A 144,179-nucleotide genomic window follows, 5' to 3' on the forward strand; every position below is an offset into this window, starting at 1 on the left:
AAAAAGCATGTCTGATAATGCTAATTGATCATCGGTTTGTTACCAAACAAACCCCAGTAAGTAGTCCTGCAGAAAGTTGGCCAGTGGAGCGCCGTCAAACTACCAGGAATCTGTCCCGGCACCCGCCCGTGCAGCGTTTCACCACAACTAAAAGCATCAGCAATTCTTGTGTCATCCATTCAAGTCACATTGTGAGACAAGAGGCTGCTTTTCCGTTCTGTGGGTGTTCACCAGCTGGCTGAAGTTATGTGAAGGAACTGAAGCTCCTCTGATCGTCTCTCTCTTTTTGTCTTTACAGCGTAATGAAGCCGCTTTTCTATAAGGATTGAAACACGGAGCAAGAAGCTTGTATAATGTCTAATGTGAGAGCTCAATGTTTTTCCATGAACCTCTTCTCACATTGTCGTTGTTGACGCCTCCGTGGCCCACCATGGACACCATTAAGATTCTCCCACCATAAATCAGTGGCAGCTGGAATTCATCTGGACAAGTCGTCCGTCTGCGGGAAGGAAATGGTGCTCTTTTAGCTTGTTAACCGTCACATTATTGAGTGTCCCGTCCTTAAGCAGCTGTGCTGAGGGTGCCGAGTGCCGTTGTGCTAATTTCATGATTAAGATATATTTTTCAATCTAATACTTTCAATCAATTATAAATGTGAGATTTTTAGCACTCCAAAAATTTATTCTCAAAATTCTAAAAGAGTGACGAAGAGGAATTCACTGTCATTATTTTGAATGAATCCGTATGTTTTTTGATTGCATCTCTCTTCTGCAGCATTAAACATATCATTAATAGTAATTCACGGATATGAACAGCATCGCCCTCCATTAGGTACTGGACAGTGTAAAATAACTAACCTCCATAAATGGATACGCTGTTGCTTATTACATGCATTTGTGAGAGATAATGATGAGCAAGTGTTTTACTTCAGCTCATATATTTTTATTGAGCGTACTTAAATAAGGATGCTTGATTTCGAACTTGCAGCCGCATAAAGCCACAAAACTAACAGCATGATGCTCGGCTGACAAGAATCACCTCCAGGATGGAGATGAAAAGTCGACAGCTGGCTGACGCATCATCAGCAGAAACCTCTTATTTTCATCGAGTTGCGTTTACAGACGACCACCCACTCGATCCTGCTCTCTGTGCCCGGGTCCCGCTTTTTCGGATTTGCCTGCTGCTGCAACCTTCGACTGTGCAGAGAGGGGGAAAGTGTGGGAGGGATCTTAGTTTAGGTGGTTGGGTAGATTTGCAATTCATGTCCACACACACACACACACACACACACACACACATACACTTATGACATCCCACATCAAGAAAACAGGGACGTCATCCCTGCGACATCCAGTTATTAACTTCAAACAGTTTAATGGTTTGCATGTCTCTCTGGTCTGCCAACCAGTGACCCATTACAGAGAGGTTCTCTTTATTAGGAGAGACAAGGCGAACTAATTCAATTATATCTGCTGTATTACAGCTACTACTAACAATGCAATGGGACGATTATATCCAAGGAACAGGCAGCGTTGAGGCCTCTATGTTTCAGGATTGTAAAATAACTTTGACATCAGTTTACCCGGATCCACTTTTTAATTTGGCATTGTAAGGACAAGAAGCGACAACGTAAGATTTGTCTTAAATAATGGACAGGAAGCAGAGTGAGAGGAGTGTCCGCGGGGTGGCGTCTCTTCTTCTTCATGTTGTTTCGGCTCAACTGGATTCGTGAACTTCATCACAACCAACTGTAATCCCAATTTATGAAACGGAGAGCAGCCATCGACGGAAGCGGTTCGGCATCTCGGGATGCCTAATCAGTTCCGTCTTCACAAAGATTTAGGTTGCGACTTAAGCTGAAAAACAAGTCCACCTTAAATGCCTTCAGCGTATCTTTTGTGTCCACGTCTTCAAAAGGAGGCGTCCGCTTGTCTGTACCCTCTCGGCTGGCGCCTTTAAATGTGACGCAGAAGAAGAGAGTCTTTTCAAAGCTTCACGTAAACCTCACCTCAGTAACTCCCAGTCGACATGCTGGAGCACAACACATTAATGATCTCTAACCAGGACAAGCCGACACAATTAACCGAAGCCCCTATCAGGCCAGAGAGCGAAATGCTGTGTTCAATAAATTTTCACTTCCATACAATCGAGAAAGAGGGAGCATGGAGTTCAAACAAACCTCTGCGGTTACAATGCAGGGAGTACTATTGGATGACTTTGTTTTCTTGGCTCTGTAAACGTGGATTTAATGTCTAAATTCAAATAAAATTAAAGGTAATGTTTCTTTATTCCACCTGGATTAGTGTCTGCATGTTTAGAGGTCTACTGCAGTACTCTCTGGAGTAGATACTCAGTGAAACCACTTTCTAGTAGTATGATAATCAAACTAGGATTATTGTCAGAAGAGCAATCCTTACATTTCCTAAACTCTTAGATTTGGCAGCAGGAGTGGCATTTTTTCTCCAACCAGAGCAACACAGGCCGGGTTTCCTGCAGCGCTGGGATCCAGCGTTTTGGAGTCAGCTGTCGGCTGGCGCCGCTCAGATTTGGTCCGTCAGTGCTGTGCGACTGTGATGGAGAAGAGTCAGGCTCAGGGATGAGTGTGCAAGAAGTGTGCATAAATCAAACTCAAATCAACACAGGATCAAAGTCCTGTCAGCGTCAAAGATGGCGTCATGCCCTACAAAGTTTGAAAAACCTCTTTCAGCTCACGAAGAAACGCATCTTCCACCCAAAACCGGCACGGCTGCAGCACTGAGGGTTCAGTTTCTGTCAAGGGGCTTTCGTTTCTCTCTTCCGGTTATCGCTGCTCTCTCGCTCCTCCTGAAACAATGAACGAACTGAAATTAAGCTCAATGTCTGACCTATATTAGCCTGGTCTGAAGCAATTAATCTTCCAAAAAGCTTCTTAAGACAGGAAGCAACACACACACACACACACACACACACACACACGCACACACACACACGTAATCTAAATTGAAGCCAGAGTTATCCCAGCACCTTAAAACTAATCCATGCTCAGCACCAGCCTGATGTTCATCATCAGATTTTTTATGGGCTGCACACAATCACGGAAAGTGATATGATTTCACAAAGTCAGCCCAATTTATTTTCTTTTTCACATTATTTCCAGAGGGAGTTATTTTCTATGACACTAATTTGATAAGGTCTTATTTTTCTGCAAAACCTTCTTTGTTTCTTTGGGTCATTAACTTAATTTGATTAAAGATCCATTCAAGTTTTATTAAATGTTAAACATGAAGCGTGACCGGGAGGAAGACGCTATTTGATTTGTCCCTGTTGATGTTTCTTCCTGAACGTCTTATAAATACATAAATCTTTTTTTTTTAAGTGCAATTGTCAAAATAATTGTTTTTTAAATTCCCAATATATCCAAATGATGTCTCAAGAACACGGGAGATGTATATATTAAAAATGTGAAAAAATATTTAACAGTTTTCAGGTTATGTCCCATAAATAGGAAATTCTAAATGTTACTCTGTAAACCCAGACAATTCTAATGATTGGAGTGACTATAAGGAAAGACTCCACTTTTCCTTTCAGGATAGAGAAACCTGGTGTTAAACTTCCTTCTTCGTAAATGCACGATGCAGATCAGCAGCAGAATTTACGAAGGAATATCGACTCGTTTGTCTGGAAGTTTACGACAATCATTTATGGGAAGTTGTACAAGTTCAAGCTGACTCTGCTGTCATAATAATCTTGATAAAGATAACGTCTGTGTGCAACAGAAAGCGTTTGGGCATCAATTAATGCTGACTTTTACTGCCAGCTGGGATTTACGATGCTTGCTCGTGGGAAAGAGAGGTCAGAGGTCGGAACTTGTTGACTTCCAGTCCTGTCTCCCTTACACGTCTCCCACGGGATCGATGAGCCTTTGTGAGTAAGGTGGCACCGGGAACGGCTCCGGTGTTCCCATCCCATTTACGGGGAACAAATCCTCACCTTACCCCCCCCCGACTAACCCAAAGCCAAGCAAGACTGTGAGTCCGTCCCTTTATTCCCCAGAAATGTAGCGCTGATATTTGCACTTTGTCGGAAGAGAGTTCGACAAAAACGAACACAGCATGAACTTCAGATTTGTCGAAAGGCTTCATGACATTTTGACAGCCACAGATGGAAAATTCTCATTATGCAACTTCTGCACTCTGTTGTGCTGGAAAAAGTACGTTAATCCTGTCACAGTAGAATATGGACTAAAACAGTTAGACACAAGGCGTATTCCTTTCTTTTATTCGGGGAATTGGTGGAGGTGTTGAGGTTTACGTGACAAGGCTGTATTTCTCTGATGCACACAGAAGGGCCAAGGCTTCGACACCGATCATTATATGATTCTCCAAAAGCAGACGTGGAGCAAACAGAACGGCAGAATAGGCGTTGCGTTTCTGACTTGATGGAGATGATAGAGAGCTCCACGCTTGACTTAACCGACCAATCAGGAGCCCGGTGTCTGCAGGTTGAACGGTTAACCCGTTCCGTTGCAGATGATCTTTGTTGATATGGCTTAAGATCACCATTGTTTGCTGTTGCCACTTGAGGCTTTGTGAAAGGTAATCCAAAGGATGCAAAGACCTTCTGAAGTCTGACGCCCTTTGAGAGAGCGAGAGCTGAAGCCGAAAACAACTTTACGCACCCGACCCGCCGTTCATCCGTATAATTAGATGCATGAATTATTCTCCGTTTTGAATGAATAAATGAATGAAAGACACTTTCCAGCAGCCAAAGGTCGGTTCTGTCAGGATGGGAAATCTAGGAGAAGCATGTTTTTCAAGCGTTTATATTTCTTAGTTCGATCAATTAACACATCAGTTCAGGCCTTTAGACAAACATTTGTCATCTCTCACTGTTTCTCAGCCTGACGCCATCAATAAAGGAGCAAAATATTCACACTAATTCTGCTCGTCTCATTTACTGTAACTATTGTGTCACACGTTGCATAATAGAGGATGTGCCGATGTAGCAATTTTCCCACATTGTGTGTAAAATTAAATGCATTTAGTTACACAATAGAAATATTTAATTACAATTATTACTAAATATCTGAAATAAAATTGCATTATAGCGATAAGAGAATTATGTCATTCCCCAGACATCATAATGTCATTATGTGTTGAAGAAACGTCGAAGGAGAGCATTTTGTCTCTTGTCTCACGTTGTCACATTATGAGCTAATAGGATGGGCATCATTTCCTTCGCTGCTTTACTTTCGCAATATGTAAAGATGTGTTGTGGTACCTGGAAATGAGAAATATTAACACCAGCGACTTTAGAATATAGAATTAGAATATCAATTTGATATTCCTTCAACCGTCGCTGAGCCGGATCTTGATATCTTGGCTCATGCAGGACGCCAACCTCCCTCTGCTGTGGGCAGCTGGGCAATCATCAGAAACGCGGGTCTTAGTACATCAGCGCTGTTCTGGGTTTGTTCAGGACAATAAGCAAAGGGATCACAGAGCAGCTGGTTGGACTCTCCAGTCTGTAAAATCAGGCTTGCACCAGTTCGGTCGTTGCGTGTCAATATTTGCACTACGCCGCTGTTTAGGGAAACCTCTTAACTCCCTCTGAACCTGGAGCAGATACCTCGCTCCAATCTGGCTGTCTTCGTCTCCCTCTGCGTTAACGTTCAGGCGCCCGAACGCGGGCCATGACGGGGTTAACTCCTGCTGAACAACACTTAGAACGGCTGCTTACGACTGGGTTTCCTTTGTGTTTACAGGTTTATGTCATCTGCTGTAAAAAGGTTTTCTGGCCTCGCCGTTGCTTACATTACCCCGTCTCCATCGCATCAACACTCTTGAAAGCCCTAATTGGGAATTCTTACTCATGCATTCTCCGACTCGAGCTCGTGTGTACAAAGTAAGCATTCCTATTTTGAATCAAGTCACAAATTGAGTCCGATTAAGGGTCTTTTTGTATTTAAACCTCCTGGTCATTAAAAAACTTTGTCACTCTTTGCACCTCAATCCGTGTCAGTCACTGTGAGTGCAGAACAGACAATAACAAATCCAGCCGCTTGAGGTGTGGTCCGAACGCCATAAGTGGACCGGGCCATTAAGGAATTTGCAGCTGCAGTGTGGAAACGGCGGATCTGCTTTTTTTTTTTTTTTTCCAATAGATGACAAACTGAACGTGGCTTTTAGAAGAAGGGAGCATCCAATCAGAGGAAGCCAGCTATACAGAGGATTTTACTGCTGACAAATGAGCCTGCTAGAATGCCACAGTCTGAAAAGACAAATACACGGGCATCTGCTAGGGCAGATACAGAGCTGGAGCGCTGGAGCTTGTGAAGCTTTTAGCTCGCGTAAGCAACAACCCTCAACCGCCTTCTTTTCTGAACTTTGGCCAACGTGGTGTTTGCTAAAGGTGTAATTCTAGCTTTTCTTCTCGCAAGACTTCAGCAGCCAATGCGACTTCGAATCATCAGTCACCAGAGAAGGCTTTTGAGGCTGGGAAGGCAAACAAAGACACCCACTCCAAAACACCCACAGCTTTGGGCTGGTCTGGTCTCCAGTCCCACTCGCTCCGGGATCCACCGGGAAGACTGGGGGGACTGGCCGGGGTCAAGCGAGGTTGAAATAACACAGCTACTTCAGTGTGACCCGTAAACTAGGGCACCGCCACCATCCTTCATTTGATCTGCCAGCAGATATCACATCCATCGCTCAGGCGTGTTTAGTCCACTGACGGATGAGTGGTGGGGGATGGATGTAATTATTAACAGGCCAGCACGGGTTGCTTCTTATCGAGTGCGTCAGATTTATAAAATAACTTTTGGAGATTGATTAAACCTATTTTAATTGATTATAAAATCATTTTTGTGCCATCTTTTATTTTCAAATACCTCCATGAGCCAGTTCCCACAGGTTTCAAGCATTCTTGAAGCCCCATAAACTGGCCATTATCCGAGGAATCGCCGCTCCGTATTTCCCCGCAGCGATGCACCTCCACACTGCTCCCTAATTTGGAGGAGTTCTGCTCAGGCCTGAAACACCAGAGAGAGAGAGAGAGAGAGACAACAGGCTCTGCAGCTCGCTGTTGTTTAATTATAGGAGCAAAGCTGGCATCGGTAGGCTTGTCACTCCAGTGGAGCGTCCCTTGTTAGCCACCGGCGCTGGATTAACAGTTCTTTGTATCTGGATGGGCGCCACACAGCTTTTTTTTTATGCCTTTTAAGCATGTATGTGTGTGTATGCGTGTGAAACAGGAGAACGTAGTCAGACATCACTCGTAAGGAAAACACCATATTGAAGCACCAAATGTTACCACTGCGCCCAAATCCCTCTCATATTTATGCAACTAAATTTAACGTGCATAAAAATAGAGGTGAACAAACTCTGTCTTTCCACCATCCGACCAAGTCTCACTAAATTATTATGCAAGCTATATTCATATTATTTAGAATGCGCGGTTTTAACTTATGGCAGTGAATTTTTTTCAAATATGATTCATAGTCGATCGGACATGTTTTTTAAACTTCATTCTACAACTTCAGTGAAAAATAAATGACTTTTTAAGGTTCATATGTTTTTTGATTGGCAAGAGAAACCCAGTATGTGATTTATTGTTAGTGAGACATTATCCACGCATCGCTGAGATATAAACCAATGTTGGAACCACGCATATGTCAGGGCATGACCGTATCAGGAAACGTTCAGATGCAAAAAAGAAAAGAAAAACTACTCTTGTCTCGTGCCTTGTCATCTTTGTCCGATATGTCTTAAAGTCTCCTGGTGCGTTTTAGGCAGGAAGTGGAGCTGGGAGTTTCCTCGCCATGGCAGGGCTCTGCGGAGGATGGCGACATTTAACTGCAGGGGGTCACGGGTCAAAGGTGCTTCCAGGTTCCACATTTGCAACTTTGCCCAGATCCTGTCGGGGCTGCCGTCAAAGTGGGCAGCCAGCCACGCGCTAATGCGCATTAGCAAGACAAAGCGAGACGAGAGGGGAGGGTCTGCAAGGTGGGCTTTGATTTCTCTGAGATTTATGGGCGTGATGAAATCAGCTTTGAATAAACTGGAATTGCTCATTTTCTTTATCGTTGTGCTGCCTCTGAAGGCTCCGGGGGTTTGGTAAGGGAGGCAGACCCCCCCCCCCCCCCCCCCTCCCCCGGGATAAAAGGGCAGCCGTCCTGAAGAGAAGCCTCTTCTGAAGTTCTCACACATCCCATTCAGGGTTCCGTCAGCTGGCTGCAGCCCTTTGTGTCTGCCGCTTCACGTCCATTACTGCTCCGCCAGAGGAACTCCCCACCGTGGACGTATGGAAATGATCCTGATTTGTGCCTGAGAAAGCGCCCTGCTGCCAGCATATGGATATTATTGGGTGTTGTTCCTTTGTGACACTAAACAGACACAAACAGGAACATATTGAATTTCCTGGTCTTTATTAAGATGCAAGTATGAACGAATGCAGCCGATGAAGCTATACACTCATTAGATCATTCCTCTCTACCCCCCCCCCCCCACCTCCCAATCTGGCATGTGCTGCAGTAAATACTAAGTGCCCCCAAGTGACCCTGTCAGTGATAAATAAGCCTTAAGGTTAACCGCATTTGAAATGAAGCTGTGAGGCCATTACAGGCCTCCAGGAGTTTTCTTGACATCTCCAATATGTTATCTGCGCCGCTGTGGACGTCGACCCCAGCGGCGGGCCTCTTTTGGTGTCAGGACCCCCATGAAGTCAGGCGTTCTTTTGATACTTTAATCCTCTTGCCTGCATGTTCAAAGGTGATGATGAATTATTATATAACATGCACTGTTTCCAGAACAGGAAGCACGCATGTGCGTGTAAGTGGGATGACTTTCCGGCATTGCGTATTGCAGACATGCACGTGTGCATACAAGTGTGCCCACAGATGGTGCTGGCAAAGGTGTGAACCAATGGCAGTTACACTTTGGCTTCTGAGAGCTAAAAAAAAAAAAGGTTTGGTGCTAATCTTACAGGGCTGCTGCTCATTTTATCTGTAGAACATTTCTGGAGATTGAAAAATGCTCTGATCCATGTCATGTAGAAGTATCATGGAAACGACACTTTTAAAGCATCAGCAGTTCAATGAACCACATCAATCAGTTTGATTATCATTAAATAGACATGAACAAAACAAATTGGCTGTGATGCATATGCTGTATACACATATACAATATATTTCATTTCTTACTTTCTCAGGAGGTACAATTTTCACCTCTCTGAAAAAGTGAGATTATTCTGTTGTTTTGTGTTCCAGCATCCAGCGTCCAGCGTCCAGCGTCCAGCGTCCAGCGCTGACACCTACAGATACTGATTGTAAGACATGTTTAAACTGCTTCTGCTCAAATACAGAATCCTATTTCAATAATCCACTGCGGTGTCAACTTGTGAGAGGATTAGTGTCATCATGTTACCCCAGTATTGTATGACTGAAAAGCCAGATAGTCAGTAATTGTGTCTTCTAAAATATTTGAAACAGCAACTTATAGTATGTTAATTATTATTATTATTATTATTATTATTATTATTGGTTACACTAAATTGTCCATAGGTGTGAGTGTGTGTGTATGTGAATGATTGTCTGTCTTTGTTTGTGGTCCTGTGATGAACTGGCGGCTTGTCCAGGGTGTACCCCTCCTCTTGCCCATTGACTGCTGGGACAGGCTCCAGCATGACCTTTGACTCGGTAACGGAAAAAAGCGGTCAGGAAGATGAATTAATTAATTATTCTTATTATTTTGCTTCAGAAAAAAAAGCTTGAGAAGAGAGACAAGAAAAGTAGGTTGCAGTCGCCACCTAGTGGAATTATAATTAATAGAAGCTAGATAATATTTTATGTTTGCCATTTACTTTCATTTCACTGGTAAGCGACTTTATGAGGATGGGGGGGAGGATCAAAGGCTAAACGTATATTCTAGTCAGTGTGTGTGTGATAGGACTTCATTAATAAATGATATGCTTTTAGAAATATGGCTTGTAATTGTTAGTTAAAATGAAAGCACAATGTTTGCCTGCACCAGAATTAATGGTACTTACATATCTACGCATACTGCAATACAGTATATACTTCTAAAAATATGCTATTCTGCATGACTGCTTTTACTTTTAAGTATATTCCTCAACCAGTGAGGTGCGGTGAGGTTTGTGGCTGGTGAGGCACTGACTCTGTCAGAGTCAGATTTACAAAAGTTATGTTTCTCATATCTCATCTAAAATAAGATCATATAATAAAAGTCTCTACAAACATCACATTGGTGGCACACACAGAGACAGCGACTGGCACGCGTCAAAAGCACAGTGTTTGTCGGATTGCGCAATCTGAGTTATTTTGGTGCGTTGTTTACTTAACTACCACGTCTCCTGCAGGTAGATTTGTCACGGCTCCCCCTGGATGGTTAATATAAGCCACTGCTCTTGTATCTATCTATACTTATCACACAGATAAGATAAGAGATATAGACATGCACATAAACAGACTTTGTGACAGTAAATTGAACTAGTTTCAAGATGTTTATTTAAAAGAATACTGACAAGAATTCAAACTTGGGTTTGTACAAAGCACATTAATCACAGGACATGACACATGAGCAACACAAAGTATACAATTCAAGAATAGGAGATAATAAAAAAGCACCATTTTTCAAGACTAGATTACAAAAAGCAATTTATTATTATTTTTTTTGGCCTATCAAGTACAATGATGATTCTTTAAAACTTCACGAGTTTGCAGGCATTTCTTCAATTTATTAGTATTATTACATTTTAGGTTTTTTTTCTGAAGTTGATCTCATTTCCTTCAGGAAGAACACAGACAATGCTGGATAAGGCACCTCGTTCATTTGACACTGGAAAGAAATAAAAAAAAGAAGACATTTAAAAAAGCTTGATATTCTGGCGGTTGACACGACATCTCTTTGGCACAGCTGCATGATCTGTGAGAGACAAAAACTATCACGTGATTGAAATTGCATGACAATGTTAAGTTTGATGACACTATGTACAAAATGTATGTAAAAATGTTATAAATATGTCTAAAAACCACAGACACTATGTACATCTTTGTACTGAAAGCTAGGCAGGATTAATTGTCTTTGTGATTGCGCACGATGGATCTGTAGAAGTCGGGCTGAGAAGTGGAACAAAAGTCAACAGTCAACACATTTCTAAACACATTTTAACGTCACCACAGCAAACGTTTGTAGTGACGTGGAATTCACACAAAGCAAACAGGTGTGATTTTCTTTTTTTTCCCGGCATGTAATGGGACCGTAAATCCTGGAACAGAGCTAAAAAAAAAAAAAAAAAAAAAGATCACCAGCAGACATACATGTTTGTGTTTACAAATATTTAGTGACACGTGCACTTTTGTTGCACAGTTAGGATGTCAGTCTTATGGTCTGTGGGCAGTAGGCACAGTGCGATGATGCTCTCAGGGGTGTCAGAACTACACCTCCTGCTTTGCCCTCCTCCCTCTCTCATTCTCTCTTCCTCAGGATGATGTAAATGAGGCCGCTGATGAGACAGAGAGGGAACGCCACCCAGGCCAGGACGTAGGCATAGCCAAACTGCGCCGCTGGCTCATCTGGCTTCATCACGGTGTAGATGATCGCCCCGCACATCACGAACACGCCTGGGTAAAGAGGGGGGGGGGGACGAGGAGGTGAAGCGGATTTTCTCAATCTTGCAGCTCCGCCCTCGTTCCGCTCTGGGTGTGCCCTGTCGGCAATGTGACGAATTCATACTTACTCGCCAGGATCTGGAAGATGGCGGTGAAGAAGAAGCGTCCGCCTTTGACCAGTCGGAACAACTGATACAAGAAGGCGATGAGGGAGAAGAAGCAGAAGAGTATGGACAGGATCATCAGGGCTTGGACTGCCTGGATCCAGTCTGGAGGACACACAGAGTCACACCTGTTAACCCGAAAAGCACAACGCCTCACGCGATTCTCGGCGACGCCGACAAACCTTCATTGCTGGCGGGCTTGCAGCGATATTCTCCACTGATCGTCAGGCAGTTGTACCATAGATCTGTGGACCTGTCCCCACCTACAGTCCATGCCTGGTGAACACAAAGAAACATCGGCCTTAAGAACATCCGCCCAGCACCGTAACAGCCCACGCTGATGAAAACAAACGATCACAGTTGCAAAATTCCAACACATTTACATTTTAGAGACTTACACTCGCTGCTGTGGACACAATCAGGAGGACGAGGATGATGAGGTGCAAAATAAGCACTCCGAGCAGGACGAGCAGCATTCTTCAAGCCAATCTGGGTGATATAAGAGAAGTCCACATCAAGTTACAGCTCCACCAGTCCTCGTCTGTGTGCGTGCGTGTGTGCGCGCGCTCTGATGGACGCTAGAGGGCGCCACTCCCTCACTTCACGGCACCGACCGCAATGTTTACCTCAATGTGAAAGTATCCTCTCTCAAACGAAGCAAGAAAGAGAGAGAAAGAAGGAAGGAATTTTAATTTCTTCCCGATGAGACTAAAAATGGTCAGAGACGATTTTGCAGTCCTAAATTAGGAGATTAGCTATTGAGTTTGTGAGCCGCGTAAACGACCAAATGATCTAATCCCAGCAGATTAATAAGTAAATAAAGATAAACCGGAATTAAGCATTTGGCTGTGAATAGACCCGAGAGAAAGAGAGAGAGAGAGAGAGCGAGCGAGAGAGAGAGAGAGAAGGACAGGGACTGGTTCGAGACTAATGAATGCGCGCTGTCGGAAAATGAACTGCGTGGAAAGCATTCCAACGCCGTGCCGCCATGTGTGCGCCTCGGCCGTTTTATTCTCTGATGCGGGAATAAAAATGACGCCTAAGCGTAAAAGGGCGATGGGGGGGTAAAGCCGCAACGCGAACAAACGACCGAGTTCTAAAAGTAGATCCAAAAGTCGATTTAAAGTCCAAAGCTTGAAGTCCTGCTGTTTGAGTGGAAAATAGTTACATTATAAAAGCAGACAAAGGACTGACCGAAAGAAAAACGCTCCAACGCGTTAGTCCAACTTACAAAAGGACAAAGCGAGAGGTTTGAGTCCGTGAAAAGGGAGAGTTTAGAGGTGAAGACGAGTTTCCAGGTTCTGCTCCTCTGGATTCGTACTCCGCTGCGAGCCTACTATTCCAGATGTGGCTGCACACCCAAGTCAGGCTCTGTCTCTGCCTGGAGAACACCGCCCTGCAGGCCCCCTACGTCACCACAGGCCCGCTCCAACCCCCCCCCCCCCCCCCCCTTCTCTCTCTCTCTCTCTCTCTCTCTCTCTCCCTTTTCATGCCTATCATCTGGATTGCACTCAAACCCGCAGGATTGCAGGGAGTATCATCTGATGTTATTGTGCAGAAATCTCACAAATGCAGTGGCCGTCTCTGCAGACATGCTCTAAAACAGCCGTTGCTTCACACTTGCTTGTAAAACATTGACATGTTTTAATTCCCACGAGGTTGTGTTTGTGATCTGTGGCACAGTTTTGCACTATGTTTGCACAGAAAACACCCGAACTCCTCCCAATGACTCGAGCTCTGTCCGTCAGGAGGACGCTTTTTCTCTCGGCTGTAAACCTTTAACAGTGAATTTACATTTTACACGTCATAATTAATAAAACAATTAGCAACAGCTTCACCTGCAAATTGCTGCACAGCAGTTTCTCTCGAAATGTTATTATTAAAGCAGATTACTTCTGAGTTCATTGGTGTGTATATATTTTTTGGGGCAATAGAGTGGAAACCATGACAACCGTGTGGCCAAAGCTGCTCTTCGAGGGCAATGACCACATAACAGGAGGCTTCCTGATCGCTGCAGCTCCGGACACCCGGCTGGTTGTTAGGTCTCCATTTCCCTTTCATATTTTTGTTCCCACACTTTTCTGTCACACTCCCATGATGCTCTGTCATTTTTCAATGAAGTGCAAAAGACGCTCCTGTAAACGATGGCATTCTTTTAAAATGCTCTAATGGCAAATTTTGCATTGCAGTTTACAAAATGCATGACATTAGTAATGACATTAGTATAACAGAACACTGCTCACATTTTACCGTAGATTTACGTAAAGGTTTTATTTACACTGTTATTCCAGATGGCTGAAGTTGGCGGGACTTAAATGTGTACATCAAGCCACACATGTCCAGCAGTTTTCTATCCAGATAGTGGGGCGTGAGTGTGTGCGTGGGTGTGAGCTTGCATGTGAACAGACCCGGCCCCTGGAGGCCCAGCGGTATGCCCAGAATGTGTGTGTGTGTGTGTGTGTGTGCGTGCGCGAAGCAGTTCTCCAGTTTACTCCTACATCTGCAGACAGAAGGGAGAGTTTGTCCAGAGCCAATTGGGAGTTAACGCAAAGTTTCAGTCATGCTAAACCGATGGAACAGCCAAGCTATCCACACGCTCTCTCACACACACACACACACATGATTGAAGGATGAGTAACAAAGAATGCCTGCTTCATCATGCCGTGCCTCTGAATCCCTCATTATACTGCGGTCTCAGGCCATTTCCTTGCAACTGATAAAACTGTAAACCTAACCAGAGGGAAAGTGACAACAGCGGCCAAATGAGCATGCTCTGAAACACGACTGCGATCATCTGCTACAGTCAGAGATCTTTAACAGCCCTCCTCTCCTGACCCCTTCCTGGCTCGTCAGGTGGATTCCTGCGGTCCCTGTTTGTAAACACGCAATGGGAGGAAATGTCGGATTGGTGCCCAGGCTCACGTGGGAGGGCGAGGCAGCCCCCCCCCCCCCCCAGAGGAGGCAGAGAGTGGGCGAGAAAGAGGAAGAGAGAGCGAGAGCGCCTTGACGATCAGCCAAGCACTCATCTGGACACGCTTTCTGTTTATGGACGTGGAATTGATGGATGGCAGTGCCAAAGGGTGAGAAGTCAAATGTGGCGGAGCAGGAGCGGGTGGAACGGGAGAGGATTCCCACATGAACCGGCCTCTTTGATTCCTATAGACGGGGCCGGGGGGGTGAAGAGGTGGTGAGGCCTTTGGGCCTTCCAGCCATCCACGTCTCTGGTGGTTTCCTGCTGCTTTAGGCTTGTTGTAAGGACCAATTGATCCTGATTCTCTTTTGTCGCTTCATACGTTGGACCAGAGCACGGCGACGTAACGCTGGTGTGAATGACAGCGTGGGACAGGGAGCACCCAAGGCCCTGCTGCCCTCCCTCCAACATGCAAATGAAAAGGATCCCGGTCGCATTCTTCCCCCCCCCCCAGCTGTGGCGTTCATCCAAATGTCATTTTCTACACAAGCCTTGTGACTTTTTATGAGGGTGGACTGGTTTACAATCAGTAGTCCTCATTTGGGATGAGCTAATAAAGACATTATCGGTTTTTCTACTCATAAAAAAAATCAGTCAAGCTTGAGCAAAACCTCATATAATCACAAAACCTGCTCCACATAGTGACAAAATGTTCAAAATAGAGAGAGCGGTTTTATTACAGTGGGAATTAGCAGCACGTTTGAGCATTTCATGCTCAAAATCAATAAAAAAAAAAAAAAACATTAAAGCTGTACTGTCGTTGTTGTACTCCCACATTGCTCAGCACATGAAGCTCCACAGCCTTTACTACGTCATTACAACATTTATTAATTTATATGTAATACTTAATGATAAATTAAGGAGGTCTCACTGAACGCTTAACCCTAACAGAATCTACTTTATGAGGCTGAAAGTGCCGGAAACATTTCAAAAGGTTTCACCTCATATAAAAACACTCCTCTCCTTGTGAAAGTGAAAGCCTATAACAGGCAGGAGCAGGAAACCCCCCCCGGTAACCATAGTGACGACCATTGTGGCAGGGCTGCAGTTGAACGATAAAACTGGCACACCCTAATTCATTCAGTGGGACACAGGTGAGCAGTTTTTGGAATGTTGATTGTTTAGAATGTTAAAGGTAACTAGAGTGTTTTATTTATTTTTAACTAAATGAACATCACATACTGTATTTAGTAAGAGCGTTGGCTTAAACAGAACTAAAGTTAAACCCGAGATTCATTCATTCATTCTCTTAACTGCTTAATCTGTCGCGAGATCTACTCGAGCCTATCACAGCAGTCTATGGGCGAGAGGTGGGGTACACCCAGGACAAGCCGCCAGTTCATCAAAGGGCCACACACACACACACACACACACACACACACACACACAGACACACACTATGTGTGGACAATTTAGCAGAACCAGTTCACAGAAATGGCATGTTTTTGGCAGTGAGAGGAAACGGGGAGAACATGCAAACTCCTCACGGAAAGGCCCCAAGTTGGATTAGAACCTGTGACCTTCTTGCTGTGAGGCAACACCGCGCCACCGTGCTGCCCATTTAGGGACGTGACATCATAATCAATTTACAGTGTCACTGAAACACAAACATAATTTTTTCATTTTGTTTGATGTGGTTCTTAAATCATTATTGCTTGAGAGCATCTCCTGTCACAGGAAATGTCCACTGGAGCTGCAAGTCAAGGCGTGTCACTGTCCTCGCTTTCATGACACAATAAGTCAGCTACAGTTCAGCCCCAGCCCTGGAACACAGGCATGGGCTCCACCTGCAGGATTTGCAAGCTATTTCTTTTTTGCCTGCTCCACCTCGTGTGGCAAAATGCATGTGACTGCAGAGATGATTGATACAAATAGGGATTTGGTGGTTTTGCACGTAAACCCAGAGGATACCTAAAGGGAACAGCTGGACAGGAACATTTCACTTGTGGGAATATGAAGGAATGGCGGAACGCCTCAATGCTCCTATGGAAGTTGGCGGCGAAACAAGAGGAAACACTAAAGCGCTGAAGTCACTCTGCTCAAATGTCATTAGGAGAGGCTGACAACGCCTTTACGCACACACAAAACAAATCCTTAGGTCATCTCACCGGTCATCTGTGGCTCGTCGCAGCTGGGGCCCCACACCTCCAGCCGCCTGTGGTTTTGTTACTGCTTATATTGGTGGCATGCTTTGGTAAAAATGCATCACTCAGTTTCAGTTTGCATCAAATCCCAGACAAGGAGCAAAATCAACAATCTCTGCTTTGTGTGAAAGCGGCGTAACGTACGGATCTACTGAAAACATCAAGCAGGCTCATGTTAAAGCATCTGTGCCATACATGTCCCGTCTCCCCTCTCCCATTCGAAACTCATTTAAGCTCCGAAATGGACCGCGACCAAGCCGAATATCCCCATCGGTTGAGAAAGAAATCAGATAACGCAGGCCAAGATATTATATGGGGGCGGGGGGTGGGAGAACGGCTTGGTTTCTTTCCCTTTGGAAAAGGGCCTGTCCCACCCTATGAAGCAACAACAAAATAAATCAGAGACATACAGCTTGATGAACTCCAGATTGTGGCACCCTAGTGATCCGAAACATGTGCTAATCATTAGCCGCTGGCTTCCTGTCGGAGTCGACGTCATCGGCGCACGCATCCCAAAAGGCAAGGCCAACATTCTGACTGCTGCTTTGAATCAGAGTGATACTGGCCTCAGGGGGGTTTGGAATGAAGCAATAGTTAAGCTCTGAAGGAGTTTCACGTGAATCGCCTTCCTTGCATCCACGCAGATCTCACATCTCAGTTATCCGCAGATAAATATCTAAGTGGCGTCAGACTCGCTCTCTCCACTGCTAGTGTTTCGCTTGGGAGCTGTTGCCAACGTTAATTTGCACGAGGGCAGCTTTGCAGATGCAAAATAGGGACAGCTAAAGGCCACAGCTATTGGAACACAAAGTTGACTGCTATGCGAATTCGCACGATTTAATGCAATGCATCACACTCGCGGTCATATCATGCGCTTGACTTGTAATCTGCAGCTCGATCCCTCTCAACTCAGAGAGAAAATATTATTTTACCTCAGTCTTATCACGGCCTTCCTCGTTCCTGCTGATGCCGCTATCTTTCCCAAGCAGAGTAGCCCACATGAGCTCCTCTCACAGCTAACAGAGCAGCGCTCGCACACAGCCTGCCAATTCAGACTTCATGCAAAACGAAAATAAAAAAAACTGGCCAGGAGATATTTTCTTTCCCTACATGTTGCCAGGGTTTTGTAGATTTTGAAAATCAGGTCTACCTTGGAGAAAAAGGCAGTGATTCTAACTGGATATCAGAGCATTAAGGCCTTCGTGTGAACATTTGGAGCGAAGATGCACAGAGCTGCTTCTGCAGCAAACGGCCATGATAACGCCTCATTTATTCATTTAGGTAAGATGTATTTAATTTTGTGAGTGCAGCTTTGGCACTCTGAGGTCATCAGAAAGTTTTTTTTGTAACAATGTATGGCATTGACTAATATTTATGCAAACGTGAGTAGAATCCTCCTTATGCACGCTGCTGCAAAAGATCTATCTCTGCATAACTTACTGATATATGAGACCATAATGGAGAATGCATTCCATGATATTGATGGTGTTTTTGGTTTCCTGTCAGCATCTGAAGGTGATCAAACTTCAGTCTGCCGTAGAGGACAGCGGTGACAACTTGAGAATGAAGAAATAATGGACACTATAAGGGCAGCCGTGTGTGTGTGTGTTAGGGGGGGCATTGCAAAATTCATAGTTTAAAACATTCATATTTTAAAATGGACTTTAATGACTACTGAATATAGAAACACATAGTCATAAACAGCTGTAAATAACATACAGTAGCCAACATGAACAACTAAATAATGGCCTGATAATCATTGGCCGATATTATATTACTGAGTGCTAATGGTTAGGTTTTTTTTAAAGGTGTATTTTTTTACACTCCACGCAGCAATGTCTTTCAAGTTTTGTAAAAATCAGAACAGGTCCACAGGACAGCTCAGAGTTAACAGTAATCAAGCATTCAATGAAAGACAACTACAATTTCGATGAACCAACATTCAGGAAGTGGAGTCTCTCTTTTGGAGGGAAATACGAGGAGCAAAGCGAGGCGAGCATCAACAATCTGTTGCCTTTTTTATGGTGTTAATCTGTATATCTTATAACAATAACATGTCCTTCCATTTGTTATATTTATTCATTCAAGCAGATAAAGTAAATTCAACGTGGCCCATCATTTACAGTGTGACCTGTGCTGTGGGAGAAAGAGGGCGAGAGCGATAGAGTGCTGTCACGCGTGTGTGGGGCTAGCGTAGCGACCGCGCCAAGGCCCGACCGGAGGAAGCTGTGGCCATGCAGCCTGGCTCGGGGCTGAGAATGTGTGTTGAGTGCGCGTGCTTATTAGTCAGCATTGGTCTGGATGGCAGCCCAGAACCGCCACTCGCACAAGATCTGCACCGAACCCACTGACAGCTCCTGTCAAGTGAGCGAGGATATGAGGACGGACTGATGACTTCTGGCAGACGCATGGACGCACCAGCATGTGCTACAAATCCACAGATGCACAAATAGGCACACTTGAAAACAACCACAAATTAACATGTTTTTTTGTATGACTGCTCTAACAACTTCAAGACCCTCCTGAGGAGTGTCTGTGAAATGGGACTGGATCCCTTTTTCTCTGCTTTGCATTGTCACTTCAAAACAAGATGTCTCTGGGTTCCGCCCACACTCCAAAAACATGCAATATTTTGGCAACTATATGTGGCGTTGGGGATATGGGGCCAAACGATCCGACCTTTGCCGACAACGCCACTTCAGGACTTTCAACCCAAAGAGCTACTTTTTCATTCCTTTGGTCCCCAGCTCGTTTTAGCGGGTTCCCCACCCACAGGTCCGCTCACAGTGACGACCAGCACGGCATTTAATTCAAAATATTTATTTAACACTCTAAAAAACTTCCTTAAAAACACTCTACAAACAAAGCTAACAAAAGAAAAGGAGAGACAAGACAGTGACAATCCACGGCCGACCTGCCCTCGACGGGGAAAACACAAAGACAGGAACCAGGGAGGGGAAGCACCTATATACGCCCCCCCCAATCAGTGGCAAATGGAACACAGGTGCTCCCTCCCACACCTGCCTGCCTAATTACATCCCATCCGGTTACATATAAATTACCCTTGGGTTATTAACTTTCTGTGCATTTGGCATGTGAAAAACTGTCTGATTCAGGTGGTGCCTCTCCTGCAGCGACACAGCGGACAATGTAGCCCGCCCTATCCATTTACAAGGACCTTCCCATCGACCTCCTAATTTGGCTCAAGCGTGAGTTAATAAATATCGTCATGCTAAATGATAGAAAGGGATAAGTGCACACTTGCGAAAGAACTTTACGGCTGATTTTAATATTTAGCTGAGTCTGAGCCGCTCTCATAACCGGAGACTTAAATCCCTTGTTGCTCCCTTCTTGTAATTTATGTGATGTCATAATTCACTGAGGCCTATAAAGGTATATCTGCAATGTTTTTTCCAAGGAGTAAATCTGATCACAAAGCATACTATTGAATGAATGGAATAAACAGTGTATTCATTCCTGCAGGCATCGCCACAGAAACCACCTTGGAGGAAAATCTAAGGGAAAATGTGCCTGTACTGGAGGAGGTGTTTGATTGCGGGATGATATCTTCAAAATGTATAGCACAAACAAAACAGCGGTCACATCTTATCGTGAAAAATGTGCCTAAATGTCCCATAAAACACAGATCTTGCAGATGATTACTTTGACCTGACTGAAAGACAAACCGAAAAGCATCCACCCGTGCAAAGCAGCATTTTTCCACACACAGATGAAGGAGAGCAGGGTGGAAACAGTTTCATCCACTCCAGCAGGATCTAAGATCCCGCCCATTCACTCGAGATCCAGATGGATGAGAAATGTTGGGATGCATTGTTATGCTTTGTGCATTCCAGATGAGACCCTTAGCCCCACCCAGCCCATAAGAATGTTCCAAATCATGAGTTCCTTCACATTATGAAAATCACCGTCTAATGTCAAGACAACTGTTGGGCGTGGCAGAGTAACACATGAGAGAATAATCTCTTTGCATTTTCAACTTTTCACCGTTTAGGTTCCTCTGCCCGCAAAAAACGTTCAGAAAAGGCTTTGAATAACGTCCCAGCTGAGGCCGACGTTTCACAATGGGTAAGTGGAAAAAACCCATTAAATCCCGTCTTTTTCCATATGGTGAAGGCAAGACCCAGAGAAGAAAATATCAGATGGCAGCTTGGATTGAACTGTGGGGGATGGGATGGAAAGACTTAATTGAAAACAGGGGTTGCTATATTTTTTTCCATTATAAAGTTACCCTTTCAAAACAATTACCTGGGCTCTCATTACAGTGGGCTTACAGTTCAGTATAAGCCCTTCAAAAAAAAGTTTGGCTCCTGCAAAACCTAATGCCCATCTTTAGGGATTAATAACAGATGTGTACAGCATAAGCAACCACATGGACGAACACATGTTAAGTAGGCCTACGTATACGTACACACGACCCAGAGCAAGCTGGAGATGCATGCTCATGGAAAATAGTCGCACATTGAAGCCACAAGCAAAATCTTGCTGTCTCTTGCACACAGAATCTACGCATATACAATCGGAGTGCAGCTGACAACCTAAACTACCACTTTGGAGATGTGGAGGTTTTCCGTGGAGAATAGAACAATTCTCTGAGGTCATGGTTGGGCTTGTAGATCTCCGTTTTGTAAAATACACACGTGCGAGTGGGAGGAGGAAGGAGGGCGGAGGGAGGAAGGAGTGCTGGCTAGGTCCTAAAAATCTCCAGAGCAGCTGCAGACTGTGGTGTCAGAAAAAGTATTTCACTTGTCATCGTCATATCCAAATATCAGAGAGATGAATGGTAACAGCCTCGCGGTTTACTATTATCCCCTGCTAAGAAAGAAGAGGCGTGGCTTGTAGAAATGGTTGGGCCTATCCATCCGTCACATTACGTTTCCATAGCATAACTCAAAATATTATTTCATCTTAAGTATTTTTTGTGTCTTTCTGTGGTCACAAGTTAAGATAATTTAGTTCATTCTCTCATTGGGGTTTGTCTCTTTTTTCTTAGGCGGGCACAGCAAGAACCTCACGGGTGTGATGAACTGGCGATTCCCCAGGGTGGACGCTGCCTTCCGCCCAATGTCGGATGGGATGGGCTCCAGGCCCTCATGAGAAGAGGCTACAGAAAAACGAGTCAACTTTTTCTCAGATATGCAATTAACAGGGACTACGTACCTTAATAATACGATACTGTCTTTTTGCAATAAAATGCACCCATCACAGGGGCGAGGGGAGGGGGTGGGTCTGGATTATTGTTGCCACCGTAAATGTTCTGAAAATGATCATTGCCCAATTCTGAATGAAGCCACTGGTGACCATGCAGGAAATTCCTAATTCCATCAGCAGTTCTTTCCATTGAGTAGCCATTTCTCCGTCTCTGTGTGTGTGCGTGTGTGTGTGTGTATGTGTGTGTCTGCTTGAGCCGCTGTCTGGCTGGCTTGCTTCTCTCAGCAAGGAGAGAATCGGCAGACGACAGGCAGCCGGATCAACCAAAACACACACATAAAGAAACACACACTGCAGGCCACCCTGGTCACACCCAAGGCATCCCAGGCATGCAAGGCCAGGCACTCGCACAACGGTCTCTAAATATGCCTCTGGCTTTTTGGGTGACTCACTCTCTAGAACGTATGTGAAAGAGGGAGTCTGTTATGTTTTTTATTATAGAATTCAAAATGGCAGCGGCGTGTATTTGGAGTGTATGTTCTGGAATGCTTTGGGTGTATACCACATGCATCCAGTTAACAATACGATGAGGCGTGGATAGAGCTGCGACAGCGGGCCTATAGTGTCTCTCTGTTCTACCCTCCCATCCCAGGGGATCTACATCATAGGGACCTCACCCTTCCTCCACCTGAAACACTCCCCCACTTCAGCACTTCCTGGCTGGCCCAAAGCGGCAGCACAGCTGAAGCACGAGGCAGGAGAATAGTGGGGGGGGGGGGGGGGGGGGGTGGAGCGATTTGGATGATTACTAAACCATCCCTTCTCTGTTTGTTCCATCGCGCTCTGATTCACATTTTGTCCAACCTCACTCTTGCTCACCAGCACCCACGTAAGCACACTCACATTCCTGCACACACATACACAAACACACCCACACACACTCACACACACACACACACACACACACACCCACACACACACACACACACAAAGTGTGCTGTGTGAATGAGGCAGCGCTTGGCTTGAAATGAATCTGGTACAACTTACTATGGCTCTTTGAGCATTCTAGGGAGCTGTCAATCAACGAAGACAGATACAGACGGAGAGGGCGGGGAGGGCTTTTACCAGGCTTTGCCAAGAGGCAATTGACTGATACAGGCTGGAGATGGCCTGCATAGCTGCGCCACATCACATGCAGAGCATCACATTGTCTGTTTACTTTTAAAATAAACACAGCAGACAGATTCAAATTTCAAGCCCAAATCCACCGGGAATGAAAAAAAGATCTCATGACATTTATGCCAATGCTGAGGTTGTTTCAAGAGATTGTGCAGCACCGTTTTTCTGCACTGCTTTAAATCCAGCATGTGAGTCAACCTTTGCATTTATCGGAACGCGCCTGGAGAACGAAGGCGGCTTGCAGCAGGGATAAGCAAACGGAGAAGAAGAAGCAGAAAGCACGCTGGTGAATGGGAAAGACGGAAATGTGCCATGACTTTGCAGTCTCTTTGCACTGTGCACGATGAGCTTTCTTTTAGAACACATGAAAGTAAATGGCTGCTTAGGAAATAAAAAAAAGATTGTTTTATAAAAGTCCTGTTTACATCCAGCCAAATCCAATCACTGACTAATCAGAAGAAAATAAAACAAACACAAGCCAATAGTCATCCACACACCAAACATCTGTTCATGGCCTGCCGCCACTGATTGGCTGCTTGTCATCTCGGAGGAGGAGGAGGAGGAGGAGCCACAGCGCCTGGCCCATAGGATGATGAAGAGTGCCAGGATCGGCTGGACTTTTCCCCCTGTCCTCTCCAGCTCGGCCCTGAGGGAGCCAGAAGGAGGGGAGTAAAAAGGGGATGACGGAGTTGTTAAAATGGAGGACCAACACCCAGTACAGTTTTAAAGTCCTCTCTCCCCATGGAGCTCTGGGAGTCTTCGCCCTGGCGTTGTTTTCTATCGCCAGACACACCCTGATTTATGATGCTGCTGAGAATTGAGGAAAGTCTTTGAGCTGCTGCAGCGTTTCCGCTCACAAAGTCACAAGAACATAAGAACGTGATAGACTGTAGTGAGATGCTCTCTGTGAAATCGCTGAGGTTTTAGCCCACGTGAACAACGAACACTCAGTTTACAGCTAACTGAGGAATTCAAAAAGGTGTGAACAAAGCCCCTTAATCATTTTCCTCTACCATGTATGAGGTAAGAAGTGAATACGGAAAGTTTACATCCAGTTTAGAATGAAAATAATTTTCTGTTTCTCCAAATTGCATATCGTGGAATCCCGTGGCGCTTAATTGCAAGAGCAAAAACGTTAACTTTCAAAATGAACACCCGACTTTAATTTCAAACTCCTTTGAGGACATGGAAAGATTGCAACTTGGAAAAATACCAAGAAATGTACTTTCACCACGCAAGGATGCTAATTCTAACATTTATGTTCAGCGATTTTAGTGCTGACGAAAGAACGATCTGCCAGGAGAGAGATTTGCTGGACATTACCAGCAACCGTCCCTCCTTCAGCTCCCTCTGTCTCTGCAGTGACTGGAACTGGTAACTCTCCCTATGTGAGGAGAGAGGGAAGATTAAACTGAAGAAGGACTACAGGGTCAAAGTGTGAAGCCGGCCTTTGGGAAGGAACCGTTTGCGATCGCTCACTTCCTGGTCGACTTTAGAGTGGGCATGCAGCGTCTGCTTAACAAGGACAGCATTGTGCAGATAGACAGATTCTTTTTGGGTCGGTTCCGAGTCCTTGTTGGCAGAGACGTTGCCTCGCTGTGTGACCAACATGTGAAGGCTCCAGTTATCAGTCCTGGACGAGCACCAGCGAGCAGAAACCGAGCTGGGTTTTTTTTACGAGTACAAATCCATAAAGGCAAGATTTCTCGAGAGCATTTTATCAATCATCGCCTAAAAATGTGTGTTTGGCCTGAAGGTGTCGGTGTAAGGAGCGCGGCGTGTGTGCTCCCCCCGTCCCCCCTTCCTCCAGTGTCAGCCAGCCGTGGACAGGCCCTGTCCACGGGAAACCGCCCCTGGCAGAGGGGAGGACGGGGTAGCAAGCAGGCTTGCCCCCCCATCCCCCCACCCAGCCTCATTCTATGCGGTCATGGCTGAGTGCAGGCCAAGCCAGAACTCCTGGGAGAACACATGGCTGCAGGAACCGCTGTGCTCTTCAGCTGTGAGAGACGGGGCTCAGCACGCAGCCTGAGGGGGGGGGGGGTGAATTGTGGCTTCTGCAACCATGAAAAATAGTATCTCTCATTCAGGATGCCGAAAACGTGGGCTGTACACGTGGAGCATCTTGTTGGATTTCTTCTGTTTGGAAAAACACATAAAACCGGGCACAGAATAGTTTGAGTTGTTTGTGTGTGTTCAATGAAAGCAAGAGGAACAATAAAGCCGGGTTGAGTGTTTCAGCGCGTTAGCGTCCGTGGGCGCGCGAAACGGAAAAGCAGTTTAACGCCGGAGACACTGAACCACACACGAAAGAAGTTCTGACACAGACTCATGAAGGAAATGGTCGGTTCCACAGCAACGGAGGTGAAACCGGGGGGCGAAGGAGACGGGGGCTGCGTTTTCCTTGGAATAACATTTCCATGTGTGCCATGCCCACATTCTGACATACCTGCAACAAGCCCGTAGCAGGAAGACCGCACCGCCGTTTAGTAGAGGATGGGCCGATTCTTCCACAGGCATCTGAACCTATTTAAGGCAGGAGACACCGGAGAAGTCCTGCCCCCCCCCCCCCCACACACACACACACATACACACACAAACACGTGTGTGTGTGTGGTCTCCCGCCGCTCCAAGGCCCCACAGGTCAAGAAGTCAACTCTGGGTACTGGAATGTTTATGTTCGCCACTCCTGTTAACACCAATATCTGTAGTGCTTGTGCCTTGTACTCCGTGAGGAATACAAGGGGGGGTCCAAATCATGATCTGTGCGAGTTAAAATGTTGGCAGATGTTAAAAGGAGGAGAGATAAATTACTGGTGCAATAAGTGTGGCGGCCGAATCATCTCACAGACAGTCTTTAGTGAACTACTGACAAATACGTACCAGGATCAATGACAACATCTGAAAAGCGACGGGGACAAGCCAGAACCGCTCGATGACAAACTGGGGTGTTTTTTTTCTTCCTTGCATAAAGCTCAGCACAGATTCCATACGTTTCGTATGGGTGGCCCGTCTGACTGGTGCAGCCCGCCAGATGCTGAGCATACATTTGGTCAGATTCGGTTTCTCGGGGCATGGGAACGGATGTCTGGATGGCATCCAGTTTTTTTCATTTTCGCTTCCAGCCACAGACTCACAGTCGGGGGGGCTTTTCTCGAACCGTCACACTCTCCTTCCCAGTCCTGTGCTAGCGAATGCCGCCGAACACACAAACCACACCAAACCCCCCCATCAGTGCAGAACTACACAGCAGAACCGGCTGTTTATGACCCATGAAAAAAAAAAAGACTTGCAAGATACTGCTGCAAATATAAAGCTGCTTGGGGAGTGGTCGGGAGTATTTGGTGGGGGGGAGCTCACACATTTGTGTGTGTGTGTGAGAGAGAGAGGGGAGGGGAAAGGGAGCAGAGCCAGGCAATGGGCGGTATATCAACAATTTTGTCTTCTGTTCTTTCCCCATCCCCCACTTTTTCTTTTTTAACGACCCTCCTTCACCCCTCTCCACCAGCAGGTTGTTTAATACTTTCCAGATTTCAGCATTCTGACAGCCTCCTGGAAGAACTGCTAGTCTCCTGCTGGAATTTGGCGGAAAAGGTTGCAGGTCCAGGATGGGGCTCCCGACACAACAAACCTAAAGGCAATGAGCGCCTCCCATTGGTCGCTGGAGAAAGAAGCAAAGAAAATATGAATGTTCAAAGGGAATTGGGAACCAAAGGGAAATGGCATTTAACATCCTATGAAGCACACGAGAAACTACATCTAGACTATGTGAGATGGAGAAACAGCTGCAAGGCAGACTCCGGTTACAATGTATCTGCATGGTGAGGGGGGGGGGGGGGGGGGGGGGGGGAAGCCTCCAGAACAAATCTGTCTCCGGTTTCAAGTGGAAAAGTGCAGGACTTTGAATGCGGTTCACATCCTGCCTCTGGAACAAATCATTCAAATATTGCAAGTCTTTGTGATGAAGGTTTAATTGCACTTGCATTCCTGCAGATATTGAAGAAAAAAAAGAAGATAAATTTAATCAAGTTTTTGGATGTTGTGGCAAAGTTTTATTTACCTCCCCCAAACGAAAAATCAACCGAGACACACGCCTATCGCAAGAGATGTGCCTCACACGACCACTAGATGGCAGTATGCAATAAGCTTTAGAATGGTCGACAAGTCGCATAAAAATTCATCTGAAAGAAAAAAAATATTTCATAAACAAAAGCAAAATTGAAGGGAGAAGAGCAGAATAATGGAGTTTTGTTTTTGGTGTTTTATGGTCTGGAGGGAGGGGGGGCCCGAGGTCGAGGCCTTGAACTGTACAGGGCCAACGGCAGGGAGTGCAATGACCTAGCATTTGGAGAGATATTCATTTCATGAGGATCCTGGTCTTGCGTGACTCAGCCATCGTCCAATCAGCAGGGCCTGAGGAGTCACCTGTCATCACTTGTTTATATGAACACACAGCTGCCCCCACATCGATCAATCTTTCACCTTGGCGTACAAGTGTAATCTACTGAGGAGAACAGCTGCTCTGATGACATACACTCGAGTCATCCCATCATTCCCAGCCTCAGTGAATACTTCAGAGACGCGTCTTACGAGGAGTCTATTACTTCCTTCCTTCCTCTTCTGGGAGGCCCAAAGCATGGCGACAGGAAGCCGGGGAGGCCCTCAAGGAAATCCTTTGTTAACGTTGCTGATGAAGCAGCAAGAGCGAGCAGCAGCAGCAGCTCGGCCACATTAGCGCACAACGCACAAGACGATGGCACAAGACACGAGGATCTTCAGGATTTCTTTTATTGAAAAATATAGGTGATTTTGGATTACACAGAAAACGAAAACAAAGCTTTTATGCATAATATACAGAAACAAAGGCATTACAAACAAGTTTAAACAAAATTTGTTAACCCTCTAAATCACCCAAAATACATAGTGTGTGATTGGAAATATAAATATCCAGTTATTTGAATGGGCTTTTTTCTTCCTTTTCATTCCTCACCTTAGAACAACATTTACTTTTTTTTTCTAACCTGAAATGCTGTCAGAATCTAAATTCAACACCTATTAAATTCTCATTTATTTATTTTTTATTTCTGAACAGGTTCATCAATTAAATTGGCATAAAAAAAAAAGACCATTACGATTTGGCACATTTGTCAGTTTCAGTTAAGGCAGTGAAATCAATCAGCACAGCTGAGCCTGAATACTTGTGGCCGCAGCTTTGAATGATGCAAGAGAGGCAGTAGCGCTGCAATGACTGTGCAACTTGCATAAACATAGCAATCGTCTCTTAATGCTCTCGCGTCTTTGGGCTGGCTGTCTCGTTACCATTTCCTTTTATCGACCCTTGAAAAACAGACATAATATAAATACAGCAGACATAAAACCAACATACATTAAACACCAAATAACTTGTAGTGTCTGGTGGTGAACCAACTAAAGCCTTCCTCGTGAGTCGTAGTGGAATCTGCGTTATACATTAAGGCAGCCTCTGAGCTAACGGATGAAAGGATTTTAAACGCGGCTGCTCCGGTGTGAGAAAACAGGGGGGGGTTAGGGTTTGAATACATCTGTAAAATCACCAGATTTGCACCTTCAGGGTGACAACCCCCCCCCCCCGAAAACGACCACAGTGTAGAGCTCCTCGCCGGCACACCTCCCGTTTCCTGCAGTTAAAGCAGGCCAGCGTTGACTTTCACAGCCGTGCTTTTCACAAACATGCACCGAGCTGAAAGCCTGCGTGGCGTTCACAGCGGATTAAAAACAGAAGAGAATTTTGGTTCTGGGCTTTGCGGTCCGGCTTTCACAGCAGGAAATGGCAGCCTTTGAGCAGCGTCTCAGGGACCCCGAGAGTTACATAAAGCAAAGGAGCTGACAAATCCGCAGACTTTACTCTAGTAGTTACAGATGAAAGAGGCTCGGGCAAGGCTTCGCACTGCAGTCTCAAGCACAGGCCTTTGTATTTTATAATGATACGATACCTACTGTATTCTTGTGGCAAGCGGCCTCTTGATGTCTCAGAGTGGAGAAATGGCAAACGGGTTGAGAGGGCAAGCCAAATGAAAGGAGCATGTGTGAAAGGAACGAAGAATGCCTGAACTAAGCTGCGCTTGGACAGTGTTTTTCCGATGAGAAGTTTCTTTCCGACCAAACTCCCTGCTTACTTCGAGAATGTTCCATTTCTTTTTTTTTTTTTTTACAGAATGTGCTGAATCTTCCAGGTCAGCCTTTAAGAGTCCAAGAGAGACAGAACTATGAGACAAAGCAGAGGTCAAGATTGTCTGATAGAAGGCAGATTGGGCTTCAGTTCCTTTCCCAAAGAACCTGACAACAGTGATTCGTTTCCTTTTGAGCGCACGTTTACGCCATCAAAGGATTTACCACTTTCAAATTAACCCCTTTGGATCCGTGCCCTGATTTTTAATTTTAATTTTTTTTTTTTTAAAGGAGGTATTGGAATCTTATACGCGGATCTCGTCGTCTTCATCCTCCAAGAAAGAGGAGAAATTGCTCTCCTCCCCCGGTGGGGCACTGAAGGTGGCGCTGTCTGTATCTCCTGCATAGGTCTGGCTAACGGGTTTCTCATCCAGGGCAGCAGAACCGGAGCTGGACATGGAACAACTGTCTAGATGCTGCAAGTGTTTGGGCCTCGTCTCTGGAGTGTACTCTGGGATGTAGGGCCCCCCATTCTCAAGAGAGTCGCCGGGGTGCAGCGTGGGCAGCAGTTTCAGTTCTCCTCTTCCCTCCACCTGTTCCTCTGGATCCTTGTATTTTTCCCTGAGCATGCCATCCCCTTCCTCCCCATGGGTGCTGAGAGGTGGCGAGGCTCGCCCTTCGCTGCTCTTGCCCTCTTCGTAGCCGAGATCGTCATCTTCCTTTTCCATCACCCCCAGAATGTCGCCCAGCATAGAGGGTCCAAGGTCGACATGGAAAGACATCACAGACTCTGCGTGCTTCATGCCGCCGCCGTAGTGGTGGGAGCTCTCCGGAAGCTGGGTCAGCTGACCAAAGCTTTGTTCTTCCAGCTCCAGGAATTGAGATGCAACAGCTGCTCCTACTCCTCCTCTCCCATCCTCCTCATCCTCCTCCTCGTGCTGCTTTAAGGGACTGGATGACAAACTCTTTGACACCATGCTGTCCCTCTTGTCGCCATCATTGAGGAAGGGCAGCGACATGGCATTCTTCACATAGGTGGGCGACCCACCAGGAACCAGCGTGGGGTCGTCCCTCTGCTGGTCCACTCTGGTGACAGACTGGGACCGTTTGCTACTCCTGAAGGTACGAGACAGGAGACTGGGCCGAGGAGAGCTGGGGTACGACGCGGTCCCCGCAGGTTCGCCCGAGCGGGTGCTGAGGAAGGAGGTGTCTCCGAAGGCATCGCCGCTGCGGCCTACGTGCATGGTGTGGCGGAAATCACCGAGCGGGGCGCTGATCATCTCCCTGGTCAGGTCCATTCGTGAGCGCCGCTTGGTCTGGGAGCCAGACACTAGTTGTTTCAGGATTGGCATGATGTCGTAGAAGATGGATTGTTTTTGCACAGAAAAACAATCAAGGATGGAATCAGGGTTCCAGAAGCGTTTCCAATTCCTCAATATTATCCTTGTTCGAGGCCTTGGAACGAATAACGATGATTCTTAATTGGAGTCAGTCTGGGAACCTGAGAAAAACAAAAACAAAATAGGATGGTCAATGAATTTATCCCTCACTTAGAATAAAAAGGCTTTTTTGAATAAATGCATCTTTCCAAAAAGGTCAAGCACAATAAAAACAAGAATCAAAAACTAGACAGAAATCAAAGGGGAAACTCTAGCCATCTGTTGGCACAACTTCCTCATCGCACCGTGTGACGAGTATTTACCTTCAATGCCATCGCCACCCAAACCTGAAGGCAGTGACAATAGCGTTCCTCAGGTGAAAGCGAGAAAGAGGAAACACAGTCATGACTCACGAGCATCATGCATGCATTTCATTTTGCCCCCCAACCCTCCCCTCATCCGTCTCATGCAAAGAAAATAATGCCACTTAATTCACTGAGCCAGGAAACCCCACCGGGAGCATCTGGAATAGTTTGAATCTCATCAGCAGTTTAAAATGAACAGAAACACGAGTTTCCATCATGGTGGCTCCGGGGCTAACGTTTGTGTCTTACTTTCATACACATGAAGACCATTCAAAAGAAAGAATCAATAGGACTCTCCCTTTTCTGTTAGAACACTGTAACCCAATTCACACTGGCCTGCCTCCAATTTCATATCTCAATCGCCCAGATCCAGATCTTAATCCGGATGACCATAATGTCAGCACATCACGAGTTATCCCTGTAATCTTATTTTGATTGGGCCGTTTGTTTACTTCAGAATATTGGAGAAGAAACATTCAAAAAGGCGTTCTCTCTCTCTCTCTCTCTCTCTCTCTACCCCCCCCCCCAAAAAAAGAGTCCTTAGGATAATTTTATACATTCTTCCTTGGCCTGCGATCCACCTCTAGACAATTACATCAAAATCTGTTTAAACTCACCAAGATATATTCAGGACAAAAAAATATATAAAAAAAATAAAACAAAATGTGGGCAATCTCATAACCTTTAATTATTGTTGGAGGAGGTAATAAAAAACGGGAGCTCAAACCATCAATTACGCAACACCATAATGTTAAGTGGCCCTCCACCCACATCTGTGACGTGACCTCGGAAGGGCAATAAAACGACAACAAAAAAACAAACATGCGAAACGGATGATTTAAAATGCCATTATAATTGAGAGCAAACAGAAAACTGGAGGCAAACCTAAATTAGAGGAGGGCGGCTGAGGGCTGCCAGGGATACTCTGGTGGGCAGCATAAGTAAAACAGCACAACCAAACAGACCAACACCTAATATTTAAGTCATCAAAATAAAAAAAAAAGAAGGAAAATAGAGAGAATTGAGCACAATTCGATGCGTTTAACAACCTCGGTAGCACCGTTTTGGTAAACGCCCACCAAAAGAGAAACGAGATTCACTTTTCCTCAGCCACATAACTGTGGTTACATGGAGGCGGGCCTAAAGAAGAAGAAAGTGCTTACCTCGCACGTCTCTGACTTTACTGAAATTTCCTTTCTGTCTGCAGGAAAACAGGCGCGTCATTTAGCAGAGATTTAACCCCGACTGTGGATTTCTGACAGGACAGCTTCCAAAAACACATTTAAGTCAGCGTTTGGAGATTATTGGCCATTTCACTGACCTCATTCTTCCCTCTGCTCAGCCCCCCGCCCCATCGTCACTAGCTAAGCCTGTATTCTTCCTGTGAATGCCCTCACCTGGTTTGGTTTCCATAGAAACACCCCACTACGAGCGAGCGGCGGTGCTTCCTGTCTGCAACACATGCAGCCTCCTTCCGTGACGGCCTAGAACCTCGACAACGCACACTTTCAACATGATGCCAGCTGTGTTTGCACTCTGTCATAATGGTTAAATTCAATGTTATTTAAAAAGATAGAATTATAAAAATGTTCCAGGTCTATAGACCAGGAAATAGAACAGTCTGCATCGAAGAACTGCCTGCGAGACAGCAGGCCTGGAGACGATGTGAAAACCTCCCTCCAAAAAAGACACAAACAGCTTCTTACAGAAACATATTTATTATTGAAACCTCTGACTTATTTGGGGGAAATAATGAGGGGAAATAATTCACACCCCACATTAAGAAAAAAAAAGCCCTCCCTTTTTTCCTGACTGGAATATTCTGGGTGGCATAAACAGACGAGGGAAAAACAAAAGCACCGGATGAGACAAACGGAGACGGTGAAAGACTCGCACTCGTCCAACTCAAGCCCCAGGATCATGATCTTCATCAATTCAATCCGAATGAGACCCAAAATCTCATCATCATCATCATCAACTGCAGCAGAGCCTGTCAAACAGTTCAAGCATGCTTGGCGGCCGTGCTGTATTTATAGCTCTGTGTCCTTTTTGTGTGTGCGTGTACATGAGAGAAGAAGGGGGGGGGGGGGGAGTGGGAAAGGGTCTAAGAAGGCGGCCAAGCGTGGGAACGTCAGGGCCGCAGTGCGGGGATTGACTTTACAAACTCTCACAACAATCAGCTCTGGCATGTCGTCTGACTAGAGATGCTGAATGTGGAGAAGCAGACAGAACCACATCAGGATCATTTCATTCAGACAGGAAACGCTACAATCCTCTTAAAACGACGCCCACGGCTCAGCGGCCTAGCGGACCGCGAGCCTTTTGGATGGACGTGTCGCATTGATTAGTCTCAGCATGATCTTTCTCAACGGCTGAGGAACAGTAAGTCAGCAATTTTTCTCCTCAGGTAAATTAGATTCCAACCCCCCCCCCCCCCCCCAATTCACAGATGCATTCCAGTCACGGAACGACAGCTCCGTTTATAGATCTTGTAACTCAATTATCAAGAGAAAAAGCATCAGCCTGGGTCTAAAGAGGTTTTTAAATCCGCTCAAATGCCCTATTGGTTGTCGCCGCTGCTTTTCAGAAAAGAAAACACACACCGAGTTCTTCCGGGGGGGTGGGAAATGGTGTAGAAAGACCTTACAACAAGAGGGAGTGAACAAAGGAGCTAAGAATCAGTGTGTGTGGTGGCTCACTGACCTGGATGGACATGACCTGAGGTCAGAATGACACTTTGGGGGGGGGGGCACATTTGCATTCATTTCCCCAAATCAGGCACTAAAATCTCTTTCCACTGACACTCCAAATGAAATCCCTCCGACCACGCCGGTTTGTGAATGTCCCATTTGTGAGCGGAAACTCTCACTCATTCCCACGTTTAAGTGCGAGAGGTACACGATTGTCCCGTAACAGGCCAGCGCACACTCCCGGCACGCATGCTTGAGTAATTACGTAGACAAATGGTCTCTGGAATATTGCTATCTGCTGCACAACTTGGCAAGCAGGGTTGAATATCTCATTTAGGAAGGAGCGGCCCAAGGACAAGCAGGGGGGGGGGGGGGGAGATCTCATTATCTCTCACACACAGACAAACAACAGACTGCAAGCTGCAAATGCCCTTTGAGGAAAATACGGCAATGAGGAAACACCCTGCCTGAAAGAGGATGCACAAGTAACGCCCCCCTACTTGCATAAACCCAGATTGAGCATTGGTTTAAATTGTCCCATTTAGTCTCCACCATGCAATGAATCTAATACGCTGACGAAGCAACAATCAAAACCTCTGGTACAAAAACCAGAGCCCAGCCGGACTTTGGCATTGAAGATGACATCCTGGACACGGACCTACCGCCAAACCTGACTCAGCTTTCCTGTTGGGTCGTTTCCCCACCTTTAACAAAAGACACCGCCTCAGGGTAAGCTGATCGTCGTGACGACGCCACTAGTCAGGCATCCGTGTGCATCTCTTCACTACAAAAATGGCTAAAGTAGCCCAGCTGTTTAAAGATGGCGAGTGTGGGCTTGCCTCACGCTGGTTAAAATACAACCACAAGAGGGCAGTGAAGAGTCAAAGATTTTGATAACCCAAAAAATATGTTGACAATCTGAAGACTTTGTGATTATGTACCCACAAAGCAGTGTTGTGACTGATTTCCCCAGAACTTTTACGTTTAAAATGGGACAAAGTCATTTTTGTGACGTCTTGGGAGTGTTCCAGTGACTTGGATTGAATTCATTGAACTGAAAGCATCGATTGCACAATAAACGCGAGCCATTTATTGTGCAATCAATAAACGCAGCTTGCAAATGCTGGACAAAATGAATCAAATGAAAACGTACGAGGTAGCCAGCAGCTACGAGCCAGTCTAGCCACCAGGTTAATTACAAAATAAACCATGGCAGCCAATAATTGGAGTCCACTGGAGCAACATTTAAGCCAAATTAAAATTGTAGCCATCTTAGCAGAGTAGCTGAAGGCCTGCAAGCTCTGACCAACTTCACGTTTGGGCGACACAGCTTGCAAACCGCCAGACTTTGGTCCAAGTCATCGTCGCTTTCCTTTTTGTTTCCAAACCCAAAATGCTTCCAAGGATTGTACGCCGCTGGATTTATACTCGCCTCCAATCTCCTGAAATCGCTCCGCTCTAACCGGAAGAGAAAGACATCGACATCTGGCCAACTTGCAGTATCCGTGTTCAGTCCGCCTCAGAACGTGTTTTTACATTTAATTTTCATTTTGTGGAAACGAATTAGTTTCAGTCCCATAAACACAAATGAAATAATGGCATACAGAACCAGGTATTGTCAACATCCGAGTAACAAAAGCATCTCAACATAAAAACAAAGAATAATGGCCCCTCCCTGGGAGCAGGAAGGAGACGATAAAAGCCTGCCTGGATCTATTTCTCAAACACAAAGATGAAAAAAAACCTCATGGCAGCGCTCATACCTGGCAAGCTGATGTGAAGCAGCCTGTTACGCTAACACACCTCGCCCAGCAGGACATTCTGCCTTGTCAGGATCAAAGCACGACAGACTGTTCGAGCTTTCCTGCTAATAAAAGTGCCTGCAGGTCTTTAAATTGGCAGTCGCATCAGCGAGCGCTAAATCTGTAGCCACCCTTTAGACTAGCGGGGGGAATAGCTGAAGTAAGCAGCTCAGCGTGGAAGAACCAATTCAGTGGCATTTAAAAATAACTTTTGTGTATACTGAGAAACACTAGACAGACGGCCCAAGTCCATCTAGGGCGGTACGATGGAGCGGGACAGCAAACTTTATAAGAACCATCACGGTCATTAAAGCATCTGAAAAAGTCCCCATTAACTTCCTGTGCAGACCCAACAGGCGGGGGGGGGGGGGGGGGGTGATGATACCCTGCAGGAGCAGACCTGAGACGCGAGCTTGCAAAAACAGCCCCGGCAGCCGATGACAAGGCCTCACGGAGGAGAACGGCGCCCAGACGCGAGTTGGCTTCGGCACGGACCAGCTGCCCAGGAGGCGATGACTCCTCGCTCACACTTACAGCCTTTACGGACGGGACGCCCCGGCCTCCTCCTCAGCATCCTGCATGCCTTGATGCAAATCCACAGCATTTAATTCAGACGCAGAGAGGTGGACGACGATAAGCGCGTTAAACGAGAGAGTTTTATCGGCGCTCAGCGGTATCGTCTGTATGCTGGGGTAGGGCTGGAGCAATATGGATTTTCTTTTTTTTTTTTATTACTGCTGTGAAAAAGTAATGCATCACCAAGGGATGGCGGTTAACCGCTGCCGAGGGCGGCGGCGAGGAGAGGATAGAGACTGGCCTGCCTCCGGCAGTTAGAGTATCTCAGCATAATCAGAGAGATTGAACAGACAGGAGGCAGATATTTTGGCCTGTCAGTCCAAAAAGACGCCAGAAATGACGTCTGGAAGTTATTCAGGAAACTTTTTTTTTGCTTCTTCTTTTGTAAATAAGATGTTTAAAACCTCCCCTGCTTTTTCAACCTCATTCAGCTGGACCAGCAGGGTCAACGACCGGCTCCAGGCTATCAACAACTGCATCCGTCTGCTGCCTCGGAGGCGTCTGAGAACATTTAAAGTGCACGCACCCCCCCCCCCACACACGCACACACACACACACACACACCACCAATTAGCTAGCTGCTTCTAAAAAACACAGATGTAGCCACACATGATGAAGTGTTTCACTGAGAAACATGCGAGTAAAAGGCTGCATCCACCGGAAGGGCAGGGAGAAAATAAGGCCGTTGAGCCTCCCCATCGCTCCGGAAATCTAGCCAGCCTGCCCCTTCCTGACCGATCTGAATGTAAACACGGCTGTCCTCCGTCATGCTGCATCACAGATGGGTTAGCCAAGCAAACAGAGCTCATATCGCCATCAACACTCGTTTTAATAACCGACAGGCTAGAGTTGGGACTCAATGGCAACAACAGGCCTAAATTAACCATCCATCAGCCCCCCCCACTAGGGTGCCTCAGGTTCAGCGACATTAAACATCCGAGAAGTCGAACCCGACTGGACCTCCCGAATCGATGCCGATGACAGCTCTGGGTGTCCGGCGCCATCTCCCCGGATGACGCGCCATGACTTCAAAACTGCAGAAGATGAGCAAGGCTGCATTTTTTTTTCCAAGCTCTCAAGTGGGAACCTGCGATAGCATTTGGAAAAAAACGCAGGGAAATGATTGGATCCAAGAGCGTCTTGCTTTACAGACGCGAGGGTGCTGTAATTATAGAGCCAGAAACGCAACAAAAAGATTTACAATTTGGAAGGAAGCCGAAAGACGCAAAATAAGGCTTGTCCTTTTCAGAAAGTGCAGCAGATCATTTCCCTTTCATATGTCCAGTGGATTAGTGTGAACAGCCCAGAACCATCTTGGTACTTGTGCTGGTTTATAAGAAAACCCACTTGCAATTCTGCTGCTGCACTCAATCCAATATAAAAGAGAAATGAAGGCAGGATGGCAAATATAAAGAACGTCCCTCACCTGCTCGGCTAAAGTGCAGGATTAGACAGGATCGTTCTCCGAGGGAAAGAAAGTTTCTAGCAAGCAGAACAATTTGATACTCGTGCTAAAAACCCTGCCATGTCCACTATAACAGCACAAACGTTCACTATCACTCTCCGCAGAGGCATTCCAGGGGGAAAAAACAAACAAGCATAACAGTTTATACTGGCATTTCCTGGAATGTCAAAGGGGCTGAATGGGACACAAACACAATACCTCAAAAGAAGGCCACAAATGGCAAGCATGTTCAAACATGGACGCAGGACTTCATAGTTACTGGCCACAAATAACTACTGGAGTCGTACGGGCCACAGAAGCGGCTTTCAGATGCCGATCGTCTCCAAAATGCAAAGGAAGGCTCACAAAGTTGATACATTTTCACCCCCTAAACTAAATTCTGGAAACGTTGCGTTATCTCGAGCCGCGAGTAAGCAAAACATGCCCAATAACAGAGAGCTTGGCAACAGAATCCAACATCAGGGATGACTCTCACCCTTCGGGCACAAAACGGGTCTCCTGCAGCCAATTAGGTGGTCGCAATTTACGAGAGGAGTGGAAGGAGAACCTGATTCACCTCAGCGGGGGGAAAGTGAGCTTGTAATGACACATCGCTGTTGGGGTTGAGGCTTTCTGGTTCTCCACACTTAAATATTTCACAGCATTTTAGCCGGGCCAGCTGGCATTTCTCAAAACAACAACAGCAGCAACAAAAAAGCAGCGTATTTGGGATGAGAAGGGTCAAACAATTGCCTCTCATCAGCAAGGCGGTGATGAAGTCACGGCCGAAAGGTTCGAGAGTCTCATCACAATCAGTGCCGAGTCAACAGAAAGTTCCACAACACGTCAGTGCAGAGAGAACAATAACTTTGTACACATTCTTTCCAAATCCAAACATCATCAAACACATTTAACCTGATTTTTTTTTCTAAGCAGATTTGCTCCCATAAAACCAAAGAGATTTACTTTGATTAAAAGTGATTAGTACAACAAAAACTTAATTAGGAAATTAATTGTAGTTAATATTCTGGAGAAATGGACGCTGCTGCTGGAGGGCCTGCAGGTAAATCAGCTCGATTCTCGCGACAGCAATTACATTCGCAAATAACCCAAATAAAACATCCCTTCCTGGGGTCCCACTTCCGCGTCTCACTTTGTAGCGATTTAATCACGGCAACAATCAAACGCGGATTCTGGGTGGGTCGACGCAGGAGAAGAACAATGAGCAGCTGCCTTGCGCACGGTGCGCGCTCCTGATTCGCTGAATGGAGGCGCTTAGTTAAATACACATCCGAGCTCTACGAGCTAAAAAAAAAAGAGAAAACAAATAGTGCAAAGGTGGGTTTTCATGTGATGACGTTAAAAGTGCTAGTATAAAACGCACGCACTCGCGCGCACTTACCGCGCATCCCATTCATAAATCCTGCGCGTCTTCACTTCCAGGCCTCCTCAGCAGGTTGACGACGAGGAGGGCGCGTTCATCAAACGAGAACCAGACCGGAAACGCACGGAAGTCCCGGTAACTGCATTAAACTCAGACGCGTCTCTTTTTTTTTCCACCCCCCCACGTAAATACACTCGTGGCTCGATGTCTCACGGCATCCTCCCGGGCGGCGCGGCTGCTCTGACGCGTAATAACGGACTACATTGCCTCCTGCCTCGGTAGTGCGTTTGAACACGCCTTTATATGGCTGCTTAAAGACGCAGGCTGCCGGCATGGGGGGGCACCTCACCGGATCAGGCCCTTGTCCGCTCCTCTCACAGGAGCCCCCGTTCCTGTCCTGACCCCCAGTTTCTGTTCTCATGTCGTGTGAAGTTTCCCGAAGTTTCAATCACGCAAAAATAAAAATAGAAATAAAATAAAATAAAATAAAAGTACTTTACAGAATTTCATTTGCTCCAAGCGCATCTTCACATTCAGCATCTAAAGGCCTTATTAGTATTTATATTGCAAATAGCAGCTTCCGGCTATAGTGCTGTTTTTATTATACTCAATAACACCAAACACATCAGGAGGGGGGTAAATTCTGACCTTGCAGCGCTTGCATATGTTTGCGGAGACGCATTACACAGAGAATAAACTACACAGGCTGACAAAGATGATGTGAAACATTTTCCAAAGTCTAAAGGTGGAACAATTCAGGACAGCTATAGAATAAGGCTTTAGGGCCACTGAGGTGTGAGTATAAGAAGTGTGAAAATATCTCACCCGCCTCGCCAGCATGCAGGTTCGTTCCACTTATTCTGTCTGAAGGCTTGTGTTCTGTAACCTTTTGACCTTGTGTATTCCACATTGTAAAACCTTCCCTCCATCTCTGTTAGTTTCCATTAGCATCTATTGCCATGGAAATTAGTCGGAAGCTCACCCTGAGCTCCAGAGAAAGGAAATGAATGCCTGAAAGGGCGTCTGCCTCGATGCAATGACTGCTCAGGTTCGTCTCTGTTCTTGCTACAGAATAAGCTGCATGGAGTATCCATCACACACATCCAAAAGTGTGTGTGGGCCATTTCCCCACTACGTTCTGTCCTTCTGGGGACCAGGGGGCCTTTTGTGATGACGATCTGATTCTGTTCCAGATCATGCCATGTTCACCCCCCCCCAATGTTTTCTGGACGTGTGCGTTTCCTGAACTGCTCAGACATTCAGCACCCATGAAGATATTTAATGCAAAAACAGATAACACATATTCAAAGCCTGGTATGGTGAACTTATTTATCTAAATGGAGCCACTCAAGATTGAAGGAAATAAAGGTGAAAAAAAGATAATATTTGGATATTGTACAATAGCAAAACCCCAATTCCTCGTTTTCAGTCAAGTGTAATCCAAGTTGGCTCATTATTTCTTCGCTATTAGGGGCTGCTTCTGAAACATTAATTCTCTTCCTGTATTACCGGCAGAGGCCTGCACTGGCAGCTTTCACAGCACTATTCAGTTACATCAGCTCAGCACATCAGGGTGTGCACGATTCACCCCTCGCTCATTCAGACGTCTGAAGTTTCTGAATCTTCCAAAGAGTCCATTCTCATGTTCTGGCATTTTGGACGTTGGGGAAGATCTTAAGCCATCTGTCGTTTCCCAATCTGGTTTCACCATCTGCTGCTCAGTGATGCTCCAAAGATCAGATGTTGCGGTATCGCCCAGATTTGCACATCTGCATGGTCTTTGCAATTACTGCAACATCATGCGTTGGAGCGAGTACGATCAAACTACTGCTGGTGCGGAAAGATCCCCCCCCCAAAAAAAAACGTTATTTCACAGCTGAGGGTGCACAATAATGTCTGGCTTCACAGTCACACCCGCGTTTCCCCTCCTCTGTCATCCGTTCTGATGTTGCCCTAATTTTAGAGTCGCCAGTCGAGATGCATTATCCGTGTTGCAAACGCACTCTGATGCACTCCCGTGAGCACAGGCAGAATTGGGATGCATTCTGTGTTTAGTCGGTCCCATGAGGAAACGCCGAGCTGAAATCTAAAAATATGTCATTTATTGACGTGAGCCTCCGTCTGCGTGAACAGAATTGAACTGTGTGGCTCCTGTGAAGGATTACAACCAGTTTGAGGTAGTAAATACATTTAAAACTTTTAAAAACAAATGATTTTTAAAACGCAAGACACAAGTTGTGCTTTGAAGTAGACGTGAGAGTTGGCGTTATTGATTCCACCTCAGTTTTGTTTTTACTTTAGCGATCAACACATCCACTTGCACAAGTTCAGCATGACCGATGGCATTTTGGTATTTTAGAACGTCAAATTGGGGCAATTAAAGCAGCTTCTCCATCTTGGCCCTCCGGATATGACTTTCTCGCTTGCCTCGCTTCGGATCGATGTTTTCCAGTCTGAAATAAGGAGATTATCTTGGCACACTGCACCCTATCCTCTCTCGGCTTTTCGGCATGCTTGCACCGGATCAAGTTTTCTTCACTTTCTACCCTGCTGGCGCTTGTGCATCCCCAACTACGCCTCTGTTTGTGGCTGAGAGAATCCAGCCATTTCTACCGTGGGATCAAGTGTCACCTGGAATTCCTTTGTCTGAGGCATAAACTACAGATCCAAAGGTTCCTTCGCTTACGTTATTGGCTCATTTCTGATTGCAATTCTATTTGAGTTCTGAATGAACAGGCAATCACAATTAAAAAGCGACTACAAAATAGAATAATTTATTTAAAGAGCTACCTTGAACAGGTCCATAATGTTTGCTCAGTGATGTATACAGTGGTGTTCACGTTGGAAATTTGAAACATGATATTCTGGACTCTGCTGGGTTTTTGTTTTACACGACAAGTCCGCCCTCAGCACAGCAATGTCCAATTCAGGAGCTCCAGCATATCCAAAAGTCTTGTAGAAAACAAACCATCATGATATAATGTATTCAAATGTACAGTGAGCTTTAAAACACATTTAGCATATCAACACCATGTTCCACTGTAACACGAGGATCACAGGCAGGCTCAGTTCATGTACAGGAGGTACCGCCGTCCGTCGTGTCGTTGACGGCTGAAGGTCGGCACAGTTGTGACAAATAGCCCGACACTTTTGTCCACAAACCAAATTTGCGACCTCGTCGAGTCATTTCAGAAATATTCTCGAAAACGCATTCTTGTTCTCCGTTTGGCAGCTCCTTATAGCACAATGACGTGACGAGGTTATTATGGGATATTAGTATTCATATCAAGAAGAGTTGTGCTTTTGCTCGTCAGTCATATTCAGTGAACATAAAAGCAGCCCGACGTGCGTTTAGAAAGTTGTCGTAGCACACAATTAACCCCCCCCCCCCCCCCAGAAGACTATGAATGTGCCACAATGCTTTAATGTGATCCGTAACACGAGCAACGCTCTGAAAATGTTTCGCTTGAAGCTGATTGATATAAATATCTGGTAAACAATATGAGGCGAGTACATATAGCAAACACGTAATGCAGTTCCGTCAGTGATTAGGCAAAGCGAGCCCTGGGGCCTCTTTAGAGAAAGAAGAGTCCAGTCCTCTGATCAGGTTAGTCCTTCTTCCAAACGTCACATTATTCAAAGCCCCCCCGACACTCAAAGTGGTCCGTTCTCTGTCTGCGTCAAAGGTTGTTTTTCCATAAAGCTCTCGTATGAAATAATAATACAGTGTTTTTGAAACAAGCTTTTCTTTTTTTTTTCCACACAACCTCTCTCGTGCCGTCAAATACATCGACGTGTGAATACGCTCAAATGATTGTCTCTTCATAAAGTACACACCACATAGATTTAACCAGCCATAATGCTCAACACACGCACTCCTACAAACACACTCTTCACAGAGGAGGAAACACTAATCAAGATGACCGCAATGCTTAATATCGGGCGAGAGTCTGTCTGAGAGACAGAACAAATAAATGATGCCAGCAACAACCATAATCAAAGACTCGTCCTCAGTGGTCCTGTTGTTATTGGACGAGAGCTGTGTGTCAAACGAAAGAGGAGAAGCCAGCAGTAGGGGTCTGGGCGGCACATCCCATGCTGCTGGGGGGCCGGTATAGGGTGCTCTGCTGGCTGGGGGGTTCAGATGACAGCAAGGATGGGGTTGGAGTCCGGCTTCCCTTAGACCTAAACAGGGTGGCCTGGCCCTGGCCCTGGCCCTGGACCTGGGGCTGTGGGGATGGGGCGCCCTGGGGAACGAGAGGGGGCAGAGGGGGCACGGGTGGAGGCTGCTGCCGGGACTCCTGCTCCGCCAGAGGTTCGGGCTGGGAGTAGCCGTAGGCCGGCGGGCGAGAGACGCCCTTCTGCTGCCGCCGCCAGGAGTTGTAGTACGTAGGATCGCTGATGTAGTGATTGACGAAGGAGTGGGTCTTCTGCCGGTTCTGATCCACCTCGTACTCGCTGTCGCTGCCCTGTAAGCCAATCAGGAAGCAGAGTTTTAAAAAGAGGAGGAGGCACATACAGGCTCTCTGGAGCACGGATATTACGAGTGTCCACAAGTGAGTCCTAAAAATGAGCACGGATAATATTCACAGGATTTGTTTTTGCTTTTGCTACGACATGAAGCATCCTGTTAAAGTGAAATTTGTCGAACGCTTTGCGTGGGTGAATCCTGTCACCTTTCCAGCATGCCGTGCGAAAGTGCGGGACACAAACAGCAGCAGAACAAACGAGTCGCGTAGAAAACACTCCACATTTGTGCGTGCCTGATAAGTGCCTGCACATCGGCTGCTCTTTTGAGCTGCAACAACTTAGCAGACGTTGAAAGACAATTCATTCGCACAAGTGGCAGGTAAACAGCGGAGGAGGCCAGACAGGGGAAACAAATAACGCCGGCTTGGGTCTCCTACAATTATGGCGCATGTTCAAACTGGGTTGAACAAGCGTTGTGGTTGCGCAGGTATAGCAGAATAAATTGGCCAGGGAGAATTGCTGAGATTGTGGGAAGACAGATGCTCCACAAACGGCTTCTCTGCTTGCTGCAAATCGTGCCTCATCACTTCTGACCTCTCGATCTTGATCTAATTTTTTTACTTGTCCTCCCTATTTCACTCCAAAAACACTGAGCAGTTCCGATCATCACTGAGATGCAGCAGCACTGATTAATGCAATGTTTCCTGTTTTAGGGGAAAGGAATCAGTCGTAAAGACTTTTCAAGACATGAGAATCAGCCCCACGCTTCCTTCCCACGGGAGAACCAAACATCCAGAGATGTCATGTCTGGCCAATCCCAACAGTTAGTTTGGAAATCGAGATTCATAATGGGACATCTATCTATTTTTGCTATCAACTCAAGCAATGATTGTGACAAATAAAATAAGGATCTAGAAGTTTCAAAACAGATTTTTCTTTCACTTTGGAGGACTTTTGAGCTCATTGCTTGTTTCATGCTTGGGCTACAAGTACCTGAGAGTCAGATATCTCAGAGGGTTTCTCAGTGAGGCTGCTGCTCTCTGCTGGGATCAGGTCATTGTACTTTGTGCTGACATCTTCGTCAGAGTAGTGAAGACTTCCAGGACTCGGTCTTGGTGGAGACCTGGAGAGACGAGAACGGATGAAGTGTGAGAGACAATGCAAATAGTTAAAGAAAAAAAGGATTCATGTTATTGCAATCACTTTTCCATTTTGGGGAAATGAAGCAGATTTATTTTAATTTTTTTTATAACTTCTTTGAGAAAACATTTGCGCTAAGACCGACATGATTTGCATCATTATGGATCCAGTGCACACGGACGAAGATGGCGCTGCAATAGCAACGCCATGGCGAGCAGCTTCTGATATAGTTCCTCTTTTTAGGGGGGACTACACTTTAACACTGCAATGCTTATGCAATTAAGAGCACTTAATTTGTTCCCTGTCTTCATACCTTAATGGAGAATGATAAATATCCCCTTTCAACACTGCCCATCTGGGGCGCATGCAGGATTAATGATGAGCCATTAAACATGATGCAATGACCTGGCATAATTTCATATTCAGAATGTATTGCAATAGCCTTTTTAATAAAATAGCAACTACTCAATTCTGTCACCCCAACTTTGCGAGAGAAGCGGAAAACAAAATCCAGCACAAAAACATATTAGCATTTCCATGAAATGGCTATTTGAGGTGATTATAGCTGAATGACAGAGACTAAGCATAAAGCTAAGCATATAGCCTTAAGCTCAGTTCTTTTATGAGTGCAGGTCAAGTGAGAAGACCCTTTGCTTCTTTTTGGTTCCAGTCATCAAAACCATAAAGTGAAGCGGACAGAAGCATCTGTGCAGACATTTACTTTTCTCTCCGCAGTAATGACTGTTCAAGGTCTGCCGAGACTGAATCGGATGGCCAGGCGGCCAAAAATGGGCCGCTAGCTTTCACATCAATGGGCTCATAACATACCGCGGGCTAAGGGAGCATTAACAGAAGCGTTTTGCTCGGTCATGAATGCAAAAATGTTTAAACGATCTGGAAATGGTGTAAATAGAAAAGAAGAGGAAAGACACTGTGACGTCAATGATAAGGCATGACTTTGACATGCCCTCAAATTAAAACATCACAGAGAGACATATGGGAGCGCGAAATCACGAGGAATACCACAACCAGGGATCTGAAAACATGATGGCCATGAAAGGGGTGACATGGCAAAGGGAAGTGAGTGGGGGTACAGCGTAAGGAACACCCCCCCCCCCAAAACAATCAACTTGGAATTAAATCAAAGTGGCGGCAGAGGAGTGTGAGGGAGGGACGGTGGACTCCGCTACAAATCCAAAAATGCTGGTGAGCTTTGAATTATTTAGGAGCGCTGTATATTTCTCCTTGCCTTATCTTAACTCATCCCTCTTTCCCTCGCCCTTTCAAATATCCCACGGGGAGCCCTCCCACTCTTCCTCTTTAGACCACAGATCATTAGCAAACAGTGTGTAAGCAGATTGGAGCACTTCCAAAAAAATAAAAGGAGCAACTCGAGGCCCTTTGATCCCCCTTGATGGCCTCAATGGTCAAGGAGAAAACAAAGACTCATCGGCCCTTAACACACCCCTTCTAGCACATCCCATCATAATATGCATGAACCGCAACAAAAAAGTGCATATTTTTTGTTGTGGTTGTCGATGTAGATTCTGAACTTCCAAACTTTCCATGGCTCCTGGGCTGCAGACTTTTACCCCCACATCAACGCAAGCACATTCCCTTTACTCCTCATACTGCTTGAGTTTGAGAATTTCTTCTTATCTAATGCTTACCTAAACATTTCCAAAGAGCTAAGTCCATTTGATGGATAGAAGGACATGTCCTCATAGCAATGCTGTTTGTGCTTTAACGGTCGAGATAGCATCCCGGAGCACTGAACTCAAAAGAAACTCTGGGCCAGAGACCAAAAGCAAACGACCAGCGTTGACCCACAAGCAGCCTTTGTTTAAAGTGTGATGGGCAGACAAAGAGCGCACACAGATGAGGGTGAATGCTGATGAGCTGGTGTTGTGCTGGTCCTTTTTTCACAAGTTTGTTGCTCTGCACATACACAGAATATCAACAAGGGGAACGGGAGACGAGTGCCATCAGCAGCTGAGCTACGCGAGGCTCGATTTGGCTCAACTGAGACTATTGTGAGGAAAGGGGAACGCACACAGCACCACATTATTAAATCTGTCGGTAGCGCGCAACACGCCGCATGGCAAGAGGAAACTCGGACAACTTTGCATACAGGATATGAACGCAACAAGAAGCTGAACGCTGAACGCTGAACGACCGGGTGTCGACATGTGACCTGCGGCCCGCTAGCAATGATCGACCAACCGTGTGTAGATGCCGTTCTTGCGGCAAAAGGAGTTCTTCACCGAGAGGCGCCTGTTGTTGAGCTCCAGGGCCGTAAAGCGGCCCTCGTCGAGGCGCACCATGTCCCCGTGGTTCAGAGGCAGAGCGGTGCAGTTGCCGTGGTTTCCTGGAGAGAGAGCATGAGGACAACACTGCGTGGGTTTAGGGATGAAATAAGCGACTCATCGCCCTCAATCAAACACATATTCAATTTGAGTCAACCTTGAGCATAATGCTACAAATTTGCAATACATTCAGGCCACATGGAAATTCTAAGAATAAAATGCAGCTTTCTGATTGGATCAGGAGATCATCATCTGTTGTCAGTCCGACTCAGTGTCCACAAGCAGGACAGATCGGCTTCAGGGGGTTGAGAAAAGTTTGGGAGGAGTCAAGAGGGGCTTAGAAGCCTGCTTTGCGTCCCCCAACAAACACAGTCCCGTTTAAGGTCGTCTCACCAAGGCCCCCCCGCTTACTGACCATGGTTACCCTGACATCACGCTAAAGCTACAAAGCCTTGATCTGTGCCTGAACCACTCTACTCCTCTACTGACCATTCCACGCTGCTGGGGGAGCAGGCGAAGCTTTAAAAAAAAAAATAGCCCTCAATGCCCCCCGCCGAGATTACGTGCCAACCATAATGATGTATTAACAGTAAGTGTACCAACATTGATCAACTGCCGCTACCTCACTGTGAGGATAGAGAATTTCTGGGAGCAGCAATGTCACCTGGGATAATTCACAGTGATGGAAATTGGCTCCTTGCTGCAGTGCTGTATTTATATAATTACTCTCAGTCTGACTAATGAACTGAGCATTAAACCACTGCCAAGCCATTTATCCCAGTATTGATTCCCTCTGCAGTTAGATGCGAACAATAATGTTCATTCACTCGCCTGTTTCTGCTCTTTCACCGGTAACCTTTACTCGAATATCCCCCCCGTCAGGCAAACAAGATTGAGGAAAAACGAGGCAATTTGTCTGATACTACGAGCAATTGTTGAAAATTACCTTTGGATGCGCAAGCATTAAAAAGCAATCGCTGTCCGGGAGATGGCAAATCCGCTCCGGATGGAGACGCTTAAGGCATCAGCAGTGAGTTTCGGGAGACACGTCATGCTTCCTACCTGAATCTGCCTTTTTGGTGTATTTTTTGCTCTGGCCTCGGATGATGAGGATGAAAACAAGCAGGAGAATGAAGATGAGGCCCACCAGAGCAATTACGACCAAGAACCACCATTCTTCATAAAATGGCGACACTTTCTGGGCTGAAAACGAGACATAGTTGAGTCATTACAAGTAATAAAAGCAGTAATAATAAAACAAGCATTGTTTAGTTTAACATACCTGATATAGAGGGGGAGGGGGCGCTGGGCGACCCGTAGCCATAGTCGTTGACCGCAATGACTCGAAAGTCATAGGTGACCCCTTCTCGGAGCATGTCCAGGTTAAGAGTGTAGGACGTCACTTCTTTAGGGATGTCTTTGATGAGGATATCCCACAAACCTTCATCTACACAGGAAGCGTGAAAAGCCGAGTGAAATTCCTGCCAATCAAAGCCGAAGGAAATGCGAGTGCCGCACAAAGAAGCCAAAAGCGCCTGCTCACCAGAGGGCCTGGCCTCGATGACGTAGCGTGTGATGGGTGCACGGCCCTGATCGCCGCTGGTCCAATGCAGCGTGAGGGCAGCGCCGTAGCGAGAAATAAAGGGTTCTCCAGGGGGCCCCGGGGATCCTTCGGTAGACACAAATGACGGATAGAAAAATTCCACCCTATGAGTAAAGAGTATTATTGATGACATCACAATAAAGTAGCGACACATCAAAAGTCCCACCTTCTCCAGGTCCGGTGGTGATGTTTGCCTCCACCTCGGGCCCGTAAGTGAGAGTCTTGGCCCGGACGCGAAAGTTATAAGTGACGCCATCGGCCAGGTCTTTGATCTTCAACCACAGGGGGGCGCTGCCCTTCACATCCACTGTCACTATCTTACTGACACCTGGAGTGCGAGGAGAGGAGTCTGTACGGAAAACACTAAGACTCTAGATGCTGCTTTCCACAAGCGACAAATAGGCAAAGCTTTGTGCACACACAATTACATGGGCAACATTCAATTTAAAGTTAGAAGACGAACCCACAGACTCTTACAGACACGCGTATCTCCAGACGGCCGATAGGAAGAGACACTGGGACCTTTTTATTATGGCAGACAAACTAATATTCACTGTCTTCTCTGCCCTGCTCGCTTTTGCGCCGGCCTGGGTCTATTAGCGGATAGCCTAGGGACCACCGCAGCCCCGGCTCGCCATCCCACCTCTGCTCCCAATTACTGGACAATCTAGTCGAGGCAACCACGCTTTAGTCAGCTATTACCCATGTTTCTCTCAGTGACGGATGGAGTTGTGAAGTCTCACCAGGGCATTCCCACACATATGTTTATCAGTCGTGCCGTTTACATTAACTTCAGGAAACTACACACATCTGCGACAGATTAGTGCAAGAACCTTAAGCGGCGCGAGCAAATACAAAAAAAAGAATATGGCGGCAAAGAGTTTGTAAATCACTGTCTGAGGAATGTTTAAACATGGCAGGGCCATCAGGCTTCAGGCAGAGTTTGCTTCTCACCATCTACTGGAGTGCAGGGCTCGTAAACCAGGCGGTAGCCCTCGATGATGCCATTGGCTCGCTTGGGCTCCCCCCAGGACACATTGACCGAAGTCGTGGTCAACTCGCTGAAGTGGATGAAGCTGGGAGCGCTTGGAGCTTTCAGTGAGGAAAGCAAGGCAAGAGGCAGTGACAGATGGATCTCAACATCAAAAGCAGCAGTCTGGACAAGGCTACATGCATATTCATGACGACATTTGTAGATTCTCCCTCATAATTTATTTATGGCGCTTACACAGCAGGCAATTTGAATCTCAGCAAAATGTGTTTAATTTATTCGCGACACCCCTCTCCAAGAAACATTAGGCCGTCCCGTAGAAGCTGTAATAACAGATTAGAACAATTTCAACATGCAAAGATAGTTCTGGAGCAACTTTCTCCCATTTGCTCCAAAATTCTACAATCCAACATGAAAAAAAAAGAAAATAAAAATCCAAATATATTTGAATAAATTGGCAACAAAAAGCTGAATTGGATCGGTACAAACAGAAGCAATTCCAAAAACAGATCTCGCAGTCGACAGCAGGGAATGGGATATATTTATAAAAGAAAAAAAAGAAAAAGTTATACTAGATGGCATGAAATGGAACTGGGATGAAAAACTGAAAACAATTTTAAAAAAAAGACAAGAGTTTCATTGTTCGGTATCAGCAGGAACAATAAAATGTTTTGTGCACGTAAAAATAGGTCTCGTCACAAAAAAAAAAAGCTCCAAGTTGATATAAAACGATTCTGTGACCTTGAAAAAGGAGCTGTGAGAATTATGCCTGCTGAAACCAGGCCAGATCCGGCGGAGGCTCAGGATTTCACTGCACATTCTACATAAAAATTCACAAACGCTTATGTTGGCTCGCTTCCAAACACCCTGTGGCGCAGAGAGTCAACATTCCTGGCTGTGTTTTTAAGTTCTCAGCACTTTGTAACCCTCGTCAATGTCACAGTCTTCAAGGGAGCAGAAAATACAAGAGGCAGTAATACTGTAAACCCATTCTTGTGCTGAAACCACAGAGGGGGGGGCAGCTAGCTGGCAAACACATACGTTTTTGTGCATCTGCATGTGTCGCCCGCACTCACTCAGAGCTGCTGTCATTGGGTTCCCAGTTCCCACCCTCATGTCACATCCGGGTAGAGGAGCCAGGAAGACAATGTCTTCTGCAGCATGAAGATGAACGCGTGTAAATTGTTGAATTTCCCGGTGACTCTTCTGAAGCTGCTTGAACTTCAGCTCTTGGGCAGTTTTGTGCGACACACTGACTTGAGATGAACAACAGTTTGTGTCATGATTTCAGAAGGGGGCTTGCCTTGAGATATACACGACACTGGAATTTTAGAATCCCAAAGTGTAATTGTGGAGAGGGAGAACACCAAGAGGAATAACTCACATGTGAACCCTCAGATTGTGAAATGCTACGCCGTGTTGTTGACGGGGAGGCATTGCTGCAACTTGTCCCTGTTGGGACGGTGTTGAATGTCCTTGCTTTCCCCCCCCCCCCCACCACATTTGAATAACAGGAGAGCTGACCTGCTTGCTGAGTGCGCCCTCTAGTGGGAAGGGAGCGGGGCCCGTCCCCTGCAGCATTGAAGGCTGCCACGCTGATCATGTAGGTGGTGTAGCCCGTTAGGTTCTTCAGCTTCACCCCGAGCTCCGGCAGGAACAGCGTACGCAGGCGCTCCGTCTCGTTCTGGAGCTGAAACTCCCAGAAATAGATCTATAAAAAGAATTAAACAAGTCAGTGTGCAGAATGAACGCTTTTCATCGACAATATGAATATACGGAACGCGTGACGCAAGTTTGACTGATTTGCAGCAATGCGGGGAAAAGCTTTTCGTTCTACCTTGTAGCCTTGTATGTCCCCATTCTGAGCATCCAGAGGAGGAGGAGCCCATGTGATATCCAGCTGAGTGGCAGTCGAGGATTGGATGACCACACTTTGGGGAGGGGATGTCGGGACTAGGATGGGAGCGGAGTGTGAATTGCGATGCTTTTAATATGCTTCATATGACCTCAGTGTGAGGAGAGAGGAAACGCACCAGCCTCTCCGACAAACACTTCCTGTGGCGCACTGCTGGGACCCTCCCCCACAGCGTTGTAGACGCTCAGCCGAATCTCGTAGCGTTTGTGTTTACTCAGATCTGCGAGGAGAGAATGACCCGCCGCATCGTTACAACAGAACAGTCGGGATGAAAGAGCAAAAAAAAAGAAGTTACTCCGGGGAGACAGCACCGTCAAAGCGCTGCCCGCGGTAAAGACGACAGCACAAATCAAACAAAAACTATGAAGGGTGGAATTCAGTTCGGAGGGGGGGGGGGGGGCGATGTTGAGGTGGGGTTGCTTTGGGGACACAGGGAAGATTTGTCATGCAGTAAAGAGAAAGCAAACACACTGAAATAATGACAGGGCAGCATGGAGAAACGTAAGTTATGCACACATAAGGAAGAGCGGCGGGCCCTGAGCGCTCACGGCGGAGCGGGAGGATGGTGCAACGTGCGCTTGGTGTAAATCACCACACAAATGGTGCCATTTGTGAAAGCGCAACTCGACAGATGACAGGCAAACAGATGGAGAGCGGAGGGGAAGAGAGACACAGCGGGAGAGATGCAAGACTTACTATCCAGTTCGTACTGAGTGAGTGAGGATTCGCTTAAGTTCCTGATGCTGTAAGGGGCTGGAGTTTGGATGGAGGGTAGGAAGGGTTAGCAAGACTAAGATTGGGACGAGGCGATATCATGTAGGACTTATAATATAAAAAAAACCCCCAGAAGTGGTTAATGAGGAGGAGAGGAAACTCACCAGTAAGATCAGCCCATCTGGCAGAGGGACTGTTAACCGTGCGGACAGTGAAGCTGCGTATCCTGTCGTAGTGCAACTCCCGATACCTGACCCTGAACCCCAACAGGACTCCGTTGATGTGATCCTCAGAGGGAGGCTGCAAAGACATTGCAACACAAGCAGAATTAGCTCCCGCGTCTAAATGCTACTCTCGCCAGTATTCCGACAGCGTACCTGCCAGCGGACCAGCACGGACGTGGTGGTGTGAGGCGTAACGGACAGAATTCTCGGGGCTTTATCTGGGGCTGGAGAGGATAGGAAAAATAAATGCATATTTCCAAAGTACAACACAGCTGAGGAGTGTGATATGCAATTCAAACAGTCTGCTGGAGAACAGCTTGAGAGTAAACACACACGCGCGAGCGGGACAAAAAGCATCGGCGGAAAAAAAATAATAATCCAGAAGTCAAAAAGCATCGATGTAGAGGCGTGTTTCTGCACACGGCGACGTGTTTGGTCCATTTCTGACGAGGTCAGCCTGCGGTTCTCACCGTCCTGCAGCGTTGTGATAGCCTCGCTCTCCCGGCTGTATTCGCTGTCCCCGATGTCATTGGTGGCTTTTATGCGGAACTGGTAAGAAGTGAATGGTTTTAACCTTTAAAAAGAGAGAAAGGAACCCAATGGCTTCCTGTTTTCTGAGAGCAATAGTACAAAAAAATAAATAAATTAGGACACAATCAGATATTCACCTGTCCAGGATGTAGGAGTGTCTCTCATGGCTGACGGATGCGGAATGAACGGTCCAGTTGCTGTCCGGCAGCTCCCTGTACTGGACGGTGTAGTAGCGAACCGGGGACAGGCCATCGCTACCGGGTTCCCAGGACAGAAGCACTCTGCGGGCCTGGACTTCCTCTTGCGGCACAACGGGGCGGCTCGACGGTTGTGGTCGCGCTGAAGGCGACACAAAGATGTTAACTCTTAGAACCGTACATTAGAGGTGAATTATTCACTCTGCCCGTACCTCTTTTCTCTGTTGTGACCACCAAAGCCTCGGCCGCCTCCCCCCAACCCTTGCGCGTTTGAGCGGTGAGGCGAAACACATAAACCAGTTCTGGTTTCAGCCCAGTGGCCGTGTACTGCCGCGCGCTGGGGCTCAGCACGTCGACGGTGGCGCCGTTGCTGCTGGAAGAGTTCCTCCTGAACGTGATCTGATAGGCTGAGAGGGAAATATAGTGTCAGGTTAAAAGCCACGCCCGAACAGAAAGGAAGGCGAAGAGAGCAATACCTAAACACTTTCTCATGTGATAACTTCTGACACGTTAACAGGAATTTGGTGGACTTACCCAGGATAATACCATTGGGCTGTGCAGGCGGCTGCCATATGAGCCTGACTGATGTGGTTCGGACTTCTGGGAAGAGTATACCAACCGGAGGGCCCGGCACTGTCACACATTACACAACCGATCAGGTCACGCAGCAAGGAGACATTTGAAAATGGAATTTGCTATAAAAACTAACTGTACAAAAACTCTATATTGCCTCATGCATGCCTTTATAGGAAGGTTAATACTGAAAGCACTTCAGCCATTGGATAAAATAATACTTAAATAAAATTCTCCGCCCAAATTTATGAGCATCAAGCAAAATAAGCTCAGCCTGGTGAAAATATAATTTTACAGATTGTGGCGGGAGTAAATAAGCTCTTCGGATGCAGATATTTACCGTCATCCAGGGTCCTCTCCAGGATGAAAGGCGAGCTGCTCCTCCCGTCCCCTATGCGTGTGAAGGCCAGGACCTGGATCTCATACAGGACATACTTGCCCAGACCGCTCAGTTGGACGCTGTGGCTGGTGTTGCCCTCCACGGCCCAGGAGTTGGGAGCCATGTCTGAGTCCTTCTCCTTATACATGACCTGAAACACATGGGGAATACTGACTGAATCACCTTCTCAGATGGGTGTATGATCTCACTTCAAGTCTTCACACCTTGTATCCCAAGATGAGTCCATTGCGATCAGCCTCTGGGACTTCCCCCCATCGCGCCAGGATGCTGCTCGAGGTGGTGGCAAAAGCAGACACATTGGTGGGGCCGCTGGAGGGCACTGAGAAGGACGAGGATGCGGCTTAGTCCACTTGCATGGTTCAGTGCGTGTCCGGCATGTGTGTGAATGCATCTCCGTCCTTACCGGACTCCCTGGTCCTGCCATGGACCGGCTGGCTCCAGGGCCCAGAGCCGATGCCGTTGAGGGCCTGAACTCTGACCTCATACTCCGTCCACTCCTCCAGGTCCTCGATGGTGAACTCCCTCTCCAGCCGGTCCATGATGACATGGGAGAGGACACCTCCTTTAGACCCGGCTTTGGAGTACTGGACCCGGTAGCCAACGAGATCTGGATTCCCATTGTACTCCCACTCTGGAAGAGGCTAAAAGCATTTTGTTGTTGTGTTTATTCTTTTGGCTCAAATAATCAAATGTGACATCATTACTGACTGCAATAAAATAATAAGTCCTGTGGTTGAATTTTGGAACAGAGGCGTCTTGTCAGGAGCGCTGAGAAGCAATATGGGTAAAAAAAAAAGTTAAAACAATGATGTTGAAATTTAGGGGCGGCACGGTGGTGCAGTGGTTAGCGCTGTTGCCTCAGCAACAACAGGTTCGAATCTGAATTGTGACCTTTCTGTGAGGAGGTTTCATGTTTTTCACCCAGTGTCTGCGTGGGTTCTCTCCAGGTTCTCCGGCTTCTTCCCACCACCAAAAACATGCAGCCTAGGCAAATCGGTTACATTAACCCTTTACAGTATTGCCAAACGTATCATATTTGATACACTTGGCCTTTCAAGATAGATTTGTTTTCCCCAAAAAAGCTGATACATGCAGCATGCAACAGCATTTCCCATAAAAAAAATCCGGATTTTGCAAAAAAGTTACATAAATTAAAGCACTTATTAAAAGAAATATGTTTTTTGGACAAATTTGTCAGCAGGTTCCATTAAGACCTTATTTTCATGATGATTACTTCATGGGGCGGGCTTTAAAGGGTTAAATTGTTCATGAGTGTGTGTGTGTGTGTGTGAATGTTTGTCCATGTGTGGCCCTGCGATGAACTGGCAGCTTGTCCAGAATGTACCCCGCCTCTCGCCCGCTAACTGCTGGGACAGGCTCCAGCATGACCTGCAGCCCCGGTAACGGACCCAAGCGGGTCAGAAGATGAACGAATGAATGAAGGAATGAATGCATGTTGAAATTTAGAGTTTTGCAAAACTTTGTTATTGTGGGTGTTTGCGACCGCTGTACGAGTCAGCAGGAATTCATTTCCCTTTGCAGCATTCTGCACACTGACACGCGCACATAATTAAACATGATAAGTGAGCTCACTTAAGTTCTGGGCTGAGAAGAACGCAAGCCTTAATGAAACCCTGACAAACAGGGAGCAGCGTTAATCAAGGCATATCCCGTTTCCACAAAACATCATCGCGATCATCTGTATTCATCGCGGCTTCAACAGTCGAAGAGAGAAGAAGCAAAAGGGTGATATTCGCGAGTCGGGGGGGGCGCATTGTCCACCTGTCTGAAATGGAATTACGTAACTCTGACTTGACAAAGCTTATCTTAAACATATCCGACTAATTTCCCAAAGGCAGTTCCCCATCTCAGTTCCAACGAGATTTCCCATCACACCAATGCGAGGAACAAGGAGAAAACGGACAGACAAATTCAAAAGGATTTTAGAATGCAGAGGCATCGTCTGAATAAAAAGCGACACGGGCACCCACATCTAAAGCTGATGCTAATCTCGTATAACTACCCTCCCTCCACACACACACACACACACACACACACACAGCGAGGCCCGACGTGCAGCGAGCCGTGAGGACTTACCACCCAGCGAAGCCACAGGCTGGTCTCGCTGGCCGTGCGCAGGGTGACGTTGGCGGGGGAGATGTCCGGGGGGGCCTGCAGCGTCTCGATCTTCCTGGAGGGCTGACTGGGAGGACTGGTGCCGACGATGTTTACCTGACGCATTCGGAACCTGTGAGAAAGGAAAACCAGCAGGTGGTGGATGAATCATTGAAGGGTGGGGTGTTAAATCGCGATGAAATGGGAAAGGATTAGATAATATTACTTTAGATTAGATTATATTAGGTTTCAATGATGCCCAAAAGGAAACTAGGTCATTGTATATGCAGAGAATAAAATCCATTTATGAGTGGAAATCCAGAGAATTCTTTTATTATCCTGGATTATCCTACACTGATCGACTTTATCAAGATCAAAGGCAAAGAGTGACACATTTTCCGCTTTGGAACAACTTTGTGATGTACGTTTTTTATATATGTGTGTGTGTGTGTGTGTGTTCTCACCTGTAGAAAGTAAAGGGGTTCAGATCCAGGACCTCCAGTGACCTGGCATCAGGTTCATTAGACAGCTGATGAACCATCAACCATTCCTCGTTCTCTCCCATGATACCGATCTGAAACGCCCAGAGAAAACGAGGCCGTGAGAAAGACTTAAACTAGAAAAGCACTCAGAGAGCGCAGACCTCCGCCAAGCAGCTCATTCCCCTCGTGGATTTACACCGTCCACATGGTGATCTGGATCATCCCCGAAAGGTTCTAAATTGTTCTTGGTATCTTTATACACCAATCATGAAAAGCAAAAGCGAATCGGAGTTGATGTGTATTTTTAACTCATTTCTGAATCCATAAATTGAGTTTTCAATGTTAACATTTTGTATTTTTTCCTGACCTCATTCTGGATCAGATCCAGGAGACATTTTGCATGATAGTTCATATCGGACCCCTTTGAGTGTGATTTTTGGTGAGTGAATTGAATGCATATATTACAAGATATATTTTTTTAAATCCTGCATTATAAGTAAATGGGAAAATCACGAACACTGAAACACAAACACAGACCATTCTCACTGTGACATGATGGGCATGAAGCGTTTTACCTGGGCTTCCACCTTCCACCGGGAGATGGAGGTCTTTCCATCATAGCCAGGTTTGAACTGCAGAGTGACGGAGCGAGGGCCGATGTTGGAGATGGCTAGATTGGTCGGAGGCCCGGGCAACTCTTTGGAAAAAGATGGAGGAAAGCAACATTTTAAACAGCATTTCAGATTTTCACAACAAGCAACTGGGATTGCTCATTGCCATTTCTAGTCCTTAGTACGCCACATGAACCGAACACTATCTGACCTGGGGGGACACCGGAAGAAATAGTGGAGGCGGAGAGCTGCCCCTGGCCCTTGGCGGTCATGGCTGCCACCTGGATGGTGTACGTGGTGAGGGCGGTGAGCCCCGTCACCTTGTATTCCTGAGTCAAGTTAGGCAAATAATGAGTGACCCGAGTATTGGTCCTGTTGAACTCCTCCCAAGAGATTCGATAACCTGGAGGAAATGGCGCATTCAGTACTGTACACATAAAACGCCCGTAAATTGACAGAGGATATGTTAATGGTGGGTAATTATCTTTCACGGTTACCTGTGAGAATGCCGTTTTTCTCTTGTGGCTCCATCCAGCTGACTTTCAGTGAGGTGTCCAGGATGTCGGTGAAGCTGAGGTGTCCTACAGCACCAGGGGCTATGGACATAATAAAGCAGGCCGTAAACGTATCGAGTGACAGCCTGACAATTATCTGCAAAGCCCAAGTAAAATATTCAGAATGAAATACACCTACTATCCTCATGAGTGCGCAAACGCTGCTGAGGGCTGCGTGGGCCGTCTCCGGGAGTTGTGAAACACAATACTGACGTGTAGTATTCTGTGAACCTTTTGAGACCGGCGATGTGACCGGCATGAACGCTGTCCTGGAAGTTGGGACGCACCGTAACCACGGAGACCTTGTTTGCATGGCCGGGTTCCCATGCCAAGAGCTGGGAATGGATGAAATGAAAGGAGCGGGTAAAGGAGGATGAAAATGTGTGAAATGTACGATCCAGAGAGAAATTCAGGCTTTCCCTGCATCCCGTCAGAGCCTGACCGAGTCGGCCTTGCACCACTGGAGGGCGCCAGTTGACAGAAAGGGGACGCTCACCTTGTAGCCCTGGTTGATGCCATTGATAAACTGAGGGCTTGGGGCGCTCCAGGTAAAACGCACCGTGGTGGAGTTGACAGGCTCGGCTTGCACGTTTCCTGGTGGCACAGTGGGCACTGATCCAAAGGAATCAGGAAAGCAGAGAGGGAGAGAGGGGGCGGGAGATAGGACATAAAAGGAAAAAGAAAACATGTACATTTACAGTGTGAGAAGAATGTTTTTGGCTCATTTGAGGGGGTAAGAACATGTCAATCAAACTATCTCTCTCTCAAACTGCCTCGGGCGGCTTCCAGGTGAACCCCGCAGCAGTGCGTTTGAAGCGCACACGTGATTCTGATGTAACACTGTGGAACAATATGGGAGCGACGAATCAATGACGCTGATTGGCCAGCGTCGGTCTTGTCTTATCCTAATTCTCTTAGAAAGCCTTTAAAGGCGCGCCGTGGTTCGTCCTTACGTCAGGTGAGTGACGCAGACGTCCAATTAACGGGAGCTGAGCCAAACAACACAAACGCCCCCCCCCCCCTCACTTATTCGTGACGAAATGATAATTTATTTCCTGCAAGGCAAGTGACATGGAAATAAAGCGGTTACCATGCCTTCCAGGCTTTTTCAAGTGTTGGTAATTAAACGTGACAATCTCGCGCTTCTTCGCAAATGCCAAACATTTGTTTATCTGCAGGTGAATCAGTCTCTGATTTTGGGCCCACGCATGAACTGATTGATGAGCTGGCATCACAAAAAAGGGTTGCTGAAGTTTCCACGGTTTAAATGACAATGCGTGCCAGGCAGGATGTTTTTTTTCTTCTATTCTGCAGTCAACCATCCCAAAAGAAATTGACAGAAATGGAAGCTATTTTTTTTTTTTTATATACATAAACAAACACAAACAACCAGCTCTTTGCTCATAATAAAAGAAATAGAGATAATATAAGAACCTAAAGTTCATGTAAGGATGACAAATATGAAAGCTAGATAAATAAATGAGCTCCAATTTGAAACCAGTGTTGAAAAAAAAGTTGATACCTGTGTGATCAAATGAAATGAAAGAAATCCAATCATTCTCTATGGGTGAGAGAGGGGGGGGGGGGGGGGGGGGGAGACAGAAACACTCCCAATTTCCTGACGAGTGCTCTTGAGAATATTTAGTGAGTCTGGCGTCGAGTATCTCTGCTCATGGAGTGGATTTAACATGACAGGGATTCAGAGATCCGTGAGCGCGTTAAGCCTGTCAAAGCTTTATATACAAGTTAAAGGAATTTAAACTCAAACTGAAAGCCAGCGCAGCATATCTAAACCAGGAGCGGTGTCCTCTTTCTAGTGCTTTCTAAAAGACTAGCAGCAGAAACTTAAACTCTGAACGAAGCACTTAGCATGTCACCAATGCAGAAAGAGAAATGTGTGTATTCCAGTAATAAAGGAATGAATTAACCCATTTTTAAATGCTGATGTATTTGCTACAGCCTTCGCTCGATATTTATTTTAATGACAAGCAGATACGTACGTTAATGTGAGCATCTCCAACCCCCAATCTGTGCATTATAGATTAGGCTAGGTTTATACAGTCACCCATGTGGTGTTCTTCCGCTGAAAAGCTGAATTGAGAACGCCAGATATCTGAACTGCTGGCTGTAATAGATAATAACCGTTTGACACCAGGAAAAGTTCAGAACGCGTGTTCTAATTATACCACTCAGCAGGTACAATAAGAAAGGAAGTCAACCGAGGCAACTTCCCATGGCAACATCGAAATGTAAACCTGATGCGTAGCCCCACTTGGTCATTTCTGTGCAGAATAAAACAGATCTGAAATGAGCAGATTTCTCTGGATGGTCAATGGAAACCTAATAGCAGTATAGATGTTGTTCACAGAAGTGGAACTAAAATACGTGCAATCAAACCAATAGACGATTATATGCAAGGTGAAAGTCAACATAAACATAAAACCAAAAGCCTAGATAGAATTAAAAAATAAATAAATGTTTTTTTCGTGTATGTGCTCAATTTTTGCAGCCCTTATTGAGACGTTAACTACAGTAAACCTGACACAAACAAAGCACCAGCGCTAAAGAGGCAAACAGAACTTTACATGGCCATCTTAAATTCTGTTAAAAGCCCCGCCGCCGCCTGAATGCCGACTTTTGATTCAGACAAGAGCGAGCAGCTTTCTTAACGTGTGTGAATCACCTTTTGAGGGTTGCCAATGGATTTAAAAGAAAGTGCGCCGTGGAGAAAACACGGCTGCACAACCCTTAATTTGATCTGTGAAACAGATGATTGGATTAACCAGCAGTCACAAGTTTTATGCCGCAGGCTTAACATTATCCGGGGGACTAGCGTGCTGATGCTGCGAGTAATGAAATGGAATATCCAAACCCCGGTCAAGTCATCTTGTGATACAAGCCACAGACGTTAAAGGATGCTTGCAAACAGTCTTTAACTGGATCCCCTCCGTCTAGCACGTGCACTATATGATATATAAAGCAGTGAGAGACAACCTCACCTCCTTGCAGTGTCCATTCAGTGACTTTGTGGCTGTATGTGCCCCTGCCAGCTCCATTATAGGCTGCAACCTCAATCTCATAGTTGGTCCAGATGATGAGGTCCTCCAGGAGCAGACTGGTCTGGTCCTGGCTGGTGATGTTTTTCATCTGACAGTCAACAGGAAGCCCCGACAGACAGTACCTGGCAGCAGAGGGAATAATCAATAGACAGAGGAGAGAGCCAGACCACACAGAGTGACATAAATAGGAACAGAAGAGAGGTGCGAACGGTAATGGAGGACAAGTCATGCAGAACTGTTAAAAAAAAAAATGGTTGCAAGAAGAGAGGTGAATACAGATGATTCGGGAGGAAGGTCTTTAATTGGGTCCAATTATTCTAATGCTGCATTAAGAATGTATGAAGAGCAATGGAGAAGGAGAAATGACATTCAGCCAGACAGGCACCAAACGAGTCGGCCTGTCGTAGCCGTCTTATACCTGATGATGTAACCCTGGAGTGGGCCATTCTGGTGGCTCTCTGGGGGCGGCTGCCATTGGATCATGATGGACTGATTGGTGCGACCGCTCGCAATGACTGTCTGAGGGGGGGCGCTCGGAGGCTCTTCGGGGAGAGTTAAGCTGGAAACGCAAAAGGAAAAGAGAGGTGAGGAGGCAAAGAGTGAAAGCATGCATTCATTATCGGGAGGTTTTGCATATTTCCGTCCCATTTCATCATCAGACATCAAATCACAAGAAGCCTGCGCGTTGTGCTTTTTTTTGAACAGCATAAAAGAAAGTTGGAATAAGAGTAGCTGTGCCTTTGTCCAAAAACACACCCTCACACACACACACACCCTCAATAAAGCCGTCCGCCGAGGGACGGCGTGCTGTGCCATGTCAAGGATCAAAAAAGGCATCGCAGTGGTGAGACAGCTGGAGCGAGAGAAAGATATAAAAGAACAAGAAAAGAGAGATGCAGGCAGACTTTTCCCTTAAGTGAATTTAAGATGACATCTTGATTTCTTCCCAGTGCACGGCGCACTGGAGGAGATGGAGCAGAGTGTTTAGGATCAAAGAGGTGTGCCCAGAGATGCCTCAAAAAAGCCCCGCACTCTCTGTGACACTCATTTGCCACCCCGCCCGCCGCCCCGCGGCGCGGTCTTGTCTGGGCACATTGAAACAGAATTCCTGCTCTGTAGTACGCGTGTGTGTGCGTGTGTGTGTGTGTGTGTGTGGGTGGCATATAAAGGTGTGTGTTGGCTTTCAGTTCGAAGGAGTTAATTGCTGCGGATGGGATTGCAGCAAGACGGGCGCGCTCATGAAGAACTATAATCGGAGGTGTAAATGGTGTGTGTGTGTGTGCGTGCGTGCTGGTACAATTATGACCGTTTCCTTTTACCAGTCCATAGAATTTGCTGGAGATTTGAGTCTGTGAGGCTCTTCCTCTTTCAAGCCTCTCACATTTTGAATTCGGGCAAACACAGTTAATAGAAGGGACAGAGAAGACGCTGGGTCAGTGCACTCATCAAGTCTTCACAAAGTGCAATTTCAGCTTATTCACACGTTTATCTCGAAAAGGTTTCTTCCTGAAGCCGGCTCATCTCTCACTCAGTGCCACAATAGTGAAGACCGGGCGGGGGAAAAAGCAAAAAAGCAAAAAAGCAAAGCAGACTTACAGGAAATAATCAAGGGCTTTTCTATTGAAGTGCCTGGATGAGGGTTACAGCACAGGGCGTTCCACGGCAGCCAAAGTGAAATGGTGCTCGCACATATTGAGTCAGAGGCACCAGCAACATTCCTGATATTCAGTAGATGCAGAAGAAGCTGAATGCAACACCGACCGGTCAGTCTCTTTGCTGAATTGGCCTCTGCCCACGTCATTCACGGCGCACAGGCGGAACTGGTATGAACGAGCCGGGATGAGACCGCCAACTGTGACCCCGATGGATTCTGGTTCTATGTTGGCCAGCAGCACCGTCCAGGGGGCGTCTGAGGTGGAGAACGCACACAAACATGAAGGCAGAGCCATGAGAGGCAGTGAGCAAAGAGTGAACGACCTTGTGGAAAGCATTTACATTATTGAGAGCTCGGCGCTGGCTCAAATTAAAATTCAACTTTATTCCAACAATTATTGTTTCATTTTCAGCCATGATATTGCAGCTGGTAAAAAAAAGTCATTTATTTTGCATGGGCTCCCGTCTAAATATCGGTCTGAAATTCAATTATCCAAAAAACCGATCCCATCTGCATCCTCAGATTAATTTTCCTCTAAATGACTTGTCATCTTCTCAGTTAGCTTGAGCTACGAGGAGAAATGGGTGAATGCATTACTCCATATGGGTGGGAGCATTCCAACTTTTTTGAATTTATAAAGTGAAAAGAAAATTGGCGTCAACACAGGATGGCGTTCCTGATCAATTGCGAGGCCGTTTGGCTGTTACACTCTCTGCAGACGTTAAGAGAGGGCACCGCCTTAGGGACACAGCAGAAATGTAACGTCATAAAAAAGGGTAGCAAATGAGTTCTTCCAGGGAGGATAAAGTGACAATATTGCTGCTAAGATTACTAACAAGGAGCAATAAATGCTTTATCTGAGCAACGGGCAATGTTAATGATGACGCTGACGCTTTGCTGATGGGGAAAGACACTGAAAACACTCACTGTTCTCCGAGACCTCCAGGATGTAGCGGACCAGGGGGCTGTTGCCATCGAAGGCCTGGGCCCATGTGAGGTTGATGGTCCTCTTCTCTGTGGTGCTCAAAGTTGATACTGGGTTTTCTGGCGCATGGGGCAGCTGCCTGTACAGTCGTTCATGTGTGTGTGTGCGTTATGCACGCATGGAGGAAGAAGATTAAGCAAAATGGAATCAGACAAGAGAGGCGCCAAATAACAGAATGAAACAGTCGCATCGACAGCCTTGCATTGTAAATATTAGGGGATTTGATGGATTAGAGAGGAGAGAAGGGATAAACCGCGGCGACGGAGAAAACATCCATCCACCATGTCCCCCAATCTGAGGCAAACAGAGAACAATTTCAGCCCGATAAGGCAGGGGGGAGGGGGGGAGATGCAAAATAAGGCAAACCTGACTCGGAGGTGAGCGCTACGGGAGTCGTTGCCACCCACTGAGGTCACCTTGCAGGCGTATGTTCCGATGTCGCCCGACCACGTCTGGGAGATGTGCAGCGTCCCGTCGGGATCCAGCCGAAGGCGGGGCGAGGTGCTCACGTCGATTATGGAGCCGCTCTTCTCCCAGATGTACCTGGAGGCAATACGTGCATGTGTGCTTTAGATTACAACGTGCGCACACACGTTGTGCGCTTGCGCCTCCCTGAGCGTTGTGACGGTAAATCGACTTACTGTTTCGTGGTGATACAGCAGAAGACAGACGGACAGACGGACACCGATGAAAAGCCTTGATTATGGCAAAGCGATTTAACTCTGCACAGCTCCCTTCCACGCACTCCTGTCCACATATCCAACTGCACATATGGGACCCCCCCCACCCCTCCATCACACACACTCATAACAGAGATGTGCACACACTCAGAGCTCCTGAGATTAATCGTGACTGTTCAGCCTTTCCAGCTAAGCTCCTCTGTGTTGCGTTTAATTAAAGGCGCCGTCTGAAGTTATTACGATGTTTACATATTCATCTGTTTACCCTGCGATCTGATCAATGTCGTGGCCCCACAGGTGGCAGGCACTCTAATCACTGGGCCCCACAGATATCATTTCACTCGCTCAAAGACCGACGCATGCACACACACACACACATTCCATCATGCTCAAAACTGTCTGAAGAGCGAGGGGTAGCGATGGACTAATTCCTCAATCAGGCTCTCACAGCATCAAAATCGAAGGGAGGTCGTCTAAGGCTGGATAAACACGCAGATATCTCCGGCAGATTTCCTAAACTAATTAAATGCGACTGACATCAAAGCCTGATTGCCAGGCTGCGGTTGCATCCTGGAATCACTGTGATATCTGCGACATCTATTGGTGGAATTTACTAGAAATGCACATGCTTTAAAAAAAAGAGCAAAAGCTAAAATTGCAGTGGATTTGGGTTACCTGATGGTGACGCTGGGGTCATGGGTCACACCGCAGGTCATAACGGCCTTGGTCCCTTTGATGACGCTCTGGTCTTGTGGCGGTTTGGTGATGCGGGTGCGAGCTGTGGGTGGACACAGAGGTTGTTATTCAGGGATCTGTTTGAACATCGGATCAGAGCAAAATGGGCCGACTGTCATCTTTGAATCACACAGTATTTCCACTTGAAAGCACTTTGCAAGGCTTTAAAGAATTACTGTACAAAAAAACAGGTCACACATAGTACATATACAGTATATGTTGTGAGTAAATTAGATACTTACTGAATCCTGAAGTAAACAAGCCATAGATTAAAATAAGCAATAAATAAACACGCTGCAGGAAGTCGGACCTTTTGTGAATTCAAACAGAAACGTGCAAATCAAACACTTGCAGCTTTTCATGCATCCGTGACACCGATGGAGTTAAGAGGTGTAAGATGGAAATGAAATGTGATCGCTGTGTTTTTAGCCTATAGCGTAGTGGTATTTGCTGCGAGCCACTAAGAACCCGCCCCCCCCCTAAGAAATACAAGCACAGAGATCCCTGCAGAAACACACTTACAGTGGGTCATAAGTGAGGACTGTGATGGTCATGCTACATACAGCAGTGTTTTTACATATATAGCAATTCTTTCCATTATTATTAGAGTTGATTTGAGTTACGTGCCTTGTCCAGGAATGAATTATAGTATAATTATACTATTAAGGAATTACTGTGCGGCTCATTATTTGCACAGGTGCCGCGAAACAAAAGCAAAAAAACATTATTTGCAAGATGGTGCAAGTGATAAAAATTCAGTTTCTGTCATACCCCAGACTAGCAGGTCAGCTGATACTTCATCGATGCCCCTGGAATTACTGGCCATGCAGGTGTAGGTGCCAGCGTCCGACAGGTGGGAGGGACTGATCAGCAAGCTGCCCGATTCCAGCAGGGTGAACCTGGGCAGCTGGACCGAGCCACTGGCCAAGACACGTTCACCTGCACGGGAAGGCAGAAAGTGATTGATGGCACGAGATGGAGAAAGAGGAACAGGCACAAAGAGAGATTAGACTATCGGATAAATGTCAGGGAGAGCAAACAGCGGAAAGCAGTGAAGCTCCAGCATACAGGCAGAAAATCCACTTTTTGAAAAGCATCCGAAGGTCTTGTCTAACTTTGACATCTCAAAATTGGAAATAATCAGCCCCCAGTAAGAACCTGTGAGCACGCGCACCTTTTTGCCAGGTAATGGCTGGTCGAGGCGCTCCGGAGGTCTCGCAGTTCAGAATGACTGACATGCCGTCAATCACGGCGCTGTCAGAGGGCCCAGTCGTGATGTTCGGAGCAATACCTGGGGTGGAAGGGGTCAGCCACGCGTGCACACACACACAAACACACACACATATGCAAACAAAATCAGGTGAGGCAGAGGTGATAATGAGATACACAAACAGCTTTCCCCCTAATAAAACAGACTGCAGCTGAGAGCTTAATAGACTCGACAAAAAAAGGGAGGCTGTCAGCTCTCATTTTCGGGGACAGCTTTTAGAATCTGACAAGGCAGGTCGCCCTCTCTCTCTCTCTCTCTCTCTCTCTCTCTCTGCTTCTCCTGCACCTTCTGTGATTCAAAAATAGCCAATAATTGCCCAAGCATCCAATGTGACAAATCTGTCAAAGTGAAGAGATATATAGATAGACGGGTGTAGGAGGCAAGGCGGAGAGAGGGAGCAGCGAGGATTAGAAACGAGAACAGTGGAACAGATTTAAGGAAGAAGAAGAAAAAAACACACACACACACCCAACAACCTGGGAGCAGAGAGGAAGAGATGTGCAGAATTAAGAAGCAGAAGTGAAGACAGCTTTGAACAATTTCAAGGTAACATACTTGTTACAGCCAGGTAGGTGTTTGTCTGGATTTCTCCTGCGAGATTACTGGCAAAGCACTGAAACATCCCTGTGTCGTCTGGCAAGAGACCATTTATCTGCAGACTGCCTCCAACCAGCACCCTGTACCTGGGGATTTTTATTGGGCTGATGGGCACTGCATCTTTATACCACACTATGTCTGGCTGCGGTGTGCCTGCAGAGGAAGCAGAGGATTGTATTTTAGTTTTGTTCCCATGTCACTGCGACCCCTTTGTTCCTTTTCTTTATTCTTTTTGCACCTTCGCTCGAGACAGCCAGCACTCACCTCGCGCCTGACACGGGATGTCGACCACCTTCTCCATCTCGGCGCTAATGTGACTCGGTGGCTCTTTCACCAACAAAGGATACTCTGTTCCGAAAAAAGGGAAAAGGCTTGACAATGGATCCACTAAAGCCTTTCAAATCACCTGTGCCTGCTTATTAAATCTCTTATGGAAAATCAACTCTATTAGTGAGGTAAAAAAGAAAAAAATGAATGAACAAAAGAAAAATGTGAGGGTAATTTACCAAGGACATGCAGGAAGGCCCCGGCGGTGGCCGAGGGGACGCTGCTGCTACGGAGAGATGCCTCGCACTCGTAATAGCCGCTATCTCCGACTGTAGGCAAGCTGATGACTAATCTACGGCCAAAATCTCGTATCCCCGTGTTGACCACCACCCCATCCTTCCTCCAGGTAATACTCATTTTAACAAGGGGTCTGTAAAAGAAGAGGATGAAGAAGAGAAGAAAGCATGCGATAGGGAAAGGCAGGTTTTAATACAGATTCATCAGATGCAGGGCTGAGAGAAGGTGGAAGTGTTATCACAATGCATGCGTGTCTGTTTGCATTTAAATGTGTGCATTTGCTCAGCAGCAGTGTCTTTCTGTGTGTAAAAAAAAAAGAAAGTACCTCGCGTTGGCAACGCACTCCATGGTCGCCTCGTTCCTCCCCATGGTTACGCTGGTGTTCTTTGGGGGGACAATGATGGACGGGGCAATGGGGTCTGCGGGTCCCCCCACATCTATCGCACAAAATAGAAAGGCACAGAAGCAGACAGAAAGAAAAAAAAAAATCTATAAACTGCACAGATCTCACATTAAAGCCTGCACATCTGGCTGATGCAGTCAATTGAGCATGACTGGATCTTCACACAGAGGCTGACAATCTGTCACCGCCACCAGCCAGTAGCTAGTATGCTGTCAACCAACTATTAACGCCCCTGTCTTTGCTTCAGATCCTTTTCCCAGTTCGCACAGCGTTTCCCGAGCACCGCGTTAGCCCGGGTATTAGAAGCCATTATGTAGCATAATTGAGACAAACAGAAAAGGCAATTCAATTCAGCACCATCACTCACAGGTTTCACTGAGCCTCCAGCAAACCATCGATTCACTGCCCTCAATCAGCAACCCCCCCCATGCCGCATATGCATTTGAGCTGACCCACGTTTTTTGAAGCACAATTGTGCGCAAGTTCTTTTGTAAGCGTGCAAGTTTTTTTTCCCCCAAGGCGGCTCACAGGAGCCTATAGCCTTGCTTTTTTTTCCATTTCTTTGAAAGATCACTGTTATTTTTGTGCTACCTTATGAATCACAGCCTTTAAAAGGCCAATTTTAGGGAATCAACAGCTGTGTAACGATAAAAGTCCCTTCACGAACATGGCAGAGCGTAAGAGCCGCCCAGCTGATGGGTTCGACGCCCTGCATTTGATCACGTCATTCAAGTCTCCAGCTATAGAATGAAATAACGGTGAAAGAACGCTAGGGTAATGCTAAAGAAGGCCGATGATTAAATCAACAGAAAAGCCTGGCCTTGAGAGTAACTGTTCAGACAAGACGATGAGCTGCTGACATTTTCTTGGTACGTGAAAAGGACATTTCAAAATTACCCTTGAATTAACCTCAGAATAAAGCTTTAATAGGGCAAATAAATCTAAAGTGTGACAAGACAGGTAAAGTTGATAAAATAACAACTGGATACAAATACATATATTTCATCCTCCGATGCCCCGACTGGCTGACTTTTCTTTAACTCTTAAAATCCGGCTGCATCTCTGTTTGATCCTTTTCATCACAATTTACATAAATAAGAACAATCAGCCCGTCTCTTAACACATCAATGAAATGTTACTGGCTTAAGGTACAGTGTAAGACTACAGGCACTGCATCGATCCGTGAAACTTTAGTTCGATGTGGCGGGTTTGTTTGTCGAAGGTCTTTAAATTTCTGTTCAGCAGAAAGGAAGGCGATGGCGAGAGGAGGAGGAGGAGCAGAGGAAGTGAACAAAAGCATTCATCTTCTCTTACGAAGAGTGTGCGATAAAGACGACTGATAATGAATTGTCTGGTTTGTCTAAGCAGAAATTAAGTTCTAAAAAAAAAAGTGTCTGTGAACATTTCTATGCTCTAACGTTTGGCCATGAAAAATGAGAATCTGTTTGACTCGTCAAATTAATTCTCATTTAATTTTCTAGAAGACATGCTCGGTGCCTCGGCAGACACTAATTAATGTATTGCAGTTCTCAGTGTTGAGAATACTTCAAGTGTGTAATCTTCTAATTAAATGGGGAAAGTAAACAACATGGTGACCTGCATAGCAAATCCCCGCTACTAATGTCACCATATTGTTTACATCTGTCCAAAGACAATTATAAAGCCAAGTCGACTGAAGTGAATTTTCACCCTCTGAAGAGCAAAATGTAAAGCAAGTCGAAGACCGGAGAGGTGCCCAATGTCGGTATTCTTTGTTTTTTAGGATTAGACTCAGCCTGGCTCATTTGCATGCTCCCTATGGAACTGCAAGCTGCCTCTCCTCCATATCTTTCATTCTTTACTCCACAGATTTGGCAGCCATAAAAAAAAAAACAGTGTTCACTTTCTGATGCAAAATGTGTGATCTGAAAGTTCAGATTCTGATATTCTACAATATTTGGTCCCTCCAGATTCCTCCCTCACATTGTGTTGAATTACAAACCCTGCACTAATGATAGGAAAAACAAAAGGAGGAATATGATGCTGAAATGTGCGGCCTTGCATGTGAACCAGCTCGAATCCTCCAGTGATCAAACCTCCTCCGTTGGATAAATAATAAAAAAAACACACGCGTATGTCAACTTTTAACCAAGGATTTGTTTCATGCGATTGATGCTATCATAACTACAAAACATTGGGGCGACTCCTTCAATTTGCTGCTTGCCATAGGACATGCTGATTTTGTTTTGTTGGAGGAAAGTGAACGTGACAGATTCAACATGTAACCGCGCTTTAAAGGCAGGCCTTATTTAAAAAAGGACATGTTCTGTTTGCAAGAAAGTCTGACCTTCTAGTGTGATATGTGTGTGTATGTGTGTCTGCGTGCATGGGCATGTGTGCTTAGTTAATCCCTGCCCGCTCGGCGTCACTGTCATGAATCTGCTTTTCGGGAGGAGTGATCAAACCGAGGGTCTGCTTTATGCATCTGCGCATCCACCCGGCTTGCGAAGGTGCTGTTGGAGATCTTGCATCTCATGAATGCAATTCACTGCTGGAGCCTGAGGTCAGAGGACTACAGATCAAGAGTACAAGTATTAAGGAAGGACTTATGATTACATCTTTTGGTCGGAGGGAAGAATAAACGTTGAGAAGGGAGTGATGCGATGAAAGGGCACGCCGAGGGAGACGATGCTATCTGAGGCTTGCATTGTCTCCGTCTGATTCGGCTGCGTGCAAGGAGTCCATGTGTTGAATTGAATGTGAGGAATAAAACCACATCACATTCGCAGCCACCTGCCAGTGCAATCTGATGACAGCACAAATAATCTGCTGGTGAGACGTGTTGTTCTCTGAGTGGGCGAGAAAGTCTGTCGCCGAGTTGTGTGTGTGTTTTCATGCGTGTACTTACTCTCCACTGTGAGTGTGACAGGCTGGCTGGTTTTGTTCTCCCCGTTCTTGTCATTGACTGCCTGGGCGTAGTAGCGTCCCGCGTCAGGCGCCACGGTGGACAGGATGACCAGCGTGTTCTCCAGGGTGATGGCACTGAGCAGATTTGCATGCACACCACATGCATACATTAGTTGAGGACACTGCACCGGCTAAAAATGGCATCTTACCAAACCTCGGTTCAACCTAAGGTAGAGCTGGATGCGCTAAAAGCAGCTTGAGGTCACTAACTTGGCTCCCAATTAATCAGACCCCCCCCCCCCATAGTCAACTGCTGTCCATTTCGAAATGTGTTCCCCAACACACACCATTCACACACAAATTGATTAACTAGCACACAAATGCACTCATATCATTAAAACCTGTGAGTAGTTGTTTCTCTCAATAAATCCTGGGGGGTAAATTGACACACACATAAATTATAAAATGAAACGAAGCACACACACAAAAAACAAGTTTTATGAGCTCCTACATTTACAAGGTGTCTTAAAGGAACAGTCCCCTTGTTGGTGTTTCACACTCCCTGTTCCTGCAGTACACATTTTTACTAGAATTTTAATTGCTGTAAAAGATAAAGTGGGATGAGCAAGGCTGACTGTAAGTCAGTTTGACTTTTGTTTACAGAGGCGTCTTTATAGCCAGACAAAATTAAGAGTCGGCTTTGTGCGACCGGTGAATTTAAATGTCCGCATACGGTATGTTAAGTGTGTGGATATGATTTAAGTGACAGATCATATAAGTGTTAGTTATGCTGACGGATGACACTTTGAAACGGTCCCATTAAAAGAGGAGTGATACTAAACACACAATCACATTAAATTCTCCTCAACTGCCAGCATCCGCCTAGTCGGTCAGGGATAAACAGACTAGTTCCTGGACAATTTGGATTGTCAATGTATATATGGGCAGAAGCACATCAATGGACCCCCTCCTCCTCTGTGAATATCAATGTGGACTGACACAAAGAAGGACAAAAAAAAAAAAGCCAGCACAGAAACAATAAATGAGTGTCCTGTCAGTGCCTCTGATTGTCACAGAGCAGAGCTTCACTTCACGGCGTCACGTCTGATAAGAGTCAGCCACGTGGGAACCGGCGCCGGGATGGGTTGAAACATTCACGGAACAGGATGAGATTTTTCTTACAATTTCCCTCTCCTTGTGCTGCATTTTTGGAGGCCTGCAGGCAGAGGACTCGTGCCCCAAAGTCTTCCTTCAAGCCGGAGCATGCAACTTCGGATAAGGGCCATCTTGTCAGTTATGACATCACTGCTAAATAATGGATGAGGAGGCGGTTTCTGAGGAGTTGTGGACTGTCATTTCAAATTTGCCTGCATGGCAGAATTAGGCATTTGGAATTGACCAGCGTAGCTGCAGTTTACACTCACATCTGTCCAGATCTTACACTGACTTTGACATAGTCTTTGCAGAGAACTTTGTCACATTCATCGACACCTGAAGCTCAGTCAAAGCTGCGTTTACGGATTTTTAAAAAAATATTCAAATGCAATAACGCCTTCAAGTTCTAAATCGCGGACGGTTTGCATAGTACTTCAACCTGGCAGCACAAAAGAGCACTCACGATCGTTTCAAGGTGAGGCATCCAATAATCATCAGGCATTCAGTATGTGAAATATGGTCCAAACCTCCCATTCGTTCCCGATTTATGTTGCTGAGCATGCTTTTAGACAGAATTATGCCATAATAAGTTACCAAAACACATTTTTAATGCATTTTTCAGGTAAAGACATTTTGCGATGTCACAGAAACACTGACATTTGACCACCAAAATCCAACCAGTCCATTGTCACGTCCAAGTGTACAGTTGTTTCAGAGTTGAAGACATTGCCCTCAAGTTGTTCCTGACATAACACGTTCCAGAGGAGGAGATGGATGGGCTGTGCATGCACTCAAAGTGTGCACATTATAGCCAATAAAGTCACGCACAGGACTTTCACAGCCTTACACAGATTTTTACTACATGCGCATACAGTAAACACAGACAAATACACTCTCCTACACACAAATCGACTCAGGGCTGAGTGCTGTCAGTGAAACACGTTATCAATTTAGGTCTTTTGTCCAATTTCTCCTAATTGCTTCCCCTGCTGCCTGCTCTATCGCTATCCTTCAATCATTCTGCCTGCAAAGTCAATAGGGGTGATAAAATAACCCGCGTTATGAACACAGGGCCGGGACTCAGGAACTTCTCTGCTCGACTTTAGCTTGGCGCATAAGGGGGGGCGGGGTTGGAGAGATTTTGTGAACGGTATTGAAATTCTTGGAGTTGAAAGATGCTCTGCTGCAGAAGCTAAGCATTCAGCAATAGCTCGTGTGAGAGCACTTGTGCAGACATGCACAGAAACACAGTCGCATCCGCCAGCACTCCTCCTTGTTCTTAAAAAAACACCAAGGCAAAAAGAAAACTTACATCCGACTGCTGGAGGGAATCTTACGCCCATCTCTGAACCAAGTGATCTGTGGCCTGGGGAAGCTGTGTATCCGAGGCGCATGGATGAGAGCGCCCTCCCCCTGCGATACAATTTGGGCTCTTTCGCTCTCCACGAAACCACCCATATCTAGCAAAAAACAGAGAACAGTGTGTGAGCAGGTGAATCAGAGAAAATTAAGTATTAATAACAGGAGAGAAAATGTTGGAAATGCACGCACGCTACGGAGAAGATGAAAAAGACTCCTCATTATTACCTGGTTAAACAGCTTATTCAAAACCTGAGCATTTTTAATCACAATGACTCGCCCACATGTGGCGCATGACAAGCCTTACACAAAAAAATAGTACACGCCTTTCAGTCTATTAGAATCGGGAATGCAAAAAAAATAAACGTACAGGCAACCTGCACTTCAGTGCTGCACTGCATTATGGCGCCCACCCGATTTCTCACAATGCAGCGGTAGTGGCCGGCGTGGACTCGGTCCAGCGAGGGTATCAAGTACCTAATGGACACACACAAAACAAATTGCCATTAGTCACCATCCTCATGACAGACGGAGACATTTCTCATGTTGACGCTTTTAACCCCCCCCCCCCCCACACACACACACACATTCAAGATCCTAAATGAAGCATTCCACTTAGCCAGCGTTGGGGCTTGGAATGCAATTAGGTGCAGATGTTGTTTTCTATCGTAGCAGATGAAGGCTGTTCTAAGTGCAGCTGTTAGGTGACCGGCACAGAATGTGGCATTTCTGACTGGCAGGTTTCACAGAAATTCGTACTTTCAACCAGGAGTATCAAATCAAACGAGCGCCTCTCACGTCCATCTCACCACTGATGCACATTAATGTTAAATGGTGTGAGAAATACTGGCTGGATCACCCCAGAGTTGAGTCTCCCTTAACTGGTTTTTCTACAGCCACTTAGTGGTGCGGAATATGCCCCTGCCATGCTCCCCCCTGTACCGTGATCCAGGTTGGAGGAGGAGGAGGAGAAGGACGAGGAGGGGGGTGGAATGGGGGTTCTGATTAAATAGATTCCAGTTCTCCTCTTTGATCAACGCTGGTGAAGAATAACAAGCAGACCAAGAGACTAAGCCACGTGAGAGCAAAGCCAAAGGTTGAGGGAAGACTGAGAAAGAAAAAGACGATGCGGGGGGAGAGGGTGCAAGAGAGCGAGAACGGCAGACGGGGAGGGGGATGCTGTTTGTAGGGATGGTAGGTAGGCAGTGATAGAAATCAGACAATGCCACCTGAGAGTGTCTGTCCACGTCTATCAGACTGTTCAGCAGAGGGTCTGGAATGACTTTAGATAATGCTTTAGGTTACACTCGTAACACCTGTTCTCTGAGTAGCATGAATGTGTGTCTCACTATGGTTTAACCATGCTAAGCACTGAATGAGCCAATGATGGGGCAACATCATGACATATGCCATACATGCCACCACTGTGGTGTTGCCCGTCCCGACTCACACATGATGACGCCTCTGAAAAAGTAGGTATTGTGTCAAATCCAAAGAAGGTGAAGACGTGGCATCTCCTGCCTCATCTTTCATAGTGGGTTGGGGGTTTCATAACTTGGCCTGACAGCCTGAGTGAAGAGTTATTGTCATTATTCTCATCCGTCATGGAGAGGTCCGACCCACAGTCCGAGTTAAAACCTGCCCCATTCATCACATCAGATAATTGAGCGGGTCGGTCTCGAGGTCGGGTCCGTCAAATTCCTGGGGAAACTGGTCGTTGAAGCTCAGCTGACTGCCCCAGGTTGGGCCAGCTTCACATTAGGGGACCGTCGATACATCAATATTCATTGGCTGAACAGCCTCCGAATTAAATGGCAAAGTCGGTTTGCCCCAGGAGAGGATCATCTGGTAAGCCGAGCAACAAATGAAGCATTTTGAGGGAGAATCACTTGCAGAGTATGAGCTCTTCCGTGGACTCAAAGGCTGCTTGGGCGTATTTCAGGACCTCACCCTAACCCCTAACCACACGCATTCGGTGACTGTCCCTGATGATTACCGCAAGGGCAGGCTCATATCTGTGTTTTCTTCAAGAAGAGTTTTTTGAATGATGGACAGCACAGTGTACGGCCCATCTATAGGGGGAGGGTCTCTACACTGTTTGAAGCGGATGTGTTTATTTCCAGTAAATAGAAGCTTCCGCTATGAAAGAGAACTGACTTCCACTGCGGACCCCTGGACATATGGATGTATTTCTCTTGAAAGAAGTCTGTGTTACGTGAATTGTTTGGCATTGTGGGGAGAGACTTAAGTATGTAATAAAAATATGAACACCACAATCTTACTGCTGACATAGCAAAGCCACCCACAACCTCACGAGTACAATCTGAAGGAAAATATGCATTGTGTGATTTTGCTGCAGGACAGGATCGTTTTCAACAAACGGCAAGAAAAAAGAATATCCGCAAAACACAATCTCTCGATGTCGAATGCAGCGGAGATACTAATCGAAATAAATCTGACAATCCCCTGAACGCGAGATGTTATGTCTCAGGGGAGACATGCAGCCAAAGCAGTCCTGAATAAATCCATAGAAATGAGGCTTGAATATGGATAAAAATGAGCAATTGAGCTATTAGTTGCAATTTAATGGCACTAAAATATTCTCATGTAGTAAGCTAATTATAGTTGATGAATTATAATAAGAAAAAAGAAGATAATAGAATCAGTTCCGGCAGATGGGGTAACATTCCTCACCTATATTCCAAGGAGAAACGGGTGAGCTCGGTGCCGTTGTAGATCCATTTGAATTCTAGGGGCCAGCTGCCTTCTGCCATGCAGGTCAGGACCAGACGGTTCCCCTCCAGATGAACCTGGGTCTGAGGAGGCTCCATCTTAAAATACGGCGGGACGTCATCCACTGGAAAGTGAGGGAGAAGACATGGGAAAATGTAAGAGTAGCATGTAAAGAGATTTAAAAAAAAAACATTGAGGAAAGAAATAAAGTTGTCGTTGGGAGTCGCTGATTGAAAAGGTATAGTGATTCCGTAAACACTGAAAGCAGTCAGTTCCATCAATTCACAGGAAATGGGAACTCGGAACAAGCAATTTCCATTTTTCTTTGGTGCTGATTGGGAACTTGAAGGTCAACAGAGAAGCCTGCAGAAAACACACGGAATAAATTGTGACTGCAAAAGCAGCTTACGTTTTTTTTTTTTCCCATTTCATTTGAAATGCACTGGTGGAGAGGTAGAAGAGCAATTTGTGCAGCGCAGGAAGTATAAATGAACACTCCCATACTTCTAGATCAGGAAGAGAGGATAGGGAGAGAGACAGGGGTGGGAGGAGGGGTAAGTCAGAAAACAGATGGAGGAAAAAAACAGCAGAGATTGTCCACCAAAATAAAAAAAATAAGAAAAAAAATGGGTGAGGAGAAAGTGTAAAACTAGGAAGCTATGGGGGGGGGGGGGGGGGCTTTGGAAAACACAAAGTTTCCCTGCCTTAAACCCCTTTCTCTGACAGGATGAGTTATGCTCTGTGCTTCCCTTCATTTATCTTTATAGTTCCCTAATGCAGCCAGATTATACAGGCCCCATCTGCAACACTGCACACAGCCAGCGCAGCCACCAAATGCCTTTAAGGTGATGTGCAAGGTCTCGGGTTGAGCTTCGAGACAAAGTGCTTTCATTTGAGCTGATGAAAAAGGCATGATCAGACTTATTGATCCGTCTGGCGCGCCCAGCCACGGGCGACACTGAGCCGATCGTGCCAGAGTTTGTGGCGGGCTAATTAAAGTCTGTATTAATAGTTGCTGTAAGCCGCCAAGGCCTGGAAGCATGGCTGGTTCTGGGTCTACCGCGCTGGCAGACTCACTCTTCCGGCTGATTACTGGAGCTTCTCGCCTACTCTTTCTGCACAGACACGCGCATGTTAACACCAAATAAAAAAGTGGAACACGATAAACAGCACTGCTTTCTTGTTTCCAAGAACAAAATATTTTCCCCATTTTGAAGCTGAAGTATTTTTTTCCGAGGCTAATCTGTTCTTTGCACCATCACTGGAAAACAACAACGACAAATTCGACGGACCCTCAGCACTGGCCCCTGCCGGAACAGGAATGCGGGAGCCATCCCAATTTTACTCCCGGCTCGCGATGCAGAGGAGAGGTTGCTTTGCCGTAATTCCATCGGCTGGCAAATGCACACACACACACACACACACACACACAATCCTAAGCGTTTCACTAATGCCTAAACAGAATGTACACATGCGGCATCCAAGCATTCCCTGCTGGTCCGGGGACTCGGTGGCGACATGCACTTAGCAATACGGCTCCATCAACGAGCCACCATTAGAGACCCCGTGCACGCCAAACCCTGGAATCGCACAATCGTCTCAGGCAAGCAGGCGAAATTATTGAACGGGGAATTGAGCACACAGTAATCATCACCTTGGTTACCTGTTTCAGAGCCATTCACGCGGCGCACCGCAGCACTTGTGACCGCTTTTGCACTTTGAGCAAAGTATATTCAGCGCCAGACCGCGAGAAGAGAAAACGCTTTTTTGCCACATAGCAAAATCAGCATGTGCTGCTAAACCGGTGATTACACCGAAAAAACCAAGGCGGTCTTCTCTTTGAGATTCTGTCAGCATTCCAACAGCTGCGGACCGTTATCAGTTCTTATTGCTGGCGCGGTAAGCGCATAGCAGTGATTCCTTAGCACACAGGACTCTGGAATCTAATGAGTTTCCAACAGAGAACCTCTTGTCTGACCCTCGTTCTCCCTTTCCTGCTCATCACTGTGCTTTTGATCTTCAGATTGAAGCGCGGAGGTCAAACACTGCAGGTTCCATCTGCTTTATGTTTGGCTTTTCTTCCTTGCTTTATTAATTTGCATGTGAGTCAGATGTAGATAAATAGTGTGTAAACATTCTATTTTGTGTGTAAATACATATGTCATACGTGAATGGAGGGAGCACACGTGTCTATTTTTTCACGCTGAAAACACAGTTGTTTCGTCACTAAAATGTCAGGTCGATGCGTTTGCCTCCGCGCTTCGTCAAACTTTGTGGAAGAGGAACGTGACTGACGGAATTCTGTCCACTTGACTCGCCACACTTTTCAAGCTTCAGCTAACATCTTTACTGGAAAGAATGGGGGGGGGGGGGGGGAGACAAAGTGTCACAACCTCCATTTTGTGACGAACAAAGGGACACTGGTGGGCTTTGGCAGAAGGGGGAGGGGGGAACAACACTGCCTGCTGTAGGTTTCAAATCCAAGATAGAAAGGTACAGGGCATCCTTTCCGGACCAAGAATACCTCCAACACTATGAGAACAAGGGAAAAGAAAAGCCAAACAAAATGGGTCGGATCTAGGAAAGACCCAAAACTGGCACGGGGAGAACGCGGGCGCTTTCGTGTGTGGCTGTTGCCGTGAGCAGCTGTCCCCAGTCGAGCTCGCACCTCCACAGCCCATTCATCGCAGATGTGGAATCACGTTATTCCAAACTGACAGCTGAGGCTGAATGGTGGCACTGCTCCAGCCGAGTCCCCCCGCTGCACACACAGAATCATAATGGACGGGAAACAAAGAGTATACAGGCACCTTGAGGGCCGCTCCATAAACCAGGGCCTATCGTGCTGCCCTTTGTGGCACGCTGGCATGCAAGCGCTCACATTTGACTTTTGTCTTCTCTATTTTTCCTTATTATCGAGCCTCATTTCTTTACCCCAGCTCCTCTCAAGCAGCCCATCCTGCCCTGCGTTCGGTCCCACAGGCGCCTGTGTTTGAATATATCTACCGGTACCCATTCTTAAGACGGCACTCGGCACAAATGTGATGCCGTGACGGAGTGGAGCTTTGTCCTTGTTGAAGCGTCAGGAGGTCGAATGTCTCCCAAGCTCGTCCTCCCCATCTCCTTCGCCCTTCAGAGACACACACACACATTCAGTACGAACATAGCTTCCCTGCTCCACTGACCACCTCCAGTCCGCCTCATGGTGCATCATGTCATCCAGGAAAATTTAGAGCTTTCATTTAGCCTCTCCAAGTGGACATTAACGTGCAAGACGGTTCAGGGCAAGCCTCTCTGATGGAGGTTATGCAGCAGTCATGGCAGCAGCCTTGGCCTGGTAATGGGTTGGTGAAATGGTGTTGACTGTGGAGTTGCCGGAGGAGGGTTAAAAGCCGCTTAAAAGCTAATGAAAAACTATTGGATGCACACGTGCACAACAAGGTACTACACACAAGCACAGAGTGGGCTGCCTTCTACGACTCAGAGCTCACTTAAGAAATACACAAATACACAAATACACAAAATAACCCCTACAAACATTCACCCACGCACCCTCCCTCGCCCCAAAGGTCAGGCCGATCTGCCACTCTGTCCCGGGCTATCGCTCCGCCAACAGGCCCCTCCCCCCCCCCCCCCCACCAATTTGCACTCTGTCATTTACCTGAGTCAGAAAGCAGGTGGACACAAAGAAGGGATTAGGACGGAGTGTGCAAGAAGAGGAAGACAAAGCCACAGTGAAAAAGATAGCGAGCGTAATGCAGGGCTTAATGGTAAAAAGACAAAGAGCGATGGAGCAGCAATTGTGGCGGCAGGATGGAGTGTGTTACCAGGAGAACGAGGCGCGCAAACAGAGCGGCGTCCTCCAACACCAGTCAGCAAGGTGAAGCAAAAAGCACGACAGAAAAGCCGAACAAACGGGCCTGGAAGACGGGGACAGGAAGAGTCTCCATCTGTAACCCCGCGTCCATTTTGAGTAAATGGCTGCTGCTAGTGCTCGTCCATCACAGGTCAGCGTCCCCTCCCTGTTTGTAAAGGGTATTTAGCAGTATGATACTACAGTACTACTACAGTCTGTTGTTGCACTACTTGCTTATAAGCCTTGTTGTCATGCTCGTGGCATGACAGAAATGAAGCATATTTATTTGAGTTAAACTGTAGAAATATATATGTATATATTTTTAATGTATCTGCTTTGACGTCGGAAAAAACAAATGTCCTCAAGTCGCCGCAGATAAAACAGCGCGTGCTTCCCCCGGCGTATTCGGCGGATCTCTGCAGGTTAATTGATGCGTAATTGATGTGATTAATGGAGGTGTTTTCTACCGCAATGACGCATCTGGGATTCCAACAGGCATGTGTGTGTGTATGCCTGTGCGTGTGTGTGCGTGTGTGTGTTTGAATGTACCTGTGACTATCTAATGCCATGCAATTAGAAACAGTAGCATCCAGCCAACAAATGGAGATTTAATTAGGAGTGAAGACGGAGCGGGAGGCCAGTAAATGGGCAGCAGATTGAATTATCTGGACACGCACACTCCAGCAGGCAGCACACACACACACACACACACACATGCACACACCCTTCTATTTGGGATTCTTCCCTATTTGCTCCGCTGCTCATCTGAGTGCCTGCTGCAGCCTCTCTGCTATGCTCTGCCTATCTTGAACTATGTTTCTCTTTTTGAATCCCTCTCCTGTTTCTCTCGTGCCATCTTGACTTTCTCTCCTCTTCTTCCTCGATAACAACAGTTTCCTCTTGTGTTGTGGCAGTCCCTCTTTCTTGGCAGCCTTGATCTCTCCCAATACCATAGTTTTCACACTCTATTCCTCCCCACACTGTCATCAGTTGTCATCTCTCCCTCTCACACACTCTCCCCGCGTCCCTTTCCTCCAGTCCAGATGTCTTTCCATCTTATTTCGTCTTTACGCATCGTCTCTCCATCTCCCTCCATCTCCCTCCATCCTCTCGCCCCGCTCCCTCCGTCTCCCAAGCACTCTTTCTGAGTCACTTGCAGTATATTGTATGACGCACCAGGGGACGTGTCTGTGATATCCAGGAGCCTAATTAGCAAGTCCAGCTCCTGGCAGAGAACACAGAACGCTGAAGAACACAGGCACAGGGCCTGGCGTCAATTAATGAGACCTCACACACCCACTGCCGCCATTATATGCCCTCCGCAGCATCGCAAGTCGGCCTAGGCTTGTCCAATGAGCAGAATGGAAACCAGACTGGGACAACTGTAGCTAGATGTAAGCAAGTTATATCTTTAATCACCAAGGGATGGTAACAGCTTTGTAAAAAAAAGAAAATGAAGAAGAAGCACGGATTCTGCCTGGCACGCAGATACGATTTATGTCTTGCAGCAGAGAGCTGTGGCCATATTCTGTGTGCCAAAACCAGAATATATTTAAAAGTGGAAGTCAGACACTTTGGTAATGTCTTACTTTCTAACATCAAGATATAGTAATACCGCGACATGCGAGTGCTTTGCCATATGAGTGTTCCGAGATACGAGCCAGAATGCGAGCAATATTTTGCTTTGAGATACGAGCATTCATTTGACATATATGCCCTCGATGGCCGAGAGCTGCGAGCTCATTCAGTGACTGTCGCTGTATTTGTGAATATTCTTTATAATAAGTGATGGGTCCAGAAAGAGCAAAGTGGTGAGGATGGCAGTGAGAAGAAGAAAAAATGCATGATGACGATGGAGATGAAGCATGAAATGATCGATCAGCATGACCGTGGTGTCCGTAAGGGATTACATATTATATTACACTAATACTGTATATCATTTACTATATTCTTGTGTGTGAGTGTCTATATAGCAAATACAAACTTTTTTTCCAATTTTTATTAGCGTTAATTTGAGTGTTTTTAGACGGACGTAACGGATTATTTTTTTTCCAGTTATTTTATATGTGAAAAATTGATTTGACATAGGAGCGATTTGAGTTACGAGCTCGGTCCAGGAACGGATTACACTCGTATGTCAAGGTATTACTGTATATATACTGTATATAATTTGTTCTTTTCAATAGAGAAACTGAGGGTTGGAAAAACAATGGGGAAAATTCAGACTCCCATCCGTTGTGTGGCTGACATCACAGTCGTATTTCCCAGGAGTGAAAGACAAGCTGTTTTACGATTTAGAAGGAGAAGCAAGGTTTCCATTCGTACGATCACACATGCTGTTTGTCTCTGACTTTCTTCTCTTCATCGCTAGGGAACGAGGAGATGCTTGTGGGTGGGGGAAGATAAAGAGACAAAAATTTCCACTTGATCTTTGTGAGAGCTAATTGACATTGTTTGAAAACAACAACAATAACAACGGCAACACAAAACAAGATGCAAGCAACAAAAACAACAACAACAAAAAAAGATAAACGACATTAAGTGGAAGTCATAGGAAAAGAAAAAAAGAACTCACAGCAGCATCGGAAATAGGAGGCGGGCAGATTTTCTCAAGGCATGAGGAGGTTGGAAATAGGCCTAAGTGAATTTAGAAAGTAGGGCAAAGACTAATGGAGGAAAATAAACAAACGCACTGAAATGTGAATTCCACAGGGCCCCGGGTCATTAGAGTTAATGCTGCACGCTACGCCATCTGCTGCGATTGTTTACACTAGCCTGGATAATTAGATCCTAATTAGTGGATGGTATGGTGGGCGGAACATTATTTCACGTGCTACACGTGGAGACGGAGATGATCAGGTGCAGCGGCGAGGCGGAGCTACCTGTCCATCCTGGGACCGAGCTCAATACAGACATAGTTATCGGACAAGTCTTGATTTTAATTGCTTGGTTCGCTAAAGAGAGTCTGTACGTTTCCCTCCTGCCATTAACATATAGATAGATTTTTACTTTTTAGTTTTTTGAAGGAGCGCATCACCCTGGCTCTTGACATTATGAAAACCTGCCTGCTCCCTGTTCTCCGTTATCCCTCACCCCACATGTGTGTGTGTGTGTGTGTGTGTGTGTGTGTGCCTGTGCATGACAATATGCCCTAATCCTCGTGCGCCTGCATCTCTTTAAGATACAGACACCACAATATTATCAGACAAAATGGATGGATTCGAACTGCCATGTTCCATCCGCACGCGCCTTCCCAGCCGATCCCTTTGAATCTGCGAATTGAAGAGATACCACCGGCATGCTAATAATGATTTGCTATAGGTGGAAGGTATCAGAGCTAGATGTGTGTGTGTGTGTGTGTGTGTGTGGAACGACAGGTGATTGTGATTCTTGTCAGTGTGGCAGAGTGCATGGATGCTGGGAGTGGCAGGGCTGGCAGTAAATTCTAATGGCAGAGAGAAACTGACGGAGGTAAGAGTTATTATGCCTTCATTACATTTACGTAGCCCGTCTCACTTCCTTCCTCCTGGCACAAGCCCAAACAGCAATCTGCGCCGGCAAAGCTTTGCTTACCCATTTTGCAGGAGACAAACACCTTCCCTCATAGCCGATTCATCATCCGCTTTAGGGAATGCGATCTCACGAGATTCCAAAACTGACAATTCGTCACGCTGATTCAATTACACGTGAGCAACAGCAGATCTTTGGCAGAAACGAGTTAGATGTGATAGATGAGGGGAGGCCATGGGTGCGTGGGGGGTGGGGGGCTGGAATGGTGCTTTTTCTTCTTCTAATTTTGGTGGATGTCTGATGGTGACGCGTAGCAGGATCATCACCTTTGTGTGCAGGGAAGCCTGCAGGAACACAGCGTCCCTGCTCCTAATTGAGACCTCTGGAGTTTGAGAGCTGACAGAATGGAGCTTTGTCACATCATTGCCTCTCTCCAATGCATTACAGGGAGGCCCTGTGACCACCATTTTCTCCCATCATCCATGCTGAGCAACCAAGTTCTGCTCTGTAATTGTGTCCTAGCTACCCCATCTCCCCCCCAAATCACTCGAGATGGACCATTAAAGCCCCCCACCTCGTGCATACCCCACTAGGACCTTTGAGGCATCCACACAGGCAGGCGAGTCCTATTTGCTTGCCCATATCTCTGAAGTGCACATGCCCCCTAAGCAGGAGGAAAGCCAGAAGAGACATCACTGTGCCAGCAGGCAGACGTAGATCGGAACGCCATGACATTATGCTAATGGGAGCATTTGGCTACTTCTTACATGCGACTTCACACGACATTGCTCATCGCAATTATCAGATACAGTGGTGGGCGCAGGGCGAGACACATGCAACTCGAACAAAGCTGGCAAACTTCCCCATTGTTTTGCTTTCTCCGTCAACGCGATCCTAGCGGAGGATTTAAAGTGAGAGACACACAATGGCGTGCGTAAAACAGCATTCTAAGTGAGTATTTGATAATGAAATGAACTAATAAGGATTTGGTTGGTGATTGTGACTGCTCACCACTCTCCTACTATAAAGCATTAATCAGTTGTTCACCTAAATAGAACAATCCCATATTTAAAAGAATAAAAAATAATTTTAAATTAGTTTTAAATTATATTTTATTGCACTGAAAAAGTGCAACAAAAAAGTATAAAAAAAACCACACTGTGCCAGCCAAGAATGCCATCTAATACATTAAGATCGCTGATGATTTTCTAGTGCTATTCTTGAGCTTCCATTCAAGAAAACAATGTGTCCGTCGCTACGGTGATATTCGCAGGGTAGCTTTCTTCTTTTTGTCGGTTGAGGGCAAAGACTAAGAAACTTGCTTGAGGGAAAAATTGATTATCCAAACCTTCAGCTTCTTTATAGCCCCAAAAGATTTTCTTACCGTTTTCTTTCTTTCTTACATGTAAATGTAAAAACCAAGGTTGGCTCCTTTTTTGACACTGTTCTATACATATGCAAGGCTTGGGTGTGTGTGTGTGTGTGTGTGTGTGTGTGTGTGGGGGGGGGGGGGGGGGGGGGGTAAGGAATTTACAACCACAGCAATTTTCCACTGAAGCAAAGTCATGTATATCCTGGAGGTTATAATGAGAAATTACATAAATTTAAAAGTGAATGCCAACTTTCATTGGGTTAATGTAACAAACTCTTTCGTGCTGTGTTAATGAAATGTTCCCACGGCAAAAAAACAACAACAATAATGAAAATCACGGTGACCGTTCTGAACAGTCTCCACATTTAAGGACCTGCAAAGTGGAAGCAATGACTGTTGTTGGCTGCAGTAATACAATGAAATAAATATGTGCAAATGATCAAGCGGAAATGGTAAAACGCTCATGGTGCAGGAGCTACGGCATGAGTGATTCGAAGACTTAATGGGGCACCTCCACACAACAGAGAGTTATAGCCTGTGATTTGCATCACAAACGTTGAATTTCCACTGTTGACAATGAATATCTGCAAATGACAACCTGACAGAGAGCCAAGATGAAGGACGCATGTTGTTTTTATTTTTTACAGATGATGGGATCTAATTCCATATTACTACATCTATAAGCCAGGCATAAAAACACATCAAATAGCATTTTTGTCCAAACCCAATAATCCCTGTGTAATCTTCATCTACAATATGAGCAGCGCTAAATTGGAGGGAAGATTCACAAATGAACATATTTACATCAGTTCCTTTAGCGAGACACTGAGGAGATGCTGCTGCTTTGAAAAGCCTGTAGGCACTAGTGAATTTTATTAGAAGCCCTTTAATGTTTACCATGCGATAGTAAGTAATGTGCTTTAATACACATTTAATGCAGTGGATTAAAACTCTGGATATTAACGAATCATCTGTTCCATTTATTGCTGCTCTTTTACCATGGCATTAAATGATGTGTAATCTCCGTCATGGATTCAAGAGATTTTTCTTCGTGCGTGGTGTGCACGTGTGTGTGTGTGTGTGTGTGTGAATAAAACATCCGAGCATCTGACAAATGTCTGGTTTGCACACGCGGTTGTTCTTGGGTCTGCTCTTGTAGTTTGCTTGTCTTACGTGGGAATGTACATGTGTGAGTATTTACATGTGAACCCATGCTTGTTGCTGTTTGTGCACCTCCTCTCCCCGGTGAGCTGATGCCTCTGAATTCTGCATCAGATTAAAGAGACGTGCACAGGCTCTGCAGTCCCTTGATGACAGATGGATCAAAGCCCGTCGAGTTCCTGGCTGAGCTGGAGGGAGATCATTAGCGTTCGGTCAACAGGGCATCATTAGCCGGCATGCTACCCTTGTAGCATCTTTGCCCAACTCTCAATCTCATTGCATGTTTTACGTGTGCGTGCACCTATGCTGTGTGAGAACTGCGGTAATCATCAAATGCAACCGTGCATGGCGCTCTCTGATCTCTGCCCAGTGAGTGGGAGGAGCACGGGTCTCTCCCCACAGACAAATGCTGCTCCAGCAGAGACCGCTGGCCTCGTCTATTGTGCCTCCTGTCTCCATCAACTCGCTTTCCATCTATTACCACCCAACAGGCCGATCTTCATGGCTGAAGCTCATTGTAAAACTCCAGCCTCGCTGATTCAATAGGCGCTGGAGGGTTCCGACAATGACCAACTCACTCGTGGCTCTTATTCATCACAAAAACCTCTACAGCTCTCACATTAAAATTCGCTACCCACCTTTCCCCACTCTCTTTGGTATGCTGTACCAATCAATCATTTCCAAATGCTGCGTTACCAAATGCAGTACAGTATTCATAAATAAATACATGCGCACACACACACACACACACACACACGCACTTTTCTCTTACAACTCCAGTGAGCAAACTCTCACCTCAGAAATTGTTATTTTGGTGTGAGGATTTTCCTTCTCTCAGCAGTTTTCTTATAAATACTACTTCCTTTTCAAACATTCCCTCCTGGCTCCTCCTCTCCCAACACTTCTCAACCACAAACTGCTCTTTTCCACCGCCACCTCTGTCTGTCTCCCAACCTCTCTCTCTCTCTCTCTCGAGTTCAGATGCCACCCATCCACCGCCTCCATGCCTGACTGCTCTGACAGGCCCGGGATTCATGAAGGGGAGGATTTGATCCCACTGTTGACTGGAGCTCTGCATGATAGAGGGGTCCACTCCCCAACTGCTGGACGGAGAGCCCTGAGCCACCGATTAAAAAGTCATGAAGGCTTTTAAGGGCATGACGCCACAGCTTCCTCCTCTTCATGTGAATTGGCTGCCATGAAAATAGTCTTTGTCTTCCTGAGACAACAGGAGAATATGCAGGAGGTGGGAAGTTGAGGAGAGGTGGGTTAACAGAGCAGCAGTGCGTGGGCCACCTTGCTCTCCCCTGTGCTCTTAAGCTGCGCTCTCACGGCCCCTCACTTCCTCATATTAGATGAAACGCCCACGTTCTATACATCGTTAGTCCCTATATGGGCATTGTGTCCAGGCTTTAAGAGTGTGGGGTTTACAGCTCCTTTGAAGCAACCGGCCTACTCTCGCTTTTTCTATCACGCGATCAGCTCAGCCCTGTGAGGGTCACATGAAAGAGCAGACCCTGTAGCACAAGGACAAAGTTGTTCTGTGCGCACATCGCTCAATAGATGCCAGATAGCATCAATGCGTTATGTGAAAACGAATCAACTAAATGGCAGGCAGCTGTTACATCAGGGTCCGCCTGAATGGCTGTCTTTCAGGAAGTGCTCACAAATGAAGTAGGCTGACTGTTAGCCCCGTAATGGCTACAAGGACAAGTCTCATTCAACAACACACACGTGAAACAAGACCTGAGTGTGAATAACAAAATCACCGGCCTCAAAGCATTGGTTTAGTCTCACCAACAGCGGCCGGCCACACCATTGTCGCAAATAGCAGCAAGCCGCTAATGGAATCGATAAAGCCTTGCAAATATGTACACGGCAAGAGGAGCCTTGAGGCAATCAATTTTAATCCATATGACGCGAGAAGGTTCAACAGTGGCCGTGTTTCAGGTAAGAAAAAAAAAATCAATAACGCTCTGGAAACAGAAGGAAAATAAACAAGTAACAACCTTATTGCAGTGGCACCCCTCAGTCTTTTACAATATTCTCTCTGCTTCCTTCCATCATTCTGACCCTTGTGTCAATTCCGCCTTTTTTCTATTCTTTTTTTCCACCCAGCAGATTCGGCATCGCTGACAGTGCCTCCTAGCAGGTATCAGGAGGGAACCGCGGGGAGCGCCTCCTAAAAAGTGGTGGGAGACAGCTTTTTGAAGAAGGGAGAAGCTAGTGGATGTGACAGGCTGTTGAAAGCTTGGGAGATAACAGCATTCGCTTCTGGAAGTCTTAACAGGTAGAAAGGCAAGGGGGTGGGGGGTAGAGGGACAGGCGAATCCTCTGGATAATAGGATATAAAAACAATGTTTCTCAGTTGCTGCATGCATTCGCCGGCAACAAGGACGGCAGGACGAGCGGCACAAAGAGAAGCATTGGAAGGAATGCCGAGCATGTGAAGAAGGGTATATTAAAAACAGATTGCTTGCGTTCCTCTCTGGGGCCAGATTTTTTTATGCACACGGTTGTAATCCCCAGTTTATGTTCGGCAGTAACTAGCTCGATAAAATGCATCAACCCGGCGCATAAAAAAAGCAAATAAAAACAGAGGATATAAAAGTGTGTTGGGGTGTCATGAAGCTATAGGAGCCAGGACCGCCCAGAGTGATCGCTAATTTATTTAATGCACTGACTGTATCGATGCCTGGTGGTGTATTGACGAATCCAGCGACTTCTGATAAATAGGTGATCATGCCAAGCGTTACTCTGGCACGCCGTTACCAGACCCCATGCAGCTCGGCCGGCTCCAGGTCTAATGAGCAGGTAGTTGGAGGGAGAGATCAAATGGAGCAGAAATGGGCTCGTTCTCTGTACATCGCCTTCGCCGTGTGTTTTCACTCTTTCATGCTCAACGCTCCCAGAGAGGGAACAATCAGCTTCTGCCGGTGGCTATCAGTGTCTCTTTAACAGCTCCGCCTTCCCCTTGGTGCTAACATACCTGTAGTGGGGGAGACTGTGTACCTGAGTGCGTGTCTGTGAGTGTGTTAAAAAGGTTTATCATAAATATTGTGAGCTGTTTGGAAGCTTCACAAGGGGCATGCAACAGGTGAGGAAGCAGCAGAAACACGTGTCACCATAGATATCACAGCGCACTTCATCGCCGCAGGGCTGGAAACCTAAGTGCCTGATCAACTCCTTCCCTACGTAGATTTTCACCAAAGCTTTGATTAAATTCCACAAGACAGCAGAAATATTCGATTCTTCAACTGAGCAGTGAGAGAAATCCATAAAACTGATAAAAACTTCAAAAGGCAATGTCCAAAACGTGTGCTTCTGTGTGTTTGCATGACGAGAAAAGAAATGAAGAGAAAGAGAGACTGCCCATATATACGAATTGAAGGACCCACTCTGCAAAACACGCGTGGTTCCGACTGCCAACTAGAGAAAAACGTCAATTACTCCCTCCACATCTGAAACTTTTATGAAGCCTTCTGGGCTGTATCAAAGCCTTCCACCTCGCTAGCTCCCTGGAAAATACTTTCTTACAGAGAAAATCAGCTTTAATTATTGAGCGCGTGGCTTCAAGTTTATTAGTGCTTTTAGGGACTTTCTTCCATTAGCCGTCCGGGGCATTGTTGTGCAAATCAAAATCATGCTATCCATTAAAAACCTGCAACAGACCGATTGTCAAAATCTGTTGTCTTTAGTGGAGAACTCGTGATGCATTGCGAAGACAAAGCAGAACAACGGTTAAATTAGAATGCTGTCAGAGAGAACAAGGACAGGCAGGACAGACAGATGTTGAAATTCTACAAATATGGGGACGCTGGTGATCAAAGCTGGTGCATCCCGGCCCGACCCTGAACTGACCCAGCCTCAGACTCCACAGCACAGGGCTGCACGTCTCCCCCCGGCAGCGCCCCAGACAGACAGAGAAAACAAGCAGCCCCACTCCTTCTACTTCCATAAAAAACACAATTTTAATCCTTTCTGGATCAAAGGAAGCAGAAAGATTTGCCTTTCTTTCATTAGTTGGGAACCGAAGGCTGTGTGGAACCGTCAATTGTTCTCTGAGACTGAACGGCCAGATCTGATCAATCAATGACGGTCATCTGGCCCTGGCTTAAGTGCTCCTGCTCGAATAACTGTGCTCTGAGAAATGGAGGGTGAGGCTGTCAGATCAGAAATGCAGCCGCGCAAAACTTTCATCAAAATCGCCTTTGGTCTGGGAATGAGCCAAATTATACTGCGCTTTGTTATGTTCTGCTCCAGCAGAAAAATCTGCTGCCTGACAAGCACTGCCTCGGCACTTAAGCCACATTGCTCAAAACATGAAAGACTGCATGGTGGTGAAAGGACAGAACAGGGATCAGCCAGGCAGACGGAGTGGCTGAGTACAAATGGGCTGCTGCTTGACTTTGCTATTGTTGTTCACCGGTGGATCCTAATCTTCTTAATCACAAGCTAAACCTGCAGAACAATTGACCCATTTTCATATGCAGCTTCTTATCTCTGAATGTGTGCCCATATCTCATTTGGGAGTGTGAGAAATCCCTCTTCAATCTAGGTGATCTGTTCTCACCAACCTGCCTCCACGCTCCTCTAATCCACCCGGATCTAATCCCAACGCATATCATCCAGAGAACGTCATGTTCATCATATATTAAGCACTGTGCGGTCCTATGTGTGCTCGACAAGGGCTGCGTTCCTCGCAAAGCTAATACTCATTACACGCTACTCTTTTATGCAGGATGGTTTTTCAAAAATCGTGGATATTACATTAATCCGTTCCTTGCTAACACCCTGGTTCTCCCTGTACATCCGCAAAGTTTCCACTTGCACATCAGCGCTTCGTGGTATGACATACAAGCAATGTAAGCAGTGTCTGAGAGGCTTTCGGTCAATCCTTATGTCTTCAGAGTTCTACATTCCACTCATACATAAGGTTAACTATAAATACCGCAACCACAAATATAAGATCATACCTAAAAATGCAATTAACAGGTTGAAGCGTGACCGAAGCCAAGTGTTATTTGTACTGCGCTTAATCAAATTAGTGTCAAAGAGCCGCACACTCATGGCGTTGACAGGTTTTAACCGGAGGGAGCTCTTTGTCTGCACGCATTGTGTTATGGGCGCGTGATTTTCATTCCATAAATATGGTTCCATATGCTGTGAGTGCAGAAGTAAGAAAACATATTCAGAACAGATTGATTATACATTATGTTTTACAGGGGGGGGGGGCTCTTATAAAACCATCTGGATTTTGCAGCACGAATCCCAACCTTTACTTAAATCCAGGATGTTTGTAGCATCAGGATGTTAATGCAGAACGATGAAGAACAGATTTAGTCAGCTCACAGAGCCCATGCCTTGAAAACATATGAAACATTGTGATGTTCAACATTATTTATGAACTTATTTAAAGGCCAGTGGTTAGGGTTCAGGTTCATGCTTGCGTGACGTCAGCGGGCAGCAGATGTCTTCATCCTGTTCTCACATGCTGAAAGAACTTCAATGAGCTGGGGAAAACATGCAAAGCAATTTGCAGGTGGATTTGAACCGAGGACCTTTCACTTGGTGAAAGTGAGGGAGTGATTCATGCGCTTTATCAGGCCTGGTTTATAGAACGTGTGGGCGGCACGGTGGCGTAGTGGTTAGCCAGACAAGCCAGAAGATACCGGGTTTGAATCCTATCTGTTGCAGGGTTTGTATGTTCTCTCCGTGCCTGCGGGGTTTTTCTCCGGGTTCTCCAGTTTCCTTTGGTTTGGTTGCTCAAAAGTGTCCGTAATGTATGAGTGTGTGCGTGAATGGTTGTTTGTTCTCTGTGTGGCCCTGCGACGAGCTGGCGACACATTCGGGGTGTACCCCGCCTCTTACCCATAGCAAGCTGGGATATGCTCAGTTTATGGATGGATGTGTTCGCCAGTCTGACCTACAATTGAGGTGGAAGACTGAAGCTCAAAAGCAGTTTTTTTTTCCTGACTGGATGGCAATCAGGCTCCCTCTCCACTTTCCCTTCCTCCATCTCATTGCTATGAGAAGGAACGGGCTCTTGCGTGCCCGAGTTACGGTGGCATCATTGTCAGCGTGGGCCGTCTGTCATTGCGAGGGTGTCAGGTCCGACCCTTCCTGCCGGGCCGAGGGGACGTGATGTGAAAAATTCCACAGATTTGTTGAGGGGGAAATGAAGCATGGCGCCCGACTGATCTGACACCCTTATCTTCATAGCGTCAGTGCTTTCAAACAGAGACAAGTCAGTCGACCGCATCAAATACAAACACACACAAAATCAATATGAAGTACATCAAAGGCTACCCGTCTACCAGTCTATACAAAATGAATACGACATAAGCAGCTGATGCCAGGCCCGAGGAGCGTCGGAGCGAGAGGAAGCCTGCATCAAGAGTCCTGACCTACATGAAACAGCTTCGCTGGACTCAAACACAGGAACGGGCAGTGCCAAAATGAGCAACTCTCTTCCTGGCATTCACACACTCTGCCAAGTTTAGAAAACTCAAATCATCTCTGTCAGGAAAGAAAATAAAAAATAAAAATGCCATCCTGAAGCCATACTTTTATCCAAGAATGCGGTGAAGCGCAAAATTGCACATCCCATTTGTAATTTCATTTGCAAGCTTTTTTTTGTCTGTGTGCGCTTGTCTTTTCGGGAGCACACATGAAGCCGTCTCGTGAATATAAGTGTATATTTTCCTCCTTGTCCCGGGAGTCGCGTGTGACCGGAAGCGAAGCCACCGGCTGCTGACCTTTTCCAGCATCATGCACCGGCAGGGAGCGTCTCGGTTTACCTGACTCAGGTCTTTAAAACGGCTCATCAAAAGGTCTCAGACGAGTTGCCACCTGTTGCACCTCCCCCCCCCCCGCGAGTTTGTGCCTTTGTCTCTCTGTTGATGTGTGTGTGTGTGTTGGATAATTTAGGAGCACATACGGTCAGATAATTTTGTCATTTATATCCTTACAAGTCAACAAGGAAAGGAAAAATTACCTCTTTGACATACTACAAAGTGGACGTGAGCCGGCCTCAAAGTCGGCGCACGTCAGTGGAATTGAATACATCCGGTTTCATTTTTGTCCTTTAATTTGTGTGGAAGCACACAACCGTTCCGACCGCAGTCAGATGAGGTCATGATCTGTCAACCAATGAATAAATGAAGAACTGACCAGTAAGTTGGTTTTACAGCTGTTACTGATCATTACAAATCAAGATGAGTATAAGCAGCGCATTTAAAGTTAAAACTAGAAAGGCACTGAGAGGGCAGACCTCAGTCCCACGATATTGTAATTTACACCAAAAATAATAGCCCTACATGTATTTTATCTATGTTTTTAGATTGCTTAATCATGAAAACACTATTATTAATATTATTATTAATGTGATCATTATTAGTTTAGAAGTTATTCACAAAAAGCACGCTTTCAGTAATGGCGGATTCTTCTGGCCCTTGATCCGTAGCTTTTGAAGATACAACAAATCAGTTTGTCCACTACTAATTCCACGGTAAACTTGGTAAACACCAGCAAAAACAGAACCTCCTTGGGGCATACTGAAATGATGTCATGTCAGGTATAACTGCCACCTTAATTTCACTGCATCTGTGTGATAATTGTATCTACTTGGTATTTTTGGACAGATTCTACTGCCCCGGGCCGGACTGCAGCTGCTTTAGACCTAAAAGCAGTACATTCATTCATTTTATTCAAATGAAGTAAAAAAAAAAAAGTACCGGTAAGAAAGACATTTGAAAATTCAATAATTTGAACGCTGAACACTTGATCTGGCTAGGTCAATAATAAATGACTTTTGATTTGAAAATCTTTCAAAGAGATTAAATGAAGCTTCACCAAACGTAGTAGGAAGGAACACCATCTGTCATTCACACAGTATCAGCTTCATTCATCTGGCTCGCCTGACTGAAAAGCGTTTTTCTGGGGGGGGTACAATCAAAATGCTAACAGAAAAGAATTAAGAAAGAAAAGACGCAAACACAAAACGTCCAACTTAATAAATAAATAAAACTCTTTCCTTCTCCGGAGTCAGGTTGGAGATTTTTGGGTGATGCCTGGTGACAGAGGAGGAGGAGGGAAGTGGGATAAAATGGATGAGGGTGGCGAGGGGAGGAGTGGCTTGGCCGCTATTATAGCTCCCGGAGATTCGGAACTCAATCAGCAGCCAAGGCGAGAGGCCCATTGTGCTGGGCTGTAATGGGAACTGAGATTTTTATTAAGAGAGAGAGCAATTGCGCGCGCTCCTCATCAGGGATTCCATTGTGACACTGGTGGTCACAATGACATCTGGGGGGAGATAGAAACAAGGTATTTACTGTTTCACATTCACCAGACTAGACAGCTCCCAGAAATAGGGTTCCACTTTGATGTTAGGGGGGGGCTCTGTTGCCTGTAATTGTCATGGCATCCTCTTTTGTTCAATCAGCTTCAGTCCTCATTCCTCTCACTCGATTATTTCTTCGCCATCGTCCCTCTTCTTCGCGTCTCTTTTCTCTTCGCTCTCTTTGTCTCGCCATTTCAATCCTTTGCGCTTTCATTTTGTCCTTTCCAAACGGTCTCCGCCTGGCGTGCAGAGGGAGCAACGCTGCAGGATCTAGCCAATGTTGTGGCTATTTAGGGGATACTAGCGTGAGGGAGTAGAGGGAAGCATGTGGGAGGACAGCGCCGTGAGAAGGTGTTTCAGCTTGACTAGTGATGGATCTCGGCTTGTCTGTTTGATGCTGCCTGAGCTGGCTTCTCCAGCACACGGACCATAAATAAGGCAGGGCGCCGTTTATTCGTTCCCCGCCTCAGTCGGTACAGATAGCTACGGGTAAAAGGCATGTAGTTTATTACTCCGTGTTTGCGCGCAGCTTCATGGACGGTAAAGAATAGATTTTCTGCCCGTGTCGGTTAAATTATAATTCGCTGATTGCTGAGATTCGAGAGGCTCCAATCAGCTATGTCACAATTCACTGCGGCAAAATGCTTCGCCTTACGTTCTCTTTTAGGATCGTTGGTGGTTTTGTTCAGTTTTAGTTTTCAACTTTTTTTTGTTTTTTATTGCTCTTCTGCTGCTTTCAACAACCTAATGACAAACCCATTTCTTTGACTGATTTTCTCATGAATGAAAGTTTTTCAAAGAATATTTTCAATACAGTGCAATAAAAAAAACTAAACTCAAACTAAAACTAAAATCCGCCCGGAGGATTAAAGAAAAACCCCCCAACAGAAATATTAAATATAATCAACTTAGTCATCATCACAGGGCACTTACGTGTGGCCTCTAAAACAACAAGATGTTGAAATGAATTTGTACGAACGATTTCTCAAAAGGAAATCCGTTTTATCAGGGAATAGGGAAGGATGCATGTCAGACTTCACATTAGACCTGCATGTTCCGACATCAAGATAAATCTGATCAAATCGGTTGCAAATAATATACAGGGGGTCGTCGACACACAAACATGGTTCGACTTTACGACCGTGTTTTTACGACGACATGTTTTTACGACATGCCGGAAAGCGAGGGAGCGAATCGAGTGTACGACAGTTTCTGTCATCTCACCCACGATGTCTACCAATGTCTACCGATGTCTACCAAGAGGAACTAGTCTCTGTCTACTCCTCATTTAAAGGGTCAGGATGTCTTTTTACAGCCACTATTGACATCCAAGTTGACATTCCTTCCAAATGAAAATTCCTCCATCGTAATTTCAGACAAGAGTTACTCTTTCTTGATTGTTTGTTAACCTCCAAGAGCGGTCCAGGCTAGATGTCTGCATATTTATTTCGTTTTTTTCCCCAGATATTAAATCTGCACATCCACAGACGGCATGGGGCCACAGCCAGACGTTCAGCTCTTTCCCTAGTGCACGTCCACCCGATGTGGGTCCGGTCTGACGGATCTTATACAGACATGATTAGATTTGAATGTCTCCCTCACATAAATTAAATCAACAAACTGTCCGTTCGGATGTTTGAATCAGACAGTTGACTTAACTTTTCTTGTCATAAATTGTTACAAAACGCTGTTGGAAAAAAAACAGATCTTTATCACCTGACACAGGATTGGTAATGTTCAGGTCCAAAAGAGTCTTTGTCTTCAGATCATCTTGTAATAAGGACATAATCCTAAAAGGATACTTTTGGTGGGTAGTTTGGGGCGCTAAGTATTTCCTTATGACTTGATGCAATGCCGTTCTTCTGCAGAGGACAGGTTTGCTGTCGATGTGGTTCTTTAACATCTGAGTGAGAGACACATATTTTGGCTATGTTCTATACCAAAGGTAAAACAAGAGTTGTCTGAAATTATTCATTCGACTTTCTTGTTTTAGAAAAAAAAAGCTGAGAACTATACTTCAACTTTGCTGGCAACTACTTTGTCTGACTGTGAGATGATTTCCTATTGAATTATAAGCCGCCATCATCATTCTCTGTCCTGATCTGACTCCGTCCTAATGAATCCAAGCCGACTCCTCTCTAGTCCCAGCCACTATACCGCCTCCCCATCATGGCCAAATCTGATAAAGGGATGAGAGAGGATATCATGTGTTCCTCACACAAATCCTGCCTGTAATCCTGACATTGTTGTTGTTCTACTTCCCTCACTGTAATCTCCGAGCAAGTTCCTTTCTATACCCGCCCATCCACCAAATATGGAACATCGAGCAGCCTGGTCAGCCAGACGCAAGACAAAGGAGACGGTTAACTTGGGAGAGTTAAAAAGAAAAAAACCTTAAAGTAATAGACTTGCTGATGGTGCTGGTATGGCTTAATACACATGCTGGTCATCTGATAATGAGGCAGGGCATAAGGGGGTGGGGGGGTAGGATTACATCCATCTGCAGGGATGGGGACCGGCACAGGCCATATGTGGTCCTGTCTTTCATAATCCAATTTGACCGCAACGCCCATGAAGTAGAAGACACCCAAAGAGATGGAAGATGTGTTTGAAATAAATGGATGAAATGGTATTAAGAACAAATGTTACTTCAATCGACAGATTATTTCTCGAGCGTAAATCCATCAACAACGTGCGTAACCCTGGCCGTCAGTGTCGGCAGTGCGCTTTGAAAAGAGGAACACAAATCAACAAATGGGTGCAGACGTGCAGGGAGGTCAGTGAATTCGACTAAGCGTGGACGAGGCACAGCTGACAAATAATAAACCTCTAGACATTTGGCAAAAAATAAAACACACACACAGTTGAACAAGTATTAAAATACTGTGATGTATAAGTACGGTTCAGGTCTGGCAATAAAGGTAGTGGCGACACAGACTTTTATTTGAATTGGCCCCTTGCCCATGGTTAACAAGAAAAGAGCCAGGTGTTGTTGAGCCTCCGGGTCAGTTTGGGGCCTCTGCTGGCTGGTTGATGGCTGCAAAGCTGCGCCGAACATTGTAAACTTGAAACAATGCCACAGGATTCCGTTTACAAGCTATTGGTTTAAGCTGGCACGATGAGCCACCCCTGTTGTTTGCACCGGATCGCCCTGGCTGCTCCACAAGCCTCATTGTCCTGCAGTTAACAAGCACTGTGATGGTGAGACAAAACCGTAATGGTTGATTATGGCTTTGATAATGGGAAATTCGTTTTGTGCACTTTTAACAACAGAGCACAAAAAACCAACAAATAAAAAATGCCTCCCCTCCGAGAAGACGGAAAATAAATGAGGAAAAAAATAAACTCTCGGTTTGAAATCCTGCAAAGCCTGGTGCTTTTTATACAATGTGCTGACGGAGGGCTCGGCGCATCTGCCGGAGAATCTGTATCCCGGTCATGGGGATCAAGCACCCAACCAACACTCCCTCTTCCACATGTACTCTCTACACACACACGCTCCTCTAAAGGTGCTGTTCTTAGAGGTACACCAGGGCACTGCTTTACATTCCGGTTGTGCTCTCTGATTTCAGTGGTTATTTAAGTGCATAAACAACGCTGCAGGAATTTCTCTATTTCAGAACAGGTTCACTGTTAACATGCTTAATGAATATTTGGACGAAATATTAAGCAGCATTGGATAAGAAACTGAATCTCAAACTGACATATCCCAGGCAAATTGAAGAAAAAGTGAAGGATTATAAAGAGAGTGCTTCAGGAAATAAAGCAGTGAATTCTTATTTAGTTCCAGTGTTTATGAAATGCTCGATGCACGCATTCGGCACAAAGCTTCAGCGCAGCATCCTCTTATCTCTCAATCTCCATCACTCGGCAAATCAAACATTGCACTCACCTGCTCTGCAGTTACAGACAAAACAGAGGGCACAAAAACGCAGCGCACACAACACACACCGAGATTTATAGTGAGCCGCTCTCAGGGTGCAGACAATCAATCCAAAATCTATTACACAACACAATTCTACGAAATAAGATTTGGTAAAGGAATACAGAGGGTGGTTTATTTTTCTTTTTTTTATCAACAGGCGTCTTGGGGGTGAATAACTGCGGATTCTGTTGATACAACCGAGATGACAACGTCAGTTAAAGGTGAACAATGAATCCCTGACTGTCGGCCCTTCAGTCAGCGTGGCGATGAGGTCGTGCTGAGTGACCGGGCTTGGCCTCCAGCTGATTAGTCCTAAGAGTTTGCAAAGCCACCGCAATTATGTTGCGCCCTGTAATTAAGCCATTTCAATGGGGGGGCGGGGTCTTGTTGGGAGTCTTTGGAGACCTCAGAGGAGCCATTCAAGGCAATCAGACTCAAAACAGAAAAACTGGCAGGTTCTGAGTGACACAGGGGCATCTGATGTGTTTGCAAACCCTTTACTCTCTGATTAGAGCGACCCCATAGATCAGAAGCTGAAGCAGATGCCACAGTAAGAGAGACACGCGAGAAGGAGTCTTAGAAAAAAAATATGGAAATTATTGCTCTCTAAGTGGACTCATTTATCCCGGCGCTCCAAGGTCACCACTTGTCGCTTGGCTGTGGCGGGCAACATTTGAACATTGTGGACGCTTGACATTTCCAGGAGGATGCCGCGAAGGTACCTCGCAGAGCACGGCAATAATGGGAAGCGTAATTCCGACGCAGTATCTATGGGAGCGTAAAAGAGACAGCTGACTGTTATTTGACCCTTAGAAATGAAGTGAAGTCAAGCTGCGCTAATAGCGATGTCTCCTCTTGATATAATCCTGCACGTTTTGCGAGACACAATGATTCTTCAATACCACAGGTGTTTGACGCCATGCCTGAGCTCACGATCTTATCTGTGGTTGGACCAGAGGAAACAGATGTCCGGTCTCGCCCTATAGCGCGACATATCCCACTCTCCGCCGGGAAAAACGTAAAATCGCCCAGTCAGTCACCCGAAGATTAAAGAGGCCCGCTGCCGGAGCATTGGCGGTCGAAATATTCAGTCAGGAGGCAGACATAAACAAGCGTGACAGTTGGTTTTGGGGGTGCGAGGAAAGCTGATTGACAGTGCTTTGTTGGCCGGATTAGAGACGTTTATTTCGTCCTGAACTCATTTATAGTTTACAAAGACTTGACATCCCCAGTTAATTGCTGCCTTTCCACATGAGGGAATTATTTACGCTTCTCAATTCCCTGGCCATGCACACTCTCGTCCTCGTGCACATGCATCATCGAATGTGTTGCAACATTACAAATTAGAGCAGTAAAAAAAAAAAAACATACACTTGCAAGCCAGAAAGGAGTGAAATACTGAAATACAACTTGAAGTGAGAAGCATCTGGGTGCTGCCCCCCCCCCCCCCCCCCCGTCTCTCATGTGTGTCGGGATCTTATAGCTCAGAGATAGCTTAGTTCACAGACAGATCCAGAGTGACGGCATTGTGATGATTGACACGGCAACGAAGACAGGAAGAGGAGAAAAAGGTTGTGCAGCGCCACCGGCGCCGCCGTACTGAAGATGCGAGTCTTGCCTGCACGGTACAACAGAAATCCCAAACCGGGCATGTGCTGAGGAGGTAATGTCAAGGAAGCCCACAGGCTCACGCACTTGTGCGACTCTGGTTTGCTGCAGGATGGAGTGGAAGTCTCTGCCGGGATTTACCCCCCCCCCCCCCACACACACACACACATTTCTAATTCACCCCGACTACTCTCCCTTGACATCTGATGGTTGACATGTGTCACAACACCCGCTCAGATTACCGGGTCTCTAATCCACCTCTAAGGCTGACTGGGTGGGTGAAAGAGATGATCTGCCGCAACCAACAATAAGTAATCCAGCACCTAGCATGTCCCCTGTGAGGGAGGGGGGGTCGGGGGTGTCACTTGTTTTTTTTTTGGCTTCCCTTGCTGTCACAGTTTCCGTATGGATAGAGGTGTCATGCAGGCGTGCAAGTAGGATTTGTTGCACAAGCTGACATGTGGATAGACAGCTGTCAACAAGATGTGCTAAAGCAAAGTGCTGTGAAGTCCCGCATCGCTCCGCTACCCTTGAGCTGTCCCCGATCGGCGGGCGGCTAATCCCGTATCATTGTTTCATTGCTTCCGTTTGTGACAATGGGTATCTGTGACATCACCGGTGTTGACATCGGCTCACCAGCAAACAAAATCCGTGTTTGTCTTTGACTGCGAGGTACCGGTTGGAAAAACACTCCCAGATGGCCGCATGCCACCGCCAATGACATTCCAGAGTAAATAGGCAGGCCGGGAATATTTACTGATTATAATCTTATCAAACAGATGAAGGGAGGCTCTCTTTTCACAGCAGCAAACATCTTGGTTGTGTTGGCTGTGAATGGTGGGAGGTGGGAGCGCAACGTGATGCAAGACATTCTGCATGCAGGCAGGTGAGCGCAGGAGGGGGGGGGGGGGGGGGGCGCTTAAATGTACAGATGGACCTGGAGGGAATGTTTAAAGTAGCGCTACATATAAAGTGATGATTCATTTAATGCTTAATGATGGTGCCAATCTACATGCTATGAATCATTCACTGAGTGCACCTTAGTTGTGCCGCTTCTCTCGGGGGAAACTCAACATGGATCTCTCGCTTGGTCACTGCAGCCTTGCTGATAAGATTGTGAATGTGCTAAAGAAGACTTGCAATACCCGAGTTGTTCCAACTCTCAAAGAGGACTTGTATGTTTTCTGGCCTAAAGTAGAATGATTTTTGGGCAATAAAATATTCTGGTTGAATCCCGTCACAGGCAGAGAATGCATTTCATTATCCTTGTCGGTTTTGGTATTAATATTAGTTCAAAGTTGTTGTTGTTTTTTTAAGGACCTCTGTGAGATAAAACTGAAAACGTGTTCCTCCTCCAACGCAATAGGAATATGAAGTGAAGCCGGCGAGCATGTGGGGCGGCATGGGAGGTCGGGTTTGCACCGGGGCATCGAGAATCCCTGCTGCTGCGAGGCAGGCCAATCGCTCATGGTTTCGATGTCAGGGCTGATATGGATGCAGGCGCTCTCTCACCTCAGAGATGGCGAGTTTGCTGGCTGGAATACAAGAGGCCAACGCCGGTTCAGCCGACCCGCCCATTAGTAGAAGTGAACCAGAGAAACCAAAACCTCAGGAGAGCCCTGACACAATACAGGTCACAACAGGCAGCCTATTCAACTCCAGGAGCTACAGGCTAGTCTCGAGAGCTGCCGCTTTAGCGATGTAAACAATTCATCTGGTATCTAATTCTGCAAGACACGCTTATTTTGTGTGGGAGTTACACTCCATCTAGGAAATGGGAAAGTCATTAACTTAGAGCAACCAGTTTCCAATTATAATAAAATTAGTGGTGAAATTGCCTGAAGTAAAAAAAAAGAAAAAAGAAAAAAAAAAAGACAAACTACCATAGTAACTTTACAAATCAAGAGGCAGCCCCTACAACCTCTGTGCCCAGATGTTGATTAAGGTCGGAGGGCTGTCGGATGCGAACAGTCACTAACTTTTTCTTCGTGCATTCATTTTGAGAGAAAAAGGGTCAAAACAATGACTTGGATGGCGCCTTACTAAACCGCAGTGTGGCATCAGCGGCTGCCACATCACATGAATGACGCGGAGACGGCCCCTGTGATGGAGTGTCTGCCCTAGACGTGTAGCGCATTGCTAATGTATTTTCTATGTGTCCAGGCCAGGCTGTTCAAACACTACCTTAATGGTGTATGCGTCCCGGGGGGACAGCAATGCAGAGGTTAGGCACAGACACAGAGCGAAGACTGGCCATCTCGTTGCCACAGGGCACAAACCTCACAGAATTTTTAATGGCACACTAAAATGCAGCGTTAAGACTAAATTGCTGCCCTCAATGGGCAACAGATGATGGAATTAAAGAGATTTAGAGCTGTTGGGGGGGGGCTGCGCGTGTTTGATGTGGGCCTGGGAACGGGGGGGGCAGCAGAGCAAACCGAGGAAGCATCTGGCCCTTGCAGGGACAGCGCAGCACTCTGGGAAGTGTCTGCAGAGAGAGAAAGGGGCTAACTGATAGCTCTTTCTAACACCCACTATGCGCACAGACTGGCGCTCAGCTACTCGTAGCACCTGCTGCACCCATATGGCGATACAACATCACCCATCACCTCAACAAAACTAGAACATGCGAGGCATGAAAAGTGTGATATTGCATGGCCGCCACACAAAAAAACACTCCCTATCCCCTACCCCGGGTAACCATAGCAACCCCTCACCTGACGTCTCCTCGGCAAGAATAGGCAGATAGTCGGGTCAGGGTGACACATTTTCTGTATTTCTCAAACACACAAGACAATTTTTTTTACGTGCTGCCCAGCTCCCCCACCTGAGCATAAGCAGCCACGCAGCATTTAACCTCTGCCTCCCCTCGTCTCTCTCATGCACTCCCTCCGCTCTGTCTGTCAGTTTACGACACTTGCACCATCACGCACATTTTTTTTTTTTTTAGCTTTAGCTGCTCCCACCACAGGAAGCTGTCAAAATTCATTCTGCCACCTATACCAAAATGGCATCCTGAGCCGGGATATTCTGAGCCCGAGTGGAAACGCCTGCCGGCATAAAGGGCTCGGCCGCTCTATTCACCAGAGACAAAAAAGGGATCTGTGGCACGAGCTGGCCAGCCAGACATGAATAGAGCAACGACAGATCCTGTCGCCCCTCATCCTACGAACCTCTGCTATTCTGTGCAACACGTACACAGAGTGTGGCGCTGGTGCTACAGACATCAAAATTACGAAATAAACTGCCACTAATTATGACAGCTTTGTGCCTAATGTGTGTCTGTGACGGAGCCGTGCGCCACGTAAATAGACGAGGGATTTCTTACACGCATCTGCAATATACAGGGCGACAAGCAGCCGGTAAAAAGTCCAGCAAAAATGCACTAACCGCGGCCTCATCCCTCGCTGCTCTCCCGCACAAACCTCTGCTTTTATCTCCTCCAAAGTGTGCGGGGAAGTTAAAAATAATTCAGGGAAGAAAGTGGGGAGGGGGGGGGGGGCTGGCAGACTGATGCATTCAAACAAGCACCGGTAAGGGATGGAGCTAAACACAGGGGTTGATTATAGGCTGGGATGGGATGGGCTTGATCCCGGGGTGATAACAGGGCGATGGGGCCCACCTTGGCTCACATTTTCCCATTGCTTTCAGCTCACTGCACGCCGCAAGACCCAGTGACTCACCCAGCAAGCAAAACACAACCAAAACCAATAGCTGGCAGATAGCATCTCTAACGCTAACAAGCTCTCCTCTCGGGGATGCCATCGGCTCCCCTGGGCTTCTAATGCAGCTAATTAGGGACGGACAGGAAAAGCAGACCTGCAGCTATCTGTCCACCCGGTTTTGATTCTCTGCTTCTGCTTTCACAGCCACGGCTTTTTCCCCGTCCCAGTCCTTGCCCCTCTGTCTCATACGCTATTTTCTCTCTCTCTCGCTCTCCATCGCGAGTCAACGCACACTTCACTCTATGTTTCTATGTCTACCTCTCCATTTTCCAGCCCACTAGAGCTGCTGCCATCGCCGCCGCCGCCGCATCCAGCCCAAGGCCACTGCTGCCGCTTAATCCCATTAGACCAAACACAATCAATTACCCGGCGAACTATAAGGATCTGAGAGCGTTAAAAGGTTAGCTCTGGAGAATTAAAGCCATCGCTGTCTATGACTGGACAACGCCCCTCACCTCCATCCCTCAAGCTCACCTCGCAACAATATGTTAGCGTCCGTGTACGCATTTCAGCACGTTTTCTTATCAACAGGACACCCACAGCAACGACTTGGAGCCACCGTGCATCGCTCTCAGATCTTTAATCATGTCCCTGGAAGTCCCAGCAAATTACTGCCTTGTGATGGTAATCGATAAAGCGATAAATGCAGCCGGGGACTGCAGCTGCAGGAGCAAAGAAATACTACTGTGGCTACTGGTTGAGCGATTTTTTTGTTCCCCACCCCCCCTCATAATCTGAGCCCTCTCTTGCAGAGAGTAAGAAATAAATACTCTTCTCCCATGGAGAAGATGCAAAGTGTGAGGAGTGATACACTGTCCATGCAGATCAATCAATACTACAAGGCAGATAAACCAATACGATCATATTATAATCTGCCGTGGGTTTGTCTACTCCATGGTTCTCAGCCACCTTATTCCTCCCTCGATCCGAGTCTCTCCCTCCATTTTACCCACGCCCTCTTCTCCGACACCTCCTCCTCGCCGATGGCTTCCTCATCAGGCGAGGAAATCAAATATGATAATTCTTCTTCAAAAGGCTCCACTATTAGTCACACAATGAATATTCAGCCAATGTAGCAGAGAAACCTGAGAGAGCAACAGCGACGAGTGAAAGGGAGAAATGAAAGGTGAAACTCTCACGCGCAGTTTCACATGTGAAAAGGCAAAAGAATGTGCGACAGTGCGTCACTTTACAGAGTTTCTCGCCAAATTACACAAAACATTAATTATTGCAAATACCTCATTACCACGAACGAGCGGCCCCGTGGCATTTTACAACGCGATTGTAGATTTACCTCATCAGAGTCCAATGCATCATTTATAGCTCATTAATATTTTCCTGTGATGAATCATTGATCAAGGGGCTATTATGAAATACTTCCTCAAATCTCATGTCCCTGATGCGACCTCGGCTGGAAAAAAATCATTTGGCTAAGGCATGAAAAAGCAGCTTTAACTTTAACTCCATTTCTAAGGACTTGTCAGTCTGAAGTCTGCAGCCGCCAAGCACCTTCTCCACCGGGATTTAAACGTGTTTTCTCATGCAGACACGATAGCCACTTTCCAATTTCAATTTCATCTTAAACCACCAATTTCTGCCGCTGCACCCGTGATTGAAATATGATACCCTGCATATATACAGGCCATTACAAGCGAATACAAGACCCCCAGCTGCCGGATCTGTGAAGTGAGAGGAAAAGAAACAACAGGGATCAAGTACAGCCGGAACACATTTCTATGTATTTATTATTCAATAACGTCGAATTGGCCCCTGACCCCCCCGCCCCGCCCCGAGAGGGAGCTCACGCCAAACAACTCTCTGAAGGAAATGACAGCGTTGCTGAATCAGGAGGAAATCAAACAAATTCCCTCAGGCTTAATGGTACCAGAGTTCAAATCTGACATTTTTTTGATGAGTCTCCCCTCTGGGCAAAATTTTTTTTTGCTGTTTTGTGTCAAAAGCACATTGATATTCACTCTCCAGGGCAGCAGCAGCACGAGCGCAAACAAGGCAACACACAAATAATTAAATAAACGAGTCATCCCATTAAGCAGCATCTTTATGAGCGCCATTGAGGTGAGGGACATATTTCTGAGCTTTTGCATATGTTGCCTCCACTCCTGTTTTTGTGTTCAAACCCATAAACCAACATGTTTTTGTTTTTTCAGGGGCAACATGCAGTGCTTTTATCTACCTTTTATGTCGCTCCAATTTCCAAAAGAACAGTTTGATGGGAAGGTACTTCTAACCTAATTTCAGCTGGATAAAAAAAATAAAAAATAGACGATAAAATATGGGCTGTTCAAATGCAAATTAAATGTTTTGAGTATCATAGACTGCACAGAGACCAGGAAATGGTGAGGTAAGTGTTGAGTAGTGAGGGGGTACCAAACACAGCTAACACAATGTTGTCTGCGGCTTTCAAGGTTGTTTCTGCTGCTAATGAGTTCAGTTTGATGGCTTGCATCCATGGGTGCAGTCTAACCCAGTTAAGTCAGGCGCTCAATGACTTTTCTCTGGGCCTTGCATACTGCTCTACAGGATCCTGGCTCAAGGTTAGCGCCACAGCGTCGGTCAAGGCCGATGTCCAGCGCTCACAATCTGCCATTCTCCTCGAACGTCTGCTAGAGAACACTCACCAAGGTTACGTCCTGCCTGAGCCAATGAGTATCCTGCTCATCTCAATCAAAGTCCTTCATAAATCTTCGCAGGGATCCTTCCTGTGTGTGCTTGGGACTATAAACACATTAACTTTTGTGGGGAAGAAACGGTCCTGCTGTTGCATCTAAACCAAAACTACCATGGAAAACAGATGAATGGATCTGCATATTCTTGTTGCCATATCGCTCATCTATTTTAAAGAACAAAAACACCCAGTGGTACTCGATGTCTCAATTCACAGGTGATCTTTTCTTTCGGTCAAGGCTTTTGATATTGATAAATATAAAATAATTAAATGAAAGTTTAGAAAAACAAGCCTGTGTGAAATGTTTTTTTTGTTTTTTACTAGTCAAGAAGGAAAAAAAAAGTTTGGAATATTATGCTGCTGGTTTCAAATAGCAGCAGCGACTGATGCAGAAAGAGAAAAATTACCTAAGGTTTGTCTGACGAATGAATTACGCAATAATGGGAATCGATTACCGAACATCGTCTCCACCAGAAACGGCGGTAGACCGGCTACTTCAAAAGTTTTCTGTGTGTCATGAAATAACAGCGAACAGTGTGACACCTGTGGATTTCCAAAAGTAGGGAAAATGTAATTTCATGCCACCCACCTGTTCCGACATTTCAAACCGAACATGAATGATCTTTTTGCCGTGACATCATGCGCACGTTGAGCAATTAGCGATGATGGATACCGAGACGATTCCAGTCTCAGGGATGCACTTTGATGCATCCAAATGTTTGCGACTAGCTAGTAAAGAGTATCACAAGAAGACAAGATTGTCACATTTAAATGCTGGAGCCTCTCTGAATGTCATCGTTCGCTGGTGCATTTGTCTGTGTGATCCATGTGTGTGTGTGCTTGTTTGTCTGATCCCTGCAACATCCTCCATCTCCAGGGGCAGCGGCTCCCCGTCTCATCAACCATGCCCAGCCAATGTGACTGTCACTCCCAATCTGCACTGAGAGGGGGGCCCGTGTCTATTTTTATAGATGTATTCATATTCATTAGCCTTGAGTGTCATTCATAGCAGCAGTCCTTTAATGGCGTGCACGACCATCGGCGGCTGCAGGAGCCTTCCTCCTCTCATCTCACAAATTAATAACACAGGCAATCACTGCAAAGGTGCCTCCTGTCAAACAACAATGGCGCCTGATTTTCATCAACAAAGCGCACTTCCTCATTTCCACGACACACAAAAAAACCACTCATCAGTAGTTGCCCATTCGGGGGGGGGGGCAGCTCAATAAAAATGTACCAGCCTTTGAAATATGAAAACATTCATTTAAGTGAGAATTAATTACAACCTCTTTCTTCTTAGACCCACCGCAATATCCCGCCTCATAACATCTCAGTGGCAGCCGGTTAATTGTGCAGAATAACTGGTGCGAACGGCGGCTGCTAATGAGAGCAATTAGACATCAGTCTCACACGAGATTTAGCTGCACCCACTCGCTCAAAGACACGAAACACGCGCCACCATGATTGGCTTGTACGTGTCACGTAAGGCACGTGACGAAATGATTCTACGGAATCAACCGGAACACGAGAGTAATGGAAGTGGACCTCCTCCTGCAGCATTGCCATGTTTTTTTCATGGCTATTGTTTCTGCTCCACCCTCACCACTTTAAATCAAGAGCACAATGCATTCCCTGCTACCGCGCCACGCTTCGCACCGGACGGCATTAATAAAACAAGCTCTCAGTGAATGCAAAGTGCGAGGCCACATGGGGCTCCGAGCAGCGGCGTGATTAAGGCTTTTAAACACCGCCACCCTTTGAGTTTGCATATGTCAGCTCTGCAGGCTGCGTTTGTAAGAGTGCTGGCAGGGTACATGTTCTCGCCGCCGTTTACTTTGCCTCTTTTGCTCTTCTTTCACCATCTATCACAAAAGCAGAGGCGGCAGGAAAAAAAAAAACACACAAACACACACACGCTGGGTCCACTTTAGCACGGTGACGCTATAATGGGAGCGTCGACAATAAAGTCGGAGCATCCAAAGCAGGGCCCACTGAGGAAGATAATCGCTGTGCCATGGAGATTGCATTCATTGACCGGGTAAAATAGCTGCCCTTCTTATTATGTTTGCACCCCACACAAACGAGACATTCCTTTACCGGATGTCTCGTGATTTTCCCTCGCCAGCTTTTCTCGCAATATTCACTGAAGCATTTGAAACTACTGTCCCGGCGTGATATGCCCTCCCAAGAATACATTTCCCGATTGGATATTTCTCCTTACAGCTCCTTTGTATTACCGAATGACGCTGACCCCTTGAGTGCTCACTGTAAAAATAAAGATTTTTTTAATTGAATTTCAGATTTAACATTGTCCAGGGTAACTTCATTAAAGTGATATGATCCCACTGACCCTTTTTCGCTGCCCCATAGGCTTTAGAACATGTCCAGCATTTTTGTCATTAGATAAGCACTGAAATATTTCCTTTCAAAGAAAAAAAAGATTTAGTTTTTGAAAGCACCCCTCAATTGCCAAATTCAAAGAGCGAGATGCGCCAGAAGCCCTTGCAACAGCAACACGAGACAGGGGCGCCGTGCGCCATTGTGTGTCCACCTTGCCTTTGTTGCATCCAAGTCAGTCATCATGAATCAGTGTTCAGCAAAGCCATCATCTGTGCTTCACATGTGATGCAGATCCGATTTGGCTTTGACTCTCCTGGGTCGACTGTGCCCAAGCTTTGAGTATGTCCGCATATACAAGTAGCATCGCCATAGTGGGGACACTGGGGACGACATTGTCAAAATCCCTTCTGGTGCAATACGCCATCTCCGTCCCCAGCCGGGGACGCTTGGGCTCATTTGTTGAGGTACATCTCTCCGACTCGGCGACAAGCAGAGACAGTGACCGAGGCTTTAGGGAAACAACGGCCCCCTGAAGAATTGAACAGGCGGCGACTCCCAAGTCCCGCTGACAGGAAACCTCACTCGGATCACAGAGGATGTGCTGATTATGTCTGACATGTTCATCCCGTTTCCCTCAGAAGCGATGTCTTTATTTTGTCTGGATCAGTTGTGTAGGCATTTGTATTTCCGTGCAGACAGTGTGTGTGTGTCTTTTCTTCATCCAGCCTCCTCCACTTTCAGAATTGAAACATGACCTTTTCGACAAACTGCCTGCCAGCGAGAGCATGTAGGAGCTAAATAGTTTAGAGAAACTCCAAATGAAACAATTAGGATACGATAACTACAGATGGATTCTGTCTAATAAGTGGAAACGTGTCACCGAGGTCTGGTATGAATGCATAAAAAGGCTGGCAGTGTGAGAACTGGATGGGTTAGTGTTTGGGCTCAATCCGGGCCCATTAATCTCTTTGATCCCTCCATTTTACTGTCAGCTGTTTCCTAGCTACTGTTGGATCTGCACAGAATTTCGGATTTGTGCTACTGTAGACCACAGCAATCTCTAGCCCACTGATGCAGCGCTCTCCTTTCTTTTCCTCAGTGCGGCATCCGCCATGCCCCCTCCTCTCAATATCCACAGCAGTATATTCACTTATTTTTCTGCACTTCCTTTCTTGGTCGCTCCGGCTGGCAGTGACAGAAACGTAGCAGGGAAAGCTGTTAAATCTGAACGCATTCCTTACAGAGGACCATCAGGGCAAGAGACTAAAAAAAAAAAGCTTATTCTGATATTGATAATTCACACGAGGCACGATTGCTGCGCCCCACTCGCATTAGCTGTGCTGAAAACACAAGTTTGAAAGGTCTGCTAAGATGCAAATGGCACGCGTGTGCAGATGCAAGCATTAATTGTTTGTGTTATCACCATTTTGGTTGCCTGTATGTTTTTGTGCATCTGTTAAACCTGCAGGAAGTTTTATTTGAAGCCTTCTTAAAAACCAAAATAACCAGGCGTCTGTATATGTGAAGGATCTATTTTGTCGCTCTCTCATGTTGCTGGATTTCACAGCTGCAGGACCAGACAGACTTCGGTTTAATCTCTGAGAAGCTGTCCCAAGCTGATCCATTTCAGGCAGAACACTTGGCAGACCCGATTTGTGTATTGGCAGACTGCTATCTCATTGTCAAAGAGTGGCTCTCATTCTCACCGCGTCTATTAATCATGCAAGCATGTTAAAGTGGAAGGGATACAACTCATCAATCGATTTTCAGATTTGAACAGCAGCTCCTTTGCTGTAACAATTCCGGTGTTTCAATAAAGCATTGAAGCTCTGGGATCACCTATTTTTGAAGCCTTTGTTCATTGTTTATGTTCCTATTGAGTGATTTAATTCTACCAATCAATTAGCCTACTTGTGAGCACGGAAGCATTCACAACGTCTAAATGTAAGACATCATGTCATTTTTGATATCATGACAATGGACATTGTCTGTTCAGCGCACTCATTGTGCTGTAATTGTATAAATGTCCTCTTAATGGTGATACATCCACATAATTAATAAATAGGAAAGCACTCAAGGAGCGCAGACCTCCGCCAAGCAGCTCATTCCCCTCATAATCGGATTTACACCGTCCACATGGCGATCTGGATCGTCACCAACGGATCCTATGGGAGGAAGTCAGTGTGATTGCCAATCCCGCCCCGATTGGTTCCACCTGTGTTCCCCTACCTCATGTATAAATTGTTTGTGTCCCCCCTTTGTCCTGTGCCAGTCCGTCTTGAGTGTTTGATCCAGTCCACGTCCTGCCAAGAGATTTTGATTCTTTGATGCTTTATCTGTTATTCTTAGCCATTGTTAATTTGATACTTTGTTATGGTCGTAGTTATTCTCCTCTGTGAGGGTGGTTTCTGTTAAATCTGCCTATTGACAACAGACATTGTTTGACGAAGGCTCCATCTGGACTGCTCTTAAGGTTGAGTACGGCCATATGCACTCAGTCTCATACCTGAAGCTTCTTTCGTGGCTCCTGTTGAGGGGGTATGGATCGGGAATCCAGATGTGACATAAGCCACGGAGCAGGAGCCTGCGGTGCTGCTGTCAGCTCCTATCAACTTCGTAAATGACACGCCACTGATGTTTGAGGCAAGGACAGTGATCAAAGATGCGTGTGCTTTAAAGTTCTGCCACACCGTAGTGACAACCGGCGCTCTCCTGCCACAGACGCCAGACAGGAATGCCTCATCAGAAAACGCAAAAGCACTGCTGGACGAGAACGTTGGTGGGAACCTGTTAAAAGTCATCTCAGTCAATGCCTATTTGCGTGTTTTCTGCTTTAAAACCCCATTCTGACATCGTGACATCTCTGTTGCAAGACATTTATGTATAGTGAAGGTGAAGCACTGTCAAAATGTGACAGAAGTTGCGGCGGGGTTGTTGTTGTTGAGATCGTCCCGTCTTGGGGAATGGGAAAAATACAAGTGCTGGGAAATCAAAATTCTATCAAAAATGAATTGGAATCCCGTGTGGGAAAGAAAAGGAGAAGGGGAGGGAGACTCAGCTGTGGTCCCGATCAATACTGAGAACAAGGCATTGAGATGCAGCTTGAGGCATATCACCAGGCACCCTGGTGGGACTGATGGGCATGCTGCCAAGACTTATATATATATATAAAGCCCTCTGGTAGAGGTTCATCAGCTGGAATGGAACAAAACAGGGAGCAAAGATGAAGTGAGAGTTGTACTATGAAGCAAGGCAGCAAACCTATCAGGAGTTAGGGTTAGGAACTCCTGTGGATCAATAAATGGCCTCAGTCAAGTTGTCTTCGTGGTTAGTTCACTCAGAGCTAGGGCTACACCCGACACGAGAAGATCTGCAATGGCCTTTATATTTCTGAGGTAAACTGTATATTTGTGCTGCTGCAATTGTCCAAATGTTTTACCATATTTAAATGGATGATATGTGCTATAATCTGCTGCAATGAATTATTAGGCTCACCGAAGGTTATTGCAATATCTTTAAGATCTACATTTATATTACGTGATGTGCGCTGCAATCAGAAGCGCTTATTTGCCATGAATTTGTTTTTGTCTTTCAAATTTGCAATTTTTTCTTAATTTGTTAAATAGGTTTTGCTTTACATCTGAATCACATCTGAATCACATTATAATTTGCCAATTGAAGAATAGCCAACTAAGAAAATGAGAGTTTATTAACCTGTTTGTTTGTCCATCTGTTAGCGGGATCACACAAAGTCTACCGTACTCTTTTTTAATGGAAATTGGTGGGAGACGCAGCAGGAAGGATTCGGTTACATTTTGGAGTGGATCCAGATATAGGGCGGCATTTTTGTCAATAACACATAAACTACTCAATGGGCTACCATAAAATTGAGTAGAAGGGCTGGACATGTGCTGAGAAAGAATCTATCAAATTTCGGAGCGGATCCAGAAAGGTGGGCTGAACCCCCCCCCCCGCTCTCTTTAAGCATTTTTCAACAATTTTAGCAAATTATGGATTTTCATATACGGTAACTTTTTTGGTTGAGGGTGTGTTTAGAATTCTAATTTAGATTGTAGTTTAATTTAATTAAGAGACACAATGGACTTTGTTGGAAATACTATATATTCTCTAGCCTCTAATAATGGTTGCCCTTCTATTTCCACGTTTTTCTGGGGAGAAGAACAGAGAACCAGTCACTACAAAAAAAACTCCTCACAGCTCAAACCTTATTTACCAGTGTCACGCAGTTAAACAGCAGTTTCCTTGATGAACTTGAGAAGAAGATAAATTCTGCAATCAGACACTATACTTTTGGTTTCTTTTTTTGTGGGCTTATTGTTCATCTCTGTCTCTTTTGTTTCCTTCCCCATGTTTCTATATTGATTTGAAAAAAAAGCAATACGAGCAGATCAATCTGATCATCACTTACTGCAGAGGAACATGCTGGTGGGAGAGCAACATAAACAAGTGTTTTGATGGGCTTGTCAGAAGAGCAGAATGTGAATTAAATCATGTGAAAGCACAAAGAAAAATGGATTGATGCAACCAATTGCTTTTACTAGAAAAAGTGAAGGGAAAAAAAAAGACAGAACACACAAGCCCACCACCCCCTAACACAGCTTCTCCATTTCTCTTTCTTTGCCATTTTATTCAGAACACAGGAATACACTTACCCATCCCCAAGAGGAGCATGCTGAATGAGAGCAGCGTTTCAGAGCACACATTATGCAGTAAAAAAGCCTTCTCTCTCCACACAGTTTTACTTGAGTGGTGTTTGTGTTGTTTCCGTGTTTACACGGAACAGCTTGGGGGGCTATAGGGTCCAAAAATACTGCCTTGTACTATGCCTCTTTTCCATGGATGAAAGAAATGACACCCATTTCAAAGTCTTCTCAGATGATCTTGCAACGATGCTCTGATGAAGCAGCATGAACAGCATCTTTGCTCCCTAATCCAAAATGTTTTTTAGACAAATAGTATTGCTCCCAACATCTGAGGTCATTACCACTTTCAATTTCTGTGCCAGCTCACGGGGTCTTTCTGAGAAATGTCCTTTTGTTTTTGATTGCTGAGGAGGCGCATCGTGGTCCTGCGTCAGATTGATTAGACTTTTAGCCTAGGAGAATTAATATGTGAAGAAATCGCCTTTCTCCCCCCCACAGCGCTTCTCTGCTCAGTCTAATCAGTAAACAAGGAGAAACAAAAGAAACAAAAAGACCTCCGGCTTTATGATTAAAATTGTTCCCCGAAGACGGACATGCTTCGTCAGTCAATGTTGCCATTTTTGAAAATTCCTACTTGAACAGCCCATATACCGATTTCAAACTGCATTTTTTACCCAATAAAACAAATAATGGCTCTCTGTAGGAAGAAAAGAAAAAAACATTCTGTCAGATGGGCTTACTCCAGTGTCTTGTGATAAGTCAGTCAGGAAAGTGTGATCGTGAATGTTGGCAACCTTTCCTTTCATGACTAAGATGAGATGAAATCAAGACGGTGCTGACTTTGAACGCTTATAAAGACTAAACACAATATCGTTGACAGAAATGTAGTTTAAAGATCACATATTATACTCTTTCTCCACAAGTTAACAGTTCCCAGACACTTATATCGGTGACAATCTTTGGCCAAAATAGCAAACAGATGCTGCAGGACAGCGTACATCTTTCCTGTCTCAAACAGCTCCGTCAGAAGAGTCTCAAAAGAAAACAAAACTAAGTTCATTGCGTGCACGCCCAACGAATGTGCATGCATGTGCACATTCTCTTACTGTACTTGATGACAGAACTATGCAAACTACGCAAGATTGACTGGTTGGTTTATTTAGCTGTTTTTGGGTTGAAAATGACCCAAAACCACTAAAATAGTCGTGTAGAAACATGGGAAAATTGAGTTTTTCATAATATGTCCCATTTAAAGAGTAACACCCACAACAACACTTGTGCTATAGCTGAAGGGCTGAAATCCTGCCTCGCCAGGGTCGTTGTACGATCAGCCAGTGGCGCTAAAAGATGGAGAACTTCCAAACCAGCAGCTGGTTCCCTTCAAAGTTTCCCTCAGGATAGTTGATGCTCAGAGTCTCTCAGATTCATCCGGTGAAGCCAAATGGCTGGAGGTCTTGGTGCCAAAGGATCTACTATCAAACTTGAAATGAGAAAAAAAAAGACCGGTTTGCCGTCTGGTTCAAAATAAATACACACATGTCTGAATGTCTTCCCGAAATTGGCTTCATCAGATGCTTTCGGCAAAGTTGCATTCTGAAACCTCCAGCTAGATTTCCAGCAACTAGTCAGATAAATCTGATGTGAAACAAGTGAAATAAGAGTAAAAATGTAACAAATAAATACAAATTGGTAAAACTAGATTGACAGAAATCTTGTTTTTTTTTGTAATGCTTTACAAAAGGCACAATTGTCAACACTGAATTGAGTGAAACCACGGACTTGTAATGGACTTAAACTAAAATGAATCAGGGTATTTAACTAAATACAATTAAACTAGGACTCAGTAAAAACAAAAAACAAACAGTGGCATACCTTGTCGTCTCCAACCTATTATTAAAAATAACCAGGCTGTGTGCCCAGTTTAGCTCACAAAATTCTCAACACAAACTCACATCATAATAATAAGTATTTAACAACAGCACAATTAAACTCCTAGAGTTTCATTCAAGCACCATAATATGGCAGCATGACAAACACACAGTGGTAGATCGGTCTCTTTGCCACATGAAAACGGCCATTACCATCGCCCTTTGGGCAAATGGCAATTACTGGGCAAGGGGTGAATGCCAAAAACCCTGTGGTACAAGTTAATTTGATTACATTTCCATTATGAATTAGAAACACCGTTTTGCTGCTCGACTGAGCCAATTAAAGCATCCTGAAGCTAAAACAGACAGTAAAGCGGCCCTTATTGTTCCTCAAAAATAAAGCAGATCAAATCCTTTGTCAGCCTTTTCTGAAACATTACCATTTTGTTTATCATTCAATTATTGAAAATGCTGCTGCCAGAGCAGCTAATTTAGCTGTGATATGTTTCATCTTGGTGAATAAGCATCCTGTGGCAACATGAATAAACATGTGTAGACAGCGTTTGACAGCCAGAGGGGGGGGGGGGGGGGGGGGGGCGCAGCCAACCAGTCAGACATGAGAGGCAGGAACACGATGAGGCTGCCGCCACTTTTCACCCGAGGGTGTGCGACCCACTGGCCGCACACCTCAATCATCAAACATGTATTTCCATGTTTGATGATTGAGAGTGTGGGTCTGTCTTTGCGTAGCAACTATTGTTTTGATATTTTTACCTCCGCCGAGGAGGTTGTGTTTTTGCTGGTGTTTGTTAGCAACATAATTCAAAAGGTTACGCACGGATAAAATCTCCATCTGTCTCCACGTGGTCCCGCGATGCACTGGCAATTAATTCGGAGTGTACCCCACCTCTCACCCGTAGCAAGCTGGGATAGGCTCCAGCAACTTCCGTGACCCACAAAGCGGAAGAACGGAAGAAGATGTCTGGTTTGCTCGGGCGTCTCTTGAAAATAAGAACGTTTTATTGTTCCACACAAGCCTGTTGTTGCTTCCATTATCAACTAGTGACAAATATGACCTCATTTCCAGGAGAGAACAAAAGATGCAACTATTACACGGACTGTATGCAAAATGTATTGTCCAAAAACTGTATGAGAACAGCACACGTAAAAACAGTGATTTTCCTAAAGTGTAGCTTACGACAATCCAATGACATATTCATTTATATCTATATTTATTACATATCCAAACTATTTGCAACCATCTACTTTACAACATGTATGTTCTTTTCCCAGAACTGTGCTACCTCTGTTTAACGAAGCTTCCTGACATTTCTACCGCCACCTTCTACCCCTCCGCTTTGAGTCTGCATCTGAAAACACTTTGAAGGGCTGTCTGGAGGAATAGGCGACCACCACCGCACCATCCTCTAAGGAAACAGGACACACTATCCTCCCCTACCTTTCTTTGCCACGACACTGAACATTGCTGGGACAGCGGTAGTTTTAGTTCAAAGAGAAAAAAAAATTGCTCAAAATCCCGGTTGCCTTTAGAGACTGCTGCAGGACCGACTTGGTTCGCCATCCCCAAATGAAACGACCTCCAAGAGCGTCTGGAGCCAGCTACTCACATCAGGACTAGACCGGCTGAAATATAGGCACAAAAACACTCTGCAAACTTCATGGGGAAAAAAATGTCTTCCGACAAGAACAGCAACAGATGGCAAGATGTAAAAAAAAAGAAAAAAAAGTAAGCAAAATAAATACTAAAAAAATCTGTGTCATCAAATACACAATAAACAGTCGTCAATGGAACGTGTCGATTCCATTGATAGAACAGAGTGTTAGAATATAATAATTTTATAAACACATTTTGAAGGCAAAAGTAGGATTTTATTTTCATTATTGACAAACGACCAGATGAAATTAAATCACATTTTTTTTCGTCAATATTGCCCACCCCTTGTAACCAATACACAAGAGGGATTAAACCTTGTGTCACTGATAAATGCACATCATCACTCATCAGAAAACCGAGATGCCTTTGATTCTGTTTAAACTGCATCACGTTTCTCTTGAACACATTGACCGTGTTACTGGGGATGTATTTGCACGCATTAGTGTGCGTGTGCGCACACATGTGATAGTTGTAGATGAATTATGACATGATGCTGGCATTAAAGCGAGGAGTTTTAATCACACAAGGATTCAGAGTGTTTTAAACAAATGTGCATTTGTTTTTTGGAAGCGCGATGGATTATCACAAGATTTAAAGATTTGGAAATGGGTGACAGCTGTCAAGCCGAATAATAATGTACGTCCAGAAAATTATAGCAGCTGCCATTTGGCAGAATGTCAATGCTGCTATCTAGATTAAAGCTCAATGGAGAATGTTACACAGCAGGAAGCACAGATAGACGATGCAAATAAACACAATCTCCCAAGATGCACATACTGAGAGCAGCCTATGGCAGGAGAAGTGCTCCCTTGTGGCCTCAGTCAGGTATCCTCTTGTGCATTAGAGCCGCCAGCATTAAACCCAGCAGGAGCCCAAGCAGGAACCCGCTGAAAAACAAGTGCATGCAACCCCCAGGCCGATGGGGGGGGGGGGGGGGCTTCCGCGCATGCATGTCGTTTATTTCACAACAGCCTCAGAGGTCCAAGATTCTCAGGGAATGCTTATAACACATCTTTATGCAGAGGCACATCCACACTAACAGCCATTTGCAAATAGCGGCACCCGATGAGGGCGAGACCTGCCTCCGACTTCAGAAGAACAAGCTCTCTCGGCTTGTCAGAAGACCCCCCCCCCCCCACACACACACACACACACACACACACGCACACACACACGCACCACAACAACTGGAATTGCATTTTCTTGAAAGGACCTAAAGCAGGGATTGTGCACCATAGAGGCAGTCCTTCTCCATTTTAAGAAGCAGGCATCCATCACCAATGCTAATGTGCAGCCGGGAACATTGAAGGGGCCTGAATAGCAACTGCAATGATGAGAAAGAGGTCTGTTTGGGGAGGAAAGGTGAAGCACTGCGAAGTGGCCTTGAAGCACTCATCAGATCCTCACAGACTTCAGGTATATCAGCTCAAGAGAAAGATGGCAACAGCAGCCGGAGGAACTGTGCCCCGCACAATAAGACATGCCCGAGACTCTTTTCATTTAAGGTCGGGAGCACTTTAGAGAAATGCAACCGATTCAAAGACAAACAAAACCAGGGATTATGCTGCTTTTAGCACTGTGGCGCACCGAGCCTTCTGATTATAAGACGGGAGTGCAGAAAGATGCCACCTCTTGTACGCTTTGACACATGCTTGCGGTAAACGTCTCAAGGACTTGTGTTGCAAATATGAATCTCTCTTTTGCAGCAGTGCGCCTCAACCCTAATCACATTCTGAAGCTTTACGCCAGATGCCATTTAATATAAATGCATATCCAGCTATAAATAACGAGATCAAGTCCACAGAACGTGTTACATCCTTGATCGACTTACCTCCAGTTCTTGACAACTGACAGTTATGGTTTTCCAATAATGAGATATGGAGGCAGGGAGGTTTCGCTCTCGCTGGCTTTGTCTTCGATGCACCAGCTACATATAGCTAATGACATTTTTGGTATTCAGCAGGTCATCCAGTGATGGATGACAAGTGAAAAGGACAGAACAAGTTCCTCAGCAATTGTATGATACGTGTTTCATCCAAATCTATGACCGTGCTTGGCGTGAAAGAAAGTCTTAGTCTCATGCAGATTTCTTTCAACACCAAAGGAGGGCAAAAGTAAACATGGGGTAGATGTTAAAATAACACTCCTGCTTCACTGCCCCATGGTCATATTCATACAGGTTAATAATGGCAGATGACTTCCGCTGGGCATGTTTTAAAGGCCCACCTTGACTTCTCTTGACAAGCAGAGCAACAATTTGTTCTGATGTCTTTTTCCAGGTTTCACTGGCGTGACGTGACACGAATGTGAAAACGATGGACGCACACGCACACACACACACACACACACATCTGTCATCTGGTGACATTTTTAACAGCTCTCATCGCAGGGGCTCAATCACATGTCATCAAACATCACTTTCGCGGGGACACGCAGGGATTCTTGAGCATCACAGAGGGAGGATGCGGAGGATGCGACGGACAGTTTAAAATGTTAGAGTTTGAAGGATTGAATCTTATTGTCTGTGTCCCAAGCGTTCTTTGCCACTATACAATTCTACCTCTGACTTTTTGTGCGCTTCTGGGAGGGGGGGGGGCAAAGACCAGACCAAGTGGAAACGGTAATACATCGTGAGTTACACATCTTACCTTGAGCCTGAGCGCTGAGAATATAAGTCGTCGACAGCAGAATCCAATAGGAGACCCACACTTGTCCGACCTGTCCAGTTGCATCCGCCACCATCGCGCCCCCGGTGCGCATTCCCGGTCTCCGCGCTGGGGACATGTTGCTTGGTGTCCCCACTCCCGGGAAGAGTCCTTGGCAGCTTCTGGTCCCCGTGCGTCAGCGCGCTCCTCACTGGCGTCGCGGTGGATGACTGGGAGGAGAGTGTGGAGAGTTGAGCCGCTCGCTTCGTCAGGGAGCACCGGGCGCGCAGACGGGCGTGCGTGCGGCTGTGTGCGTGGAAAAGCCCGTGGACAAGTCCCGCAAGAGCAAGGCGGAGTCAGCCCGATTGCATTTTCTCGGCTGTCAAGTGCGCCAGACCGAATATTGACACCGTCTATCTTGCCACCCCGAAAACCCCTGAATGCATCACAGAGTGAAATTAAAAAAGTAGGGATAATAAAAATAGAAATAAAAAAGGAGGCTGGAGAGTCTCACACAAGTTCATGCGGCGCCCCAAAGACAGTTATGGGCACGCCTGAGCTCTGTCACATGCCTGAAATAATATGTATATATATATATATTATCGACCTTTTTATCATATCTGTGCCTGATCAAGGCACTTTACCGAAGTCTGCCGCTTCACTCAGCCAGGTTGCACTCCGGCGCCCAAGTGTGTTCGTGCGTGTACGTGCGCGCCGGTGTGAAAGTGTGAATAATCCGTCTACCACCAAAGGTTTCAAAGTACTGTAATCTGTTCGGTGTCGGATTTGTGATTATGAGTGGCCACCGAGCACGTTTTTTTTTTTTTTTTTATGAATTGGCCATCGCGTATAGATTCTATAGCAGCGCGCACTGGAGCCGCTCAGGCGCACAACGCCAGTTTTCTCTGTACGCTACTGCCACCACGCGGAAGAAAGGGGAAATAGATTTCTATTCGGACAGCTGATTGATTGCCGTCGCATTAAAAACCAAAAAGCCCGGCTTTCAAAATTTCCTTCTGACATCTTAATCTTTTCAAATGGCTTGTTTTAACCCTCAAGGGCAAAGCATCAGCGATGCTGTATGTAAATCCCATGTAATCTGGTCCCTGCCCTGTGGTGTCGTCAAAAGCAGTAACACACAAACCGGCAGCACATCAAATCTCACACCTGAGCGCTCACCCCGTCTCCGCGCCTCCTGCTTCCCGAGACCAAAGATAAAAGGCCGGTTTACGCGCGCTGAAGTGGTGGCACCGCTGGAGGCGACATCTGGGCTGGGATGTCAGCTTGTCCTTGCTCCCTTTGAACCAACTGAAAAATGCATGCCGGACTTCAAAATGCGGTCAGAATACTCCTGCTTTAAAAAAAAAGAAAGGGAATACCTGCATGTGTCCCATTAGATGTGACTTTTTGAAGAGCAGCAGGGTGAGTATTGATTGGCGGCGCCTCCAAGCTACCGTGACCGAGGTAAAGCCTGCTGCTGCTTTTCAGAGCACAAACACAGGTGGCACTCCTGTGGGTTGTTCACCCTGGTTCCTTTGAGCCTGTGTTTTTGTGCATTCATATACAGTCAGCCTGTTCCCTTGTCCTTTGCACCATTCACAAATGAACCACTGTCCCAATCCACCCTCCCCCATCGCGCACCACAGCGTCTCATTGCCATTGCATTGATGTCATCCATCTTTCCCTCCCTTTATTTCCTCTCTTCTCATCCTGCTGCCACCCCATGTGCCAGCCCCCTCCTGATAATGATGTGCTGATTATGAGGCTCTAAGGCCAGCAGATTGCTCTCCAGTCTCATTCGAATGCAGTGGAAAATTGCTGCTGTCTTAGAGCCCCCCCCCCCCTGTGCGCATCAGGCAGGTTGACATTAGCAAGCTGCTGGGAACAGTGCTCAAGCACCAGGGCAGGTGCTATGCCTCTGTCTCTAGACCTGTTCCGCAGCAAGGGAAGCAGAGGCTGTCTGCTGCTACAAGCTGAGCTGGGGGGGGGGGGCATCAGAGGCCGGAGTGAAACAATGAAGTATTGTGTACCTGATTACACAATTACTTACTGAGAACAGTGCATTACAGTGTTAGACAATAATGGCATAACTCATTTACGATCATCACTGAACTGCAGAAAGAAATATCAAATTCTGATACGTTTTCAAAAGCTCCATGAGAGCCTCCAATGATCAGCTGGACATTCTCAGAGCTCATTTCTTTGGTGACACTGGACTATTATTATTCCAAACAGAAATCTGAACGATTGGGCGGATGTCTCCAGGCAGGAAATGATTGTTATACCCAAATAAGAAAGAGGCAAACACAACAAACCCTTCAATCAAGCATAACTTTCTGAAGAGTTTTGAAAGCTGATGCAGAGTTGCAATCATTTGTTAGAGTTCCTTTGTGCGAATGTAACTCGAACATTATAATTCCCATGTAATTGAATCCTCTTGGGGTTTTTTTTCCCCCCTTCAGGGTTTTGCTGTACCATTCTATTGAAACAACTGACTCCAGCTGAATTTTATAGCAAAGGATGACAGCAACTCATTATGACAACACAATTACCATTTTTTTCAAATAGTAATTTGAAAATCCTTATGCTTTCTTAGTCACACTGAGAAAAATAAACATTGGATAAACTCAGCTCAGCTTATATCTATTTTCCTGTAAATGAGACGATCGCAATCGTCTCGTCTACAGCCGCTTTTCGGATCACGGGTCTGTGAGCCTATATCCTATAGTTGACTGCAGGCGAGCACTAAATGAGCGTGTACAAAATGAAAGATAATAATAATAGATGGCCAGGCATCTAGAAAGGGTTTAACACCAAAACACTGCAAAAAGCCAAAACAAGAGAACGCCAAAAGGTGGTCAGGATGGTTGCCCAGGGAAACAAATGAAAAATCACAGCCAAACAAAACAACTACATCAAACAGTGAAAATACTCACATGCGAGCCGATCGAGATGTCAGACTAGGGAATATGGGACGACACATCGAACCGAGGGAGCCTGAAAATACTGACTAAAGAGAGAGGATGTTCTGGCAGGGAAGTCGGGTCCAAAGAGGTAGGAGCTGATTGGGTGAGATGTGTAACAGGTGCGTCTCGTTCAGTTCAACGATGCCTCCGTAGCCGTGCAGGGGCAGAAATCAACCTGCAGCAAAGGTCACCATAGCAACCCTCACAAATGGAGGTTTTAATGTTAAAATGTAATATTTTTTTCTGGACCTCATTCTGCATCAGATTCAGAAGACATTTTACATGACAGTGGATATCGGACCACTTTATGACTGTGATTTTCGGTGAGTGAATTGAATGCATATTTTACAAGATATAATTTTTATTTTTTTAAATCTCTATTATAATTAAATAGGAAAATCTGTCGCAATCCAGATCCGATTCGGATGAAATTCGGTGGTGAGATATAGATACCCACCCTACATAACTGTGTTAATTTCATAAACATTGGTCAATAACCAACCGAGATATTGAGGAACACATTTTGAAGCTCCATTGACTGTAATGTTATGGAAAATTTCAGAATCCAGGATCTCTTCTGGATCATGAACAAAATGTAATCTACTGTTCCTGGTAAGATTCCCGACATTTTCTGAACATTTCATCAAGATCCAGCCATAACCTTTTGAGTTATCTTGCAAACAGACAAACAAACCAACGCCGGCGATAACATAACATCCTCGGTGGAGCTAAGTATCTTTAGTAATTACAACCCGAGTAATATAGCTTAAAGGCTGAACAGTTCCAGGAAACAAATAAAACATTTTTTTTACTTTCTCATCTTTCACAATATTGAAGTAATGTATTTGATGTGCACCATGTGTTTCCAAGAATGACTGAAGTAAATAAAATGTGCAAATGTTTAGAACTGCCCCAAGCTATCTCCAACTAGTTTAACAGTTTAAAAGGAGCTAAAATGTGAGGATGCATCATCAATAAATGAGACTATACTTGTCATATTTACATTTTGCTATTCAGTGTAATCAGTCTTCAAGTTAAAAATGTTCATCCCTGCTACTGTAAATTGAATCGTGTGAATGAAAGACATTCAAATGTTAGGTTAATGTAAATTAGATTAATCTCTTGAAAAATAAGGTTATGTACAAATGTTTTTAAACAGCTGAAGTGAAAATAAGAAATTCATTAAACTTCTCATTTCAAATAAATTGTAAAAATTAAGTATTTGATGTTGAAAAAAATATTCATGTAAGGACATCTACTATTTATTAAGCAAATATAATAAAGTGATTACAAGGTCAACTAAAAAGATCCTGATCTCTGCAAAAGTAATTCACTTGAATTTCTTGCAGAACCACCCAGCTAATGATTTGTTGACAGTCGGGTCACTGGAGTTCATCTTCAGGGAGACCGCAGACTCGATGCACTCATGTTGCATCCCATCCAAGCCTGCGCTCATCGCCGTCTGGATGGAAGATGGCGAGTGCACCCTGGTCTTTTGAAAGTTGAATTCATTCCATCAGCTCGCCTGATTTGAAATGACTCGATTGAGATTAGCTTCATTCACGATTGGCCCTGGGCTGCCTCACTCAGTTACGCAGATGCAGTAGTACAAAAGCAAATAAAGTGGCCATGAAACACAAGGCTCTACTGCACACGTCCACTGATACAAACAGTGAAGTGACTGTTTCCAATCTGCTGTAAACAGGAGAGCAATCCAGCCTTTCATTTCTGCCATGCCGATCATTCTGTGCATGCTCTTTTCTCCTGATGTTCCCTTGCAAGTGCCTGCGCATGTACAGTACCTATGCAACGTGGGGCTGCTGCTGCATCAGTCTTGACAAGTCCTCGGTACTACTCAAAGAGAAACTGCGTCCTCCCCAGTCATCTCACAGCTCTTTCCTTGAGACAAACTGCAAAATAGAAACATGAAAAGACAACCCAAGTGCTGCTGCGAGAGACATACTGCAGCAGCAAAGACATCAGGGGATCATGTTCTTCAGATTTCTACGCCCTCAGATTTAATTTCTCCACACAGTTCAGCCAAACTTAATTTGCGTGTCTTCGTAATGTTTGCCTGAACGGGCGAAATGGCTTTAAGATTTTAACATCATGTATTATTCTATATGATAGTGTATTAACCATCATATCTGCACCATTTAAAATACCTGCAGTCAGTTTATCTGAGTTCATGTGTTGTTGGAGAGAAAAGACAATAATGGGCAGAATATAAATAATATCAAAACATGATACGGTTCCACCCGAGGGACGGCTCACTTAGGAATATTGCCTCGAATCACCAGCATAATTGGCCTCCTCCAGTCTCACTTTGATGTAAATAACTAGCAATTTTCCAGTCATTTTGCACTGATCTTCCAGAGGCAGAATTCTGGCCCAAGAAGCCGCTGGAAATTGAATGCCTCAAACTGCAGATGTGAAGGGGTGCATTTCATTCAAGTTGTCAGGGAAACCGCACTACCTGAAAGATGCAACATTATTGGGATTGATTCTGCACCTCGCCAGAGGCAATTTCAGTCTGCTACCTCACAGTGACAGAAGTGAGTGCATGAAAGGTTACTCTGTATGTGCACACACACCTACACACACAGACATTGCATTTGATGGCCGGTGCAGAATAAAACGCTTACATTATTGAATTACATTATTGTGGCAATATTCACTGCAGAGTCAAGTCATAATTCTTGACAATTTGACATTTTTGGGGGGTTTGTTGGGTTTGATTGAATGTTTTTGCCACAATTTCTCCTTCCTTCTTTACACCGTACACCCTGTTAACCTCACCACATTGATTTTACTTTTTTATTTTCTATATCCTCTCTAAGTCCGAATGCATAGCTCACTGCCGGTAGAGATTTCTTTCTCTCTTTTTTTATCTTATTGCCTTCATTCAAGCCTGCGTATTACTCTACAACGAATTAAGACCCCCGAATAAGTCATTTACAGCACCGCACAGTGAAATAATCAATGCTTACCACCTTGTGCTGCAGAGTTATGAGTTTTCGCGCTGAATAAATTGAATCAGCCAAATCAATAATTATGGCAGCCTCCTTTTCCTTGCTGTCTGAAAAAGCACCTTTGGAATTACAAGGCTGGATTACTGTTCACAAAACAAACTAAAAGTGCGAGAGGCAGAAGCATTAAGAGAGCGTGTGCCTGATACATTTAGATCACCGGCTGATAAAAGGTCATCTTTGCCATATTCACATTGAGCTCTTGGAAGGTGATTAAAGCTATTTACTTCAGAGCAAAAACAACTCTGCCTTATGCTTCATCGCATCGCACTTCTAAATCCTTGAGCCCATAAACCCCGCCATGGTATATCATGGCTTTGTAAAATGCCCTGGGCACATGAAAGATTAGGTGGGATGAATAAAGATAAAGATGCCAGAGGTCTCATACGCTTTGGCTCTGGTTTTAGCATGTGAAATTCCTCCCTGGAGCAGCCGCTCTGCAATGCTGTATGTAGATTTACAAGGCTGCGGCTGCTGCATACCCGCTTGAGCAATCAATATCCTGGTTTTAATGACTTTTTTTTTAATTACATTTTTATAAAATTGTTCTATAACTTGAGGACATGAGTCCTCAAGTAATCCCGGAGGCAGAGGCACAAATCCATTGGAGTTTAGCAAGTTTTAAAAGGAATCAATTTCCAATAGCAACAGTTATACAGGCAGAGTGTTAAACACTCTAAGCTTCTCGTTTGGCCCTGCTGTGTTGATCCCACAGATATGAAACGATTGTCGTACCTGCTCGGCATAAATTAGATGCATTTCCAACAATATTCTGTATTCTGGGGCAGAATGCCTGGGATCAGATCAATGCGTTTGAATTATTGCTCTGTGCGAATGCTTTCTACTCTATTAAGCGGCGCTAAACTCAAGCCAATCAAATTCCCCGAGTATCTTAGCAATGGCACGTTGATTGATTATAGGTTGCAGGTGTTGCCTTGTAGTGCAACGTGAGGGAATGCTCCCATGTCTCGGGCACTTGGGCTGCAGAAAGCAACAAGCAATGCAAAATTTAAGATTCAGCACAGACACTCTGCACCCCCTCCTTCCTAAAAAAAAACAAACAAGAAAAAACAATCACAGTGGAAATGAGAAAACTATAAAATAGGCAGTAAGTCATTTTTTTTAAATGGCAAGACAAGCTGAAACATCCCTTTATGGTTAGTAGCATCGAACGTACCGTGTCGGAGAAATTTGCTCTCAGAGTGACTGACATAAATCACCATTTCTCCCGCAAACAAAAGGATAATGTAGCATGCGGCGTTGGCTGGGCAACGATTTATTAGAGTAATGGCAGAGACAATTCTCACAGATGTCTTGCAAGAGCGTTTACCGACCGTCATCGGGAAACCATTCCCAATAGAGTTGTAAATTAAAACACAATCCCATCCTGTAAAATGAGGTTTGAGAAGCTGCTCCTTTCCTCTCCTCTAATGTAATTAGCCACAGGAGATGGAGGAGGTGACCCGTTAACAGTGCGTTGACAGTATGTGCACAATTTGCCATAAAATGACATATTGATTTTCATAAAGCGAGGATGAAGTATAGGTTGTAAAGTACTTTCAACCATAACCCCTGTGATAGCAGCACCAGAGCTGGGCAGAATTGATGGAGTAGTTCGGTCTGGAGGTTTTTATTCTTGATGGAATTTCCCACTCCCTCTGCTGTTTAATGCTGGTGTTTTAAAGATGCACTCTTTAAACAAAGCAAGACATTGCTTCCATTAAAAAAGGGCCACTTGAGCTAATCACGGGCAGCTATTGCGTGGTGGTTGACAGTAAAATAACTTGTGAAGTCAACACATTTGAAACTGGTCCGCTGCAGCAGGTTCAGCAAATGCACAACTATGACAGAGGTCATTTTTGTCATTAGGAGTATAGGCACCAAACCTTTTATCCTAGAATGTGTCTGCCTCATACATTTGATACAGAGCCAATCGTGTCCTTTAAGTCCATTAAACATAAACTACTTAGCTGGCACGTGGCTGTGTCTTTTTTGACAACAGACTCGGATCGAATAGACTTGGTGCATTTAACATTTGCACATATCTTCCCCTCGGGCGGTGAGAGACCGAGTCAGATATTGTGGCCTGTTGATGCAACAGCCTCCATCAATCTGTAAAGTTAGCCTCCAAACTTCCAGGAAGAAACGGCTGCAGATTTCTGCAGCCTGAAAACAAGTCATTATCTCATTCCAAATGCAAAGTTATTACATTTATCTTAGGGTTATACCACAGCCAAGGGATCGCCATCAAAGCTGTTACAGACACTTTATCATCATCATCATTTCTCATGTTTGCCTTTCCTACGTCAACACCACAAAAAAAGGGACACCTTTTAAATGTTAATGATATGGAAAAATGATGTGTCTTTTTAATTTATTGTTATTTTGCATCTGTGGAGTAATTTATTTTTATTTTATTGGTATTGTTAGATGTCGATGATTTATGTACTAAGGACTTTCAACGGAAACAAGACCGTTCATTTTATCATTCTGACATTCTATTATTCAAACACATTTTTTCCAGCATCAGAACCTTTTTTTTTATTTTGGAACAGGATGTAAAGGTCCCACAGGGTTCCATAATATAAAAGTCATAAGAAATGATATCTAAGGTAAATCTGAGGTGATGTCCTCAATTCATCACTTTAAGATGAAATAATGATTAGTGGGAATCAATGGATTTAATTTATGTAAAGCCATAAACACAGAAAGGGGAGTGATTAAACCTATGGATTGTGATTGATGCTGTCTGTATACATTATGATCCTGAACTGCATTGCTGCCCTCACAGGTAATTATTGACTCACCTTTGCTGTTCCTGGTTTGATCGTGCCTGATTCATGAGACCTCGCTGTGACCGAGCCCCCCGTACCCGCACCCAATCTCTGGGGCAAAATAGGATTAATGCGTGCATTATTCAAAGACAATAAGCATAGCTCCATATCACCAGATCAATGTATTTATCAGATAAAACGTTGAGTGTTAGTCTTGGCGTCAGCGGATTGACTAAAATACAATAAGTCACAAGAGAATGTGTGTATTCGTGGTCTGACACTGCCCTTTGTGGTTTCTCTTGTCGTACAATGACAAGCCACTCTTGGAGTGGTTGCACACACACACACACACACTGTACCGAGGCCAAAATGATGTTCTTTCCTTCCTTCTCACCTTGTAGCTGTAGGGCGTATCAAAGAGGACAATCTAGTGGCTCCCAGCCTGGACAGCGAGGGCCCTGTCAGTCTCAACAACCGTCCCTGGCTGCAACGGCTCTTAGGTGGTGGACTAATGCCAGCCTGCTCCTGTGGCTCTTTACATCTAGTGGAGACCAACCTGTGGCATGGACTGCCCCAACAGTGACTAGCCGCCTCTCTATTTCTGTTCAGGACTAAAATGATGTGGGGAAATTGAGCACAGGCCATGGGCACACTGAAGGAAGCTGAATGCTGGTGTGAGCCAGACTTGGATGTAGATAAATTCTCTGTTTTCTAATTCTGCTGTGGTGTGTTGTAATATTCTGCTCGGATTTTTGCCAATCTCAGCTTCAAAGAGCAATGAACATTTTCACCTTTAAGCCGTGGCACCTCGATTTAAATGGCCAATAAATAAAAGTATTGTCCCGTCATTCAAAAAGATACTTAATAAAGTGCTCTGAGTAAGTATTCAATGCTATAATAGCGTTTTCTTCTGGCGTTCTGGACCAGCTCATGCCTCGTTCATTTCTCATTCCCTCTTCACCTCTCTGTTGTTCCAATTTCCTGTTTCCTCTTGTCTCCAATTTTCTTCCACGTTCTCTGTTCAAATGTCAAATAGCAGCTGCCGGCGACTCGCTATGGCGCTCTGTGCTCATAAATCTGGGCTAATTCTCCCACCTCTCTTCGGTGGCGTATAAATCTTCGTTCTCACAAGAGCACTGGTCCTTTTGATGAATGGGGCTGCAGAAAGCATCGGCTGCGAGGCGAGCTCCGACAGGAGTCCGCACAAACAGGCAGCATAAAGTTAGCAAAAAGAGTATTCCTGTCTTTGAAATCGCATTAAAAAAAACCCAACAACAACAAAACACAAGGCTGAAGCTTGAATAAGCATGACAATGCATCATCTAATTGGCATAACGACACATGAGTCAGGCCTAGTTTGTTGTCACAGCACATCTGTGAGTGGGTGTTTTGCTTAATGAGAGGGAATGAGAATTTGCTCAGCCACTAGCTAACAAACAGTTGTTATTTTGTGCTTCATTAATGCCAGATGCTCTCGGTTGATCTCCGTGTCAGCACACATTACCAAGTCAGTCTTGCAGGTTGTCGACTTGCTGAGAAGCCAATCATAATCAATCTCCTCGTCTCGCCACGGGCAATGAGGAGACAGAAACATTCTGCCACCTTGACAAGTGCCAGAAGCACTTCTTCAAAGAGACCGTCTTGATGACACCGTCTCTTGGCACTCTGGGCATTTGTCCATCACTTTGAACAGTAAATGAAAGTGCGACAGATGACATCAGTCATTGTGAAAAGCCTGCCGTGGCAGCTCTCCGTCGTGGCTCTCAGCGTCAGCACCACCTAATACTTCACAGGTGATGACAGAGATGCTGTAGTCAGTCTCCAGCTGGCAGATGGGGGGAGGCTGTTGTGTCTGATGGATGGCACATTTATGCACTATATGCAAAAAACAAAAAACAAAGATCCATCTCTGTCGTGAAGATTTGGAGTGAAAACCGTCCCTCTTGAGCACTCATCGGATTGTTTTATCAGCAACTGCGAGACAAGCAACAAAGAAGCCTTGCGGTTTCCGCGGGGGGTATGTGGAGATGCACAAACCTGAATAGTGTAGGTTTTCTCAACGCAAAAATGCAGATATTTTGCATTGCCCTGGGAGTGTGAAGATGAGGTGAGCCAGCTAAACTCCAATTAAAATGAATATAGGAGTCAGGATATAGTGTATTGTGTGAAACTGAAAAAAACAGAGGATAATATAAATAACTGCAATATGCATGATGTAAACACAAATATGCGCAAGATGAGTAACGATAGCGTAAATGTACATGGGAAAAGTGGTGTGTGGTACTTATAATTGCCAGGCTAAAAAATATAGCATCAACTAAGACCAACATATAGACTGAAAAATAAACCCAAAAGCACATTATCTATGTTTATACTCGAGGCCACCTTAATAGCCATTGGATTTACAAAGAGGTTTGCATAATGTAACAGAGAAATTCCTTAGAATCTACATGCTAACCATAATAACAAGAACCATGGCCACAACAATATATCAATAGCAGATAATAGAACACAAATGTCGTTCTAAAATATTTCTTTTTCACAGACACTCAGAGGCAATGATTTCTAAGGCATGCAGCAGACGATCCAAGATATGGCCATGACAACAAACTGTAAGTTTCAAGTTGCTTATTTTCTGTCATATTTAATATCAAAATAAAAGTCCACATGAAAATACGAACTAAATCAAACGAACTAACTAAAACGATCTAACTTGTCTTTAGGCGATGATGTTTTCATGTCAGTCCAAATAAAAGAAAAGAAGTTTGTGGTTTCTCTGTGTAGGAAGTTGGACTGACCAAATCAGCTGCCTGAAAACTCACAGAAATGCTGTCACTTGTTTGGAAGTGTGAAACTTTTGTGCCCATAGGCAGTTTAAAAAAAACACATTTAGCTCAGCACCAGCCATCAACGTTAGCCGATGGCTGCATGGTGCTATAAATTGAGCAACTGAAGGAGGTTAACTTGATTGGAAAAGCCTTTACCTCTGCCCATCTTTGTCTTGTCCCCGTCACTCTGGATTGTAACACACCACCTGTTAATTAGATCCCACTTCCTGCTCTGATTGGAGTGACGCAGCGATGCCAGTAGCTGCAGCAGAGCCTTTGGGGGGGGATGGATGGCATAAAATATGAGCGTCTTGCCAATCCGATGAAATGCCTGTAATACATTGTGGCCTCCCTGCCACCATATATCAGGCAGCGCTGACATACCCTCGATGACAGGCTCAGTAATTCTCTCACTGTTTTTACAGTTTAAACTGTTACTCATTGCTTATCTTCAGCCATCATCCCGAGGCGGGTTGAGGGAGAACATCGCGGGCATCTTGTCAAATACTTGTTGGGCCTGGTACGCAAGTGATGGAACTTTAATACTAGCTATCCAACATCTGATTTCTCACAATGTTATTTCTTAGAGCATTCAGATACAGATGATGGAGCATCACAGACTCATCTATTTTGAGTTGCGCTGGGACCTTCCATCATATCATCCCTGTCTTTGCAATCTCTCTTCAGCTGTTGCCATCTAAAAAAGAAAAATGCCTAAAAAAAATGTCAGAAACAGAATGCAGTCCTACAATTTGTCTTGCATAGTTCACTCTGGTAGCTTTAGTGAACATGACAGCTGACAGCAGGATGTGAATTGGGTTTTTTCCATGTGCTTATGCATGGATCTTCATCTTCATGTAACAAATAAAGGGTGGATCCACCCATGAAAACATTCCTCCATGACAGCGCCACTAGTTCAAAGCCTAGAACCTGCCTTGTGTAAATAGCTAATAAGTGTCTGTGTGAATTCAACTTTAGAGTCTTGCCATTGTTGCCTCACAGCAAGATTTGTCTCTGTGTGGCCACGCTGCACTGGCGACGCGTCCGGGGTGTTCCTCCACCGCTCGCCCTTAGTCAGCTGGGATGGGCTCCACCTGTGGCCTCAAGGTCAAGGTGTGCTGATATTTTTTTTCTTATTATCAGCATCCACAGATAAAGTTACTCTTCTATCTTAAGTTTATGAACGAGATCACACCGACCCGTTTCACTCCTCCCATCAGCTATGTCCTGCAAATTAAACCATTTGTGTTTCGATGTTGTCCCATGCTTATGTGGATTACATCTAATGTTCTGGTTTCTCTCCACCACCAGGGTGCGTCCTGAAGAGCACCCTGATCCACATCCATTCACCACCTGGTGAATGGGGGTGGATCCCAAATTGTGTTGCCTATTTCGATCAAATGTTTTTGTATAATATAGTCGTGCGATTATTGTTAGGGGATATAGGTGTGACTGGAGTCATCCTTGTGCAGATGGCGAAGACAGAACTGGTGCAAAAATCAGATTTAGCACTTATAAGGACACGAAGCGAGCTGGCGGGCACAGGAAGGAAATAGAACCAGGTTTAAGTGCTTAAATCTAATAACATAGAAATCTAGCAACTTGAATGAAGTGGCAGCTGAAAAATTAAATGCAAAGAACTTTGCCTCTGATAAGGGATGGGGGACCTGGACTTGAGAGAGGTAGGATGGTTAGAGATGGGGACAGGATGGAAAGTCCAAAAGTACCTGGTACACAGACGGAGCGGGGACCAAACTGTGTGTGTATTTGTGTGTACATCGACAGTAGTGCGTATCTGCACGTAAAGAAGGTATCAACTGCAGTAATCTAATTACCCTAACACTAAGTGAAGGGCACAAAGGGATTACAGAGGTTAAGTACTGCATTCCATTTGTGGGTTGACACTTATCACCCCTATCAATTCATTATCTATAATTATCCAGATATCAGATGGACCTGAATCTGTGCCGTTCTCTCAGCGATGTGAATTTTGAAGGCTTTAATCCCCCAAAATAGCCTCATTTCCACCCTCACAACAATTCACTAACAGGATGCACTGCGGCAAGAAAAACTGGGGATTAAGCTGAATTGTTGCTGGGGTTTCCAGCGGTGCGCAATCCGGGTGTGCGAGGCAGAGTGAGTGGGAGGTGAAAAAATGTGAGTCATCCTCAGGGTGCAGAGAGGGTCTACTTAGCACATGAATAATGTAATGAAATAGCTAGTGATTTATTCTACAGTAAAAGACCCTTTTGACAGAATCCCTTCGACGGCGCGTTTGGCTGCTTGCACATCAGTGCTTTGTTTGTATGCATGTCTCTGCACGCCGCCGTCTAAGTGTGCACTGCCAAGTTCTTCGTTTAAGTGTAAACTCTGCAAGGTTCTTGCTGAGCTCATCACAGGTGAGGGCCATGTTCGAGCTGCTGTCACCTGTTCTCAACCCCCTTCCCCGCCCCACCGGCCCGCCCCCCCACCTGTCCCCTGCATCTCACGGCTGTTTCATGTCACTCATTAATGCATGCCTCAGGGCCAACAATAGCTCGCTACAGCGTTTTATTACTGTCGCTTCACTCCGGGAGCAGTCAAGGTCAAATCTACGTAGCTGTCGTTCACCTCTCACGATCAGCCTGATGACATTTGCGGTGCAGGGAGCAAAAGGAAAAAAAAAAGTGAGGATTTGTGAGTCTAAAAAAGAGGCTGAGAGGGGGTAAAAAAAAGAGAGCGAAACAGGATGACAGACGGGAGATGGAAGGGAAATAATGAAATGTCAGGAGAGCTGCCTTGTGAACAGATGCAGTCTGTTCGCTGTCCTTGATTAACCGTGATGAGCACAGCTCCTTTGAGGATGTAAAATGTAAGTAAAAAATATAAAGCCAATCTGTTTCCTTCAGAGGCTTTTTAATCACAGGATCATTAATGTTTGGAATGATGTGATCAGCATTCAAAGACAGTTTAAATACACTAATAAAAAAAAAGAAAATGCAGTCTTATTCCAGTAATCCTTGACTCAAAAATGGCAAAGATTTGCCCCTCGCATTTTGTGCTGAAACTGCCTCTAATCAGGCTCGAGTGGTTTGGATCCGGCGCTTCTGTCATTCGGAGCACGCAGTGGACACTTTGGTGGGAGATGTCCAACGCAACTTTGCTGCTGTTCATCATGCGGTGACAGATACCTGCCTCGTTTTCAAGGATCTTTCCACCGCATTTGAACTCAGCATTTCTTCACCAAGCGGAAAAAGAGGGGCTTACTCTAGGTGTCGCTGCCATGCCCCCCCCCCCCCCCTCCCCCCCCGGACCTCTCTGTAAGCCCTATAAGACCAGTTCATGGGATGGCTGCACAAGGGCTGATTTGATCAAACCGTGCTGACTCACTATTTTTAATCAGGAACGGAAATACCAGAAAAGTTTATACTTCTAACTTTTTTGCACGATCACTTAAAGAGTTATATTGCATATCCATAAAACAAGAGCTGCATAACTCCTCTATTTTTTACTCAGTACTGTAGTACACATGGAGGTACTTGCACTTTATTTGTGTTCTAACACAAATGTGATTGGCTGCAGGCTGATTGCTGTAACGACGATCAGATCTTATCAACCTGACAGAATCCCTTTTGCGTGCCGCGGGAGGTTCTAGATTTGCCACCCATCCTCAGCTCGCTGTCTCATTTCTTACATCTTTCTTCTCATAGCTTATGCGATTGTATTTTATGTATAAGGATCATCACAATAAATCTGCACATTCTTTTCTCCTCAAAACATCTTTATGAGTGAAAGAAAGGTGATTTTTCTTCAGAATATGTCTCAAACATCTGGTATTTCTCTTTGTGTGTTGATTTGTTTTAAAGAAACTTTGCTTAATGCTGTTGTAATTAAATCAGAGCTTCTTGATTCATGCCACAGTGCTCATTATCCTTGCTCAGCACCATCTCTATCTTGACGGCCCCTGTGACAAGTATGCCTGTAAAAGAGCTTCTCTATTTAATTCTAAGCCCCCCCCCCCAAAAAAGAAAAAAAAAAATTAACGGCTCTTACTAGACTGTTATTCAACTGCAAATGTCACTTTGATGTTGATCTTGGCATTTGCAGTTGCTGCGATTTCAGATGGATCATTTCTCCTCTGGATATTTGTTCGTTTGTTCTCCCTTTGTTTCGTGAACTTGGGAGAAGACTGAGCCGACTGGGGTTTGGCCTCGGGGAGTAAAAGTACACTATCAAGCATAAAATATAGAAGTTGGCCAAAACTGTTTGCGGGGAACGTTGGCAAATGTTGTGTAAGGCAATATCTTTGGACTTAACTCAAAATAGCAGCACACTTGTACAATATTTAGCATCTTTTTTCTCTCCACGGTATTGATTAGTTATATAGTCCACATCCTCAGTTTCATTGCTGGACTTGAAAAGAAGACTATTTTTCCCAGACAGTGCTTCCCTCCGGTATCTCATCTCTCACTGTGTGTGTGTGCTTTTAACAAGCAGACCTGTGGGGTTACAGTCTTGCAAGCCTTGCTACTTGCGCGAACAAAGTAAGGAGGAATATGGACATAAAGTTTATTGTGTGGTGTGGTGTGTGTGTGTAGGTGTGTATGTGCGTGTGTGTGTGTGTGACGAGTGTATCTACAGACCGCTCTGACCGCTGCCGCGACATATGCTGCCAGATGTGTTTGGAGACGGCTACACCTTCGGTCCTCTCTGTCTCAGCATTGGCAGAGATGGGTATTTTCTTTTTTTACTGTCCAATGAACTGAAGCATCATTTATTCACAATGCAACACCATTAAACAGACTGCCAAAGGACGCATTTATCTACTGAAAGAACCCGTAGCTGCAACAGGTAAATTAAATATAGCTATTTGTGGTGTGAGCTCCAAAGTCTTGGCATATGCTATGGGATTTTAATGCGACTGGGTTTCTGTTTCAGCGGCTTCACTGAAATTAAAATGAGAACTTTTTTTTTCTTTTCCATTTTAGCTATTTAATCCGCATTGACCTCAAAAATTCCTGCAAAGCCTTTTATGGGCCGGATCCAGCCATTTCTGTGGTTGTCTCCAAGTGCGTGTCACTGATAGTATTAATGCATTTCATGGGTTAAGAGGTAGCAATAACAGAAACAGAAGCCTTGATGCGTTTTGCAAAAATCGTGCTCATCCTCCATTTCACACAGACAATGATGAAGATGGAGGACAAATATTTTCTTTCAAAAAAATAGATACCCTTTGATTGCAGGAGGGATGAGATGGAAGTGTTTTCAGAAAATGCGTCATGAGCTTTACACACTTCCCCTGACTCACAATAAAGCTATTAATGAATGTGAATATGAGAGACAAGGACAATCATACTGCAAGGACTGCACGTTTGATTGGCTACGAGAACATGCAAGGACAATGTGTGAATGCAGAAGCGGGGGGATACATGTTCTGAGGAGGAGAAGGTCATGATCGCACCAATTGTGTTGCATTAACTGGGACTAATTTTCCAAATGAAAAGAGACCGATGATGTGGAATGAGATGGGGATAGAAAACAAAGCAGTCATATAAACCCCAGCTGCTTTAAAGCGTATGTGAATGCTGAGGTGGACAAGCAGTGACATATTTGTTCATGCCCTGGTGTAAAAAAAAAAAAGACAATGCATATTGGATACAGGGTGGGAGAACCAAGGGCAGACATAATAATAATAATAATATATTTTATTTATATAGCGCTTTTCTAGACACTCAAAGTCACTTGAAAATGGAGACAAGGAATTAGAGATCAGGGATTCAATCGTTAATCCAAGTACAGGTGAGGGTTGAAGTCAGGAGGCAATCCAAAACATGCAGCAGAAGCAAATTCAACGGACAGAAGCAGAATCTAAGAAACACCAAAAGACCAGCAAAATGCATGCAGTAATCAGTTAAACTGCCAACAGTAGAAGTCACACTGTTAGGAAATACAAGGACGCAAGGATTAAGCATGTGAAATCGATCGATCAAGAAACTAGCAACTGAAGAGGAGAAACAGACTGAATGCGGCGGCAAAGAGAGGAGATGAGGAAAAAGTTGACACAGGAGGGAGGAGACGATCAGACAATCTGAAGGGAGAATGTTAGACAACTAAAGTGGCAGACAGGTAAAGAAAACATCATGGTAATAGCTTAAAGAACAAGCACAGAACTGACACAGAAATCACAACCTTTCAAAACTAGAAGAGAACTCGCAGAGCACCAAACTCCAGCAAGCAGCTCATTCCCACTCGGAATTGGATTTACGCCATCCACAAGTGAAAGTGAATCGGACTTGATGGGAATTTTTTTTTACTGATTTTTGAATCCATAAATGGGGTTTTCAATGTTAAAATGACTTGACCTCATTCTGGATCAGGTCCAGAAGACATTTTTCATGATAGTGCATATCGGACCCCTTTATGACTGTGATTTTTGGCGAGTGAATTGAATGCATATTTTACAAGATACAGATTTTTTCTGTATCCAGATCGCTCTCAGAATTTAATGGAATGTAGGTTAGACCAAGACCCATCTTCAGATTTGTTTTCATCAAGATCCATCCAGCAGTTTTTCCGTAATCCTGCTAACAGACAAACAGACAGACAAAAACATAACCTGCTTTGCGAAGGTAATAAAAGGAACAAACAATCAGGAACAGAAACACGATATAAGTGGCTTTTCCAGTCATGCAATAAGGAAGCACACTAAACAAATCAAGTAATCTGCTTTCAGACTGAAATTTCATGACTCATTATGATAAAAGACAACGGTGGACAGCGCAGGCAATTACAGCGGTAATGGGAAAAAATTCTAATGCGCAGACATTGTTCAGTGACAGGTCAGTAAAATTGATTAGTACACTTTGGAAAGATGGTAATTAAATTGAGAAATCTGACCGGAGCCACAGGCAATTTTATCAAGAGACAGAGTAAGGGATTGAAAATGACATTGGCTGATATGTTGGTGATTAAAAAGATCGATGCAAGAGATGTGAAACAAAGCTCATCCCCGCAAATGGAAGATGAGAATTCCATTACTTTTGATACAAACCCTTTGTAGGTAAACGCTCCTCTCATGGGGAGCGTTACCTCAAGAGAAGGTGAGCAGGCTCTATTTTATTTTCCAATATATTTGCATTTGTTCAACACCTTTCTGTCTAAAGCGCATTCAGTGCTGCACGCACAGGCCTGGGTCAGTTTCACTCAGCCTTGCGTGCACATTCTGCATCAATCTGGCGCAGCAACAACAACAATAACCTCAGAAATTATTAGTAAAGGTCACTCATGAAGAAACGATTCATGGCGATACGATTCGCCGACTGCACAGGTGCATAAATTGCATGTATGCTGTAGTCATAAATCTTCTCATAGTAACAGATTCATCAAAGCATGTCCCTAATCAATTCACACCGAGGCTATATATGCATGCAGGACGTTTAGATACTCATATGCAAATAATTGAAAAATAATGGCTCTTTCCAACAAATACAAATCCCTCTCTTTTCAATCAGACTGATTGACAAGTGTGTGGAATAGAGTTCAGGGACAGTCGCAGCTATTGCCAATGCCTTAGTTGTTACTGAGCCGCCATCCCAGCCCCACGCTGCACATTCTCTCACATGGATGGACTGATTTCTTCTGCCTCTCTGTTGTTGGTTACCGAAAAAAAAAATTGATCTTTAAATCCACATTTTTCACGACAGGACTCTTAAGGAGACAAACAAGATTATCTCATCTGGGCTGAAGTGTTGCATTTTTCACATCTGGAAGATTAAACTGAAATTCAGGAATGGCCTCATCCTGGCAGACGGAGAGTCACTTCAAAGCACTCGTTTACGCGCCTGCTCGACTGTTTTGCACTTTGAGGCAAACAAAAATGTAATTTGGCTGCACACGGCATGCAATCAGATATTTTTGTGCGATAAGGGCACTCGAGGACACAAGGTGCCATTTGCCTCGGCTGAATAAGACCTTTATATTATCCTCCACTAAAGTGCTACTTTATGGAAATTGCAATGATTGAGGGGAACAACACTGCAGCATAAAAACAAGGTTAGGATAAGGTCTTTCCGGGAAAATCCGAGAATGCAGAGAGCATGATGTAGAGCTGTGTTTCGCCTTCATCCACTCAGTCCAGCTGTGATCCATATCCCGGTCAAACTTCGAGGATATACCACGAGGCCTCGTTCACTCCTGAATCAACTCGCTTTTACAAATCCACCTCAATTTTGTTTTATAGCGCAATCAATCGCTTTGATTCTCACGTTTTCTCTGAGCGTGGGCTCATTGTTGTCATTATTTTTTCCCCTCGTCTTCACTTGAAAGTTCCAAAGCGCGGAATTGTAATTGAAAAAAAGTTTTAATTTGATATCAGATTTCCTGTGAAGTGAAGATCAACAAAGATGAGGGATTTAAAAACAACAAAGGGTGAAACTCAAGAGACTCTTTTTTTTTTTAACGCATTGTATACTGTATGTCATATTTTGTTTCCGTTGGGTCATCCTTTCGTACGTTGTTGGACATAACAGTCACATATCCTCAAAATACCTCGTCTCTGGGGACTTGTCTAGAAAGCCACATTCATTTACAGACTCTGAGCACACACACACACAAACACACACATCGTGCTAATGGAAAGCCAGATACCAGGCCCCAAAACGACTGAGAAACGTGTAGTGAAAATGTAAGATCTTGTGAGGTTTCTTTCTGCCTTTCATCTTTTCCCTTCTTTCTTATTCCTCTGTAGCTGAGTACGTTCCTTTCACCTCAGCCTTCGTGTGTGTTCTCCAAACATGAATGGCATCGCTTTTACTGAATGTCTTCTGGTTGGATGGATGAAAAAAAACAAAAAACAAAACACCATGAGCTGCTGTCAGTCAACTAGATTATAGCTCCAGAGGATCCTCATCGCACACCCTCTATAAATAAGTAGATGGCTCCTAACTCTGTCGGACAGATATATCTGAAGTTGGTCTGGTTTTTTTTTCCTCCCTATTTTGTGCTACAGAAAATGAGAAGAAAAATGAGAGACAGCTTTTGAAGAGCAAATCTGAATTTGATTCAACAAAGCTGCTATCAATGAATCCTCATGCACTTTGCGCCCCCGGTGGATGTGTAGATCATCTGATCTAAACAGCAGAGGGAAAACAAACCGACACCTTATTAAAAGAGGCAATCCTTTTTCATATGATCTGTTTTGCAGGTGTCTTTATAAGTTATTTTTTTAATAGTTCTCTGTTCACCTGTCAACGCTCCCACTTAACTGTCAGCTTGGCGACACGTGGCCGTGATGTGAGGATTTTCTGTACGTTCCCTTAAAAAAGAATTGGCCCCATCATGGCTGGGCGTTGCCTCGCCGAGGGGGGGTGGCAGTGCCCTTATCTGCCCCTTATCTGTCCAAAACAAGCCTTCTAGCCGACACCGAGTTCAGCCTGAGAAGCAGCATGGAGCCCCTTTAACGGCCTTCCCGTTTTCGCTCGTGGAATTGTTTCGATCTTCCGAACGTTTGAACGTTTAACTTACTTAGGAGCATCGCCTCGTCTGCTTTGCGTTCTTGCGAATTTGCTGCAACTATTGGCTTTAAAAGTTCAAAATCACTGTTGTGAAGAGCGCGTAGGTGAGTTGGCCTGCGGCGCCTCTCTTTCGCTCCTCCCTGTTGTGCCTCCGGTTTTGAGATTCTGGTGACGTGTCGGTGAGACTTGCTCGAAGCCGTGATGGAACCGCTAGAACGGCTACAGTTTGGGGAGATGGGGGTGGGGGGTGGTGTATTTTTTGTTGGAATTCGATTTATTTTTTGTTCACTCTGAGACCTACATCTTATCCTGCAACCCCAGTCCTCTCACTCAATTTCCATCTCACTGTGCGAAAATTGGAGTGATTGAAAGATGTGACCTACTGATGGAGAAGATAGTTAGAGATTGTAAAAAAGGAGGGCAAGGGAATGGCCAAAGATGCAGAGGGGGAGATATAGGGAGAGGGGTTAAATGGAGGGCGGACAAGGTGGCACAGCAGCATTTTTTTATTTTTTTATTTTATGACAACTCCTGCAGAGAAATACATCTATCACACACCAGTAAATAATGCATTTTAAAATGTATTCATGTAGTTTGTAAAGCCAAATATTATCAAGTAAATAGAGGTAGTAATGTTTCTTTGGATGCTCACAATTCATAATGTCGGTCTGCGTACCACCTATAAATAGTGATGGATAGACGGCTCTTGGATGCACATGGTGCTTTGATGTGTGGGCAAAAAGTCTGAATCCTGTTTTGTGTAGAGGCTGCAAAATAAAAATACCGGTAAACTATCGTAGTGATGGCGGGGATAGGTTGTGTCCCGCTGGTTTGCATTTACAATGTATGCACGTGGTCACAGCCCATTAGGCAGCATTTACTAAAAGTAAATCCAATTCTGCCCCCCCCCCCATCCAAAGCCATCAGCCTGAAGACAAACTAGTAATTGACCAGATTCAGGTAAATTGCTGGTCTGCGGTACGACAACTATTCTTGCATATCTAACAGTAGGTCGGTGGACTTTTGGATTACAGGCATTGCATACGCAATGAATTCTATCCCATTGCTTTTGGTTTTGCAAACCCATGTCCTCCTGGCTCAAACGCTAATGGTGAATTATTAAACAGCTATACTGTATACTGTATATATAATGTTGCACTGGAGGAATGAGTGAGCCTTGAAGGATTTGAATAAAAATTCAGAGATATATATAAGCAGTATTAGACAGTTGGATGCAAGATCTGGTGTGGGGAAAGGATCAGAGAAAACAACAACAACAACAAAAAATAACAACTCGGGAGCCAACTGCCAGTCACGCTAATGGACACTAACAGTAGTAAGGCCAGTGCCTTCATAGGTGTGTGCATTGCATGTGTGTGTGTGTGAGAGAGAGAGAGCGAGAGAGCGAGAGAGAGAGAGAGAGAAAGAGAGAGAGCTTGCTGTGTTGCCTGACAAACATGTTGACCATTCTGTGGAGGATCAGGTGCATTTTAATCTTTAAATCCGGGTACCTGGATTGAAGTAAAATTTAATGTGCTTTTAAAGATGCAGTTGTTTAAATGACAGGAACATTTCCTCAACCCTGACATACTGCAGCTCGGTCAGGAGCCATGAAAAGTTTAAACTGTGATGCTCTAGTTACCCCATAAACATCACCTGATCCAGCAGCGCCCTCTGCCAAGGTCACAGTGTAAATCTGCAATGTCCAGTTCTCACACTTCCTGACCAACATTATGATTTACTGCACCTTCATAACTGTCATTGAGGTTTTACCAAAGTGAACTTAACATTATCCATCCATCCATTTCCATGCAGATAAGACAATCGTCTGATCTACAGCCGCTTTTCCAGTCGTGGGAGTTGTTGGATCCTATCCCAGCTGGCTATGGCGAGACGCGGGGTACACCCTGAACGCATCGCCAGCGCATCGCGGGACCACACAGAGACAGACAACAGACTCACGCACACACTCGTACACTTCGGACAGTTTGGAGCCGGACTTTTTAACAAGTTTGGAGCGACTGTTTCAGTTCATACTTCACTCAACTAGGGATTAGCATATCACCTCAGTGACCGCTGATAACTGTAGCTACCATTAGCTACTCGTCTCATTCATTTGACGTTAAATCAAGCTGTTGTTGTTGTTTTTATTATTTAGTCATTTTAGTTAGTTTTTCAACATTTTTCAAACTCAAAGTCTGTTGCACATTCATACAAACACTTCCTTTTGCTGTGATTAATTCACCCTTTGTGCAACTGTCATTGTAAGGTAATAAAATCAAAATGTACTGCAGTTGTACATATTAACTCTTTGAGTGCCTTTCACGTCTAAAGACGTTTTTTATAACCACCAAACAGTGACTGCCAACCCTGACATTGAAATCTGTCTCTTCTCAACGGCTAATAACTCCGGAACGAAAAATGGTAGGAATACACCTTTTCTGAAGAAAGAAGATACTTTAATCATTCATTTGGTATTTTCGGTGTGTGCAGAGTTATAGTAAAGAATATTGTGTGGGGCTTGGAAAATCGGGGAAAATGCGCGAAAACTGGGGCACAGCATATAGCTGAGCTGAAAATGGCTGGCATTCAATGAGTCAACTACTGGAAAAGAACTTTATGGAACCGGTACGTGATATGTACTTTAGTTTGCTCATTAGTGACTGAAGTTAGTCAGCCACTGTAATAATTTGAGGAGAGTTTTCCACGCAGCCTTTGGGGAAAGTTGGTATTCTGAGCCCATCTGCGGAAAAACAACGGTTGTTCCAACACATGCTAGTTTATGTTTCTAAGATTGAAAGTGTTCCAGGTCTGGCCCACAGGAGTGAATTGGATCTTGGTCTCCTGATAACGTGCAGGCTCAAATCTGATCAAGGCGAGGCAGCACTGGCAGCAGCAAACTAATTTCCATGGGGAAATTTGTTCTGCTGCTGAGCGCGCTTGCACATCGCATGACCATCGTATGTCTCTGGCCCTCTGCAGATAGATTCTCCTTGGCAAATGGTCAACACTGGGTGGAAGCCTCGTTGATGGGGAGTTGGGGAAGGTGTGTGTGTGTGGGGGGGGGGGGGGGGGGGGGCTCACCCGGTAGTTGTGACTGTAGACACTGAAAGAGACCTGATTCCCACTTACAGTGATGAATGACTTTGCCTACGCCCTGATAATTGCTCACTCAGGGGCAGAGAGGGGTCCATTAATCAAAATGGGCTGAGGTACTGCAGGACCCTTCCACCTATAGCAGACTCCAGAATGTCTCAACAAGCCGACGCAGAGGCGGTGCCTCCAAAGGAATGGTCATTCTGCGATGACAGTTGGAGCCTCCGTCCCGATGGTCTGCGATCGAACCTGCTGAGCGTGACAGAGACTGTTGGGAGAGAGAGCGAGAGAGAGAGAGGGGGGGGTCCATTAAATGACTCCCAAATGGAACAGCCACTCAATCTAAACTCAGAGAAGACACACACAGACTTTGATGAGGGAAATACAATGAGCTAAAAAGTTGAATATTGATTCTTGCGATCATGCATCAGCACGACTGTCTTGTCAGGGCAAAGTGTTTATGTTCTTTACAGGCAAAGGACTAGATGCAGCTTCTTCTTCTTCTTTTAATCAGAAGGCAAATTTATCTCAATAGCCTTGTTCGCAGAAACATCCCTAGAGGAGGGGGGGGGGGGGGGGGTCATGCATATTTTTGTTTCTCAAATCTAATCTTTTCACCTCAAACTCAACACATTCATCTTGGCATGTGACCCAAATCTGACATCAGTGTGAATAAATATGACTATTTACAAGAAGC

At 45.3% G+C, this 144,179-nt stretch overlaps 3 protein-coding genes across 3 annotated transcripts; all 3 read right to left on the minus strand.

The window, feature by feature from the left end:
* Positions 1-10,706: 10,706 nt before the first annotated feature.
* Positions 10,707-13,107, minus strand: LOC137905788 (peripheral myelin protein 22-like). Its single transcript, XM_068750049.1, has 5 exons — positions 13,001-13,107; positions 12,168-12,258; positions 11,952-12,045; positions 11,734-11,874; positions 10,707-11,617 (listed from the first exon to the last, which is right to left on the minus strand). Exons 2-5 carry the CDS (start codon positions 12,243-12,245, stop codon positions 11,463-11,465), a joined length of 468 nt encoding a protein of 155 aa, XP_068606150.1. The 5' UTR covers positions 12,246-12,258; positions 13,001-13,107; the 3' UTR covers positions 10,707-11,462.
* A 16,544-nt stretch (positions 13,108-29,651) lies between these two features.
* Positions 29,652-30,935, minus strand: LOC137906046 (cdc42 effector protein 4-like). The gene has a single exon (XM_068750339.1). The coding sequence runs from the start codon at positions 30,726-30,728 to the stop codon at positions 29,682-29,684; it is 1,047 nt and encodes a 348-aa protein (XP_068606440.1). The 5' UTR covers positions 30,729-30,935; the 3' UTR covers positions 29,652-29,681.
* A 12,127-nt stretch (positions 30,936-43,062) lies between these two features.
* LOC137905313 (protein sidekick-2-like) lies at positions 43,063-119,437 on the minus strand. Its single transcript, XM_068749538.1, is given in 46 exon segments — positions 43,063-43,485; positions 44,480-44,609; positions 46,850-47,001; positions 47,003-47,019; positions 47,995-48,135; positions 48,215-48,379; positions 48,476-48,601; positions 48,702-48,884; positions 49,490-49,627; positions 51,051-51,237; positions 51,364-51,479; positions 51,560-51,661; positions 52,138-52,194; positions 52,320-52,455; positions 52,533-52,603; positions 52,850-52,953; positions 53,048-53,249; positions 53,320-53,514; positions 53,642-53,740; positions 54,021-54,210; positions 54,284-54,399; positions 54,484-54,721; positions 56,178-56,328; positions 56,660-56,769; positions 57,253-57,374; positions 57,500-57,691; positions 57,786-57,884; positions 57,982-58,177; positions 58,339-58,454; positions 60,842-61,023; positions 61,320-61,460; positions 62,663-62,810; positions 63,483-63,619; positions 63,907-64,083; positions 64,896-64,998; positions 65,727-65,894; positions 66,130-66,246; positions 66,781-66,975; positions 67,087-67,170; positions 67,329-67,519; positions 67,712-67,823; positions 70,677-70,810; positions 73,143-73,290; positions 73,560-73,666; positions 75,884-76,046; positions 119,302-119,437. Coding segments are annotated over 46 exon segments (6,717 nt in total).
* Between the last annotated feature and the right edge of the window lie 24,742 nt (positions 119,438-144,179).

The sequence above is a fragment of the Brachionichthys hirsutus genome, chromosome 16 (assembly GCF_040956055.1).
Source record: "Brachionichthys hirsutus isolate HB-005 chromosome 16, CSIRO-AGI_Bhir_v1, whole genome shotgun sequence".
Lineage (NCBI taxonomy): Eukaryota > Metazoa > Chordata > Actinopteri > Lophiiformes > Brachionichthyidae > Brachionichthys > Brachionichthys hirsutus.

What these genes read in the sequence shown, in the direction of transcription:
- LOC137905788 (XM_068750049.1), bottom strand. Translation starts at nt 12,245, where the DNA reads ATGCTGCTCGTCCTGCTCGGAGTGCTTATTTTGCACCTCATCATCCTC. An exon ending in TTGTGTCCACAGCAGCGAGT is followed by an intron (nt 12,046 to 12,167) that starts GTAAGTCTCTAA and finishes TGTGTTCACCAG; the next exon opens with GCATGGACTGTAGGTGGGGA. An exon ending in CATCTTCCAGATCCTGGCGA is followed by an intron (nt 11,618 to 11,733) that starts GTAAGTATGAAT and finishes CTCTTTACCCAG; the next exon opens with GCGTGTTCGTGATGTGCGGG.
- LOC137906046 (XM_068750339.1), bottom strand. Translation starts at nt 30,728, where the DNA reads ATGCCAATCCTGAAACAACTAGTGTCTGGCTCCCAGACCAAGCGGCGC.